The 105,015-nt window shown below is 38.5% G+C and overlaps 2 protein-coding genes across 5 annotated transcripts in view; both read left to right on the top strand.

The window, feature by feature from the left end:
• Positions 1-25,457, top strand: part of SOAT1 (sterol O-acyltransferase 1) — a 66,258-nt gene extending 40,801 nt beyond the window's left edge. For all 4 annotated transcript variants that reach the window (XM_043485434.1, XM_043485432.1, XM_043485433.1 and 1 more), the window contains 13 exons: positions 7,744-7,892; positions 9,266-9,325; positions 10,330-10,437; positions 11,256-11,538; positions 13,175-13,253; positions 15,274-15,355; positions 15,637-15,682; positions 16,732-16,861; positions 18,132-18,229; positions 19,501-19,599; positions 20,226-20,361; positions 20,973-21,118; positions 23,235-25,457. In XM_043485434.1, coding sequence (XP_043341369.1) covers positions 7,744-7,892; positions 9,266-9,325; positions 10,330-10,437; positions 11,256-11,538; positions 13,175-13,253; positions 15,274-15,355; positions 15,637-15,682; positions 16,732-16,861; positions 18,132-18,229; positions 19,501-19,599; positions 20,226-20,361; positions 20,973-21,118; positions 23,235-23,291 — 1,473 coding nt within the window. In that variant the 3' untranslated portion in view covers positions 23,292-25,457. The remainder of the gene's footprint in view (positions 1-7,743; positions 7,893-9,265; positions 9,326-10,329; positions 10,438-11,255; positions 11,539-13,174; positions 13,254-15,273; positions 15,356-15,636; positions 15,683-16,731; positions 16,862-18,131; positions 18,230-19,500; positions 19,600-20,225; positions 20,362-20,972; positions 21,119-23,234) is intronic.
• An 8,090-nt stretch (positions 25,458-33,547) lies between these two features.
• AXDND1 (axonemal dynein light chain domain containing 1) lies at positions 33,548-104,756 on the top strand. The gene is made up of 26 exons (XM_043486052.1): positions 33,548-33,804; positions 34,167-34,359; positions 36,816-36,988; positions 37,782-37,885; positions 40,285-40,405; positions 41,044-41,129; positions 43,480-43,536; positions 44,935-45,037; positions 46,253-46,374; positions 50,404-50,544; positions 51,232-51,336; positions 56,712-56,832; positions 60,882-60,983; positions 61,830-61,993; positions 63,272-63,347; positions 65,421-65,655; positions 66,892-67,093; positions 67,882-67,975; positions 73,822-74,018; positions 75,013-75,109; positions 83,206-83,316; positions 91,824-91,937; positions 93,649-93,753; positions 100,929-101,011; positions 101,859-102,094; positions 104,499-104,756. The coding sequence occupies exons 2-26, from the start codon at positions 34,281-34,283 to the stop codon at positions 104,738-104,740; spliced, it is 3,270 nt and encodes a 1,089-aa protein (XP_043341987.1). The 5' UTR covers positions 33,548-33,804; positions 34,167-34,280; the 3' UTR covers positions 104,741-104,756.
• The last annotated feature ends 259 nt before the right edge of the window (positions 104,757-105,015 follow it).

Genomic DNA, 105,015 nt, shown 5'->3' with positions numbered 1-105,015 from the left:
AATATTTTTTTCCAGCCCTTCAATCTGTTTTAGTCTGTATGTGTCTCTTGTTTTGAGGTGGGTCTCTTGTAGACAGCATATATAGGGGTCTTGTTTTTGTATCCATTCAGCCAGTCTTTGTCTTTTGGTTGGGGCATTCAACCCATTTACATTTAAGGTAATTATTGATAGATGTGGTCCCATTGCCATTTACTTTGTTGTTTTGGGTTCACGTTTATACACCCTTTCTGCATTATCTGTCTAGAGAAGATCCTTTAGCATTTGTTGAAGAGCTAGTTTGGTGGTGCTGAATTCTCTCAGCTTTTGCTTGTCTGTAAAGCTTTTGAATTCTCCTTCATATTTGAATGAGATCCTTGCTGGATACAGTAATCTAGGTTGTAGGTTATTCTCTTTCATTACTTTCAGTATGTCCTGCCATTCCCTTCTGGCCTGGAGGGTTTCTATTGATAGATCAGCTGTTATCCTTATGGGAATCCCTTTGTGTGTTGTTTCTCCCTTGCTGCTTTTAGTATTTGTTCTTTGTGTTTGTTAATTTGATTAATATGTGTCTTGGGGTGTTTCGCCTTGGGTTTATCCTGTTTGGGACTCTCTGGGTTTCTTGGGACTTGGGTGGCTATTTCTTTCCCCATTTTAGGGAAGTTTTCAGCTATTATCTCCTCGAGTATTTTCTCATGGCCTTTCTTTTTGTTTTCTTCTTCTGGGACTCCTATGATTCGAATGTTGGGGCGTTTCACATTGTCCCAGAGGTCCCTGAGGTTGTCCTCATTTCTTTTGATCCTTTTTTCTTTTTTCCTCTCAGCTTCATTTATTTCCACCATTTTATCTTCTACCTCACTTATCCTATCTTCTGTGTCTGTTATTCTACTCTTGGTTCCCTCCAGAGTGTTTTTGATCTCATTCATTGCATTATTCATTTTTAATTGACTCTTTTATTTCTTCTAGGTCTTTATTAAACATTTCTTGCATCTTTTCAATCTTTGTCTCCAGGCTATTTATCTGTAACTCCATTTTGTTTTCAAGATTTTGGATTATTTTTATTATCATTATTCTAAATTCTTTTTCAGGTAGATTCCCTATCTCCTCCTCTTTTGTTTGACTTGGTGGGCATTTTTCATGTTCCCTTAACCCTGTTGGGTATTTCCTTCCTCTGCCCCCTTTTCAATCTTGTTTAGATTGCTGTGTCTGGAGTGGGCTTTCTGTATTCTGGAGGTCTGGGTTTTCCTTTATTGTGGAGTTTAAACCCCAGTGGGGGGGTTAGACGTTGGCTTGTCATAGGTTCCCTGTTAGGGAAGCTTGCAAATCGGTGGTTCTGGTGCGTGGAACTTGATTTCTTCTCCTTGGAGAGCAATGGAGTGCCCAGTAATGAGTTTTGAGATGGGTCTATGTGTTAGGTGTGACCTTGGGCAGCCTGTATGTTGACGTTCAGGGCTATGTTCCTGCGTTGCTGGAGAATTTGTGTGGTATGTCTTGCTCTAAAACTTATTGGCTCTTGGGTGGTGGTTGGTTCCAGTGTAGGTATGGAGGCTTTTGGATGGTCACTTATTACTTAAAGTTCCATGTAGTCAGGAGTTTTCTGGTTTTCTCAGGTTTTGGACTTACGTCTCCTGCCTCTGGATTTCAGTTTTATTCTTCCTGTAGTCTCAGGACTTCTCCAACTATACAACACTGATAATAAAACTTCTAGGTTAATGGCGAAAAGATTCTCCCCGGTTAGGGACACCCAGAGAGGTTCACAGAGTTACATGAAGAAGGGTGGGGTGGGGGGAGATAGAGATGAGCAGGAGGAGAAAAAGGGGGACTCGAGAGAGACAGATCTACGCAGTTGTCTGTTCCCAGAGTGTTCTCCATAGCCCAGACACTCACAGAGATTCACAGAATTGGATTGGGAAGAGAAGGGGAAAGGAGGAAATAGAGGTGTTCTGAGGTAGAAAACAGAGTCAAGATTGGGAGAGAATAATCAACACAATCCTGAATAAAAATGGGAACTGAATATTGGATTCTTAAATGTTCACAATTTATATCATATACTGAAAAACAAAAATTAAAAATCTAGAGTAGAGGTTAGACTCTTAAAAATACTATATTAAAAACAAAAACCAAAACACACACAAAAAATTTTAGAAATATATATGAAGTTCAGTTTAAACATAGGGCTGCTTTTTTTTTTTGTAAGGTTATAGTGTATTGAAAATGAAAATTAAGGAGTAGTAGAGGAGTACTAGAGGACTTTAAAAGAAATAAGAGAAAAAGAAAAATAGAAGAGAAAAAGGAAAAAAAAATTTTTTTTTCCCTAATTAAAAAATCGTAAAAATCTATGAAAATGAAAGTTAAGGAGTAATGGGGGAGTAATAGGGAATTTTAAAGGAAAATAAAAGAAAAAAGAAAAAAAATTTTTTTTTCCTTACTTAAAAAAAAAAAAGTAAAAATATATCTAGGAATTTCTCTGGAGCTGTTGCGGTCAGTGTGGGTTCAGCTCAGTTTCAGATAGCTCCTCGTTCCAGCTTACACTTCTCGATATCTACAGGCCCCTTCCGGTGTAGTCGGTGTTTTCTACAGGGATTTTAATCTGTTGCACCAGTCCCTTCTGAAGTGGTTCCCTTTGTTTATTTGGCTTCTGTTTGCCGGTCTCTTCAGAGCCTCATTTCCGCCCTGACACAGGCGGGCGGAGGTGGACTCTTATTTGGGTAGCTAGTTCCGTCGCGCTGCCGGGAGGGGCTGGCGCTGCTTTCTCCGTCTGCGCTGCTCAGGCTCCCGGCTGCTCTATATGGAGCGCGCCCCGCGCTGCACGCGGTTCCAGCCCTAGGGTGTTCCACAAAAGCGCGGAACAAAAAGCTGTGCCTGCTCTTTGTGCCTTCCCCGTCAGAGCGGTCCAGGCAGCCAGGGGCTTGACGGGTGCACTCTCCCCGGGTGCGGTGCGCCCACTCCCTTCCGTGGTCCCAGTCTCAGTTTCCGCCGGCGCCATTGGGTGCGCGCGCCTTCTGCCCTCCGCGTCCCCAGCTCCAGTCCCCGCCTGCGCCTGTCGGGTGCCTGCGCCCTGTGTCTCGCCGCGACCCTCCCGGCGGATGTCGACCATCCAGAATCTCAGGAGGTCTTTGATTAGAAACTGGGGGCCTGTTTGTAGTGCGGCAGGGCATGCGGTCCTTGGTGCCGAGCCTGCCCCCTTCCCCTCCACTCCCCCCTGCCTCCTGCCTCCAGCGGGGCTGGGCCGGTCCGCAGCCTGCGCAGCCTGCGAGCTCTTCTCTGGACTTTCTCGGTCCCTTTGTTCTGCGGCAGTGTGTTCGGGCCGGTTAATTTTCTCTCTCTCTTTTGCTCTCCCACAGTTCAAGTTGGCAACTCACAAAAGCTCCCTCCGATTGTCCTCAGGGCACTCAGGCCCGGACCCTACCCCAAGCAATGCCGCCCGCTCCTCTCCATTCCGCCCCCACTTGCTGGTGGCGGATGCGGGGGTCTGGGGTACTTTTCTGCTGGGAGTTGCTTTTAGGCTCGTAATCTGTGGGTTTTATTTATTGTTTCTCTCCAAGTCAGGTTGCCCTCCAAGATTCAAACACTTCCCCCAGGCCCGCCAGTGTGAGGGTTTCCTGGTGTCTGGAAACGTTCTCTATTAAGACTCCCTTCCCGGGATGGATCTCCGTCCTTAGCTCTTTTGTCTCACTTTTTATCTCCTACCTCCTTTCGAAGACAATGGGCTGCTTTTCTGGGCGCCTGATGACCTCAGCTACTCAGCTAGCGATCAGAAGTTGTTTTGTGAAGTTTGCTCTGCGTTCAGTTATTTTTTTGATGAATTTGTAGGAGAGAAAGTGGTCTCCCCGTCCTACTCCACCATCTTGGCTCCTCCCTGGAATACATTCTTAAATAAATGTAGCTGTGTTATACATCATTTTAATGTGCATTTCTTGCTTTTTTTTTTTTAAACTAATGACTTACTAGTTGCTGTGTATTTTATAATTATTTTAGACTGGGAAATGATGTTAGACAAAAAGCAAATTTGAACAATTTTTTTACTCGAGTTCAGGATGGGTCATGAGAATCAGAGACAACTCACAACATCAACAACACATGTAGCCCAGGAATGTACAGTGTACATGTAATGAATGTACAGTGTGGTGGTGGTTCAAGAAGTTTTGCAAAGAAGATGAGAGCCTTGAAGATGAAGATTGCAGTGGGTGGCCATCGGAAGTTGAAAATGACCAATTGAGAGCCGTCATTGAAGCTGATCGTCTTAAAACTACACAAGAAGTTGCCAAAGAACTCAACGTCATCCTCAACCATTCTTTGGTCATCCCGCATTTGAAGCAAATTGGAGAGATGTGAAAAAACTCAATAAGTTTTTGCCTCATGAGCTGACCACAAATCAAAAATATCGTTCCATTTTCTCTTATTCTGTGCAGCAACAACAAACCATTTCTTGATTGGATTGTGATGTGGGACAAAAAGTGAATTTTATGACAGCCAGCAGTGATGGCTCAGTGATTGGACCAGAAGAAGCTTCCAAGCAATTCCCAAAGCCAAACTTGCACCAGAAAAGGTCATAGTCACTGTTTTGTGGTCTGCTGCTGATCTGATCCACTACAGCTTTCTGAATTCCAGCAAACCTATTACATCTGAGAAGTATGCTCAGCAGATCAATGAAATGCATCAAAAACTGCAACGCCTCCTGCCAGTGTTGGTCAACAGAAAGGGCCCGATTCTTCTCCATGGCAATGCCCAACTGCATGTCACACAACCAACACTTCAAAAGTTGAACTAATGGGGCTACAAGGTTTTGTCTTATCCACTGTATTCACCTGACCTCTTACTGACCGACTACCACTTCTTCAAGCATTTGGACAACTTTTTGCAGGGAAAACACTTCTACATCCAGCAGGAGACAGAAAATGCTTTCCAAGAGTTCATCGAATCCCGAAGCACAGATTTTTATGCTACAGGAATCAACAAACTTTTCTCATTGGCAAAAATATGTTGGTTGTAATGGTTCCTATTTTGATAATAAAGATGTGATTGAGCCTAGTTATAATGATTTAAAAGTCACGGTCTGAAACCACAATTACTTTTGCACTAACCTAACAGCTTGACTGGAGAAGGAAATGGCAACCCACTCCAGTATTCTCGCCTGGAAAATCCCATGGACAGAGAAGCTTGGTAGGCTACAGTCTGTGGGGTCACAAAGAGTCAGACACGACTGAGCGACTTCACTTTCAATAGCTTGTCAGTTCCACATTCCTTACCAGGATCTCCTGTTGTTAAGATAACTCATGCAAGTGACTGCTATCTTGCCTGGCCCAGGTGGGCAGTTTCAGTCAGTATTTCCCCTAACAAAACCAACCAACATCATTCACATTTCCTGTTTTGTCTAATACTTTCCTCTTTCTCTGTTTTTCATCATCTTGTCTCTTCCACTCACTTTCCAATCTTAAGTCCTACTCACTGGGGTCTTTATAAAGGTTTTAGTTTAACATTCTGCTAGAAAAGGCATTTTCAGTCATCTCTGCTCTGCTTTCTTTGCTAAATTTTTGGATGTTCTTTGAGTCTTTTCACTAATCGTTATGTTGCTCAGGTGACGGGTAGTCTACTGTGTGTCATTCATATGTGTATATCTCATATTTTCCATCTCCATCAGCTATTATTACTGAGCAAAGTTTGTGTGCCTGATGCACAGTGAGGCCAGATAAACTGAAATGTTAAGAGTCTGAAGCAGAAAAAGATTTATTGCAGGGGCATACAAGGAGAACATGTGGCTTGTGCTCAAAAATCCCAAACTTTGTGATTGTTTGTGGTAAGTTTTCACAGGCAGAATTTGGGGTGAGGGCTACAGATTATGGCTTCCTTCTGATTGGTTTCCCTGATGGCTCAGATGGTAAAGTGACTGTCAACAATGCAGGCGACCTGGTTTCAATCCCTGGGTGGGGAAGATCCTCTGGAGAAGGAAATGGCAACCCACTCCAGTACTCTTGGCCTGGAAAATTCCGTGGCCGGAGGAGCCTGGTAGGCTACAATCCATGGGGTTGCAAAGAGTCGGACATGACTGAGCAACTTCACTTTCTCATGGCTTGTGGGATCTTAGCTCCCTGACCAAGAATGACCAGGAGTTGATCCCATGCCCCTTGCAGCGCAAGCAGTATAAACCACTGGACTCCAGGGAAGTCCCTGCACTGTGGTTTCTTCAGTGCTCCTCCCTTGTTTTTGCATTCCATTCCTTCCCTGATTAGCCACTGTTTGAACCTACCCTTTGTAAGGAAGGTCAAGGAGGCTGAATGAAACCTGTTTCCTGCAAACAAGAAACAGAAAGACTTTTGTACTCAGGAGCCCCATAGGATCCTGCTCAGTTTCACTGTCCTGATAGGCTGGGATTTCAGTGTATTCTCACTGCCCAAGACCTCTCCCCACCCCGCCCCCCGCCCCAAACATTTGAGAACTCTGGGAGAAAGTAGTTTGAAAAGCTTTCACATAGTTCCATTAGATACATTAATATTTTAAGGCTTTGCTTTTAAAGGACTTGGTCAAACTGTTAAGAGTCCAGGACTTTCCTGATGGTCTAGTGGTTCAGTGCAGCGGACGTGGGGTTTGATCCCTGGTTGGGGAACTAGGATCCCACATGCCGTGGAGCAACTAAGCCAGTGCTCCTCAGCTGCTGAGCCCGCATGCCACAACTAGATAGTCCATGCACCACAACGAAAGATCCTGCACAATGCAAGGAAGAAGATCCTGTGTGCTACAACTGGGATCCTATGCAGCCAAATAAATATTAAAACCAAATCAAACAAAACAATCCAGAAAGCAAAAACAGAATCCAGAAAAAAGGCTACTTCAGATATTTTAGGCTCAACCTAACTAATATAATTAGAAGAGAGAGCATTTTTTTTTCTTGGAGAAATTAGTAAGTAATACTTTGTTTTTCTTTGTATAGATGAGTCCTGCCAGTTTAAAAATACCGCAATTTACAATTTGAGCATCCACAGTAGGTGGCCTATTGTAATTTGAAGAAATTTTTTTGGCTAATACTTTTCGAAAACTCTGAATTTGTAAGTTTTGAGGTGTTAAAATGTATAACAATTCTGTTATAAATGTATGTGTTATAGAGTAGATAAATATATAGCTATGGAGGTAGGAATAAATACTGTATAAATGTTGGTATCATACAGTAATGACATGACTTATAAACACTGGGTACTTGGCACTGAAGGGGTTGCTTGAAAAGCAAGGGGACTTAAAATTGTATAATGGTGACATAATATTGAATTTTTACTTTGTTTTCCATATAAAAATTTGAAGAGAAGAAAATACTGTTATTTTTAGCATTTCTGTCATTTTGGTTTTATATGTCATTCAGAGGAGTTCATTTAGTCGTGTCTGACTCTGCGACCCCATGGACTGTAGCCTACCAGGCTCCTCCGTCCATGGGATTTTCCAGGCAAGAGTACTGGAGTGGGTTGCCATTTCCTTAGGAGTTCATTTAGTAGACATAAATCATCATGTTGCTTTTTCAGTAGCAGTTTCTGAAACTACAGTTCAGATGTATATAGAAGTCACTCTTCTGTTTTTACTCCTGTGAATTCATTTAACATGGATTTCTTTTCATCAGCTCTGTTTAAGAGTACCCTTTAGGGAACCAGGTCGGAGAACTAAGATCCCACATCCCGTACCGTACAGCCAGAAAAAAAAAACCCATCAGAGAACCCTTTAAAAAATGTTAACAACTCATAAACTAGTTAGTTCTTAATGGTTTTCTTTGTCTTAAAATTCTAGGAATTGAAGCCCTTTTTTATGAAGGAAGTTGGCAGTCACTTTGATGATTTTGTGACCAGTCTCATTGAAAAATCTGCATCATTAGACAATGGTGGTTGTGCTCTCACATCCTTTTCTATTTTTGAGGGAGACAACAACCACCGAGCTAAGTAAGTACAAATAATAGTTTCTTTTAATGCACACGTAGATTCTAGTACAGCTCAATGGGAAAATGCCTGGGTTCACACCCTAGCATCACCTTTTATTGGCTGTATATTGCTGTTTTAACCTCTTGAAGGGTGGGTTTCTTCATCTTACTATGTGGATTATAACAAACACGCATACCTCATTTAAGACTATACTAACTCATAACATGGCCAGCACTTGTTGAATTCTTTACCTTTAAATGAAACAGTGACCCTATGAGGCAGATACTATAACTGTCTGCATATTACAAATTTGGGAAACTGAAGCACAGAGCAGTTAAATGTCCAAGATAACACAGTGGGAATTTGAACCCAGAGTCTGTCTCCAGCATCAGTGCTCTTCCCTATATCATTATCCTGCCTCCCTGTTGTACTCTGTACAGTACTCATAATAAAGTACAGTGCAAGTAGTTATTCTTATTGGTCAGTCACGCAGAGCCATAGAGGGAAGGGAGGGCTGTCAAAGGCCAGTGTGTGCTAATTTACCATTTTGTGCTTTCCTTGGTTTTATACCTCTCTGGTCTCTGTCAATCTGCTGTTCTGGAGAACAGTTTTGATCAGGAGAGTCACCAGAAGTAGTAGTGGTACTACAAGAAACCCTGAAGAAGATGATAGAGGTAGATGCTAAATGGGAGGTTTTAGTAACTGGAGGCACCTTTTTATATCATGAGGCTGTTGGTGATTGTTGGAAGACTTTAGGGGTTGTTGTTGTGAAAGTCACTCAGTTGTGTCCAACTCTTTGCGACCCTATGGACTATATATAGTCCATGGAATTCTCCAGGCCAGAATACTGGAGTGGGTAACCTTTCCCTTTGCCAGGGGATCTTCCCAACCCAGGGATCTAACCCAGGTCTCCAACATGGCAGGCGGATTCTTTACCAGCTGAGCCACAAGGGATCATAAATATCAGTGCCATTTTGGAGGGCAGATCAATAATAGTATGTGAACTGAGTAAAGTATGGCTGGAGTCTTGTCCTTAGGAATATTTAGGAGAAGGAAGAGTGGTTGTCAGCCTGTCATTCCAGGAATGCCTCTCTCTCCATAGGGGCTGGCCAGGCATTTCCAGGAGGCTTAAGTGCTGTTCTGGCTACTTTTGCCTAACATCTCTTCCTTCCTAATCAGATGTGTCTGCACCTACCTCATAGCGTTGTTCAGAAGGAACAAATGAGATAACATGCATAAAACCCTAACACAGTATCTGGATCATAGTGAGAAGGCAGTTAGTTAATATTACAAGCTATAGTTGGTAGTATTTATTCCTTCTCTTTATCCATAGGTTTAAATTTCTTGTAATACTTGAAGTACTCATATTTTATTTTAATTTTTGGTCTTCCCAGAGATCTGAGAGCACCTCCGGAACATGGAAAGATTTTTGTTATAAGGCGATCTGTCTTAGAGTAAGTATTTTTAGTTGTTTTGGTTATTTGTTTGAATTTTTAAAAATCAGGCTATTCTGATTGTTAGAATCACTGTGTAATCTATGAATGTTTGTTCTGTGTTTATGTAATCCGTTAGTTTTGATACTTCTTTTTGTACATTTGCCATCTCTTGCTCCTCCTTTGATTTTTTTGGTTCTGCGTCTGGTTTCAAAAGAGAAGTTGTACGTAAGAGTGGTTATTGGTCCTCTGATAAATTCCTTGAAGTTGTGCTTCAGAGAATTGGTTACCCAAAGAGCTGGAACAAAACTTTCCCAATTGAGTAAACCACTTTTGAGAGAGTATGGCTGCCTTCTTGACACATAAGTTTTTTTCATCTCTCTTTGGCTAGGCTTTGAGACTTGATAGATTTCTCAGCTTTACTTATTTTAGAACCCTAGTTGTGTAGATTTTTTTCTTAATTATTAATATTTATTTATTTGGCTCTGCTGGGTCTCAGTTGAGCACATGGAATCTTTAGTTGCAGTGTACAAACTCAGCTGCAGCATGTGGGATCTAGTTCCCTGACCAAGGATCAAACCCAGGTCCCCTGCATTGGAACCTTGGAGTCTTAGCCACTGGACCACCAGGGAAGCTTCCTTGTTTTGTTTATTTTTAATTGAAGGATAATTACAATATTGTGTTAATTTCTGTCGTGTATCAATATAGATCAGTCATAGCAGTTATGTAGATTTTATGGGGGGAAAATAGGCTATGTAGACTAATTGTGGCAACCTCATTTGTGAACTGAAAATTGAAAGTGCATTTTGAGTAGGTAATGAGCATTTCTTTTGAAATGCTCTGTGAGTAGGTAATTATTATTCATTTCTTTATAAGAATACTGATACTCATTAGTAATATTTCGTGATTACTGTTGAGATGTTTTTGGAGCATGGATTAAGCATCTTCTGAACTACTTTGAAGTAAAGTCTTTAATATTTGATGTTTTAAAATATTGATTAATTTTATTTGAACTGAAATTACAGTGAGCTGTTTGAGGTGGACCACATCAGAACAATATATCACATGTTCATTGCCCTCCTCATTCTCTTCATTCTCAGCACACTTGCAGTAGATTATATTGATGAAGGAAGGTAAGACAGCATACCTGTTTAGTGGATGCATGGGGTAAATAATTCAGTTAAATCGCTTCAGAAAATCCCAGAACAGCTGGTTCAAGAGTGAGATCCCTCTCTCTTGAAAAGTACAACCAAAAAGAATATTAGAAGTTTTATTACTTTTAATTTTTTAAATAGTCTGTTTTAATAGACCATATTAGTTGTTTCTAGGTAATTTTCCTTTAGGAAAATTTGGAGAGAATTTTGTATATATAACATCAATTTTTCTACTGTGGTATGTATTATAGGTTGTTTCTAAAAATAGGGTAGCTTATTGGAATTTAATGTTTGAAAAATGTGATATTTTAATGTAAAAATCAAATAACTAAAAATGACAGTGATAATCACACATTGAATTATGTGCTTTATTAGTAAATTAAAATTTGAGATAATGATGTGATGTGTATTAGATTTTCAGATTGTATTATTTCTTTCTGAAAAACCATCGTTTGTACATAACTGATTGCTGTTTGAACATTTCAGATACTAACTTTGCCATAGACTATTTCAGAGTTTAAAATACATTAATGTGAGAATCTACTCTTTGGGAAATTCAGAGTCTTATTTTAGTATTTTAGATATCATAGGTTCAAAGACCATATTATCCTATGGCTTTTAGAAAATAAATTGTGAAGTGGAGGCTTAGGAGCACAAATGTTACATCCATGTCTTCTGTTTATTAGTGTTGTTTCCTGAAGTTGAGGGTTTGAGGTCTGAAAGTTTTTAATTTTATGAATCTGTGTGTATTTAAAAAATCCACTTCTGTGTTCTTTCTTTGTGTTTTTTCTCCCCAGGCTGGTGCTTGAGTTCAATCTCATGTCTTATGCTTTTGGGAAACTTACTGTTGCTATGTGGACATGGTTCACCATGTTCATATGTACACTTACAGTTCCTTATTTCCTGTTTCAACGCTGGGCCAGAGGCTATCACAGGACTTCTCATCCAGTGGTCTATTCTTTCATACACTGCTTCCTTTTTGTGGTCTTCCAGACTGGAGTTCTAGGTATAGGACCACTTTATGTTGTGTTAGCATATACACTACCACCAGCTTCCCGGTTCATCGTTATACTTGAACAGGTAAGATTTTGAGTGTGCCTAGTGCAATGATTTGCTTAGTTAGTAATAATAATTCAGTTGCTTTTGTTAATTAGTTGGATAAATTTTCATATCTGGTTCTTTAGGCTCTTAATTATAAAATTAAAGTGTTAACTAGATCATCTTTTAAAATTCGTTCTATCTTCAGTGTCTAATTCTTGATAATTTAAATAAATTGAACTATTCTGGATGAATTCAAATTTAGTTCTTGAACATTTTTTTTAGAAACCATCTAAATTAGAAAATATTTTTGTCATTGAAAACTCCACTTTTAAAGTGTCAGATTGATTGTTTTGTCATATAACCATCTAAAAGATTTATTTTGCTTGTACGCCCTTCAGAATTTTCTGACTTACATTGGCTATCTGTAATGTAACAATGGATTGGTTCAAAATGGGGAAAGGAGTACATCAAGGCTGTATATTGTCGCCCTGCTTGTTTAACTTGTATGCAGAGTATATTATGCAAAATGCCGGGCTGGGTGAATCACAAGTTAAAATCCAAATTGCTGGGAAAAATAACAACAACCTCAGATATGCAGATGATACCACTCTAATGGCAGAAAGTGAAGAGGGAGGGACTATAGAGCCTCTTGATGAGGGTGAAAGAGGGAAGTGAAAAGCTGTCTTAGAACTCAGCATTCAAAAAACTAAGTTCATGGCATCTGGTCCCATCATTTCATAGCAAATAGAAAGGGGAAAAGTGGAAGCAGTGACAGATTTTCTTTTCTTGAGCTCCAAAATCACTGTGGGTGGTGAGTACAGCCATGAAGTTAAAAGGTGCTTGCTCCTTGGAAGGAAAGCTATGACAAACCTAGACAGCATGTTAAAAAGCAGAGACATCACTGCTGACAAAGGTCCATCAAGTCAAAGCTATGGTTTTTTCAGTAGTTATGTGCGGATGGGAGAGTTGGACCGTAAAGAAGGCTGAGCACCAAAGAATTGATGCTTTTGAACTGTGGTCCTGGAGAAGATACTTGAGAGTCCCTTGGACTGCAAGGAGATGAAACCAGTCAATCCTAACGGAAATCAGTCCTGAATATTCATTGGGAAGGACTGATGCTGAAGCTTCAATACTTTGTCCACCTGATGTGAAGAGCCAACTCACTGGGAAAGGCCCTGATGCTGGGAAAGATTGAGGGCAGGAGAAGAGGGCATCAGAGGTTGAGATGGTTGTCTGGAATCACCGATTCAATTGGCATGAGTTTGAGCAAACTTCAGGAGATACAGAACAGGGAAGCCTGGCGTACTGCAGTCCATGGAGTGGCAAAGAGTTGGACATGACCGCCACTGATCAGCAATAACAGCAATGCTCTGCTTGGTTGTCTGAAATGCTCTGTTTGATGAAAAGGACTATTTCAGGAGACTTCCTTTGAACAGGCTTTTAATTTCTCAATTCATAATATACATGTAATAGCGGTGTTAGATGCAAAGTAATTTGAGTAATAATATATCCCTCTTTAGAGTTCTTCACTGTTTAGTCCGTTAAAGTGAGTTTGAGTTGGCATATACAAAATTAATAGCTCTTTATGTGATTATAATCTTGTGCTGTTCAGTGGTTGCTTATAGGAGACAAGACAGTGATAGAAAAGTCATCTTTCCTTCCTTCTCCTTTGCAGATTCGTTTTATAATGAAGGCCCACTCATTTGTCAGAGAGAATGTGCCTCGGGTACTCAATTCAGCCAAGGAGAAATCAGGTATGTAATTCCAGAAGTCAAAGGATTGTTCATAGGGTATTTCAACCTTAGGGTGTTTACTGGGATTGATTGTATATTACATTCTGTAGACATTATGTTTGGTTTTAAATACAAGGATCCAAAAAACCCAACTTGTTAGGAAGGAGAAATATATATATATATATATATATGGTCTGCATTGATTTGGAAGACTTTCTTGCTATTTCCTGATTATTTCCATTTTACCTTTGTAGCAACCCAAATTTAAAAACACTGATTATTAGACTCCTGCAACTTTGCATTATTTGTACAGAATGTTTTTTTTAAATTTATTTTAATTGGAGGATAATTGCTTTACAATATTGTGATGATTTTTGCCATACATCAGCATGAATTGGCCACAGGTATACAAGTGTGCCCTGCATCCTGAACCCCACTCCCACTTGCCTCCTCACCCTAGCCCTCTGGGTTATCCCAGAGCCCTGGCTTTGGGTGCCCTGCTTCATGCATCAAACTTGCCCTGGTCATCTGTTTTACATACTTGTATACATACATATACTTGTTTCAATGCTATTCTTTCAAATCATGCCACCGTCACCTTCTCCCACAGAGTCCAAAAGTCTGTTCTTTACATCTGTGTCTCTTCTGCTGTCTTGCATATAGGGTCATCATTACTGTCTTTCTAAATTTCATACATATTCCTTAATATACAGTATTGGTGTTTCTCTTTCTGACTTACTTCACTCTGTATAATAGGCTCCAGGTTCATCCACCTCATTAGAACTGACTCAGATGTGTTCCAGTGGGAAATGAGTAATATCCCATTGTATGTGTACCACAACTTCTTTATCCATTCATCTGGCGATGGACATCTAGGTTGCTTCCATGTCCTAGCTATTGTAAACAGTTCTGCAGTGAACATTAGGGTACATGTATCCCTTTCAATTCTGGTTCCCTCAGTGTGTATGCCCAGCAGAGGGATTGCTGGGTCATATGGCAGTTCTATTTCCAATTTTTTAAGGAATCTACACACTGTTCTCCATAGTGGCTATACCAGTTTGCATTCCCACCAGCAGTGTAAGAGGGTTCCCTTTTCTCCTCACCCTCTCCAGCATTTATTGTTTGTAGACTTTTTGATGGTGGCTTTTCTGACTGCTGTGAGATGGTACCTCATTGTGGTTTTGATTTGCATTTCTTTGATAATGAGTGATGTTGAGCATCTTTTCATGTGTATGTTAGCCATCTGTATGTCTTCTTTGGAGAAATGTCCGTTTAATTCTTTGGCTCACTTTTTGGTTGGGTGGTTTGTTTTTCTGGTATTGAGCAGCATGCAGCTGCTTATATATTTTGGAGATTAATTCTTTGTCTGTTGTTTCATTTACTATTATTTTCTCCCATTTGGAAGGCTGCCTTTTCACCTTGTTTATAGTTTCCTTCATTGTGCAAAAGCTTTTAAGTTTAATTAGGTCCCATTTGTTTATTGTTTCTATTTCCATTACTCTGGGAGGTGGGTCACAGAGGATTTTTCTGTGATTTATGTCAGAGAGTGTTCTGCCTATGTAGAATGTTAATAGATTCATTATGCCCCATGTGCCTTCTCCTTCCAAATCAAGGAGTCACAGGAATAACTTAACCTTAAAAGGATTAAAAGTGAAGTCACTCAGTTGTGTCCGACTCTCTGTGACTCCATGGACTATAGCCTACCAGTCTCCTCTGTCCATGTAATTTTCTGGGCAAGAGTACTGGAGTGGGTTGCTATTTACTTCTCTAGAGAATCTTCCTAACCCAGGGATTAAAACCAGGTCTCCTGCATTGCTGGCAGACGCTTTAGCTTATGAACCACCAGGGAAGCCCACAGAGGGATGGGTAATATTCAGTTAATTTAGGGATAAGAAGTCATCATTTTGACAGAGCGAGAGGAAACATCATCAGCTAAGGAGAGGTAGCTTTTTGTCTTCCCTATTCTGTGCTTAAATTCCCCTTTCAGTTTTGTTGAAAGAAAATGAAGAGCCTCCAGTCTAACATAGTTTCCTATTTCCAGGCACTGTTCCAGTACCTACAGTCAACCAGTACTTGTATTTCTTGTTTGCTCCTACCCTCATCTACCGTGACAACTATCCCAGGTAATGGCACTAGGAAGCAGAAATGGGAAAGCACCAGAATGCGCCAGGAGTGAGGCAGTTAGGTGGGCCAGTTCATGGCCAGAGCAGGACTACTGCTGGCATGGGAAATCCCAAATGGTGATTCTGGCAATCTGATTTGATTGCAGTAATTCTTAACAGAATTATACACGTATTTCCTGCATCAAAAATTATATTCTATGGGGGGAAAATACTGTGAGGATCTTTTTTAAAGTTCAGTTATTTACTTTATTGAGAAAGTTGTTTTGTTTCTTCCCTTTTAGGACTCCCACTGTAAGATGGGGTTATGTGACTATGCAGTTTGCACAGGTAAATTTTTTTGAAGTGCCTGAGGTTTGTTGGTTGGTGGGAGATGGGGATTTGAATACAATAATAACTTAATATATTTAAAATGTTGGTAAATTCATGTCTACCAGGAGCTCTGAAACCCTTACTAAAGTCTTACGTATATAAATGTGTGTGTGTGTGTATATATATAAGTGTGTGTGTGTGTATATATATATTTTAATATTGTGGTAGAATCACAGAGTGTACAACAACTGTTTTAACCATGTTTAACTGTACAGTTCAGTGGCACCAAGTACATTCACATTATTGTGCAACTCTCACCATCATCCATCTCCTGAAATTTTTCACCTTCCTAAATTGAAACTCTGTCCCCATTAAACACTAACTCCTCGTCCCCCCTCCTTACCCCAGCCCCTAGCATTTACCAGTGTTCTTTCTGATTCTGTGAATTTGACTATTCTAGATGTCTTGTGTAAGTGGAAACTCTTCCCAGTACAGTAACTGGTATTTGCTTTGCCAACACCTCAAAAGTAGTTTCCTATAATAAAACTTTTAATTGTAATTAAAGTAATTTTATGTGGTTACTTCAGTTTGCATCTACACTAATTTCCCCCTCCATTTCTGTTTTTTATTTTATTATTGATATATATGTGTAGATGTGGTCTGACACTCTCCCAACCCCTTATCTGTATCATAAATCCCAGAAGAACAAATTTTAAAATTTTGTGTCAATCAAATACCCATTTATGAAATAGGTTTTTTTTGTTATGGGTTTCATGTAACAGGAAAAGCAGATTTCAAAATCTGATCTTTTAAAAATGCCATTTGGTAAAGGCTTGAGAATGGGTATGATAGATATTAGCCTTGAGTACTATCTCTGAAGGATTATAAAGTTCAGCAATCTTATACACTCATGTTAAATGGTGTGTGTGTGTGTGTGTGTGTGTGTGTGTGTGTATGTAAACATTAGTTTATGGATTACATATGTATCTTCTTTTGAAGGAAAAAAATCACTTTTTATCTTTCCTGATCAAGCCACCATTATTGTAATTATCTTTGTTATGTTCCAGGTTTTTGGTTGCTTTTTTTATGTGTACTACATCTTTGAAAGGCTCTGCACCCCCTTGTTTCGGAATATCAAACAGGAGCCCTTTAGCGCTCGTGTTCTGATCTTATGTATATTTAACTCCATCTTGCCAGGTAATGTGGGTACTGGTTAATATGGCCATTCATGAAGTTGCAAGGAAAACAGAAAGCTATTGCATATGAGCACCTTTGATTGACCTGCTTTTCACTATAAACTCATCTACACAGCTGTACCCATCTTTGATCTCTTTCCATATGTCCCACAAATGAAGCATACTTCCTATCTCTGGCTATTCTTTCCATTTGTCATCTCATTTTCACTCAAGTTTTGCTTTCTCTGACTGTGGTGAATGCACACAGCCCATATTTATGCTTTATCTTCTCATTCACTATTCAGTCACTGTACTCCTGCTCCTGATTGGACCAGGCCATTGAAATGGCCTTTATTAAAATCACTGATCTCCTCCAGTAGTTGGTTTAGCCCTTAATCTGTTTGATCTCCATGAAGCATTGAATGCTGTTGACCACGTGTTAAAGTCTCTCTTGCCCCTCTTATTCTCCTGTCTTTCTGGCCATGCTGTACATAGCAGTGAACAGCTTACAGTTTCCTTTCCTTACTCATTCTCTTTTCTCTACCCATTAAATGTTATTGTTTCCTGTCGTCATGTTCTCTCTTCCTTTCCCTCCACCCCAGATATTTTCTAGTACCACTCCCTGATTGCCCTTCAAGATTTACTCCAATAAATCTATCTGTCCTTCTGATAGAATACGTGTCACTTAACGTATATCTTCCTCAGTAGGCTGCAAATTCCATAAGCACAAAGATTGTGTGTTATAGTCAGGTCAGCCAGTCATAGTCTCTCCTACATATTCTTACATAGTCTTATACATAGTAGACTATTTTTGAAAGGGATGGGCATGTAAATGGATATGTTAAAATATTGTGTAATGTATATAAAGTGCTGATGAACTTTGTTTATAGTGGAGAAGACATTTAGTATTTGGTATTAAAAAAATAAACAGACATTTGCCTCGTAGAGAGGTATTAGAAAGTTGCTTCCAGGTTGTGGGATGGATTCAAAGGCATGGAATATTTTAGAATGACAGAAGTCTACTACCAAGTTAAGCCATACATTTAGGCATTTCCATTAAAAACAAACTGGGTCATTTTCGTCTATAAAACCCACTTGGAAGAAAGTCATTTCTTTATTGGGTTGAAATAATTAGCTTTCAAAAAACACCATATTGTTTCTGGAATGGATAAGCTGGAATAGTTACTTTAATTTTACAAAGTAATTTAGCTAAGCAAATGACAACATGTAATTAACTTACTAGTATATGAACTATTTGGAAAGACTCTTAATATTGTTCATCTTATTTTTAGGTGTGCTGATACTGTTTCTTATTTTTTTTGCCTTTTTGCACTGCTGGCTCAATGCCTTTGCTGAGATGTTACGCTTTGGTGACAGGATGTTTTATAAGGTAACATGTACTTGGACTCATTCTCCTTTTCACGTTTTGTGTCCTCATTGTTAAGTATTTGAATATTGTTGGCTACTAGCTTTTTAATATAAATGTTGTGAAGTCATTTTCCCCCACAGGTTTTACCAATATTAAGTCAGAAATTTTGTTGCTGATAAAAGTGGCATAGTCTTGTCTTTTCTGCTGCCTCTAACATCTGCTCCCTTAGATCCACATTTGGTTTCTAATGGATCCCATACTGGTGATTATAGTGGAAGATCATGTGTCCAGAGGGCATTCTGAGACTTTGCTAACTTTTTATCCATTTGAACTTGGCTGTCTGGTGCTGTAGGAGCAATCTCAGCAAATTATTCTATGTAAGATTGTTCAACAGTCCATGAAGGAAGTAACATTTCGCTCCTTTGTTTTGATAGGCTTTAATTCTGCTTCACATAGTATTCTTAGGCTTCCAAAGTTGGTATTAAGTTGTAGGCTGGAGGCAGATTGGCTCATAGTGTTTTGTCCTAAGTCGCTTCAGTCGTGTCCGACTCTTTTCAACCCCATGGACTGTAGCCTGCCAGGCTTCTCTGTCCTTGGAATTCTCCAGGCAAGATTACCTGAGTGGCTTGCCTTTTCCTCCCCCAATGGTGTTCTGTAATCCTACCCGAAGCCCTCTAGAGTTTTGTTTGTTGATGTTTTGGCAACACTCTGAGCCTACCCCACTCTTCTCTCAAAAAAGCTCTGAGTGTGGTGTAAATTTTAGATGTCTTCTTGCGTTGGTTTGATCTTAGACTAAGGAACAAGATACATCTAAAGGAGCACTGGGACTTGGAGGTGGCTACCATCTCACTTGTACAACTTAGATTTTGCTATTTATGATACCAGCAAACTGATCTTGAGGGTTCTCATACTATCTAAGTCTGTGTGACCTTCAAATTCTCTCATTGTGTTTTAGCAAGGTAAGTGATTGTTACTTAGATGAACATTAGATTACTTATATATATTATTTACTTATCTTGAATGATTATGTTGTGTATCTTCCATCATAATTTGTTTGATGATGATGAGACACAATGAACCTGGGAACTAATCATCCATTGAATTAGGATTAATGTCACATTGAACACTAATAACCAAAATGCCTTTGAAGATTTTTTGGCATCAGTGTGTGAACTAACAATTTATCATAACACTCTCTGGATGTTTCATTATGTGCATATGTTCTCTGGGAGTATTCAGGAGGTTTTGCTTTGGCTCTGTTTATGTGTTTACACCTTTGCTTTCTTCCTCAGGATTGGTGGAACTCTACATCGTACTCTAACTATTACAGGACCTGGAATGTGGTGGTCCATGACTGGCTATATTACTATGCTTACAAGGACTTTCTCTGGGTGAGCAGCGAGGTTTAGTTGAAATTGTTGAAGAAACAGAGATTCTTTTCCAGAAAGTTATACTTAGTTGTCTTCAATTTTCTTGTGAGCCCTTAAGGTCTCAGAAGTTTTCTGCTTTGAGTAGTATTGCTTAGAGGACCAGTGTGTACAGTTACTAGAATTAAGACCATGTCTTTGCTCTGGATTTCATGGCTACAATGTAAGAATGCATGGAGGCATTTGGAGAAGCTGAAATGATCCACCGGTAATGGTTGATTTTTTTTTTTTTTTTTGAGGAGTCTCATTGCCAACAGATAATCTCCAATCTCCCCCTAACTTTCTCCATTTGTATGTTTTGTCAACCATAGTGAGTTACAGGTATAAGTTATTAACGTTTTTGAACATATGCTCAATCTTTCAACATGAGTTTTAGAAATGCCTCATTTAGTGAAATAAGGATTTTTAAGCTTAGATGTTTTTTGTCATTATTTTAGCACATTTGTATTACTCCAGGGAGTAAACTTAGAAAATCAAATACAGATATAATTAAATGGGTGCCTTTAGTACGTTTTCATTGTGTCTCATGCAGTGCACGTTTGATCACTCACTTTTTGAAAAGCGCCTTTACTATTTTCCTTTCGCTCCAGTTTTTCACAAAGAGGTTCAAGACAGCTGCCATGCTGGCCGTCTTCGCTGTGTCCGCCGTGGTGCATGAGTATGCCCTGGCTGTTTGCCTGAACTTTTTCTATCCAGTGCTCTTTGTGCTCTTCATGTTCTTTGGAAGTGAGTATCTTGGCATCTCGTGAGTACTGAGTATAACGCTGAAAAAGAAACTTAGAAAAGAAAAATAGAAAATTGATGTAGAAAACCAGGTAGTAGTCATACCATATCAAGGCAGTGTTTGTCAGATCGTAAGAACATTAATTTTGAGTAATTATACACAATTCTATTGCAAGATGTTTACACTTTGATGTTGGGAAATGAGCTCAATAAGCTGTTGAAGACTATTGATAACACTGCTTTGGTAGCTCATAAAAACTATAAAAAACCTTGCCATTCTTAAACTCTATTAACAGTGTTCACCCTCTGAAAAAGAACTAACCCTTTTTTTGGGTGGGGTGGAGAGGGACAAGTTAGAATATGAATGCTTTCATGGAATATATATTTTCACCTATTTGAAATACTGACTTATTTCCAAATAATCACTGATTAATAAGTTTTAACAATGAAGCTTTGCTTTTACTTACATGACCAGTGGCCAGAATAGAACTGTATATACACACTTGAAGCTGTTTATGATAACTGAATGATTATAGCAAATTTCTGAGTCTCCTAAACTCCTGGTAGATTGTTTTGATGACTGTATATAACTTTTGTTGTTTTCACAACTTTAGTGGCTTTCAACTTTATTGTCAACGATAGTCGGAAAAGACCAATTTGGAATGTTCTGATGTGGACTTCCCTTTTTGCGGGCAATGGAGTCCTCCTGTGTTTTTATTCTCAAGAGTGGTATGCACGTCAACACTGCCCTCTGAAAAATGTGAGTCTTCAATCAGACTGGAGTAGAAAATAACCTATTTGTCCTCTGATTATGAGAGTTGTGGGCAGGATTAAGGGGAAGGGGGTAGTGGAGATGGTGATGAATTAATGTTAAGGGGAGGGAAATGTGGAATAAAAGCAGTAACTTACCTAATCTTACTGTACTGTCCTTGAACTTTTTCTTTTCTTTTGTTTTCTTCCTGTGAATTCTCCTAGTTCTTGGTTCTGTCTCTCTTTTTTCCCTCCTCATCTGATTTTTCTTTAGCTCCTTCTAATATTCTTCCTGTGCCCTGAAAAGTGCAGGTCTTCTCCAGGGTTTTCTCGGTGGCATGTGTATCCATTCCAACCCACAAATATTTATCTTTTACCTCTTCCTTTCTGAAGTAATAAACTCTTTGTAACAGTTTTCAGCTAGACTCATATGCCTATGAGCCCATTTCCCTTTATTTTTTAACTGGAAGATACTTGCTTTACAGTGTTGTGCTGGTTTCTGCCAGCTATATGTATATATATATATTCCCTTCCTCTTGAGCCTCCCTCCCACCACTGGCATTCCACCCCTCTAGGCTGTCCTAAAGCACCAGGCTGAGTTCCTTATGTTATCCAGCAGCTTCTCACTATCTGTTTTACTCATGGTAATGTGTTTATGTCAGTGCTACTTTCTCAATCCTGTTATTTTGTTCTTGTTTTCTTTTTTGTAATTATGTGAGAGTCTCATTCGTAGAACTTTTAGCTGCTTATAGACTAACTCCCAAGTATTGAGGTGGGCGGGGCTTCTTGATGCACCTGCCGGGCATCCCTCCCTGGCGCCTGTACCTGAAGGTGTGTGTGTGCAGTTGCGTGCGCCTCTCTGTGACCCCATGGGCTGTAGCCCACCAGGCTCCATGCAGTCTTCCAGGTACGAATACTGGAGCGGGTTGCCATTTCCTATTCCAGGGGATCTTCCCCACCAAGGGATTGAACCTGCGTCTCTTGCGTCTCCTGTATTGGCAGGTGGATTCTTTACCACTGCACTACCTGGGGAGCTCATAACTAAAGATACTTGAAATCAAATCATTCGGTTTCCCTTCCAAAGCTTCTGCTGTCAACCCTGATTTTGCTGTGCTGCTCTCAACCCCCTCCTTATTTCCTGTGAATCCCCTTTGTGCATTTGAGCCAGTTGCTCTGAACTCTGTCTCTCGTCATTCTGCTCTTTGCACTCAGATTTCACCTGTCAGATTTTATCAAAATCCAGTTCGGGTGCAGTGTCATCCATGAAGCTTTTTTCCAGTTCCTGCGCCAGTCTCTCTATTTCTGAACTCTCTCCTCTTCCTCATTTAGATAATTTCAGTAATTTTAAACTTTGTGTTATTATAGTAATTTGTCTATATTGTCTATAATTTGTCTAATTTGTAATTTGTCTAATTGTCTATATCATCCTTAACCCACCGCCATTTAGATTTTGGGTGGTGCTTATAAAATAAAACACAAGATACAGAAAAAGGGTAATGCCTATTTGGAATTTCGTCAGGAGTCCATGCAGTTTTGTAAATTTTACTGGACTTAGCCTCATGTAAAGCCTTCTAAATCAAGTAAATCTGTGCTGTAGATAAAAATGATGAACTCTCTTTGAATATAGCTTAACTACTGGAAGGCGTTTAAGACATGCACAGTATGTGGGCTTCTCTGGTGGCTCAGTGGTAGAGTCTGCCTGCCAATGCAGGAGACACTTGGGTTCGATCCCTGCTCTGGCAAGATCCCACATGCTGCAGAGCAACTAAGCCTGTGTGCCATAGCTGCTGAGCCGGTGCTCTAGAGCCTGGGAGCCTCAACTGCTGAGCTCATGTGCTGCAGCTTCTGAAGCCCGTGCACCCTAGAGCCTCTGCTTCACAACAAGAGAAGCCACCACAATGAGAAGCCCGCACGCCGTTAACTAGAGAGTAGCCGCCACTCGCCACAACTAGAGAAAAGCCCGAGCAGCTTCGAAGACCCAGTATAACCAAAAATAAATAAATAAATACATAATAAAATTTTAAAAAAGACAGTACAATATGTAACAGCACCCCCTTAATCTACTCCATACCTCATGTACAGAGCATACAAATAAACTATTCTTCCATTTTTTTTCCCCCTTGAAGCCCACATTTCTGGATTATATCCGGCCACGTTCCTGGACTTGTCGTTACGTGTTTTAGAAGCTTGGAGTTTGTTTCCTTCCTTGACACTGAAGATTGGGTATTCGACCTGACTTGGGGCCAGCATCTGTTTCCAGCCATCATGAAGTTAATCTGTGTTACTTGGACCACTTCAGGCTTTACAGATTGCTCACTCCATTCCTAGGTCACCTGAAAATGAGCTGTTAGAAGTTTACTGGAAGTTTGGACACTTTTAAGCAGTCAATTTTTTTCCTTTTTGGGAGAAGGGAAACTTATAGCTGATGTAATGACAGATTTTTGCTAAGTCATATCAGCTTAACTCTCAGAACTTTGGTTTTGTTTCTTAACTCCATCTAATTAGAGACCAAACATCATGTTTTCTTGGCCACTGAATTAGCCAGAACACTGATGAAGAAATCACTTAAGTACCTGTGACTTAGAAATTTTTTCATGCACACTGTTGGAATGTATGCTAATTAACCATGCAATTGGGAAAGAAAATAATGTGGAATGTTTTGCTGTTTCTAGTAGAGAAAATATCTATTTTTCCAAATATAATCTTATTACATATCCTAATTTGTATTTTTTTTTTTAAGTTCACGTCTATTCAATTTTTATCTTGTTTTTGCTGTACTGGGTAGTCATGATATCTGTGAAGCAAAATTATCCCTTACACCTTGAATTCTTGAGTTTGCATCCATAATATTATATATCGAGGGGGACAGAAGTGGGAAGAGAAAAAGAAGTGAGACTGGACAAAGAAAAATATTTTCTAATGTATGAAGCAGTTTTGAAAAAGATCTTGCAGAATCAGTCATGTGTTTAAACTATTTTATAGTAGAACTTATGTGGAAGATAAATTTCTTTTTGTTGTTTAAACTTTCAGATAATAATTTCTTTGACGTTATTTAGAAGTAACCATTGGTATAGTTGTTTTATCTAATGAATACTGACTTCCATTATTTTGCAGACTAGTGAGTCTGTATCATAAGTATTAATCACCACCATTAATATTAAAGGGAATACTAAAGATCCAGAGAAGCTGGCTTCTGCATTTGCTCAATTATTCTTAATGGTAGTATACTTTAGGTATAGTAAATAATAGGTGATCATTTTCAAGAAAATGTACTCTGTTGTGTGGTGTTCCCATGCTATAAGATGCCTAGGGCTAATAATACAATGTGGTGTGTAGGAATTATTTTGGTTGTTTATATGAGGTATGATTATGTCTGTAAAGATAGAGCTTTGGAAGGGACTTTGGAGACCATGTAGGTCCACTCCAAAGAAGGGAGACTTAATTACTCAAAACTGGCAAAGAGCCAACTTGAGAAGCTATTCTCTTGGTATTCTAGCAGCCCTACTGCTGTTAGAAAGTTGTGAGAAGTCTTTTTCAAATTTACTTAAAGTCAATTTGAATCTCACAGAAAGGTAAGTAAAATTTCTTGATAGTCATAACTTTATGTGTACGGCAAGTAACCAGCTAAGTCCCCTCTTTTATTTCCCATACCTTTGGTCCAGTTGAGCTTAGGCAAATCCACCCTTAACAGACAAAACCGTACCTCAAGGAAGGTTATTTTTAAAAGGTACTCCACATGTTCCCAAGCAGTAATTATCTGTACAGTGGTATTGTAATTGTAATGGAATGGCATTTTAATATAACTCACAATTTCCAGCATTTTTTAAAAAATTAAAATGAGTCAATCACTGGAACTTAGAACTACATTTTAAATATAAAGGGGGAGTTGAGAAAAGCACACTGGTTTAAGATGTGGTTATGCATAAGCCAGTCTACTGAAGTGAGAGAATGGAATTCTTAGGTCTGTATTTTTTGTTCAGTACTGTGAATGTACACTCTCATTGAGAGGACTTGTTGCTGTGTACTCATTCTGAATACTGTATTTATTAGACTGATCAACCCTGGGTTTTGTTTGTTTTTAAACTCTCATCCTCCCTTTGTTTATTAGTGCTTTTTTTTCTGCCCAAAATTTTAAAGTGACAACAAATAATATGTATATAATGATACACTCTTTAGAATGATAAGACTGTCCTAAGATATTTTTAGAAACACTTAAAGGGAAAGCCATTTTCTGTGAAAGACATTAGTTTGACAGCCATGGTCTTACTACTAGCTGCTTTTAACGAAAGTCTTGCCTTTAAAGAACTACTTACACTCTTTAAACAAATAAATTAAACTAAAACTTCTTACTAATGTGTTTCAGAAAGATTTATTGAGTTTTTTTTTTTTTTCATTCCCCTCTTGCTAATAGCGATGGAAATTATTTTCACTTATGGAATGATACTTTTTTCCTTTTGAAAAGTAGTGAGTTTAAAATTTCTTTCCTATAAAGTATTAATTAATAATCATTAGTTTGGGTGTGTTATCTAAGAGAATAACTAAGATCTCTAATGTCATACATTTGTTAGATGCTTTTATTCTCAATTCTGAATAAGGAAGGAAAATGGAGGGTGCTTTTATTGGTTTTTGGTGGATTAATTTCTGCAGTTGCCTAGGTAAAGTTGCTTCCTCATGTTAGAGCTTAATTAGAAAACCAAGGCTGCAATTCATTTAGTATGGGCAATTTTCATCATAATATAAAAACTATACTTGCCTGAAAAATTGAATCCTGAATTCTTTATAGGAAACAAATGGAACATTTTATGTTGTAAAAGTTGGTTACATGGGCTACATAGGTTAAAAAGATGTAAGTTATGAATTATTGAAGTCTTTTATGCAAAAATATTTTTGTTTTGTGTAGAATTATGTAATTTTGAATAAAGTTCATTGTTCTCTCTGGGGGAAAATGATGAAGATAAACTAGCATAACTGTGGTAAGTAGGTGGCCTAATATATAATACAGTGTAGTAGTTTAAATATGTTAGTTTTGAAACCTTTTAAGAAAAATTGAATTGTTAGACTTAAGCACAGCATATAAAACAGATAAACTATAGCTGCTTCTGGTTCAGATAGGGATATAGGGCTGGAGCCCTTCTTGTTTGGTTATACCCATTTCCTCCTACCCAGAATACCTAGCTTGTAAACCACCAGTGTGGCAAAAACAAAAAAGTCCATGTACAGACTTGTATTTAAGATAACCTCATACTTACTAGCAGTGTGACCCAAAGTTGCTGAATTTATCAGAGCCACAGTTTTCCTTGTCTGTAAAATGGGGATAATAACTACCTCACAGGGTTGCTACAAACAAGTAGCCCTGGTGGAAATAGGGCTTCATTATTTTCTTACTCTCCATAAATTTCAAACCTAAATCCTTACTATTATTTCGATGGAATCCTTAAAAAAAAAAGAAAGACCTGGGCATGGAGAATGTTTCCTGCACACTCCCAAGAATATATACTTTTCTTTTAAATAGACTCTCAGGATGATGTTGCATTGGCTTTGCACCTTGATATAATAGGCTCTCGTATAATAGAATTGGTAACAAGATTGCTAAAAGCATTCCTGTTGCCAGCTCCAAAATTACTTTCAGATTGATCTGTTTAGGGTAGGGTGGCAAACTTCTAAAAGGAAATTTTACTTGCCTGAAAAATGGAATCCTGAAGTCTTCATAGGAAATATAATGGAACATTTTTTGTCATAAAAGTTGGTCACATGGGCTACATAGCCTAAAAAAGATACAAGTTATGAATTGTTGAGGTCTTTTATGCAAAAAATATTTTTGTTTTCTGTGGAATTATATAAGTATTTCTGCTTTTACCTAAGTATTAAGTGTTTAGAACTAGTATATATAATACTTAGAAATTGTGGAGAGAAAGGAGACTAATAAGGCGTTACTTGTGCCAATGTAAGAATACTTCTAGTCTTACAAGGTAGAATAAATCTCTAAATGGAAGACAGTTCATACTTCTGTTAATAAAGCTTAAGTGACTTATTTACTAATGAAAATTTCATGTAACTTACATGAGTTATATAGTAGGGGTGTGTGTGTGTGTGCGCGCACGTGTGCACGCACACGCGTGTTTTCTGTTAAAGCTCGTCTTGGACATTCTTTCACATCTCCGGGCTTTTATGTTGATGGCTCAGAAATGGAAGGAACTGGGACATAAATGTTTTGAAGAATAAATGAATATTATTAGTGAAGCTTATGTAAGTATTGGATTAGTTTCTAACATCACTGAAGCTTCTGTCAGGTCACAGAGTGCTGGAACCCAGTTTTTAAAGAAGGTAGAATACAGCTACACTGGTTGAAACAGGGGAGTCATCCTTGCTTGGTCCACTGGTGCTCTTTCCCACCCTGAATTTAATGCCCAGTGTGAAAGTCAATAGATGCTAAAATTCATAAGCTTTAGGTTAGTGGGACAGCTGTACAAGCCATATAATCTATTAAATCCTTAATAAAGTTTCTTTGTCTTCCCTGTAAAGACTTATTCTAAATAGCTAATTTAGATTTGAGAAAAATAGAGGCCTAATTTCAGAAGTGATAGTTTTTTTAAAAAAAATTTAAACTCTCTGTACTCCATTTTTCCTAAATGCTTTCTTCCTTATTTCTACATTATTACATTTCACACTTCTGCAGTGAATATGCCCCTCCCAGCAGAAGGCCAGCCTTTATTTTAGCAGATACATCACTATGCTTTGTGGTGCTTTTTAGTTTATCTTAATGAAGTGGTAGCCTAAACACCCAAGGTGTTTAGAATTAAAAGGGGCCATAGAGATTATAATGTTTTTATTTTCAACCCTTTGCTCATATTTCTGTCAGCTGTTAGCCCAAAACCTAGAGATCTAAGCATGTAAACACAGAAGCAATGAAGCAATAGAACTGTCCAGTTGATTTTGAAACATTGTATTGAAGGTGTTTGTGCCAGGCACTATGCTTGGTACTGAGGAGTATGCCTACTGAAAATAGAAGTTTTCTCCCCTTCTGACATTTGCTTTTCAGACTAGAGGCATGTACAAAACTGTTAGGTGTCATTTTGGGGGGCTCCGAAGAGCTCTGGTACCATAGTCCTTTATGTCTCAACACAGAAAAGAATTTAGCCAGAGGCAAAGTGAGAGATAAGTGATTTATTAGAATAGGACACTTGTGAGGTTTACAAGTGGACAGGTGAGAAAGGCTGCATCCCAGAACTTACGGGGGCTATAGTTTTATAGTCAAAGGAAAAGTGGGGAGGGGGAGAAGAACTTTTTTTACTTTCTTGGGTAGACATTATGCTTCCATCATCAGCTCCTCCTCCGGGTTGAGCAGGGGAGTTTTCTTGTCCCTACATGGTCAAACTAGATCTACAAGTTACTGTTTTTTATGTGTGTAGAGAGTATGTCCTAGGGACCATCAGCTTCCTGAGCTCACTGGACAGGGTGTGAGTCTCTCGACACCATTGTTTTATTATTTTGGGGGCATGTCTCATGCTTCTGTTACATGGTTTTGTGGTTAAGCAAACCTGCTCTACTGAGTAATCATTAACTTAAAGGGGTCTCCCCCTGCTTCTTTTTTTTCTATTTACAACTCCCTAGTGGGATTAACTGTTCAATCACCTGCATGTCCCTTTACTCTGTCCCTATTATTTCCCCCCTCCAGTGGTTTAACCTTTTATGCTTAAAAGTGGGTAAAGGGCGATTGATGATCATTAGCTACTTGTGGATGAGATGAGATGGGAGGTGTAGGTCAGCCTAGTGAAGGAGTAACATCTGGCTGTCCCTTGTCTGTCGGGAGAACTGTAAGTCAATGTCATTCTGGTAGCATCATCCTTTTTAGCCCTCTTAGATGTTAAGCACTGGAGGATGAGTCTACAAAAAGATTTAAAAGAAATACAGCAATAAGCATTAGAAAAGTCATTAAATTCTTAATTAAATTACATGGTGGCTTTTAACATGAGAAGAAAACTTTTCAGTAGCTAAGTATTGCTCTGGGGAAAGCTGCTATATTTATGGAAATGGCTGCTCCAACCAAGGCTATTATCCCAGGGGGAACACACCCATGGATGAGGAGAGACCTCCTTTGTATGAAGTTAACCAAGGGGGTAATTTTCGGCCTAGCTATTACCTGCAACTATGTAAGTTGTCACTAACTGCCCTTATGGTTCTGCCTCAAAGAGAAATGTCTGATAAAAATCAAGAAACAAAGTTCTGCACTTTTTTCAGTGTCTGATCTAAATCTGGCAGATAAATTGGGGGATTTTTCTGAGGACCCTGAACATTTCACACAGGAGTTCACCTGGTTAATTAGATCTTTTGATTTCACCAGGGGTAATATACAGATTTTTATCTCACTGCTACACCCCTGAGAAAGAACAGCATATGATACTGGTAGCCAGAGTCCATTCTGATGAAATGACAGCCCAAGCCCAAGAGGGCCATTCAGTACACCAGGTGGGGAACAAAGCTGTCCTCAAGGCAGATCCACAATGAAATCACGAAATTTACTGATAGGGATAGATGGGACCATATGATTGTTTTTAATAGAAGGTATAAAATAGTTAGTGAAAGCTGCTAATTATGAAAAAAGTAGAAGTATAATGGGGACCAGATGAAAATTCTGCCATTTTTCAAGGTAGATTAGTGAAAGCTTTTAAAAAGTATACAAATGTGGATCCCCCATCCCCAAGGGACAGGCCCTACTGGCTATGCATTTCATAGCCCAGTCTGCCCCAGACATCAGACAAAATTTAAAAAACAATTGCTGGTCCTCAGACCCCTATGAGCAATTTGGTCCAACTGGTTTATTTGGTTTTTCAGTAACAGAGATGTGACCAAAAAGGTGGAACGAACCCAGAGAGAGAAACAAAAGGCCCAAATGGTGACAGTGGCTTTGTCCACTCAGGACAACCAAAAGGGAAACCAGGCTTTCTGTGCCAATCTGGCCATGGTGGGCCACAAGGCCCATGGGTACCCAGACAAAATCAGTGTGCCCTATGTGGACAGAAGGGACACAGGAGGAAAGAGTGTGATCGATGTGCCCTTTGCAAGCAGCCAGGGCATTGGAGGGGCTTCCCTGGTGACTCAGATGGTAAAGAATCCGCCCGCAGTGCAGGAGACCCAGGTTTAATCCCTGGGTCGGGAAGATCCCCTGGAGAAGGAAATGGCTACCCACTCCCAGTATTCTTGCCTGGAGAGTCCCGTGGACAGGAGCCTGTGGGCTGTAGTCCACGGGGCCGCAAAGAGTAGGTAACGACTGAGCGACTAACAGGGCGCTGGAAGAGGAAACGCCTCAGACGCTGGAGTGATGGGGCTCCCTCAGCCTTTGATGATTTCACAATCGAACGGCCACTGGGGTCCAAGTCCAAAAGTGGCTTTGCCTAGAGATGCCATCTATATAACTAACACCAAAAAACAGTTCTGCCCCTCGAGGGGCAAGGAAGCCATTTTTATCACCAAAGGATATTAACAAAAAATAAAAAGATTAAATCTATACTGAGAAGACTCAATAGACCCTCAAATATAAAACATTCTAGACCTAACTAAAAACAAACAGATTGAGGCCTTACGATCCTCTTCCAGATTTGGAAACTGCTTGGGGTAAAACAGTTTGAATCTTTAAAATCATGGTCATAATCTCATTTAATGACTTTCTAATGCTTACTGCTGTATTTCTCTTAATTTAAATTTTTTGTAGACTCATCCTCCAGTACTTAACATCTAAGAGGGCTAAAAGGATGATGCTAACCAGAATGACATTAACTTTCAGTTCTCCCAATAGAGAATGGACATTCAGCCAAGTTTTTACTCCTTCTCCAGGCAGGCCTATGTCCCTTCTCACCTGGAAGTAACCACTGATCAATCATTGCCCTTTACCCACATTTAAGCATAAAAGGGTAAACACCTGGAGGAGGGCGTGATAGGGACAGAGTAAAGGGACATGGTCTTCCCAGATGGCTCAGTGGTAAAGAATCTACCTGTCAAGCAGAAGATGTGGGTTTGATCCTAGAGTTGGACGATCTCCTGGAGAAGGAAATGGCAACCCACTCCAGTATTCTTGCCTGGAGCCTGCTGGGATGTAGTCCATGGGGTTGCAGAAGAGCAACTAAAGAACAATAGGTGATGAAAATTAATCCCACCAGGGGGTTGTAAATGGAAGAAATGTGGGAGGCCCCTGTAAATTAATGATTATGCAATAGAGCAGGTTTGCTTAACAAAACCATGCAACAAAAGCATGAGACATGCCCCAAATAATAAACTAATTGTGGTATGAGACCCACACCCTGCCCAGTGAGCTCAGTAAGTTAATAATCCCTAGGACATGGTCTCTGCACACATAAACAATAACTTGCAGACCTAGCCTGACCACGTGGGGGCAAGAAAACTCCCCTGCTCAACCTGGAGGAGGAGCTGATGATGGAAGCATAATGTCTACTCAAGAAAGTCAAACAAGTACTCCTCCCTAGTTTTCCTTTGGCTATAAAATGGTAGCCCAGCAAGTTTTCCTGGTGTGGAATTTCCCACCGACTTGTAAACCTCACAAATATCCTATTCTAATAAATCGTTTCCTATTTATCACTTTGTGTGCACAGTTGTGTCCCACTCTGTAACTCCCTGGACTAGTCTGTCCACGGAATTCTCCAGGCAAGAATACTGGAGTGGGGTGCTAGTTCTTACTCCAGAGCATCTTCCTGACACAGAGATCGAACTGGAGTCCCTTGTATCTCCTGCATTGGCAGGTGGATTCTTTACCACTGGACCACCTGTGAAGTCCCACATCTATCACTTTCAGTCGTGTCTGACTCTGTAACCCTATGGACTGCAGCACGCCAGGCTTCCCTGTCCATAACCAACTTCCAAACTCCTGTCCATCCAGTTGGATGGTGATGCCATCCAACCATCTCATCCTCTGTTTTCCCCTTCTCCTCCTGCCTTCAGTCTTTCCCAGCATCAGGGTCTTTTCCAATGAGTCAGTTCTTTGATTTAGGTGGCCAAAGTATTAGAGTTTCAGCTTCAGCATCAGTCTTTCCAGTGAATATTCAGGACTGATTTCCTTTAGAATTGACTGGTTTGATCTCCTTGCAGTCCAAGGGACTCTCAAGAATCTTCTCCAACACTTTGCCTCTTGCTAAATTCTTTTCTGCACTGAGACATAAAGGACTATGGTACTGCACCTCTTCGGAGCCCCTGAAATGACACCTAAGGGCTTCATGTAAATGCAGGGATTCCACCAGCGCTACTTGGCATTTAGATTCCGTTTTAATACAAAGTGATCCTGAATCTGAGCAGCAAAACTCCAAGGCCTTCCAGGGGACAGACATCCCACCTCACATCCCCTGCCTCCTGTTTGCAGAAAAGCTTTAGCCTTCTAGGCCATCCCCAAGTTCCAAAGAGCAAATTCAGAGAAGTGAGAACACTTAGAAACAAAACAAGTAAGATAAAATAACAGTTTAAGCACGTCAAGGACGCCTAGTTCCTACTCAAAGGCTATATAGATAAATATTCTGAGCCATATTCTCCAGTTGTTTTACAGACAGTAACCCCACCAGCAAATGGAAGACATTGACTGAATGCTCATGAAAGCACATAGACCCCAGACCGTTTGGAACAGTAAGGTTGATGTTGACTCCTGAAATACCACCTGGTTAACTCATCACTAATCCACAATCAATCAGAAAAATGTCTACAAGCTGATCAGGTGCCTGTGGCCAGTTTCTCACCTTGCATTTTAAAACGCCTCACTGAGAGCCCTCAGGGAGTTCTGGTCTTTTGAGCCTGCTCTCCTTGCTTAGAACCTTGTGATAAAGTGTATTTTCCTTTATCATAATCAATGTCAGTCAATGGGCTTTGCTGTGGGTCGGGTAGAGCAGAGCCGATCATGGTGGTGTTGAGAGGGGGTTTTCAGCTTCTCTGTTCCAATGTATTTATCACATAACTTCCTCTGAACAGGTTTTTAATCAGTAAGACCCAACGATTTGATCGGGTTGTCTCTACCTGAGGTGCCATTTCCTCACCGACCTCCAGCTAAAAAATTCTGTACCAAGGAATGCCTTCCGCCCGCAGGGAAAGTGGGGGTCGGGGTCGGGGTTGGGGTATGAGGGGCGCGGGCGCAAGTTGCTCTTAAGTATCCAAGGAAGACTCGATGGAAATGCCAAGGACAGAGGCAGCATCCGCAATAATGCCTCAGTTGATGGGATTGATGGGAAATCAATACTTGTTGATCACCCCATTTCCCCCTGAATTTGGCTTGTGGAAAAACACAGGAAACAACAAAAAAGTGGAATGAAGGGATGCGAAACACTCGCTCAAGTCGGACCCCGCCTTTGGTCCCAAGGCGGAGGAGAGTGGGGAGGTCGAGGCGGTCGGGGGGAGGGACACCGGCTGGCGCCTGCGCACTGGCGCCACCTGCTTCGGGAGCCCCGGGATCCAGACACTTTCTGACTCTGTGAGAACGGTTCGACTAAACGTTTTTATTCTTCATTCAACTGAAAGTATGTTATGATTTAAAACACATCCGATCCCCGAGAGACTGTTTCTTAGCCGTCTCCGTCGTCCGCCGGCACCGCCGAAGGCAGCCGCCATTAAGGGTTGCCAAGGCGCGGGGTCCTGGGTTTCCATGACGACACGAAGGCGTCCGGAGAAAGGCGTGGCGACAAGATGTCTGGCGGGAAAGACAATTTACGGGTACGGGTTGCAAGTGTCCGTTTCCTATCACTTCTGACAGCAGAAACGAGGTTGAGTTCTGCCCGACCTCGAGTCGGTGAAGCTGTGAGCGCGAGGGCGGCCTGTGGGGAAGCCGGGATCCAGCCGACTCGCCTCGAGCCAGGGGCGCCCTTAGGTGGTGCCGGTGGTCGGAGGGGTGGGTCCAGCGTGTCCTTTCCGGTCTGGGCCCAGGTGTTTTAGTTGCATCAGATATCTTGGGAGACCCCAGAAGTCTCCCCAAAGAAGACGCAAGGTAGATGAATTGTAAACTCCAAATTTAACGTGAACACTAAACGGGTATCCCTCTCTCCCTTCCCTTCTGTGTCTCTCTTTTTTCCCTGCAGGTCTGTGTTGCAGCCCTGCCAAATCCCAGTACTGTATGCCGCTGATATGTTTGTAGATTAGCTTTCCGGAGGGGTATTTCAACTGATTACAGAGAGTGCTAGGCATTGCTTATAATGTCACTCCCGAAAACACCCTCCACGTCAACACCTGAGGGCAAAAACTTGAAAATCTCTGCATCCAAGGAAGAGACAGGTAAAGTTCTTCAAGGCATAAGTAATCATGACCATAATCAGAAATCACAACCATTCACTTTTTTCCTTAATGTGAGATTTCAGATACTTTAGTTTTGTTTTACCAATATACTTGTTTAAATAAAATCAAAAGCCTTGCCTTTTATAATATTTTGCAGCCCTACTCCACATAAGGATTGTTTTTTTTTTTTTTTCAAATGCTGATGAGTTTTATATTGTTCTAAATTCAACCTATTTTAAGTACCAGTGGTGGTTTGAAACAGTACTTTTGGGGGTTTTTTGGGGGGTTTTTGTTAAGGAACTAGTTTGTATCAGGTTTTAGTAATTACTTTGAATGAAGGTACTTATATAAGATTTTTGTTCATATATAGATGTGCAGATCTGTTCTAGAATAAGAATCTGCCAGACTCATTTCTCCCCTCCTTATGTTAAAGGCTCCTCCAGCTCACCTACATCTTGTTTTTAGGAGAGACTCTGCTAAAATCCACTTACCTTTTTTTTTTTCCTTCTGATATTCTGACTCCATCCTAAACTCTAAAGAGATAGAGATTTGGTAATGTGAACTTCAGGTGTTTTGATGGTCATCAAAGCATGATACATCCTTACAAAAATTAAAATAAACCATGCTATGTGAGAAGCATAGATTAGTGAAGAGTTCTTTAAGAAGAATGACAGTCCAGCCCTCCTTGACTACATAGGAGACTTTTCATATATTAAGTGTTCACCTTCTCTTTATAACTCATCTGCCTTCATTGAACTGTGCAGAACATTCTTTGTACTGAGTGTTACTAATTTGCTCAGATTATTCTACTCTGTTTGTTTTTGAGCAAGCTCTGGGAGTTGGTGATGGACAGAGAAGCCTGGCGTGCTGCAGTTCATGGGCTTGCAAAGAGTTGGACACGACTGGGCGACTGCACTGAACTGATTCTACTCTTTCCACTTCTAACAATCACAATTCTACTGTTAAATCCAACTCGAATCCCTTCCACTCTGTAAATGTTCCAATTGAATTTTCACCTTTGAACTTAGATAGAAAAAATTACTAAGTAATTTGACAGTTTTGAAGAGAAGAGATTTCTTTTGTGATTTTCACATCAAAGGGGAAATAGACATTCCCATCATCTTCATGCTATCCTGGTTAACTGATCAAATTAAGTGAGTTGTTTTCAGTTTTGAATTTGGAGTAATGGAGGTTTCTCGTTGTACATGAGTTTTTGAACTCGTGTCTGATGTGAGTGTAATAGAGCAGAATGAGCACCGCCCTTAGCAGCCAGCCATTACTGTGCCTCGTGACTCCGCACCCTGTTACTAGGCAGCAGGCCTTGCTCAGCCATTGCTTGGTGCCTTAGAGCACCCTGCTTGCAAGCAACCGGCTGTTAATGAAGGATTGTCAGCTGTCCTCAGTCACTGGTCAGCACCGCAGTGGCCCACTGACAACTGTCAATGAGGCATCATTGGGGGAGTGATTCAGTCAAGGAGCAGTGGTGTGGTGGTCATCAGGTGGAGAGTGAGGTAAGAGACAGGTACAGGTCTTCTCCTGGAGGCCCTCCAGCTTACCCAGTTTTGGGCCAGCGGGTGAGCTGGAGGGCCCGGGGAACAGCCTGGGGACTACATCCTGTGGGGCTCCAGAGCCCTCACTAAGGCCCTCCACTAGCCTTGGTCCAGGCCTTGAGGCAGCAGTGAAATTCTCTCTCATCCCTGTCTCTGCGACCTAAGAGCAATGGCTGTCTGCCTGGGTCGCAATCTGTGAGACCTGGTCTCCCCAATTTGGGCGATCTGAGGAGACGGAGGGCCGGTTGGGTTGGATGCCCGGCTCCCTCTGGCATGACAGCTGGGCAGGCTGTGGGACCTGGGCCTGAGGGAGCTGCCAACTGAGCTCTGTCTCCTCTTAGCCGGCACTGGGACCTTGGAGGGTGAAAGTTGTGTCTTGGAACCTTGCCCTTTCTTGTCAGGACACAGAATACCATTCATCTGGTAGAGATTTACAGGAACATCATTACCTGACCACGACCAGACCTCAGTAACAAAGAATCTGACACTGAGTAGTCTGCAACAACTAACCACGCCCATCCCTCATCTTTTGCTTTTAAAGGGACTTACTGAAAGCTTTCCGTAACTTTGAGGTTCTTAGGGGATGAGCCACCCCACTCCTCATGTGAATCTGTAGTAAACCTTTCTCTGTTCCAAACATTAACGTTTAATATTGATAGGCCTCACTGTGCATAGGGCACACGGATTTGTGATTTCGGTAACATGAGTAGGGCAGACAGTATGAGTTTGTTTTTTTCTTGACTAGATGATTCAGTGTTTTAAATATTGTTGCTATTCTTGGCAACCAGAAGCAATGGTTCTCTCTGTCAGCAACATATATATAGGATTGATGAGACAGCCTGGGAAACTCTAACTAACTAAAAAAAAAAAACTACAGTAAGCTTTTCTTTCCCATTATTTTCTTAGGACTTCCTGAACTAAAGGAGAAAAAAATTTTGGTGGATCGGTCAAAACCCCTTCCTACTTCCCTTCAAAATGAGTTCATCCCTGAGGAAGTTCTGCTTTCTCTGACCAATGCGGCCAATGCTGGTCCTTGTCCTGAAAACTTACTGCCTCCTAAGAAAATTAAAACTCCAAAGGTGTGTATGTGTGTGTGTGTGTGTATGTGTGTGTATAAAGTACTTGGGAACATTTATCTTGACATCCAGTTCATTAAGTATTTATTTAATATGTTTTATATTCCAGATTGTCTTAAGGATACTTTAAAATTAATTTCCTAGATTGAAAGCTAAAATATGTTGCATGAATACTTTCAAGGAAGTACTTGAGTATATATCCATTAACCTGTTTCTATGTGATTTACCTAAATGATCATTACTACTCTTAGTCTTGATGTTTTTCTTTTTTTTAAAAAAAGTTATTTATTTATTTTGCTGACTCGGTCTTGGGTGCTGTAGGTGGGCTTTCTCTAGTTGCAGAGAGCGGGGCCTGCTCTCTACTTGCAGCACGCAGGCTTCTCATTGCTGTGGCCCCTTGGTTATGGCCGAGTGCTTGCTCGAGGGTGCCCAGGCTTCACTGGTTGCTGATGTGGGCTCGTTAGTTGTGGAGCCTGGACTTGGTTGCTCCGAGGCTTGTGGGATCCTCCCCAGCCTGGGAAGTCCTTGTGCCCTGCATTGCGAGGCAGGTTCTTAACCACTGTACCACCAGGGAAGCCCGGAGTCTTGATATTTTTCTTTCACTATTAAGTTGTTCTAGTTTCAGTCTTTCTTCTTGTTATTGAATAAGAATTATACTTTTTCTGAACAGTGTCCAAATGCCTTTAATGTACTCAAAAATGATTAAGAATAGATTTCAAAAAAAAAAAAAAAGAATAGATTTCATTTGACTAGAGCGCCCTCTGCTGTATATTCATGGTTGTTTTTTTTCTCCCAGGGTACTCTTCCTCGCCCTGTTGACCACGTCTGGCATAACCCTATCCGAAGAAATAAGTTCAAATACCTGATTGACCATCCAGTTTCTCTAACGGGAGCTGGAAGGTAAAGAAGGAAGGTAGTGGGGTAGATGCAGATGAACGGAGTCATTATCTCATTTTGTATGATTTCCTTGGAGGGAGCAGAACTGGAAAAAATCACAGAATCATAGTTTTAAAGCTTGAAGTATCTTTAATGAACCAGCATAGAATCTGAAGAGGGCATGGGTCTACCTTTTGTGTATGATTATTATCAGTAGGATGGCAATAGAAGCTGGCTCTTCTGACATTTCACTCATTTAAATTTGCTTTGGTGTCTCTTTGTGTACTTGTCCCCTTATTCTCTTATTCCTTGTTGTACTCTAGTAGGAGGGACAATATCAGGCAGAATGTCTTTGGGCCTCTTTTATTTGCACTTCTGAGAAGAGCTAGGTAACATAGTTTCATGTCATGCAAAAACTTGAAAAATAAGTTCTTAAACCCTGGTTTTCCTCAGAGCAAACCCTTAAACTTACACATGTGTGTGCTCAGTTGCTCAGTCATGTCTGACTCTTTGCACCCCATGGACTGTAGTGCACCAGGCTCCTCTGTCCATGGAATTTTCCAGGCAAGAATACTGGAGTGGGTTGCCATTTCCTACTCCAGGGGATCTTCCAGATCCAGGGATTGCACCCAGGTCTCTTGCGCCTCCTGCATTGGCAGGCAGATTCTCTACCTCTGCACCACCATCAAAGAAGTGATCAAATCAGCAAGTTATATTTGTTGTTTTTATATCATTCCTAAAAATATCCAAAGGGTCAACATTTTCCCTGTGAAGATTGTGATCTCCTAATTTTTTGTGTATGGGTTCATTTATCAACTTACTCCCTCCAAAAACCACTTACTCCTGCCATGCTCCTTACTGAAATACCATTTAATAGTGAGTTTACACTACTTGAGTAGATTATTTAGTCTTTCTGAGTTCAATTTCTTATTTGTAAAAACGGAATAATAGACTCACTCCATTTTGTGTACCTCCCAGAGATATAGAAAGCACAAATGAGATAATGAATGCAAGAGCACTTGTAAAACTGAACACTGCTCTTACTGCTGTGTAAATATAATGTGTTTTTACTCAGTTATGGCTCAGTGCTAGAAAAAGTGGCAGAAATTTAGGCTACGGACTTCTGTGTTCTGGGGCTTTCGTGTCTTAAGTATCGGTACTTTATTTTATGCCAGTGGACCATGACTTTAATTATTAACATTTAATAAGTAGTTATGAGATATTTGAAGTACTTTGAATAATTATTATCTCTGAGTGCAGCAATTATCTGACATTAAACTTTTAATGTCAGATGACATCTAAGTAGGAATTTTTAGAAATGTGGAGATCTGTAGTATGGTAAGACAGGATAGTGGCCTCTCTGAAATGTCTGTACCCTGTGGATACATACCTTACATGGCAAAGGTTGCCCTGATTTGGCATTGGCAAGAGACAAGAGGAGAGTGACTATAAAATTAATATGTGTTAGTGACAGATATTGAGGACAAAGGATGGGACAGAATCAATTATGGATGCTGAGATTTTTGATGAGTAGAGTGGTGGTTAGAACTAGTGATTACAGAAGGATGAAAAGTTAGAATGGGGGAGAATTATTTAGTTGTATCTAGAAGTAGCAAGTATGATAAGGTGAGATTTGATAGCATAGCCAAGGGAGAAAGTGTAGGGAAAGCACAGAGGAATGTGGATGGGATGTTGTGGAAAATTTCCACTTGGTAGGCAAGAGGTCACAGAGATGTCCAGGAAGGAGTGGGTGGGATGAAAGAACCAAGGGAATCCAGTCATACAGAGGGCAGGAAAGAGGAGAGTGTTTTTAGAATGTGAGGTGATCAACCCTGGAAAATACCCAGAAGAACAGTGGAAGATGAGAACTGGTGACTTAACTGTAGAAAGTCATCCTCAGCTTTCTGGAGAATGATTTCAGCAGAGAGATGGAAATGAAATCAGATTTGCAGGGAGATTTTAAGAAGTCTAATGTTGAGCAGAAAGTACGAGGTAGATCAAGGTAACTTGACGACAATGCACAGTCAAAGGATGATTTTTAGAAGAGGAAACGACCTGAGTTATAGGCCGGAGGGAATATTTCAGGAGAAAAGGAAATACACAGAAATTATAATTGATGGAATGAGATCCCCAAGAATGTGGGCAAAGATGAAATGAAGGGCTGAAGTGGAGGAAGTAATCCTGGGGAATAGAATACATCTTAACCTGAGGCTGAAGGAAAGGAGAAGGAAATTTGAGATGGAGAAAAGGAAGGATGTGGGGGAAAACCCTAATGCCTCAGCCTTCTAAGTAAAGTATGAGGTAAGGAGACCAGTTTTGTGTCCCTTTTTACCCACTAGAAGGATGTATGTGGGCATTACCCACTTTTATCCAATAGCCAAACAAAAAACTTATTTTGTAAATTTTTATTTTTTTAATCTTAGGGATATTTCTTTTCTGTACGATGTGAAATATGTTAAAGGAGAGACGAGGGAGAGTGCAGTTTGTCCCCCACGAGCGGACCGCGCGCTGCAGTCACGTGATGGAGTCATTGTACCTCATAAGGTAAATAAAGTGTTTGACAACTTCCTCTCCCTCTCTCTACTTAAAAAAAAAAATCCTCAGAATATAAAGCCATGTCAAACTCTAACGGCCTGCATTGTTTAGGCTTTCTAATTTTTTCATGGCACTTTCTAATTTTTTCTAGGAAAGGGAATTTACTAGGAGAAGATCAAGTGTATCTTAAGCAGTTTTCCAAACTACAGCTATTTAATCTTGAAAATACAGTATAGGAGCCTAGATTTTTTTTTTTTAAGAAACCCACAGTTTAAAGTTGTAGAGTATTTGAAAGTAACACAACATCGTAAATCAGCTATATTTCAATTTAAGAAAAAGCAGAAAAAAAAAGTTGTCGAATTCTTATTTTTGGCAGGTTGCTAAGGAAAATTTTAAATAGCTCTTGAATTTTCAAGTCAATAGATTTCTTTGTTATCTAATACTGAAACCAAGATTGTTCTTTAATTCATGGTTAATTTTTTAACCTGTTTTCTGCTAAAAGTTTATTATTCCTTGCCATGACCCATAGTACTAAGTGGTGTTATTTCTGTAATCAAAATCTCTTAATAAATAGTGTCCTTTTGGGATAGGAATTAGGATTTATATGACTCATCTAATGTTTTTATTCTTGTTCTTTTTTTTTTAAGCCAAAGAAACTAACAGATACATTGATTCCTGAAGAATTTCATATTGTGTCAAATACAGGAGTTTCAGGTTTAGAGTGTTTTGATGAGTGAGTACTGGGATATATACTGAATATCTGACAAGTTGAGCTGCTTCCTACTTCCCAGACACAGAGGAACCTGAGCAATTCACTCATGTTCCTAGGCGGGCGGTTGGTCACTAAGTTGTATCTTACTCTTTTGTGACCCCATGAACTGTAGCCTGCCAGGCTCCTCTGTCCATGGGATTTCCCAGGCAAGAGTACTGGAGTGGGTTGCCATTTCCTTCTCCAAGGGATCTTCTCAGCCCAGGGATCAAACCTGTGTCTCCTGCATTTGGCGGGCAGATTCTCTACCACTGAACCCCAGGGAAGCCTTTTCCTAGTCAATATTTACAATGAAATGAGTAAACGTTTGGCTTACCATGCTAATAAAATTTAAGGAAGGTATCAAAAACTAATGAAAAACGTCTTACTTAAAAGAGTTTGAAGCAACAAGAATTTACTGTATGGTGCAGGGAACTGTATGATTATAAAATACTCAATATCCTGTAATATCTTCAATATCTTGTAATAACCTATAATGGAAAATAATTTGAAAAATATATATATAACTGAGTCACTTTGCTCTGCACCTAAAAGTTAACAATATTGTAAATCAGTTATATTTCAGTTTTTAAAAATTTGAGATTTTCGTGATTAAATTGTTCTCTGTCTTTTTCCTGTTGTTTAATTTTGAATGAAAAAAATAAGATCTTTGTTCTGAATGCTTGCTTCCTCTTTAGAAATGGTTTTGAGCAATGACAAAGGAAAGCAGCCCTATAAGTTGAAACCTCATAATGCACGCTCTAGGGCTTAACTCCAGACTTCAGACTAGTCATTTCCAGTTTTCTTTGATTCGCGCTTTATGAGGTTGAAAATGGTTTTATTTTCTGAAACAACACTTGAATGTTTCATAATTTGAAAAACTAAAACTTTGGACTAGTTTTTATAGTAAAATATTCAGAAGCTGTCATCTGTTTCACCTTATCCAGTACATATGTTATAGTAATAAATAAGGCTTGTAGTATGTGGTTGCGCCTTATAATGGTGGGTTTCAGAACAGTATTTTGCCAAAGGGAACTAAATGCAACTCATTTTGGGGGGTGACTTTTAATTTTTTATATAATTTTAAAGTTATAAAAATGTTACAAAAATAAGACAAGGAACTCCCATGTACTCTCTCCTGACTGAGTAATTACATTTTGCCTCATTTGCTTTAATACACACACACACACACACTCTTAAACTATTCAAGAGTGAGTTGGAGGCCCTCATGACCATTTGCCACCAAATACTTAAGTGTGTGTTTGCTTACAACGCACTAGTTATAGATCCTGTTGATAATTTCTTTTAGCTCCATCATTCTTGTATGTACTAGTTGCTGTTTTACAATATAGACTCATAGATTTCTCCATTTTTTTGGCGAGTCATATTTCTTTGTTATCATTGATGTTCAAGTTTTTCCTGGGTTTGCTAATGCCAGCTCCTTTGAGCTGGCTCTTGTGTTCTTTAAGCCTCTGCCCATCGTTCTTTGAATGTTCTCTTATTCTCAGGCTCAATAAGATTTTCAGGTTCATCTTGGATTTCCCAACTCCAACTCTGAAATGAGCTATGAGTCATTTCTTCAAGAAGTACTGTTTTCCTTTTAGTGGAGAAGAGTTCTCAGAAACCAAGATCTGGAAGCTAGGTGTACTCATTGCTCCCAGGGTATCATTGCTTCTAGTCCCTCTCACACACTCACTTTTGAAACTATTTTGAACCTTTATAGTCCCTGAATATTTTTCATGAATCTAAATTCTGAAAATGGACCTTATTAACGAACTGTGTTCCAGTTGGGGGCAGAAACAAAGTAAATGTTTTTCAACTGGAGGAAGAAAAAGGATACATAAATAAATAGTAATGAATTTGAAGAGTTACCATGTGGTTCTCATTGTGATACCCACTTAGGTATAAGCACATACTTCCAGGCAACAAATGTGTATGTTGGGCATCAGGAAAACTGGGTTTGGTTTCATCTCTGCTTCTTATTAATTTTTTAACCTGTTTAGTCACTTTGTTGACTTTGGTGTTCTTAGAACATTCTTCCACCTTTGATAGGTCATTTTTTTTTAATGAATCAAAGAAATTTTTGTATTGTGATACATTGGAAAATGTGATTAAAGCTCTTTTACTTAAATGTTTTAAATCTAAGTATCATTATATCTGTGTCTGTAGATGTCTAAGTCCATTTAAGTATGATCTTGTGTGTAAAACAATGGACCTTTCTGATTGTCTCCAAGCTTCTCAATTCTGTGAGATCTTAAGTTTTTCATGTTTTATTATGTGATAAATAGGCCAAATGGTTTTCTTACAATAGGTTTACCTGTCTTATTTATTGCAGCAAATATACTACTCTCCTCACAGACAGCGAAAATAGGCTATTGCTCTTCCCATCCATGTAAGTACAGTTTATTTTGAGAATGTTTCTAAGAAAGAATAACTATATATATATTTTTTTCCTTTTTACTGGTAGTTTATTACACAAAAATAATAAAATTACCATAGAAACCCAAGACAATGTTTGCCTACATTTCTATCATTTAATCAATGCTTTCTTTGTCCAACTGCATATTGATTCTTTACATATTTACAATAACATTAAAGTGCTAGAAAACACTTTTTTTAAATTACCATTTTAAATGTTTTTTTTTTATTGTCTTTAAATTTTATTGTGGGAAGAATATTTAACATGAGATCTACCCTCTTAATAAAATCATAAGGGTGAAATACAGTGTTGTTAATTATAGGCACAGTGTTGCACAGCAAAACTCTAGAACCTTGCATTATTGAAATATTATGCCCTTGATTAGCAACTTCTTATTTCCTTCTCCCCACAGCCCTTGCAGACCGCTATTAAACTCTCTGATTCTATGAGTTTGACCATTTTAGGTACCTCACGTAAATGGAATCAAGCAGTGCTTGTTCTTCTGTGACTGGCTTATTTCACTTAGCATAATATCCTCTTGGTACATTCATGTTGCTGCATAGTGCAGAAATCTCTCTTTTTTTTTAAGGTTGAATAATATTTCTGTGTGAGTGTATATACTTCTTTATGCATTCATTCATCGATGAATGTTTAGGTTGTTTCCACATCTTGGCTATTGTGAATAGAGCTGCAATGAACATGGGGGTGCTAATCCCTCTCCGAGATCCTTTTTTTGGGGGTCGGGGTCCACGCTATGCAGCAGGCAGGATCTGAGTTCCTTGACTGGGAATCAAACCTGTGCCCTGTGCAGTGGAACTGTGGATTCACTGGACCACCAGGAAGTCCCTCTCTTTGAGATCTGGTTTCAAGTCTTTTAAGTGGGATTACTGAGTATATATAAAATACCTTTACATTCTACATTTAACTATTAGCATTTCTCCATTTTGTTATAGGCTTTTTTTCCTTATCTATCCTTTGTCCATTTTCTTTTTGATTGTGAAGTATTTGGTATTAACACCTTGTTAGCCAATATTAACAGCATGATGTTTATCACTCCACATTTTTCTGTGTTACAGTCTTACACAATAGGTATATAAAATTTTTTTTGAGGGAGGAGAACAGAACATTATTTTCTTTTATGAAAAAGAAGATCATACTATTTGTATTTTTTTGGTTTTTCTTTTGTTTTTTTGTTTTTTTTACTGTATTATTGATATCTCACAAGATTAGTACATACAGGTATAATGCTTTAAAATGCCATTAATGTTCCATAGTACGTACATTTTCTTTATACATATTATGTTCCTTTTGCCTTTTGAGCATGACCTATTGTAACTTTAATTATAAAAATCTGCCATCTTAATCTTTTAGGAAACCTAATAAGAGAATAGAAGTGGTTCAACTGAATGATGTGATGGACACTATGCTGGAGAGGGCTGGTGTGGAAAATCAGGAGTATACAGGGCCAACCAAGGTAACTGCAAACATCAGTGAAAACTAGTGGTTAAGAGTATGTGCTGTGGAGGTAAAATGCCTGGATTGAAATCCTGACCCTGCCGTTTATTAGCTGGTGACCTTGAGCAGGTCATTTAATGGATTTGTGCCTTGATTTCCTCATCTGTGTATTACAGATAATACTGTTTACCTCATAAGGTTGTTGTGGAGATTAAAGACATAATGCATGTAAAGTGCTTAGGACAATGCTTGACATGTGGCAAACACTGTATAATTTTTTATTATTGTTATTGTATTTAATCGAATATAAGGCACCATTGATTATAAAACTGCTATTTTATGTACCGCTAAAAAACATTGCCAATTAAACCACGCTTTCTTACCACTTGTAGTTTTTTATTTTGCACCTAATGAAAGAGTTTTTTTAGTCTTACATAGTGAGATTTTTTTTCTTTATGGGGCTGTTTCTCTTTTGTAAAGTTTTATTTTTATAGAATTTGAAATTTATAGACAAGTTCTGTATAAGGCACTCCTATATAATCTTTACCCAGATTCATTAATTGTTTACATTGTGCCCTGTTTGCTTTATCATTCTTTCTCTTTCTGTATACATCCTCTATGTGTATGGGTTTTTTCCTGAACCATTTTAGAGTAAGCTGGCAACTTCATGAATCTTTATCACCAAACATTTTGGGGTATGTTTCCTATGAATAAGGACATTCTCTTACATATCTATAATATAGTTATCAAAATCAAGAAATTTAATGTTGATATGATAATATTATGTAATATAGTTCATTTTCAAGTTTCAAATTTTATTAACTATACCTATAATAGCTTTTATAGCTATTTCCCTCTCTATTTCAGAATTTCAGTACTTTTAGTTGTCATGTTCCTGAAACTGTTCTTTGGTTTTCTTAACTTTGATACCTATAGAATGTTCCTCAATTCTGGTTTGTCTGATGTGTAACTATTCAATTCAGGCTTTGTATTTTTGGCAGGTATAACATAGTAGTAATATTGTGACTTTCTCAGTGCATCATAAAGAGGTACATGATTAGACAGTTTATTAATGTATCATTTTTATCTATATTTATAAAGAAAAGTGTAAGTGAACAAATTAATCTAGGTATTTCAAAAACTTACACTAAAACTTCAGAGTGCTTACCCCCTAAGATGTCTTTTACTGGCAAGACTATAATAAATATTGATTATCTTACTTATCTTTTGCCAGATGCACAAACTGCTTCATATACTGAAGAAGGAACAGACCATTTATAACACAGTATTTCATGAACTGATTCGACAAGTCAGTGTGGACTGTGCAGATAGAGGAGAACTACTGTCTAAAATCAGGTTCGAGCTGTTACTGGAGTATCGCAGTTTCCTCCTGAATTTTGTATTAGAATTATATTTATATCTGTTTTTCAGAAAATCACAAAAATATATATCTCTATTCTATTGATAATAAGGGACCCAAGTGTATTTCTATTCTACTTTATATAGTAAAAGTATATCATCTGAGAACTTCCTTAAGTTGATTTCTGTTGGGATGTTTGACACCCTCTTCTTTTATGATAAATTGAAATGCCGTGTGAAAAAGTGGAAAAAGATAGATTCTGAAGACAGACCAGTCTGGTTTTAAATCATCATCTAGGTGTATGACTTTGGTAAAAATCTATACCTTAGTTTTCTTATCTGTAAATGAAGATAATAGCTATGTGAAAATTTTCATTTGTCTATTTATTCACTTGTAAATGATATTTACTGAGTGTCTATTATGGGTCAAGCATTAAAATGCTTCATAGAATTGTGGTGAGGTTTAAATAAGAGCACAGAAGTAGGTGCTCAAAAAGAATGATTATTATAGATTATGATTATAAATACTATTAGTACTATAATTCTTCTTCTTATGACTATGGTACTTTCCAAAAACTGAAAGGAATAGTAGAATACTGGGTTCTGATTACATATCTGCAGCTTACTTGCCATGGAACCATAGGCAAATGATTAGATCTCTCTGATTATCTGTATCTCCTGAACGGGAATTAACAGTATACATTTGCCCTATTTGTCCACTGTCTGATTTGTGGAAACAGAGTGTGCCTATCTGACAGTACTCATTAACTAGAAACAAAGCCATTAATAGGAGACTGATTAAGATTAGAATACCAAGGAGTAAGTTGTTGGAACACCATCAAGAGCTGCAGAATGCCAAATTAGAATGAGGATAGGGAAAAATAAAGGCTAAGTTGTCACTCTAAGAACAAAGTCAGGAAGGACAGATGAGGAATCAATTGGAGAGGAACTAGATGACTGTGTGTCCAAAGTTTCCTTTAGTGAGAAATTGATATGAGTGGAACTCTTCCAGCTGATTTTCGGAGTTAGCTTTTACAGGCCAAAATAGGGTGGGGCCCTGTTCCAGAAAGTCTAGACAGAAAGAGATAGGGAAATCAAAGCCAGAATTCTTTAACAAAAATTGAGTCAGACACTAGGGAGTCAAAAATACTAACTTCAAAGTGCTAGCAACAGGATCAGAATAGGGCTTCAAATGGGCTTCCCTGCTGGCTCAGATGGTATAGAATCCTGCAGTGGGAGACCTGGGTTCAATCCCTGGGTTGGGACAATCCCTGGAGAAGAGAATGGCAACCCGCTCCAGTATTCTTGCCTGGAGAATCCCCATGGACAGAGGAGCCTGGTGGGCAACAGTCCATGGGGTTGCAGAGTTGGACATGCTGAGCGACTAAGCAGCACACAGGGCTGAAGCCTAGAGAATTTAGAATAAGGTAGAGTTGGAGTTAATACAAAGTAGGTGGGGATAAACAATGAGGTTTCAAGATGATTGCTGGAAGCATTCATGATGTGTTTGTGGAATAGTGAAACACTTTGTCGGTTCAGTGTAATCTACTGTCCACTGTTTTGTTGTGGTAGGAGTTTTTTTGCAGAGCTAGGGCTCACCTTCGATGAGGAAGACATCTGTTGTCCTCAGGCTGGTATCTTACAGAGTCCTCCCTGTTTCACAAGATTTTGTAAGGATCCAATAGATAGCCCCAGCAAATCGTGACACCAGTATTTCGAATGCCCCAGAAATACTCTCTGTCAGCCCCTAGCTGTTTGCTTGTCCGTTTGTTTGTCACTAGTTTTCTGCTTTATGTCTTTCTGATCAGCTTGTGTGTGTGCCTGCTTTTCATGCAACTGTCTCCCAGGCCTGTTGCTGTAGAGGGAGGGTTTCATATGAAACAGAGGTTCATAATAGCTATTTTTTATAAGGGGAAGAATAACTGACAGATTGGTTATAAGCTGAGTAAGACTCACAGAAATAGGGCTACCACAGTAATTATTTTTGGTTGACATTATGTTTATCTTTGGATGCAGGCACCTGACTTTTCTTCTGGTTGTTATTTTTTCCAATATTTTATGGGAATTTTCAAAACACATAAAAATGGAAAGAATTTTACTGTAAGCACACATACATCTAGATTCTGCCATTAATTTACTTTTCTTGCTTTATCGCTTATCTGTCCATCTAGCCATCCTGGTATTTGTCCATCAATTTTGTGTACTTAAAAGTAAAAGGCAGACATCAGTGTACTTCCCTTAGATACTTCAGCATGTATATCATGAATCAGTTCATTATTTATTTTCCATTTTGTTTCTTCTAAATCTCATTCATGATGATTTAATTGCATGAGTGTTTTCCAGTCTCTGTTTATGTGACTAATAATTCAGCTAATCTTAACCATGAAATCCTCAGGGTATAAATGATGGATGCTTCCTGAAGAAATGATTTGCATTTTTTCTCTTCTGGAATCCTGGCTTCCTCCTACACCCAGGTTGCCCACTTTGAAGAAAGCCCAAGGCTTAGTCTCTGGGACCCAACATTAGCACTTTTACTGGGCCACCTCTAATCTTGAGTTTTCCTAGTGAATAATTTTTACCGGTTACCACTTCCCACTCCATTGTTCGCTTACTGTATTTAGTTTGTTGCTGTTGTTTTTGTTTTTCCCACCTCTAGAGGCTTGTGTTTCTTTCTGCGAGCCAAGTAATACGTCAGAAAGTATGCTTTATCATGATTATAATTGTGTGTGTGTTTTGTAACTAATTAATTTATTTTAATTGGAGGCTAATTATTTTACAATATTGTGATGGCCTCTGCTGTACATCAGCATGAATCAGCCTCGGGCACACATGTAACCCCTCCCTCCTGAACCCTCCTCCCCCTCCCTCCTCCCCCCGTCCCTCCAGATTGTCTCAGAGCACCGGCTTTGGGTCCCCTGTGTCATACCTCAAACTCTCACTGGCTGGCTGTTTTACATATGGTAATGTATGTGTTTCAATGCTATTCTCTCAAATCATCCCATCCTCTCCTCCTCCTACTGTGTCCAAATGTCTGTTCTTTATGTCTGCATCTCCTTTTCTGCCCTGCACGTAGGATTGTTGGTACTGTCTTTCAGATTCCATATGTATATATTAATATATGGTATTTGTCTTTCTCTTTCTAACTTACTTCACTCTGTATAATAGGCTCTAGGTTCATCCTATAGTTGTGTTTTAATGGAAAAGCCCTTCAGAGTATGTTGTTCCTACATTGCCATGAGGGAAAACCCTAAAGAAAGTGTTTTAAAAATTGATGCTTCCTGATGAATGAGCTGCACACTGGGCTGATGAACTCCCTGTCCCTTTAAGTGTTTAAGCAAGGGCTGGATAATTCTTTTTGTCAGTGGGTGAGAGATTCAGCTAAATGATTATTCCAACTCAAAGATATTATAATCCTAGGGTCTCAGTTGTTAGAATATAATACCTAGATCACTTTTAAAATAAATGAAGACTTCTCAGTTATGGTATTCATAGTTTATCATCTAGAATCATTTCCAAATATTTTGTTTGATGCTGTTCAGAAGCAAGAGAAATTACTTATTGTACTTAGGGATTTACAGTTGGTGTCCTTTAACATTTCGGTTAATTTGAGAAAAGTGGTTTTATTCATGAATTTAACTATTTATAAATAAAGTCCCACTGTATTCAAGATACTGTCAGATGTCATAAATGTATATATATGTAAGACATAGTTTTTATCTTCATAGAGTTTCTGAATTAAAAGAAGAAATAAAAGAAGTTGTTATTTTGTTTTACATCTTAGCCATTACGTTCCAAATAATTATGACTCTGGTTAAAATTCTCCACAGTTCATTCACTTGGCATTCAAAATTCATTCATGAGCATGGCAAGAATTCACAGCTTAGGTCTTTTTCTAGCTTGTTCTTCGCGTATAGCTTTTATGAGTGTCTGTTCACTATTTCTTTCCTTAGAATTACTTTTCTCTCTCACGTATTTTCTGGCTCCTTTTCCTTTCTGCTTGATGTCTTGTTTTCCTTTTTCTCATAGAGAGCGGTATGTACAAATGCTTGACCAAATTGCCCGGCAGATGATTGACTTCTACAAAGACATGGTAACTCAGCGAGTGATGGACCAGCGCATTTTAGAAGAATTGTACAATTTTAAGAATGTTATTGAGGAACTGACCAGGTGAAAACTGTGCTTATCAAAGCCCTGTCTCTAAAGAGAGTAAAAGATACTCAGGGAAAGTAGAATGATTAAAGGACTCTCTTATTCTCATTTCATTTTTTGCGAGAGAACAGAAAGGCCTAGATAGAGAGGTAGAGACATGAGTTACATAGGCTAACACAAAACTAGGGCTCTGTGTATATTTAATAGGGAAAAGACTCTTGTTCTTCCTTCCAAAATAGAGGTGCTTTTCTTAATCTGGTTTACAGAGCAGTGCCATGATTATGGATGTTAAGGTACAAATCCCGAAGAGAATAAGCAGTGTGTATAATAGCTATCACATTTTGTGATTGGCTAACCTTGTGGCAAGATGTTAGTGGCAGGAATGAAGACAATAGAATAGACATGCCAGAGGGTAGGATAGAGCAGCCTTAAGGCATTGGCTGCCAGCATCTGCCTTCACTCCATTCTAGAGAGCTCTCCACATCTTCTTTCTGCCTGTTCTAGCCAGTCTGATTCCATTGCTAAACCTGGTTAGAGTTCACCTGAATGAACACTAGATTTCTTGCCTGGGTTTATAGGGTAGAAAAACTGGGCAGAGATATACGCATGATAACTGAGAAGATTCCTGAGTATAAATCTGATTTCCAAGGCAGAAACTTTCAAAATCTTCAGCTATGACTATAAAATTGGCTTGCTCTATTTCAGGGAACTGTGTCTGGTTCGGGCACATGATACAAAATTAACAAAGGAAGCAGAGAAGGCCCATAGAGATTTGGCACAAGCTGTTTTAGATGCTGAAAAGAATGCCAGGTGAGTTACCAAATGTTAGCCATTATGTCATATTTGCTTCACATCTTCTTTCAAGAAATAAAATTTTTAGAAGAATTTGAAGTTTTTGTAAATTATAGCAGTTCCTGAAGGAGTTAATATACATAAAGCTCTTTGTACATATTAACTCTTCCACACACTGTTGTAATACACATCTTGTGTCTCCTTGTATGAAAGTTTTCCAAGGGTGTAAAACCTAGAAATGGAATTACTGGGTCATGGCATATTCTAGCCTTGTCTTGCTAGATGTTACCAAATACTCCCCAAAGTAGTTGTAACGATGTATCCTCTAATCAGTGTATGAGATTTCCCTTTTGCCCATATCTTTTATAGTCTTACAAATATGAAAATGTATCTGGTTTTTGTTTGCATTTTCCAAGTTAGTAGTTAGTAAACGTGAGTCTAGTTCTCTTTTAGATGTTAGTGACTCTACTGAGGTCCTAATGTTATTCTATTTCAGGGACTTAGCCGACTTTTTCTATAAAGGGCCAGATGGGGAGATATGGTTTCTAATACAACTCTGGCTTTGTGAATGTGTGCCACTGTAGTGCAAAAGCAGCCAAGGACAATACCAGAACATCACAGTATTCCAGTAAAATTTTATTTACTGACACTGAAATCTGAATTTATAACATTTCCATTTACTACAGAATATTATTCTCCAATTGTTTTTTAACCACTGAAAGCTATTAAAAAGTAAATCAAATACATAAAAAAATGTAAAAGTAAAGTTCTTAACTCATGGGCTATACTAAAACAGCGATGGGCCAGGTTTGACCCACAGGCTGTGGTTTTCTAACTTCTGTTTCATTTTCTGTTAGAGTTCTGATTACTAGGAAGCTCTTGGGTATGTATCAAAAGATACATCTGATTGCATTTTAATTTTTTATTTAGTTGATTTAAAATATTATTGTATTATCATAGAAACAGTACATGTGCCTTTTAAGAAAATTAATAAATACAATCAAAAATAAATTTTAAAAAAATCACAATTTCACTCCCTAAAGATTATTACCGTAAATACCTTAGTGTATATTCTTATGGATCTTTTTTCTATGTACATGTGTGTATGTGCATTTTTTAAACCAAAATTGTGTTGTACATACTGTTAGCCTGTTTTTTCAGTCAATAATCCATGCCTGTTTCAGCAAATTTTTACCTCATAAATTACCCAATTCTTTTTTTTTTTTAACTTTATTTATTCGGCTGCACTGTGTGGCATGTGGGATCTTAGTTCCCTGAGTAGGGATTAAACTTGGGACTCCTGCATTTAAAGCATGAAATCTTAACCTCTGGACCACCAGAAAAGTCCCAACCCAATTCTTATTTGAATGTTCCTAATTATTCCCAAAATGAATTTTACATTGAGTTGTCCAAACCAGTACCCAATCTAGTACCATCCATTGTATCTTATTCTATGTGCCTTTTAATCCAGCATTATCTTTTGCTTTTTTTTTTTTAACATGTTAAAGAGTGACCATATTTTATAAATGTCAAGAAAAACACAAATTTATACAAAATATAAATTCAAAAATAACTTTCTGACTTGTATTCTGTTTTATCACTTGCTAGAATGAGAGGGGATCTTGATCACTTTTTGTCCACTGAATGTACTACTGTTTTCTTCAGCTGAGTCATCCTTGTTATCTTAGTAAATAACTACCTTATACTCTGTCCTTTATCCTCTTATCTCTGATATTACCTCTCCATCCTCTTTCTGAGATGATGACCTTGCTTTCTAAAAAATAGAAGCAAATTGAAGAGAGAGCTCAGTTCTCTGTACATCTCCCCACCCCCCTACATCTGTGCTCATACATTCCCTCTTTCCTTCTCTCACTGTGGATAAACTGTCTCCTTTCTAAGGTCAGTCTCTCCATTTATGTCCTGTTACATCCGCTCTTACCTACTCTTGATATTTTCAGCAAATATTCCCTCTTTCTCCTGTATCATTAGTATTTCCCTCTACTTGATCAGTCACACCAGTATACAAATATGCTGCAATTGCTCTTATCTTAAAAACAATAATAACAAAAACCCTCTTCCCCAGACCCAAAAACCATACCTAAAACTTCCAAGTCTCTGAGGACGACAAATCCCCTTCTAGCTGTGGCTCCATTTCTCTGTTCCCCTTACAACAGACTTTCTCAAAAGGTTGTGATACTTCTTTTCTCCACTTTCTGTCTTCCCATTATCGCTTGAACCCACACCAATCAGGCTTTCAACCATTCCATTCCACCTGACAATTGTACTTGTTAGAGTCACCAGTGACTTCCATATTATTATATCCAAAGGCCCATTCTCAATTCTCATTTAGCTTGACTTACCAGCAGCATTTGTCATAACTGACCAGTTGCTTTTACTTAAAACAATGTCTTTTAGTATATTATGCTGTCCTAGTTTTCCTACTACTTTACTCTTGGCTCCTTCTTATTGATATCCCTTACAGGTTCCTTTCATCTCGCCAATTTCTATTTATTTATTTATTTAATTGAAGTGGCCACCTGATGCAAAGAGCTGACTCATTTGAAAAGACCCTGATGCTGGGAAAGATTGAGGGCAGGAGGAGAAGGGGACGACAGAGGTTGAGATGGTTGGATGGCATCAACGACTTGATGGACATGGGTTTGGGTAGACTCCGGGAGTTGGTGATGGCCAGGGAGGCCTGGTGTGCTGCGGTTCATGGGGTCGCAAAGAGTTGGACACGACTGAGCGACTGAACTGAACTGAACTGAATTGAAGTATACTTGATTTACAGTGTTGTGTTAATTTCTGGTGCAGAGCAAAGTGATTCAGTTTTATGTGTGTGTGTGTGTGTGTGTGTGTGTGTGTTTGTGTATCAGTTCACTACCATCTTCATCTCTTGCCTAGGGTATTACAATAAACTTCTAAATGGCCTTTTACTTCTACCTCTACACTTTGTGAGTCTGTTCTCCATACACCAGCCAGCGTGATCTCTTAACACTTGACTCAAATGATGTCATTTCTCCATTCGAAATTCTTCAGTACCTCTATCTTACAGTAAAAGACCATTTTAAAAAAATCACAGGACTCATCCTACCAGAATTTCTCTGACTTCTACGTTATTCTAAATCTGCTTGTCTTTGTGCTGTTCTTTAAACACACTAGGGTGGCCTGCTTTAGGTCCTGGATTCCTTCTCCCCCAGACAGCTGTATGGTTTCCTCCCTCCTCCTTTTGGACCTTTGCTCAAATGTCTTATCAATACGGTCTTTCCTGACCCCTCTATTTAAAATTGTAATACACTGCTTATTCTTAATCCCCTTTATCTGACTTATTTTTATCCACAGCACTATCACTACTTAATATAGTATGTTTTACTTTAATTTACTCATTAGCTCTTCTAAATAAACTTTATAAGGGCAAAGTTTATTTTTAGTTTTTGTTTAGTTTTGAATATTCCTTGGGATATAGCAGGCACTAAACAGATATTTGTTGAATGAATTAAAAAAATAAGCTAGACCTTCTTTTGTGCTGATGTCCATTATAAAAACAAAACATCTAAAATCAAAGAGAAGGGGAAGAAAAGAGAGGGAAAAGGGCTCACCTTCTTTAAACATTGATAGTTCTGAAGTAGGATGGTTCATGTTTTACATGTGATTAGAAATTATGGGTAATATTTTTATAATGATTATTTTGTTGGAAATACAGACACACATAAATAAGAAAATAAAGAACATTCACAATTCTTTTAGAGTTAACTACTATTACTGTTTCAATATGGTTTTCTTTTTTCTATGTATTTTTTAAAAAAATCATATAAAGCTGAATATAGACCATTATCATTTGGGTTTTCTTGTTTTATGTTTTACACAAAAATTTTTCCCATGTAGTACAGTATTAAGAACATGATCTTTAATTAGCAACAGAGTATTTTCATCAGAGAGCTACATTATGTATTTTATTTGGCCAGTCCCTTGTTGGACATTAAGGTTATTTCTGCATTTTTTTCTTTGGTTGTTATAAACAAGGGTCATTAATTTTAGTGCATAGCTAGTGCATTAATTTTAGTGTGTAGCTGTTAAGGTTATATAGCTTTTTGAATTTTTTTGTGTATATTCATCTGCATGACATCTGTGGTGATTTATTTTTTTGCAGTTTGAACAAGTCAAAGCCTCCAAATAGAAGGAGGCTTTAGGAACTGATGGTGGTGGTTAATGGCTTTCAATGAAATCAGAAGAATTTTATGTCACTGGCTTTTTATTCTTTCAGAAAAGTTAATGTCTTTGTTGTTGTTGTTTAGTCGCTAAGTCGTGTCCAAGTCTTTTGAGGCCCTATGAACTGTAACCCGCCAGGCTTCTCTATCCATGGAATTTTCCAGGCAAGAATCCTGGAGTGGGTTGCCATTTTCTTCTCTAGGGGATCTTCCCCACCTAGGGATAGAATCTGCGTCTCCTACATTGGCAGGCAGATTCTTCACCACTGAGCCACCAGGGAAGTCCTAATATTCTTTAGGAGGAAGTGTTTTGAAAGGTTTGTGAAAAGCTACCAATCACTTTATAATTTCTGTGTTTCTTTTTAATCTTGGAAGGGCTTATAATTCAGTTAGAAGGAAAAGATATATTTTCGTAAACATGAAGAAAAAAGATTTAAGATAAAGGTACTTAATTAAACTTAAGCTTTTGATTGGTAGAGAATTTCTTTAAATCTTATGCTAATTATATATAATTTTAAAATATAGCTCACAATTATTGGGCTTTGTGCCTTTGTATCTTCTCAGTAAAGAATGCTAAATTCATGTATATTATCTATGGTGAAACAGGTCACCAGCCCAGGTGGGATGCATGAGACAAGTGCTCGGGCCTGGTGCACTGGGAAGACCCAGAGGAATCGGGTGGAGAGGGAGGTGGGTGGGGGCATCGGGACGGGGAATACGTGTAAATCTATTGCTGATTCATGTCAATGTATGATAAAACCCACTGAAAAAATAAATAAATAAATAAATTAAAAAAAAAAAAGAATGCTAAATTCAATGAGAAAAAAAAGCTAAAAGCAGCTGTATTACTACTACATGTATTTAGAATTTTTCATTAAATGTCATGTTGTTATACCACTGGAATACCACAGTGTGAAAATTCTAGAGAATAAAGAAGAATATGATGAAAAGTGTTTAGAGCAGAGAACAATATATTAAATTTTTCCTTAAGACCTCTGTAAGATTTATACATGAAATTTGAATATTTTTTCTTCTATTTCCCTGTATATTAATGTTACTAATATATCCAGCAATTATGCCATAATTACCTTATGATGAGTTTTAAAGGAACAATTTGCCTACTTTAGAACAAAGTTATTTTTTTGAGATATGTATTTATGTATCTGTTCTTAATTTTTCTTTTAGAATTGTAGAAGAATATCATGACCTATATACATTACAAAGAGAAAGGATGGAGAGTGATATTAAACAGTTAATGGTGGAAAGAGATATCTGGAGCTCAGCTACATATGAATTATCTGTAAAGGTTGTTTCCTCTGAAATCAACTTCTTTTTTGGCTAGATAAAGTTTCATTTTATAATTTTCAATAATCTAGACAAAAATTTTGTTTTATTTTAAAATTTTTATTGAAGTGTACTTGATTTACAATGTTGTATTTAATTTCTGTTATACAGCAAAGTGACTCAGCTATACATATATAGACATTCTTTTTTCATCTTCTTGTCCATTATGGTTTATCACAGGATATTGAGTAGAGCTCCCTATGCTATACAGTATAGGACATTAGTGTTTATCCATCCTACATATAATAGTTTATGTTTGCTAATTCCAAACTCCCAGTCCTTCCCTGCCTGACTCTCTTCCTTGGCAACCACAGATCTTTTTTCTATATCTCTGAGTATATTTTTGTTTTGTAGATATGTTTATTTGTGTTTATTTTAATTCCACATGTAAGTGATATCATGTTACTTGTCTTTGCTTCTGACTCACTTAGTACTATAATCTCTGAAAGGGAAAGTGAAAGTCGCTCAGTTGTAATTCTCCAGGCCAGAATACTGGAGTGGGTAGCTATTCCCTTCTCCAGGGGATCTTCCCAACCCAGGGATCCAACCCAGGTCTCCTGCATTGCAGGCTGATTCTTTACCAGCTGAGCCACAGGGGAAACCCAAGAATACTGGAGTGTGTAGCCTGTCCCTTCTCCAGGGAATCTTCCCAACCCAGGAATCAAACTGGGGTCTCCTGCATTGCAGGTGGATTCTTTACCAGCTGAGCTACCAGGGAAGCCTTTGATAATCTCTAGGTCCATCCATGTTGCTGTAAATGGCATTATTTCATTCTTTTTAATGACTAGTATTTCATTATGTATATATATACACATCACATCTTCAGAAAAATTTTTGTAAATATTTATTTTTAAAAAATTAGTTTGTATTGGAATATAGTTAATTTGGAATGTTGTGTTAGTTCTGCTGTACAGCAAAGTGAATCAGTTATATGTATACATGTATCCACTCTTTTTAAAATCCTATTCCAATACAGGTCATTACAAGTTATCTGTCTTATACATATTAGTGTGTATATGCCAGTCTTAATGTCCCAATTTATCCCTCCCATCCCCTCTTTCCCCCTTGGTAACCATATTTGTTTTCTATATCAGTGACTCTATTTCTATTTGTAGATTGGTTCTTTTGTACAATTATTTTTTTTTTAGATTCCACATATGAACAATGTCATAAGATACTTGTCTTTGTTTGACTTGCTTCACTTGGTATGACAATTTCTAGGTCCATTCATGTTGCTGCAAATGGCATTTCATTCTTTTTAATGGCTGAGTAATATCCCAGTGGACATATGTGTGTTTGTGTGTGTGTGTCTATACCACTTCTTCTTTATCCATTCATCTGTCATTGGACATTTAGGTTGTTTTCATGTAGACAAAATCTTTAGAAATGAAGATATATGTTTAATTGATGAATAATGCAACTATTCTATTATAAGCCTTGAAAAGAAGAAGTTATATTTTTTTCTCTTGTTTCTCCTCTATTGGGTACCTGCCTGTTGCCCAGTCAAGGGCTCTTTTTTTCACCAGAACCTATGAGTATGAGCAGGTATTCTATTTCTGTTGTTTGTGAATGTGTTAAAACTTTCAACTTTAATTAGATGTTAATAAACTAGGGAAAGTGGTTCTTTTTTTTTTAAGTGATGTAACTGTATTACAATCACTGGATAAGTCACTTTGGTTCTATTATTTAATACTTTGGTACCCAAGATAACAACTGAATTGAAATATGGCAGCCTGTAGACAATGACAAGATGCTTTAGGCAAGTATTATAGCAATGTCCCACAATACAGTATTCAGTGTTTCCTGGTTGATTGCTTAATGTCACATCTGGAAATTACAATATTAACAGAAAATTATGACCCTAAACACATTCAAAATGCTGTCCCACTTTCCTCTAGAATAGTCAGATCTCATCTATGACATGAAAGTTCTATTCTGATGCAGAACTTTAAAAGAGACATTGATATGTCCAGAGAAACAATTGTGACAGTAAATATATAAGAAACAAACCTGTAAAAGAAACAGACTCACAGATAGAGAGAATAAACTAGTGGTTACCAGTCAGGAGAGGGAAAGGGGGAGGGGCAAGGTAGGGGAAGGGAATTGAAGTATGAACTACTATGTGTAAAAAAATAAGCCATAAGGATATATTATACAGCACAAAGAATATTGTTAATATTTTATAATAACTACAAATGGAATATAACCTTTAAAAATCGTCAGTCACTATGTTGTACACCTGAAACATGTAATATTATACATCAGTTCAGTTCAGTCGCTCAACTGTGTCCGACTCTTTGTGACCCCATGGACTGCAGCATGCCAGGCCTCCCTGTCCATCACCAACTCCCGGAGTTTACTCAAACTCGTGTCCATTGAGTCGGTGACGCCATCCAACCATCTCATCCTGTCGTCCCCTTCTCCTCCGGCCTTCAATCTTTCCCAGCATCAGGGTCTCAATTATACCTTAATTTAAAAGAAAAATTAAACAAATCTGGGAACTAGTATGTTCAGCAGGAGAAAAAAAAAAACAAGGGAGTTACCTCATCTAGAAGTATTTAAATAGTAGAGAACTAACTGACCACTGGTAAGAGATTTCTATAGAGGAATACCTTGAACTAGTGGGGCTTTGTATTAGATCACCATGCTTGCTCCTTGGAAGAATAGGTATGACAAACCTAGACAGTGTATTAAAAAGCAGAGACATCTCTTTGCCAACAAAGGTCCGTCTAGTCAAAGCAATGGTTTTTCCAGTAGTCGTATGTGGATGTGAGAGTTGGACCATAAAGAAGCCTGAGGGCCGAAGAATTGATGCTTTTGAACTGTGCTTACTGGAGAAGACTCTTGAGAGTTCCTTGAACAGCAAAGAGACCAAAGAGATCAAACCAAAGAGTCAATCCTAAAGGAAATCAACCCTGAATGTTCACTGAAGGACTGATGCTGAAACTGAAGCTCCAATACTTTGGCCACCTGATGTGAAAAACTGACTCATTGGAAAAGACCCCCTGATGCTGGGAAAAACTGAGGGCAAAAGGAGAGCAGGGGGCGACACAGGATGAGATGGTTGGATGGCATCACTGACTCAATGGGCATGAGTTTGAGCAAACTCAGGGAGATAGTGATGGACAGAGAAGCCTGGTGTGCTGCAGTTCGTGGGGTTGCAGAGTCGGACACAACTTAAGCGACTGAACAAGAACAATAGGAAATAACAGCTATAATGTCAACTCCCTGAAAATAAGGACTATGTCTCTTTTGTTCACACAGTGTCTTGAATAGTCAGTTATTCACTGAATGACTATATAAGTGATTTAGTATATCAGTGGTTCTCAAAGTATGGTCCACAGAGCCCCTTGGGGGTCCATAAGACCCTTCACGAGGTCAAAACGAGTTTCACTGTAACACTGTTGATATTTGCCTTTTTTTCTCGTTCTCATATGAATGTACATTGGCTTTTTCTTGAAGCTACATGGTATGGGATATTACAACAGATTGAATTCAAAAACAAATGAAAATACAGCCCTATTCTATTAAGCAAACATTAAAGAGATTTGTAAAATGTGAAACTGTATGTTCTTTTCAAGTTTTATTTTAGAAAACATAGTTATTTTTCAGAAAAAACTTAAAAATACAGTGGGTTTATTAATGTTTATGTGAATTAACAAATGTATATTTTAGATAATTTTAGTTAATTTCCACAGCAATAAATAGCAACATATATAATCCATGTAAATAAAAGTTCTTTGGTGTTCTCAATAATTTTTATAAGTGTAAAGGAGTTTTGAGATAAAATTGTTTGAAAACCTCTGCTGTATACCATGTTCAGTTTGGTTCCAGTTCAATAGTTTTAGAAAACATGGATTTGTGATTCAAATTAGTTCATGATTTTAAAAAGAATTGTGATCAAATTAATGATTCAATGAAAAATTGATATGTGAAATTGATTTGGGTTTAATAAATTATAATGGTTTGCTAATGTTTTAGGTTCCTAATTTTAGTAATTTCTAAAAATAGGTAATTGAAAGAAATAAAGTCCTGTTGGCTAAAAGACTTTACCTCAATGAAAAAAGCTGGAATAATTATACTAAGCATTTCATCGTACTGCTATCATCTAAGGTAAAGCTCAATTCACTTGAGTCATGGAAAGAGACTTCACCTATTGAGGGTGAAACTGCAAGAAGCCTTTGTTAGTTTATAGACTTAATTTGAAATATAGTTTATATTTGTGCTTTATTGGGGGCAGAATGAAAAAACCTAAGGAAAAGTGAATAAAGGCTCTTCTTTTTATTTGTCTTCTGATTCGAGCAATTTGAGCAATTTATTTATGTCAACACTGCAGATGTTACTTACAGAGTTATAGTGCTTAACAAAAATTTAACTATGTTCATTGAAATAATTGGATTATCGATATATTCTATGCAATTTGATGGGCAAATTCAGTGAGCGCATTAGGTTGCAAAGAAAGGAAGTGGCATTTAGTATGTTTCTAGAGTCAAATCATTTACACTAGTCATTTTGTTTAATTCTTATAACAATCCTGTGAGATATATATTTGGGTCTTTATTTTTTGGAAAAGAAAAATTAATCTGAAATTAAATAATATCCCCCAAGCCAATAAATGAATAGGATTTACATTTGGTTCTGTTTAACCTTGAAATTCCTGTTCTTTCGAATGTGCTGCCCAACCTGCCAAGTCCTGTGAGGAAACTGGGCTCATGTTGTAAAGGAAAAAAATCTTGATTCTAATTTCTTTTTTTTTTTGCTGTGGAAAAATTCACCACCAAAGGGACTATATAATAGTGTCACTGATATTTTGAAAGGGGAATATCTGTTCAATTTTTGGATCCATTTTCTATGAATGTCTCTAGTATTAACAGTATTAATAATGGCCTGGTGCATGCTAGTAAGTATTTGTTACATGGATAAATGAATAAGTGGTTCAATTCCATGCATTTTATCTAGGACACTTCAGACCTTGCACTATTGCAGAAGTTGACACAGAAATGGAGAAATTTAGTGAATAAATTTCAACAGGAAGTGGAGCGAAATGAAGAGGCTACAAGGGAGAGATTGCAAAGTATTAAGGATGGCCTTGTCAGATGGCAACAGTTCTTCAGAAATAATACGTGGGTCTTCAAGAATCTTGTTTTTCTGATTATATGACATCATGTTTGATAACTCAGTCCAGATCTTTCTCTCTTTATATCTCATTTCTCTTTTACCTTGTAACTACTCTGACATTGATTTTGGTGAGGTAACCAGCTGCCCGTACAAGGGCACAATCCTGCTAGGAGCTTGAATGGTCTTACATCATATTGATCATACTGATCCTTGTACCAAACTGCTGCTGCTTCCATTGAAATCCAACTCTTTTTCTTTTCTTTACTCTCTTTTTAAAATCAAGTCAACTTAATGTCTATTGGCGCACTTCATATGTGGATCCATCTGCAAATTCTGTAGCATAGTGCATGTGGAGAGAAGTGGAATCAATGACTGGCAGTTATTAGGAGGTTGGTTTTGATTGGCTATCATACTTTGTAACAGAAATTTGGCAATGGAAGAAGCTGCCTATTAAAGTAGTTAAGTGGAGGCTGGTTGACTAAATCATAGCCAAGGTTAGTGGGAATCTATACTTTAAATGCAGGCTGGACTCAATGTTTTCTAAAGTTGGTGTTTTGTTTTTTTTTTTAACTTTAAGATGCTTTGTCTGTTGAGGAAACATTTAGGTACTATTTCCATGTCAAACTGAGCAGAGTTGTTTCAGTTTTTCATATCCTCTGAGAGGTGTTCCGGTTAGTAGACTGGGAAGTGGCCCCCGAAGCTGGCATATATTCAAGCTGGTTGCTGCTGCCTTTGCGCAACTTCTAATACTTGTTGACTCTCAGCTGGGAGAGGAGCACAGGTGGCAACGGCTTTCTTCTCCCTTCTCCTCAGGGACGACTTTATCAAGAGCTCTCTTCTTGTGAGGCTTCAAAAGATACTAAAGGAAACCCCCCCTTTTTTTTATTACCAGAAGTTGGGGCTCCTGACCTAAGTGTTGAGTCTTAATTATTCTTTAGGCTTCCTTTCTCTTTATATATTGCTTTGGCCACTGTGTTCAGCAGGAATTATTCCTATGATGGCATAATTTTGGATGTTGAGGACCCAGAGGCTACCCTTTTTAATACTGTCATGGCCTCTGACCCTGTAACCTGCTTCCTCAGGTCTGATTATGATCTGAATTTATATTGTATTTGTAAACTTAAAAATGAATGCTTGTGAGGGAGAGGCTGAACCTGGAAGGCATTTGGGAAAACCATTAGAGAGAAGTATATTATTAATTGTTATATTATTTGTGGATTCATGATTTTCTTTGTTTATATCTTGTCCTGAGGCCACACTCTTGCTCTTTTTCCTTCTTTCAGTGAAAGAGACATTTTATTCCCCCATAGACGAAAGACACTTGAATCAGTCGTTCCAGACTTCAAGCAGTGGCTAATGGTAAGACTTTCTAGCAAACAACTTGGTAATCAAAATGCTATTTGCAAACTTGTCACTCCTTACCTACAACTGAATCATATCTCATCCTTTAAAAATGCTATACTAGGTTTTATGAATGGCAAGGAAAACATTAAAACTACAGAGGCTTTTAAAAATACTCTTAAATATTCTGTTCTCAGTTCTATTTTTTAGATTTTTGGGTCAAATAAAGTTAGGTTGTCAGTGAAAAGATTAGGAAAACACACTTGGGTGGCAATTAAGATAGTTCTGATTTTCGCATCTAACTGTCAGACATAAACAACATCTGTGCCTCTCATGTACCTGGCTTTTGTCTTAAGGACACATTGGACTTTAAAAATTAATAACATCTTTTTAAAAATTGTGGTAAAATATACATAACATAACCTTACCATTTACATCATTTTTATGTACAGGTCAGCAGCCTTAAGTACATTCCCATTATTGTGCAACCATCACAGCCATCCATGTCCAGAACTTTCTCATCTACCTGAACTGAAATTCTTCCTATTAAACAGTAACTTCCCATTTCCTCCTCCCTCCAGCCCCTGGCAACCGCCATTCTACTTTGTCTTTATAAATTGACTACTCAGGCACCTCATATAAATGAAATCATGCAGAATTAATCCTTCTGTGACTGACTATTCCCTCCAGCTTAATACCCACAAGGTTTATCCACATTGCAACATTTATCAGAATTTGCTGCCTTCTTAAGGTTGAATAATATTCCATTGTATGTATAGAACACACTTTGTTTATTAATAACGTCTTTTTAAAGGGTTCAAACTTTGAAAATAGGTTTCATTTTGCTAGTCAAATTGCTATCCTGTTACAGTAGTCTGGCAAGAGAAAATACAATATTCAGTTCAGTTCAGTCGCTCAGTCGTGTCTAACTCTTTGTGACCCCATGAACCGCAGCACGCCAGGCCTCCCTGTCCATCACCAACTCCCGAAGTCCACCCAAACCCATGTCCATTGAGTCAGTGATGCCATCCAACCAGCTTATCCTCTGTCGTCCCCTTCTCCTCCTGCCCTCAATCTTTCCCAGCATCAGAGTCTTTTCAAATGAGTCAGTTCTTCGCATCAGGTGGCCAAAGAATTCCTCCAAATGTTAACATCAAACTCATGACCTAATGAAATCTCATCCAATCCCAAGAAACCATTTTCTTTTATTTTGGAATGATTTGAGCAGAATTGAAAATGTTTGTTGTCATACATACAATTTAGTTAGTTTAGTGACTTATTTTTTTTAATGTTTATCTCTTTGACATTGCATAGAAAATTGAAAAAAATCATGCTTTTTTTTTTTTTAGTAGGAATAGTAGTAATTTTCATTCATTAACTTGTCAGGCTGAAGGTGCTTTCCATATGTTATTATACTTTATCTTCATAGTATCCACCTGATGCAGGTTCTGTAATCCCCCATCTTCCAGATGTGGAAATTGAAGATTAGAAATGTTCAGTAACTTGCCTTAATTACCTATAAATGGTAAATGGCCGGCTCTGTCTCTTAATTGCTCTGCTACAATGCTTTCCAATACTGGTTGCTAATAAGTGTGAGTGATTTGTTTACATTATCTGAATCTTGAAATAATAGCAAGCTTTATATATAAATTGTAACTTATTTTTTCCACACTTATTGATATGTCAGGTATATCACTTGTACTTCGGGTTAAACAAACAAATGAAAACTTATACATTCTAGGACTTTCCCAGTGTAGTGGGGATCATATAAACAAATATTATATCCTTATCAAAGCAAATAATGATTAAACATGTTCAGCTCTCTGAGGCTTAATTGCTTCTCACTAATATTTTTACCTACATAGAATTGAATATAATTATTTCATCCTGTTAAACTATGGGTTATCTTATAGAGTATCAAAATTAATTTAAATTCATTTTAACTTTGAAAATAGAATGTATGTCACATGAGGAAATGATATGACAAATAAGATATATAACTCCAAAATATTTGGGAGTCACCTGAGTAGACTTTGATGAAATCATTAGTGAATAATGTACTAATTTCCTCATCCCCCTTTCACTCTCCAGATGTTGACTGAAGACAGAGACAAATTTTCTGGGGATCTTCTAGTGTCAAAATATGATTCTCTCAAGATTATTAAACGGTTACAGGAAAACTGGACAGATATTGGGCTTGGGATATTTGGTCGCCATAAAAGTATGGAGGGAAATATACCACCAGAGCAGAAGCTCATGGAGGAAATTTTGAAAAATATAGCAAGACTCTACAAAGAATTTGAAATAAGAATAAATGGGGATAATGGTAAGGAAAAAAACAATGGTAAAGATAATTAGATGGTTTGACAGTATGAGGCATTTTAATACTAATTATTAGTTTCAATACAATTAATATTGAAAATCAAAATAATACATTTAGTTTTAAAAATCAAGCAAAATAAAGCATTGAGTATCACTTTATTGAGATATAATTCATTACAATGCATCTATTCAAATATACCATTTGATGAGTTTAATGTGGCTCAGACGGTAAAGCACCTACCTGCAATGCAGGAGACCCGGGTTTGCCCCCTGGGTCAGGAAGATCCCCTGGAGAAGGAAATGGCAACCCACTCCAGTATTCTGGCCTGGAGAATCCTGTGGACGGAGGAGCCTGGTAGGCTATAGTCCATGCGGTTACAAGAGTCGGACATAACTTAGAGACTAAACCACCACCACCACCATTTGTTTGGAGAGGGTATTTTGCCACGATGTCACAGTGAATCAATCAAAAATAAGGATCTAGACTTGGTCCTTATTCAGACCAAAACTCGGAGAAGGCAATGGCAACCCACTCCAGTACTCTTGCCTGGAAAATCCCATGGATGAAGGAGCCTGGTAGACTGCAGTCCGTGGGGTCACTAAGAGTCGGACACGACTGAGCAACTTCACTTTCAATTTTCACTTTCATGCATTAGAGAAGGAATTGGCAACCCACTCCAGTGTTCTTGCCTGGAGAATCCCAGGGATGGCGGAGCCTGGTGGGCTGCCGTCTGTGGGGTTGCACAGAGTTGGACATGGCTGAAGCGACTTAGCAGCAGCAGCAGACCAAAACTATATGTAAACCTGAACAATGACCTAAAAAATGACTCAAGAACTATTATCTGTTCTTGTTTCTGTTTTAACTATTCTGTAATCATGAAGAAGCTGTTTTTCATCATTGTCTTCTTAACAGGATAACTCAGTGAATGCCTTTAACAGAAACTGTAGTTCGTGGTTTCTGTGTTTAATGCATTTCATTGTCCACCAAGAAGATAAGACAAAGTAAAAACTATCATCAATGAAAATAGTCCATCAGTTAGAAAAGCACTGATTAGATAGTTTTTATTCACTAAATATTTGTTTAGGAACTACTCTTTGCAAGATTCTCTGCTAGGCAAGCTGTAGAGTAATATGAAACTAAAAGAAGATATGCCCCTACCCATTAGTATCTAATAATTTATTGTTGAAATAGTAGACTTATAACTACTTCCAAAAGTTAATGATTTTCTCATTTTTCCAGGTACCTCTAAAATTCTTCCAAGTTTGATTAGTTCTTTTGAATTCTGTTCTTTCAAGTTGGAAAGCCTCCTGGAGTTTCCTGACCTGCTTCTTGAAGAATGGGAGGGACTTAATGAAAAAATTAATGAGATGAAGTCTCAGTTGGATTCATTATTATACATTATTGGCACTGTTCCGCAGTACATAGATTTGGATTCCGGCCTGTAGGTTCTCATAGCTATCTCATGGGTAGAAAGGAGTCCCCACTTCTCAGTACTTAGCCTCAGTAATGGGTATTTGGGATCAAATGAGAAATCTTGACATCCTGTTCCTCTTAGGAAGAAAGCCATCTGACTGGGGGCTGGAGGGTGAGTGAGTCCTGGGTTCTTAACTACAGTGATCTACAGCGCAGTTTATGCCTCACTGAGCTGAGAAGGGGAAGAACAGGAGTAGTTTTGGTTCAAATACCCTGGACTCCTGCCTTTCCAACTGACTCTTCATAAATTGTCTTGAATATGTATTTCTTCAGTTGCTGTCTGTCCTTAAAACCATTTCCAGAGGCTTTCAATGTTTTGTTTTATTTTAGTAATTTTACTAATTTCACCAGAGAGTGGGTCACCTTTTCTCTTCACACTGTCATGTTGAAAGTTGATCTCTTGAGAGGATTTTAAAATTCACACCTGTGAATTCTATACCTGTGTTCTCACAGGTATAGAAGTGAATGTAAAGGGTGTGAGTGTGAGTTTTTACAGTAGAGAGCTAACACTGAAGGTAAGGTCTACATTATTCACAACTGGCTACCTATGTGAGGTGAGGTTAGGAAGGTTGTCAGTGAGCAGCCGTTCTACCAAATATCTTAAGGCTTTGATTCACCTTTCTCTGAGTTCTCAAACAATTGTCCACACCAAAGTTTACTAGGCCCAGCCAAATGAAACTCTTTCTTTTATCTAATATTTACTTTTATACTCTTAAGTAAGGCACTTACCTTTATTTTACTTGTTTTTCCCTTCAGGGAACTACAAACACATATATTTAACATGATTCAACAATGGCTTTTGAAGATAGGCAGTGAGATTAACAATGGTAACATGGAACTTCAGCGCCAAGTATGTACTTGCAGGAATTTATTAGATTGTTTTTTGCCTTGGCTGTGAGTTTTCTTCAAGGAAAAAAACCATGTCATGGCTATCCAACTGAAGTAGGTGATTGGGAGGGCAAAATGGGATCTGACATAATTACTCAAATGATTTTCAGTGGATTTTTAAATGAGGTATGTTACTGCATTTGGAATGAAGTTTCAGCAATGATCAAAAGTTTTTGAGATCCAGTTACTATCTTTACTCAGTATACTGAAAAAAATTTTCCCTCAATAGTGTTAATCATTTTAAGGATTTATGTTGGTGCCCTTGACTGGCTGAAGGGATGACTGAAATGTGTTTCTAGGAAGAAAGACAAAATGCTACAATACAATTGGTTTATATTTATTAGAATAGGGAATTGCCCTGCCATTCTGAGGAACTGAACCTGTGGACTTCTTAACTATCACAACATGAAGTAATAATTTCCAGTGGATGTCTTAGTTTATTATATTTACTCCCACTTCCTAGTCTTAATTATAATCTAAATTTACACAGGAGTCTCTTATTATAAGTAAATATAATATGCAAATATTCGATGTTACAAAATTGATAAAAAGAATTTAGCTAATTTTAATATTGCTTAAATTAGGAATTTGAAAGGCAGAGATCAGTGTGTTATATGGGAATGTTACTTATGAAGCATTATATCAGTCTGTGAGCATGTTGTAAATATAGAAACACAAAGAGTTGAGGAGCAAATATGTTAAGACTGGAAATATGGATACAGGGGATCACCAGACCTATGAGAAATTTCTGATTTAGAACACAACCAGAAGTAAGAAGAAAAAGGGTGGGAGAGTACCTGTCACATAGTGAGACTCAATAAATATTTCTTTGAAGTAAGAAAGGATATTCCAACATTGCTGATGTTTTATGGTCTTGCTACATTAACACCTTCTTTGATAAGATACTCAGTTTACTATTGGGGATTATCTCTGGGGAATTATAGTCTCAATTTTTAATATTATGGAATTCAGTTTTTATGATATAGGATTATTTAGAAAGTACCTTTATATACTTCTCTATACATCTCCATTTTGATGCTATAAGATTATAATGTAGTTAAACTGAATATAAAGCTTGCAAGATTATATATTTCTCAAGGAACTGTATATATCCATATTAATCTATATTAACTGGTATAAGTATTTTAAAATGGAAAATTTTATCCTTATTTCACTCACCTTTCATTTTTCTTTCTGATCCACTTTCTTCCAGATATCTTTTTGTTTTTTTCTTTATACCTTCATATAATTTGTGCTGCTTGGCAGTAAAACCGATCTTCAAAGATTTTTTATTGTGTATCTCTACCAGCAAAAAATCATTGAACAATTCATTTCTAACTTACATGTGAGACTTAATCTATTGACTTTTTTTCTACATTGTAAAATATATATGACTAGTCAAAAGGGATGAGATGAATAATATTTAAAAATTATTTTTAGTAATGATTTTTTAAAAAATTGATTTGATCAAACAGGCTTCATAATTTTTTTATAAGCACAGGTTAATACTTAGTGACAAAGCCATCTGAAGGTCTGCTAAGTTCAGTTTACTTTGTTACTTTTTTTTTAAGGACTGTCATTGCTAAAATAAGAGCTTGCAAAGAAGCGATCCAAATTGAAGAAATTCATTATAGTAAAATTTTCCATTTGCCATAATGTCAGTCAGTTGTTTTTATAATCATTAGGCAATGCAGCATTTCTTTTTTTAAACAAAAGATTGGCAATCAATTGAAACACTTTATTTGTAAGATTTTAAAACAATTAGAAACTTATTTCCAGATTTTCAAGTATATGAATTTGAGAGTTTTTAAAAGTGATCCATATTTCATTTTCAGCAGCAAAATCAAACCAAGAAGGAAATCCTTCCAACTGTCCATTTTCAAAATGACTGCTCTATAGCATAAATTTCTTTTGTGTGGGTGCATGCTAAATCACTTCAGTTGTATCCTATTCTTTGTGATGCTATGGATTATAGCCCACCAGGCTCCTTTGTCCATGGGCTTCTCTAGGCAAGAATACTGGAGTGGGTTACCATACCCTCCTCCAGGGGATCTTCCTGACCTATTGATTGAATCCTCACCTCCTACATTGGCAGGCAGGTTCTTTACTACTAGCGCCATCTGGGAAGCCCAGATTTCTTTCACTCATTGTTAACATCATTATTATATATTAAAAAAAATTTTTGACCATGCCATTAGGCATGGGGAATTTTAGTTCCCCAACCAGGGATCAAACCTGTTCCCCTTGCTTTGGAAGAATAGAGTCTCAGCCACTGGACCAGGGAAATCCCAAAATCAATTATATTTTAAAGGCTTGAATTGTGATTTTTTTTTTTAATATCAGCTAGGAGATGGCTGTTTTGCCACTTGTCATCCCTGAAAAGATCAATAAATTTGAAACAAACCTGCCTTTTTACAAAACACTTCATCTTAAAATTTCTCCTAAGAATTTGGTATCTGAATCACAGTAAATCTTTGATTTATTATAAAAATCATTTTCACTCTTTATCTAATTAAAGAGAATGATTCCGTATCTTTGTGAAAGTAAAAGATATTCTTCTGTGTTTAATTTGATTCTAATTTTAAATTCATCTGTGAAGTATTGCATGACCTTGTTTCTGTCATTTAATCTCTTTAATATAGGTTTGAAACAAAGATAATAAATATGACTTTATTTCATAAGCATGGTCTAAGGATTTATTAATATTTTATGTAAACAAAAATGAGTTCTTTCAATGACAGTATCATCCAGGCCATTGATGTATGAAAGAACAGTTTAGAGAATTAATTCTCTAAGAAGAATTAGTGTAATAGAGAAGCAACAGGGTCTTAGTTAGTGGGGAAAATATCTTTGACTTGTGAAAGGTAGTAGTCATTTTAACTCTTTCTCAGGAAGAGTTGCCCTTCCCCTAACTCAGTTCAGTTCAGTTCAGTTCAGTCGCTCAGTCGTGTCCGACTCTGCGATCCCATGAATCGCTGCGTGCTAGGCCCCCCTGTCCATCACCAACTCCCGGAGTTTACTCAAACTCATACCCATTGAGTCGGTGATGCCATCCAGCCATCTCATCCTCTGTCGTACCCTTCTCCTCCTGCCCCCAATCCCTCCCAGCATCAGGGTCTTTTCCAATGAGTCAACTCTTCACATGAGGTGGCCAAAGTATTGGAGTTTCAGCTTCAGCATCAGTCCTTCCAATGAACACCCAGGGCTGATCTCCTTTAGGATGGACTGGTTGGATCTCCTTGCAGTCCAAGGGACTCTCAAGAGTCTTCTCCAACACCACAGTTCAAAAGCATCAATTTTTCGGCGCTCAGCTTTCTTCACAGTCCAACTCTCACATCCATACATGACCGCTGGAAAAACCATAGCCTTGACTAGACGTACGTTTTTTGGCAAAGTAATGTCTCTGCTTTTTAATATGCCATCTAGGTTGGTCATAACTTTCTTTCCAAGAAGTAAGCGTCTTTTAATTTCATGGCTGCAGTCACCATCTGCAGGGATTTTGGAGCCTAGAAAAATAAAGTCTGACACTGTTTCCACTGTCTCCCCATCTATTTCCCATGAAGTGATGGGATCAGATGCCATGATCTTAGTTTTCTGAATGTTAAGCTTTAAGCCAACTTTTTCACTCTCCTCTTTCACTTTCATCAAGAGGCCTCTTCACTCTCTGCCATAAGGGTGGTGTCATCTGCATATCTGAGGTTATTGATATTTCTCCCGGAAATCTTGATTCCAGCTTGTGCTTCTTCCAGCCTAGCGTTTCTCATGATGTACTCTACATATAAGTTAAATAAGCAGGGTGACAATATACAGCCTTGACATACTCCTTTTCCTATTTGTAACCAGTCTGTTGTTCCATGTCCAGTTCTAACTGTTGCTTCCTGACCTGCATACAGGTTTCTCAGGAGGCAGGTCAGGTGGTCTGGTATTTCCATCTCTTTCAGAATTTTCCACAGTTTATTGTGATCCACACAGTCAAAGGCTTTGGCGTCAATAAAGCAGAAATAGATGTTTTTCTGGAACTCTCTTGCTTTCTCGATGATCCAGTGGATATTGGCAATTTGATCTCTGGTTCCTCTGCCTTTTCTAAAACCAGCTTGAACATCTGGAAGTTCACGGTTCACGTTTTGCTGAAGCCTGACTTGGAGAATTTTGAGCATTACTTTACTAGCGTGTGAGATGAGTGCAATTGTGCAGTAGTTTGAGCATTCTTTGGCATTTCCTTTCTTTGGGATTGGAATGGAAACTGACATTTTCTAGTCCTGTGGCCACTGCCGAGTTTTCTGAATTTGCTGGCATATTGAGTACAGCACTTTCACAGCATCATCTTTCAGGATTTGAAATAGCTCAACTGGAATTCTGTCACCTCCACTAGCTTTGTTCATAGTGATGCTTTCTAAGGCCCACCTGACTTCACATTCCAGGATGTCTGGCTCTAGGTGAGTGATCACACCATTGTGATTATCTGGGTCGTGAAGATCTTTTTTGTACAGTTCTTCTGTGTATTCTTGCCACCTCTTCTTAATATCTTCTACTTCTGTTAAGTCCATACCATTTCTGTCCTTTATCGAACCCATCTTTGCATGAAATGTTCCCTTGGTATCTCTAATTTTCTTGAAGGGATCTCTGGTCTTTCCCATTCTATTGTTTTCCCCTATTTCTTTGCATTGATCACCGAGGAAGGCTTTCCTATCTCTCCTGGCTATTCTTTGGAGCTCTGCATTCAAATGGGAATATCTTTCCTTTTCACCTTTGCTTTTCGCTTCTCTTCTTTTCACAGCTATTTGTAAGGCCTTCTCAGACAGCCATTTTGCTTTTTTGCATTTCTTTTCCATGGGGATGGTCTTGATCCCTGTCTCCTGTACAATGTCACAAACTCCGTCCATAGTTCATCAGGCTCTCTGTCTATCAGATCTAGTCCCTTATATCTATTTCTCACTTTCACAGTATAGTCATAAGGGATTTGATTTAGGTCATATGTGAATGGTCTAGTGGTTTTCCCTACTTTCTTCAGTTTAAGTCTGAATTTGGCAATAAGGAGTTCATGATCTGAGCCACAGTCAGCTCCCAGTCTTGTTTTTGCTGACTGTATAGAGCTTCTCCATCTTTGGCTGCAAAGAATATAATCAATCTGATTTCGGTGTTGACCATCTGGTGATGTCCATGTGTAGAGTCTTCTCTTGTGTTGTTGGAAGACTGTGTTTGCTATGAGCAGTGAGTTCTCTTGACAAAACTCTAATAGCCTTTGCCCTGCTTCATTCCATACTCCTTAGAAGAAATGGAGTAGCCATCATGGTCAACAAAAGAGTCCGAAATGCAGTACTTGGATGCAATCTCAAAAACAACAGAATGATCTCTGTTCACTTCCAAGGCAAACCATTCAATATCACGGTAATCCAAGCCTATGCCCCAACCGTAACACTGAAGAAGCTGAAGTTGAACAGTTCTATGAATACCTACAACACCCCTAACTCTGGTCCTCACTAAATCCTTGCTGGGCTTGATTTGATTGAAGGATTGATTGAGTAAATTAGATTGATTAGTTTGATTAGTTTGGTTTGACTGATTTAATTTATATCAGCTCCTCACTAAAGCCTATGGTCCTCACTAAGGCCTGACACTTCCTCACAAAGACCTGACTCTGATCTCACTAAGGATTTAATTGATTAGATTGGATTGATTGGACTTGGATTGATGTGATAATTGATTTGTTACAAAACAGTTCTATTTTAAACTTTATATGGTTTTTGCTGTTTGATTTATTTTAAATGGGTCATTTATATTATAATCTTTTTTTTTTTTTTTTAACAGATGGATGAATTGCATATACCCATGATCCGGTGGATGGTAAATTTGCTGATTTTAATGATACCTGACTTTCCTGATCCAGATACTCTCATAAATTTGGAGAATAGTGTTGAAAAACATGACCTAGGAATTGCCAAGTTAGAGCTAGATGCAATTGCCCTGGCAAAAAAGTTGACCCAATATTCCAGCTATTTGAGCAGGTGAAACTATCTGGTTATTTTATTATTTCTGTTGAAAATTAAACGTGACATAAAGCAGAGGAAAAACATTGTAAATCAACTCTACTCCATTAAAAATTTTTAAAAAAAGCAGAGGAGAGAAGGGCAGTTAGTGGTAGCAATAAGGGATTGTTTTAAAACCCTGAAAGAAATACTAGTTCAGTTTTTAAACTATCTTCAACACTGTCCTGTTGGAATGTGAAATTTTGGTGTTCTCTTAATTACTTTAGAATTCCTTTGAAAACAGTGTTCGCATAAGCAGGATAGGAAGTGTATATGTATGAGGGAGTGAGAAGTAAAACAACAAAAAAAACAAAACAAACCAATTGCATAAATAAATTGCAGTTTTGCACCTACTGTGGGGGGAGTAAGTATAATTTGCATATGTAATTCCATGGAAAATTGAATGTATGCTTTTATATATTTCACTAAACACCAACCAAAACATATTTTAAAAAAGCAAAAAGTGAGGAACTTTCCTGATGGTCCAGTGGCTAAGACTCTGAGCTCTCATTGCCAGAGGCTTGGGTTTGATCCCTTGTCAGGAAACTAAATCCCACATGCCACAACTAAGACCCAGTGCAGACAAATTTTTTTAAAAAGAGGAAAAAAGCCTTATATCTAAAAAACTAGAAGATTCCCATCAAATAAGATGTCTATAAAACTGTACTTTATTAACTAGGAAGCGTACTCACTATGATTACTTCAGATTTGGGAAGTTGCTTTAACAATTTAGTCAGTTTCACCTTCATTTCCATTCAGTGTTACCAATGGTTGAACATGACTTGAATGGAGGGGAGGGAGAGGATAGGACTGAGAAACTGAGCAAGAAACAAATTATTATGTGGTCAGTCAGTAGCTTAATTATTATGGTAAATGTCCACTGTATTGGACTTATAGGAGAAACCAGTAATAAAAAGGTGATGCTCTGTATGTGTGTGTGTGTGTGTGGTTTTTTTTTTTTTTTTTTTTGCAGTTGTTGCAAAGAGCTGGTAGTAGCTATGGCTGTGAATAAAGCAAGTCACTTAGAAAAAAATCCTGATAAGGAACTTAATGAACTGGAGAAGATGAAGGTAATAACTCTATATTCCACTTACTTTTGTTGTAAGTAGACTTTTTAGGCGTAATTGCTTTACAACAAACTGCACATATTTAAATGTGCAATTTGATAATTTCTAAAATGTACATAACACTTGTAAAATAATCACTATGATTGAAAAAGGAGCATATCCAACAAACTCAAAGTTTCCTTGTACCCCTTTATAATCAATCTCTCCTTACAGCCTTGTCCTGTCCCAGGCAACGTCTGATCATCTTCTAACACCAAAGATTAGTTTTCAAGTTTTAGAATTTATATAAGTTGAATCATACAGAATATATACATTTCTTTGTCTGACTTCTTTGACGAAGCAGAATTATTTTTAGATTCACACATACTGTTGCTTTTATCAAAATTGCTTTTTAGTGCTGAGCAGTATCTCATTGAATGGAAATACACCATTTATCAACCATTCTTTGTTGATGAATGTTTGAATTATTTCCATTTTTTTATTATTACAAATAAAGCTTTAATGGATATGCATGTACATATGTATTGCTTTCATTTGTCTTAAATAAATATCTAGAAATGGGATGGTTAGGTCATATGGCTTGTGTTTTTAGCTTTTTGAGAAACTGTCTTCTACGTTCCTGCTAGCAGTATATGAATGTTCCAGTTGTTTCACACCCTCACCAAAATTTGATTCGGTCAGTGATTTCAATTTTAGACATTCCAGTAAGTGGCTTGTGGTATGCCATTGTAGTTTTAATTTGCATTTCCTTCATGATCAGTGACGTTGAACATCTTTTCATGGGATTATTTGGCATTACATCTCCTTTGGTGAAAGGTACAAAGTTGCTAAGAGGGTAGATCCTAAAAGTTATCACAAGAAAAAAAAAATGTAACTATGTGAGGTAATGGATATTAACTGAATTTGTTGTGGTAATCATTTTGCAATACATACATATATCAAATCATTATGTTGTACATATGAAACATATGCAGTGTTATACATCAATTATATATCAGTAAAACTGGAAAAATGCTAAAAAAAGAAATACAATTGTTTTATAATTTGGTTACTGGTTACTTGATATATTTAAGTCATTACAAGTGAAATAAAATTAATAAACTATTCATGGAAAAAAGGCAAAGTATCTGCTCAAATCTTTGGCCTTTTATTATTGGTTTGTTTTGTTATCATTGAATTTGAAAGTACTTTGTATATTCTAGATAAAAGTCCTTTAACGGATGTGTGATTTAGAAGTATTTGCTCTCAGTCTGTGACTTCCTTTTCTTCTCTTAACAATGTCTTTCAAAAAGGGGAATTTCTCAACTGATGAAGTTCAATCTATCATTTTTTTTTCTTTTATGGGTCTTCTTTTGGTATTGTTATCTAAGAAAAATTTTGTATAGTAACATCTGAAGATTTATAGTTTTAAGCTTTGTGGGTCCAGATCTGTGACCCATTTTGAGTGACCCATTTTTTTCTTTTCTGGTGCCAGATATGGGTTGAAGTTCACATTTTGGCACTTGGATATCCAGTTGTTTAGCACCATGTGTTGAAAAAACTACCCTCTCTCTATTCAGAAGCCTTTTCATCTTTTTTAAAAATCTGGAGGGCACAGCAGCCCACTCTAGTATTCTTGCCTGGAGAATCCCCATGGACAGAGGAGCCTGGCAGGCTACAGTCCATGGGGTCCCAAAGAGTCAGACATGACTGAGAGACTAACCACAGCACATTGATCGTATATATGGATATTATTCTGGATATTCTACTATGTTCTATTGATCTGTGTGTCAACATTGTCACCATTATCAAACTGTTTTATAATGTTCTAAGATTAGTAATGTAAATCCTCCAAATTTGTTCTTTTTCAAGATTGCCCAGGCTATTCTCGGTCCTTTGCTTTCCATATGTGAAGTTTTTAGAATTAGCTTATCAATGTTTCCAAAGAAACCTGTTGGGATTTTTCTTATGATTACATTTTATCTATTGATTAATTTGTGGAAAAATGATATCCTAACAGTATTGAGTCTTTTTGGGCCTGTGAAGATTGTATATCTCTTCATTTAAGTTCTTTATTTCTTTCAGCAAAGTTTTGTAGTTTTCAGTATATAGGTCTTTGTAAGGTTTATTCCTATGTATTTTATATTTTGGTGCTGTTGCAAATTATATTGTTCTGTAATTTCAATGTGTTGTTATTCTTTGGTAACAGGATTATCACTGGTTTTTAATAATTTTAATTTTATTGGCATATAGTTGATTTATGGTGTTGTGTTAGTTTCAGGTGTACGCACAGTGATTCAGTTATACATATACATGTATTCATTCTTTTTAGGTATTTATTTATTTTTGGCTGCGCTGGGTCTTTGTTGCTGCACACACAAGCTTCCTCTAGTCGTGGAGAGCAAGAGCTACTCTTTCTTGTAGCGCACAGGCTTCTCATTGTGGTGGCTTCTCTTGTTGCAGAGCTCAGATAGGAGGCATGCAGGATTCAGTAGTTGTGGCGCCATGGACTTAGTTGCTCCGTGACACATGAGATCTTCCCAGATCAGGGACTGAACCCATGTCCCCTGCATTAGCAGGCAGATTCTTATCCACTGGACCACCAGGAAGTCTCTATTCATTCCTTTTTAGATTCTTTTTTCTTATAGGTGATCACAGAATATTCAGTAGAGTTCCCTGTGCTCTATAGGATGTCCTTGTTCATTATCTATCTTGTATATAATAGTTTGGGTATGTTCATCCCAAGCTCTTGATTTATCCCTTCCCCCCATGTTTTCCCCTTTGGTAATCATAAGCTTGTTTTTTTTTTTTTTTTAATAACCTTGTTTTTGATATCTGTAAGACTTTCTGTTTTGTAAAAGTTCATTTGTATCATTTTTAAAAAATGATTAAAAAATTTTTTAAAATTAGATTCCACATATGAGTGATATGACATTTATCATTCTCTGTCTGACTTCACTTAGTATGATAATCTCTGTGTCCATCCATGTTGTTGCAAATGTCAGTAATTCATTCTTTTTATGATTGAGTACTATTCCGTTATATGTATATATATACGTATCACATCTTTATTCCTCTGTTGATGGACATTTAGGTTGCTTCCATGTCTAGGCTATTGAACACAGTGCTACAATGAGCATTGTATCATGATTTTTTAAATATATTTATTTCATATCTTGTGACCTTACTGAACTCACTTATCCCTGCTAAGAAGTTTTTTTTTTTTCAGATTCCTTAGAATTTTCTATGTACATAATTATGTCATCTGCAGATAAGGACAGTTTTATTTCTTTTTTCTAATCTTCATGCCTTTAATTTCTTTTTCTCGACTTCTTGCACTAACTAGAGTCTCCAATACCAGATTGAGTAAAAGTGGTGAGAACAGACATCCTTGTTATAGTTTAGGGGGAAAGTATTTATTCTGTCATCTTTAAGTATAATGGAAAGTGTAGGCTTTTCCTATATGTCCTTGATCATATTGAGGAAGCTTTATTTTTATTCCTTGTTTGTTAAAAACCTTTTTAGAGTCAGGAATGAATGTTGGATTTTATCAAATCCCTTTTCTGCCTCTGCTGAGACGGTCGATGAGTTGTCTTATTTAGTCTTTTAACATGACAACTAACATTTATTTATTTATTTATTTATGACTGTGCTGGATCTTCATTGTGTTGCGTAGACTTTCTCTAGTTGCAGGGCACAGGCTTTTTTTGTGAAGCACAGGCTTTAGGACATACAGGGTCAGTAGTTGCAGTGCTTGGGTTCTCTAGTTGTGGTGCATGGGTTTAGTTGCCCCATGGGCATGTGGGATCTTAGTTCTCTGGCCAGAGATCAAACTCGTGTTCCCTGCATTGGAAGGCAGATTCTTAACCACTGGGCCACCAGAGAAGTCCCTGATTGATTTTTGAATTGAGTATTAAATGAACCTTAATGTTCCTGGGATAAACCCCACTTCATCATGGTATACTATCTTTTTATATATTACTAAATTCAATTGGTTGAAGTTTTGTGTAGAATTTTTGCATTGATGTTCTTGAAGATACTGATTATATATTAATAGTTTACTTTGTTTTCTAATATTTTTGGTTTTGATATTAGGGGTAATGTTAGCCTCTTAAAATGAGTTGGGAAGTATTTTTTACTCCTCTATTTTATAGAGCAATTTGTATAGAATTATATATTATTTCTGGAGAAGGAAATGGCTACCCACTCCAGTACTCTTGCCTGGAAAATCCCAGGGACAGAGGAGCCTGGTAGGCTGCAGTCCATGGGGTCACTAAAAGTCAGACACAACTGAGCGACTTCACTTTCACTTTTCACTTTCATGCATTGGAGAAGGAAATGGCAACCCACTCCAGTGTTCTTGCCTGCAGAATCCCAGAGGTGGGGGAGTCTGGTGGGCTGCCATCTACAGGGTTGCAGAGTTGGACACAACTGAAGCGACTTAGTAACAGCAACAAACCCCTCTCATTAGGGTTATCTTCATTTCAAATTCATCCCCATCCTGACTACAACTGTCTTCCCCTCGTCTCCTGGACAACCTGTGTGGTATGTGAATCTTTATGACATCAGACTCTGGAACTTATATGGCCTTATGCATATCCTACAAGGTGAAGAGTAGAAGATGGTTCTCCAGAGAAGCTTTCTCTAGTGTGGGCATACTATGATGCTGTGTGGCTTGTAGCACACTCCAGCTACATTCCAGTACCTGAAGAAGAACATCTTGCAACCCAAAGGACTGATATTTGACCTTAATGATGGTTTCCCACAATCTGATATTTCTTGGGCTCCTTCCTGATAAATGTGAGAGTTGCATGATGCTGGACTGGTTTCTGGAGCAGGAGGCCCCTTAAGTCAGCATCCTCTGGAGTTTGATCACCCTTACTGATGGTTCATACTTCACTCTACCATAATAATCCCCTAGAGAAGTCTTCATAAAGTCTTGGGGATGATCTAGTTCCCCAAGACCATCAAGGCAGTGTAGTAACTAATGACCCTATTTACCTCCAATCTGATCCTGATGTATTCATTTGGACCTCACCCAGCTGGGCTGCCATCTTTCAAGAGGACTCAGTTCTTGGGATTCTTACCCCTATGCCTATTTCTGAAAAAAAGATGATCTCAGTGCATATCAGCTGCTTCACTTGGAAATGAGACTTGCTTATGTTTTCATTCGCTGTTTAGAAGCACTATGTCAAAGAGTCCTGGCATCCAGTCAGAGTACAACACTGGGTCCACTACAGCTGAAGCAGCTGCTGAAAACCTAGAATAAGCCAGATGTCTTTTTTCAAGTGTGTTAGGTTGATCATCTATAATGTGTTAGAGTCACTGATGCCTTGGCGTTTGTTCATAATTTGAGCAATCAGCAGATTACCTGGAAAGATTTCTGAGATAAACTTCAGCAGGCCAAGACTGGTGAAAGACACACACTGACCAGCACCTGATAGTTCTGAGAACATGTGGGAAGGAACAATCCTTTCAATGCCAAAGAAATACCTACCATGATAGAAATGAGAAGACTTCTGGCTGGTGCCCTTCAAACTGACTTCTGGCTGAAATTGATGCCATTCTTTCTTGTCTTGCCCTGTGTAATCTATCAAGACCCTGCTATCCTCCTTGGGTTACAGTAACCTTTATGTTGCCCAAGATACTGCTGCCAGTTTTTTAGGATTTGGGCCTCTGAAAAGAGTATGACTTTGAAGAGTGGTGCTGGAGAGTTGCCTCTTGCAGTGTTTCAGGAGGTAAACTCAGAGATCTCAGCTTTGCTACCCTTTTGGGGGGACCTGGAGATGATGGATTCTTAATAACTACATTACTACTGTAGACCCACCACTTATTAGACTATCTCCTGTAGCCTTTTGTTCTCTTGTTTTTGATCCTCTACAATAGGCTTAACATTTAGGACCTTCTCCTTCTCCCCAGACAAGAATTTTAGTCTTTTCACATCAGAAGCATTAATTAACAGCCCTGAATCAGATGTTATCAGAATCAGAGTATTGATGGAAGGAGATTCACGTGTATTGATTGGCAACCGAGCTATCTCCGTCTAGCTCATCAAAGGTGATGTTAAAGGTTTTTTAGGAAAACTTCCTTGATTCTATAGATAGCCATGAAGCTTTTTTTTTTTTTAAATTTATTTATTTATTTTTTTCAGTGGGAGCCATGAAGCTTTTATCAGAAATTCTTATTGGGACTTCCCTGATGGTCCAGTGACTAAGACTCCACACTCCCAATGCTGGGGCCTGGGTTTGATCACTGGTCAGGGAACTAGATTCCACATGCTACAATTGAAAGACCCCACATGCCACAACTAAGGCCCTGTGCAGCCAAATAAGTAAATAATTGTTTTAAAGACTCGTAGTGATATTTTTCCCACCAGATGTTCTATGGCAGTATTTTCAATGTCTCAGAAGTTTGTAAGAAAATGACTAGGATCTGCTTTATAGAATGCAATTCAGCTGAAAATAGTTTATTTCTCATGGATGGTGAACTAACTCTGAAGAACTAAAACTTTTAAAATGTCATTACTGTTTTCAAAGTTGACAAATGTTTTTGTTCTAGGTATGATAAAGTTAAAATATGCATCAAATTTTGTGGCTGGAAGGATCTTTAGGGGCAGTGGTATGATGGAGGCTCAGGCTGGCTCACAAGAGCTGACTGTGCAGACTTCTTCCCAACTCCACATTCAGTGATACCATACTAAATTGATGACTACCATTGAAATTGCCCTATGAGAGTATATATTTTGGAATTCAATGAATGCTACAAATTAGGGATCCCCCCCTCCACCAATAAATGTTTTATCAGCTCCCCGGTACATAGGGGGCATCTAGAGTAAACCAACAGCTTCATCTGTTTTTAATAGATGAAGACTGTTAAGAGTTTACTCAAGAAGCCACAACCAATTAGAAGAACTAAGGATTAGAACCCAATACTTTGATCTCCCTTGTTTGATCCTCTTTTCTGATATGCAGTAAGACATTGAGCTAACTCTTTGAATGCAAAATTTAAACAGTGATGGTAACAGAGCTGTGGTAAACTTATTTATCTGAAGAGGCTTCTATTCCTTATTTATAACACAGGGTTTGGACTAGATTTTAAAAAATTTTTTGGCTCTGATTTTTCACAATAATTCCACAATAAAAGTTTAATCATGAGAAAAATATGAGACATATTACTGCTTTTTATGGTTTGCTTCGAGGACCTAAAGTGGGTGATTATTTCCCCACATGGTACTATATTTGGTTTTTTTTTTTTTTTTTTTTGATGGTGTGAATGACCAAATCCCCTTCCCCAGAGAAAATAATGCTTCTTAGTTCCCTCTGCTTTTTCTCACTAATAAGGAATAATGCATCTTTTAAACACTGAGTCCAAAGCTTAGTGGTAGGTGATCTTAGTAAAGGTAGTTTTTCTGTTCCCTTTGAGGCAATAAGACCTGTTGGGGACCAATCGTGTTATCTTGATAAGAGATGAGCTCCTTTTCTAAAAAAGTGCTTCAAGTCTATTCACTCACTTTACTGGGGGCAGGAGAAGTAATATTTTTGTAATGGTTAAGAGCCCTGGCCACCTGGATTAGAATCTAAACACAGTACATAAATGTATATGTGACCTTGAGCGAGATATTTAACTGCTGTGTTCCTCAGTTTCCTCATCTTAAAAAATGAGGATAGTAATAGTCTCATAATGAGGATCAAATGAGTTAGTAATGTACAATGCGTAGAGCAGAGTGCTACATAAGTGTTTGCTGCTGTTATTGTCATATAATTGTAATTGACCCTGGTCAGTTGCATAACATTTATTGGGACAAGTCATTAGACCTTAGTAAATCCAACAACCTTTCTGCCTCTAGTTTTATAGCACTTTACTACTTGTCCCATTTCAACCCAGATCCCAAACCCTGTTGATAAGAGATGATGTGATTTAGGTCTATATTAATAGAAAATCACTTCTGCACAAATCTCTGAGCTGATACAAAGTTAACTGAATGGAGTTATATTTAAAGGAATTTAAAGTTAAATGTTGAAGGAATTACTCTTAGCAGTTCCTCAGTAGGAGTAAGTGAATGAACGAGTTGGTATGATCTGATTTTTCCTGTTTAGTGATTACCTTTTGTCTCTTCTCAGAAAGAATGTTATGACTGGATCACCACGTCCTCTCGCCTCCTTTCTGGCCTCAGAGGCAGAAAAATAAAGTTACTGACACATGAAGAAAAACGGCAGCTACTTGGAGAAGAGGTATTTGCCATGCATTAGCACTGGTCATCGTTCACACTCTTCCTGTATTTCAGTAGATAAGAGTGCCTTGACTTTTTCCAACCAATGTTTTGAATCCTCATTCATTTACTCTATGAGAGTTTGGGTTCTAACCAAGAGCACTGGCTGCTCTTCTCTCTTCTAAAGAAGAGAGTCCTCACCCAAACATCTCTCTTCCCTTTCTTGGAGGGTGATTTTGCCTCCTAGGATATGGCAACCCAGTCCAGTATTCTTGCCTGGAAAATCCCATGGACTGAGGAGCCTGACAGACTATAGTCCATAGGGTCACAAAGAGTGGGACACAACTGACCACAGCACAATGTATTACAGCGGGGAGCTGCCCCGCCACTTCCTGAGGCCTATCCTCAGACTTCTCTACTTCTGCCCACACCCCTCCTTCTCCACTGAGTCTCTGTCTTCCCAGCCAAGGTTATGTCTTCCTTTGGGTGTTTAATCTCATGTGCATTGTCTTCTTTCTGTAGTATCTTTAATGCCTTCCTCTCTAATGATTCCATTTTATCAATGTGTTAGCAATCTATAATCACAGTCTCCCTCCCATCTGAAAAAATATGTCCCTTGATTTTTTTTCTCCTCCTTTACTACTTATTTCCCTTCTTCCTAGCACAATCACTTTTCTTTTCTTTTTTTTTTTTACAATCACTTTTCTTAAAACTATGTAAAGTCCCCCAGTGATCTTATTGTCAGATCCAGGTGTCTCCAAGCCCATATTTAACCTGACTTCTCTGTAGTATTTGATCCTGTTAACCATTCACTTTTTTGGTCATCTCTCTTTGCAAGACAAAAATTCCATCTTTCTCCTATTTCTTTCTTTTCATACTCCTTCCTGTAGTCTTCCACCTCTGCCTGCCTCTTAAATGTTGATATTCTTTCCTTGGTTTATTTTCCCTCTCATTCAACACTCTCCACATTGCTATGTTAATCCTATAGTTTTAACCACCTGTTAACTGAGGATCCCAAGTCAATGAATATCATGTACCTAATGGCTTCCCTCGTGGCTCAGATGGTAAAGAATCCTGCAATGAAAGAATCCTGCAATGAATCCTGCAATGCACAAGACCTGGGTTCAATCCCTGGGTTGGGAAGAGCCTCTGGAGGAGGGCATGGCAACCCACTCCAGTATTCTTGTCTGGAGAATCCCCATGGACAGAGGAGCCTGGCGGGCTCCATCTGTCGGGTTGCAAAGAGTCAGACACAACTGAGTGACTAAGCACACAATGGCAGTCACAAATGTTTATTTTTACTTCAGTCCGTTTGATGGAGTTCGTCTCCAGCAAAGCCTGAAGAAGCTCCTGTTGCTATTGGAGCCATAAACTATACAGGTGTGATCTGATGGCGTATATGTCAATGCTCTTGGATCTAAGAAGGAAGTTTCTGTCTATACACTTGCAGGACTTCTGTTTTACATTTATTTAAAATTTTTTTTTTTTTTTAATTTTGGCTCTACTATGTGGCTTGTGGGAGTTCCCCAACCAGGGGTTGAACCTGGGCCACAACAATGAAAGTTCTGAATCATAACCACTAGACTACCAGGGAACTCCTTATTTTACATTTAAACACTGAAAAAAACACCACCTTTTTAAGTTGTACACCCTTAACAAATTCTCATTTTTTCTTTGCTACCCAGATCTTGGCCAGAATTATTTTGAATTAACCACTGAATGATTTCATTAACATTATACATCTTAAATTAAAATACAGTTTTGGAAACTTAATGAAGTACCATAGATATGATCTTGGCTGCTCTTCTGATCTAGGAAAAAATTCAAGACCTAAACAGAATCACAAAGACTTAAGAACAGAAAGGATTTTAAAGGTCGTTGAATTCAACCAACCTTCAGATGCATGAATCTTAGTGTAACACCTACACAGCTGATCATTAGGCCTGTGTTTGAGTACCTGAAGTGATAGAGAACTTTCAGAGTTAGTCCATTTGTTTTTGGTGAGCAGTGACTATTAGAACATTATTCTTTTATTGAACAAAATGATAAGACATTTCCTTGTAGCTTTTTCCCTACCTTCTGATCCTAGTTCAGTCTTTGAGTTTATATGAAAAGGCTGATATGTCCTCCACATTGTAGTATTTCCCACTATTCAATATTATGATATTTCTAACATTTGAAACTAGCTATATTCAACCTAAGTCTGTGTCTAGGTTTTCTATTATTTTATATTAATTTGTCTATTCATTAGTCATCACCACAGTCTTTTAATTATTGAGGCCTTATGATACATTTTTATATTTGGTAGGGCCAGCACTTCTTCACTAATCTTTTTGGGGTGTTTGATGGCTATTCTTGTTTATTTATTCTTCTATATAATCTCCCTTTAGAAAATATATGATTCTTTAAAACTCAAGTGATATTAAATTTATATACTAACTTAGAACACACATTTATGCTGTTGAGTAGTCTTGTGAAGAATATGGCTGGTAGGATGTCCACCTGTATGCCTTTTAATAATGTTTTATTGTTTTCTCATTTTGCACTTTTCTTGTAAGGTAGGCTTGAATATTTTATTTTTTGATATTTTAAATGGAAACTTCTTTTCCATTATACCTTCTAATTGGTAACTGTGTATATATTACTGATTTCTGTATTTTAATTTTTTGTATGGTGACTCTATTAAATTATCTTATTATTTAAATAGTTTTTCAATAAATTCTTCTGGGTTCTCCAGATATTCAATTAAACCACCTACGCATAGATATAGTTACCTCTTCCCCCCCCCCCCGCAATTATTATGCCTTTAATTGCTTTTTCTTGTCTAATTGCATTGAATTATTCTTCTCTTTCCTTCTGCCTTAATCTTTAGAATTTTCATTAGTGAGGACCTACTGAAGGCAAACTTAATTTTTGGTTGCCTGAAAATGTCTTTTTTTCACCCTCATTCTTAATTTTTTGTTGCTGTTGTGTATACAATTCTAGGATGATTTTCTCTCTGCACATAGAAGATACTGTTTCCACTGTTTTCCAGGTTTTATTGTTACTAAACTGACAATTGAAAATCCAGCTGTCAGACTTCCTTTGTGGCTCAGTGGTAAATAATACATCTGCCAATGCAGGAGACATGGGTTTGATCCCTGGTATGGGAAGATCCCACGTGCTGCGGAGCAACTCAGCCTTTGTGCCGCAGCTGCTGAGCCTGTGCTCTGCGCACCCTAGAGCCCGTGCTCTGCAACAAGAGAAGCCACAGCAATAAGTCTGTGCACTGCAACAACGAGTAGCCCCCAGTCGTTGCAACTAGAGAAAAGCCCATGTAGCAAGGAAGACCCAGCACAGGCATAAATAAAAATCCAGCTGTCCATTCTTTTGAAGTTAATCTCTTCTCTCTGGCTGCATTTAAGATATTCTTTTTTACTTTGGCATTTTGTGGTTTCACTCTGATAAATGTGGATGAAGTTTTTCTTTTCAAATTCTACTTGGGATTCTCTTGGTTTTTTGATTCTTTGGCTGGGTATCTTTCACTGGATTTGGAAAATTCTCAGTCGTCATCTCTTCAATTGTTGTCTCTACTGTATTTTCTCTTTCCTTTCCTTCTGTAACTCTGAATGGATATATGTTGGAATCCGTCCCCAGTGTCTTTTAATTCTTCATATTTTCTCTTTGCCTTCCTTCATTGAATCCTGGATGATTTCTTCTGACTTAATTTCCAATTCACTAATTTTCTCTTTAGCAGAGTTTAATCTGCTCTTAAAGCTTTCTGTTGTTTGAAATTTAATTGTTCAAGTTCTATTCGGTTCTTTTTCAAATCTGATTATTTTTGTAATCTTTCATAGTTTCAATCCCTTATTTCTTTTAAAGTTTAAATATAACTATGTAGCCTATCTGATAATTTGAGCATATATCTATATAAGAATATTAATTACAGTATTATTTATAACAAAATATAAGAGACAATATAAATACTGAGCAATAGAAAATTACTTTCATAAATTATGGTATGTTCAAGTAGTAGAATTCCATACAGATAAAATAGATGATTATATAGTGAAATAAGAATCACCCATGATATGTTATTGAGAAAAGCAGATGAAGGAACATATATTTATTATTTCATTTGTATGAATGTGTTTATATGTGGATAAAGCAGACTAGCATATTCAACAAAGTGATTCAAGTTGTTACTTCTGAGGGTTGAGATGATTAATTTCTCTGTAATGCTCAAATATTTTATAGCAATAGTGTGTTATCAGGAAAAGTATTTTCATTTTGGAAAAATATCCTAATATACTGTGACTATTTTTCTATGCCATGTGCATAATGCTACAGCATAATTTAAAATTGCTATAAAATATCTTGTATGGTTTATATTATGCTTTTTAACTGCATTTTCCTATTGTGGGCATTGAACTTAAGTATAAATTTGTTTTATAAATATTGCTGCAATAAACTTCTGAAGGACAGTCTTTAGTCAATATTTGTGCAGAGTCCACTGAGGTATTCAACACTGTTGACTCCTTCTCTCTTCGCTTTTGGCTTTCCTTGTGACCCTTTCACACTTCTTCTTTTTTTTTTTTTTTCCTTTCACACTTCTGAGGCAACTTTTAGCCTCCTTTCCAGTCTCCTCTTTCTTCCCTGACCCTTTTTGTGACTAGGTTCCTGTCCAAATAAGGCCTTGTCCCCTGGTCATTTCACAAGTTCTCCTTTGGCAATATAATTTACTTTCTTGGCTTTAAATAAATGCAGATAACTGTTAAATATTTATCTGTAATCAACAGCCTTCCAATCTAAACTCCAAATCCACAAATTCAGCTACTTACTTATTTTGCCCCTTATGGGTCACGGCCTTGTGTAACTCAGTGAAGCTGTGATCCACGCTTTGTAGGGCCACCCAAGATGGACAGGTCATGGTGGAGAGTGCTGACAAAGTGTGATCCACTGGAGAAGGGAAACCACTTCAAACCACTTCAGCATTTTTGCCTTGAGAACCCCATGAACAGTATGAAGAGGCAAAAAAATATGACACTGGAAGATGAACCCCCTAGGTCTGAAGGTGTTCATTGCCCTATGGGGGAAGAGCAAAGGGCAATTACTAATAGCTCCAGAAAGAATGAAGCAGCTGGGCCAAAGCGGAAATGACACTCAGTTCTGGATGTGTCTGCTGGTGAAAGTAAAGTCTGATGCTATAAAGAACAATATTGCATAGGAACTGGAATGTTAGGTCTGTGAATCAAGGTAAACTGGATGTGGTCAAGCAGGAGATGGCAAGAGTGAACATTGACCTCTTAGGAATCAGTGAATGAAAATGGACAGGAAGGGGCAAATTTAATTCAGATGACCATTATAGCTAATATTGTGGGCAAGAATCCCTTAGAAGAAATGGAATAGCCCTAATAGTCAACAAAAGAGTCTGAAATACAGTACTTGGGTGCAACCTTGTAAACGACAGAATGATCTCAGTTTGTTTCCAAGGCAAACCATTCAACATGACAGTAATCCAAGTCTATGTCCCAACTGCTGATGCTGGAGAAGCTGAAGTTGGCCAGTTCTATGAAGACCTACAACACCATCTAGGGCTAACACCAAAAAAGAGATGTCCTTTTCATCATAGAGGATTGAAATGCAAAACTAGGAAGTCACGAGACACCAGGAATAATAGGCAAGTTTGGCCTTGGAGTACAAAATGAAGCATGGCAAAGGGTAACAGAGTTTTGTCAAGAGGATGCACTGGTCATGGCAAACACCCTTTTCCAACAACCCAAGAGGCAATTCTACACATGGACATCACCAGATGGCCAATAGAGAAATCAGATTGATTATGTTCGTTGCAGCCAAAGATGGAGAAACTCTATACAGTCAGCAAAAACAAGACAGGGAGCTGACTGTGGCTCAGATCATGAACTCCTTATAGCAAAATTCAGGCTCAAATTGAAGAAAGTAGGGAAAACCACTAGGTAATTCAGGTATGAACTAAATCAAATCCTTTATGATTATACAGAGGAGATGATGAATAGACTCACGGGATTAGATTTGATAGAGTGCTTAAAGAAGTATGGACGGAGGTTTGTAAAATTGTACAGGAGGCAGTGACCAAAACCATCCGAAAGAAAAAGAAATGCAATAAGGCAAAGTAGTTGTCTGAGGAGACTTGTAAGTCTCTGAGGAGACTTACAAATAGCTGAGGAAAGAAGAGAAGCGAAAAGCAAGTGAGAAAGGGAAAGATGTATCCAGCTGAATGCAGAGTTCCAAAGAATAACAAGGAGCAATAAAAAGGCCTTCTTAAATGAACAATGCAAAGAAATAGAGGAAAATATTAGAATGAGAAATACTAGAGATCTTGTCAAGAAAATTGGAGATATCAAGGGAACATTTCATGGCAAGGATGGGCATGATAGAGGACAGAAACAGTAAGGACCTAATAGAAGCAGAAGAGATTAAGAAGAGATGGTAAGAATACACAGAACTATGTAAGAGCGGTCATAATGACCCAGATAGCTACAATGATGTGGTCACTCAACTAGAGCTGGACATCCTGGAGTGTAAAGTCAAGTGGGCAGTAGGAAGCATTACTCTGAATGAAGCTATTGGAGGTGACAGAACTTCAGCAGAGCTGTTTAAAATCCTAAAAGATAAAGCTGTGAAAGTTCTGCACTCAATATGTCAGTAAATTTGAAAACCTGAACAGTGGCCACAGGACTGGAAAAAGTCAGTTTTCATTCCAATCCCAAAGAAGAACAACGCCAAAGAATGTTCAAACTATCATACAATTGCATTCATTTCACATGCTAGCAAGGTTATGCTGAAAATCCTTTAAGCTAGGTTTCAGCAGTATATGAACTGGGAACTTCCAGATATACATGCTGGGTTTCAAAGAGGCAGAGAGAGGAACCAGAGATCAAATTGCCAACATCTGTTGCATCATGGAGAAAGCAAGGAAGTTCCAGAAAAACTTCTGCTTCATTGACTATGCTAAAGCCTTTGCCTGTATGGATCACAACAAATGTGTGGAAAATTCTTTAAGAGATGGGCGTACCAGACCACCTAACTGTCTCTTGAGAAATCTGTATGCAGGTCAAGAAGCAACAGTTAAAATCGGACGTGGAACAACTGACTGTTTCCAAGTTGGGAAAGGAGTATGACAAGGCTGTACATTGTCACCCTGCTTATTTAACTTCTGTGCAGAGTACATCATGCGAAATGCCAGGGTAAATGAATGACAAGCTGAAATCAAGATTGCCAGGAGAAATATCAACAACCTCAGATATGCAAATGGTAACACTCTTACGGCCGAAAGTGAAAAGGAACTAAATAGCCTTTTGATGAGGGTTAAAGACAAGAGTGAAAAAACTGGCTTAAAATTCAGCTTTCAAAAAACTAAGATCATGATTCCATCACTTCATGGCAAATAGAAGGGGATAAAGTGGAAGCAGTGACAGATTATATTCTCTTGGGCTCCAAAATCACTGCCAACAGTGACTGCAGCTGCAAAATTAACAGACACAGAGACATCACTTTGCTGTACAGTCAAAGCCATAGTTTTTCCAGTAGTTATGTAAGGATGTGAGTTGGACCATAAGGAAAGCTGAGCGCCGAAGGACTGATGCTTTTGTTTTGTGGTGCTGGAGAAGACTCTTGAAAGTCCTTTGGACAGCAAGGAGATCAACCAGTCATTCCTAAAGGAAACCAATCCTGAATATTCACTGGAAAGACTGATGCTGAAGCTGAAACTTCAATGCTTTGGGCATCTGATTTGAAGAGCCGACTCATTGGAAAAGACCCTGATGCTGGGAAATATGGAATTCAAAAGGAGAAGGGGGTGGCAGAGGGTGAGATGGTTGGATGGCATCATCAACTTGATAGACATGGGTTTGAGCAAACTCCAAAAAATAGTCAAGGACAGGGAAGCCTGGTGTGCTGCAGTCCATGGGGGTCACAAAGAGTCAGACATGAGTGAGTGACTGAGCAACAACAGCATGTTGCTAGAGTGATTGTTTTGAAATGCAAAACAGGTCAATGAAATTATTGGTACTTCAGGATAAAATCCAGTCTCCCTGGCATAATATTCTAGTCCTTCCTCTGTGACTGTGCTCCTGTCCATCTGCTTCTGAGTTTTTGTTCTATTGACCTCCTTTTGTTCTTAGTGCCAGTCATGCGCAAATAACATTATCTGTCTGGAACTCACTTGTGCCATCTTTTTTCTCCTGACCCATCCTTCCAGAGGAAACGCAGACATTATGTCCTCCAAGAAACCTTCTTGATGAACCCTCTCTTTCTCCCCTGCCCAATACCAGATCTGGTTTAGGTGCTCCTACTCTTTGACTATATGTAACCATAGTATTTTCTTGTCCACTAAATTGTAAGCTGCTTAAGGCAGGGACTGTTCTTATTAACCTTGTATCCTTATCACTAGCATAGTGCCCAATTACAAAATTAATGCTCATTAAATATTTTTGAATGGAAATATTGCTAATCTTCTGCAAAAATATATATGTCCACTAAGCTACAATATAATATTGTTGTGTCTAATAGGATATTCTAAAAAAATTAAGTGGGCTTGAAGCAGGAAAGATTCATAAAGAAATTGAAGAAGACATGGAGGACAAGAAACTTGAGAAGGAAAAGAAAGAAGAGAATGCAGAAGAGGTAAGATTATTTAGTATTAGTTCCTTTTCCTTTATATTTTTAAAGAAAATATATAATGAATATATATATTTAAAGAATGAATATATAATGAAAAAAAATATATATATATTTGAGCCTCCAAGACGGCTAGTGGTAAAGAATACACCTGCCAGTGCCAGAGACATGAGTTCAATCCCTGAGTCAGGAAGATCTCCTGGAGAAAGAAATGGCAGGCTATATAGTCCATGGGAGTCAGACTCGACTTCATGACTAAACAACAACAAATGCAGTGTGTGTATATACATATGTATATATACAATTGAAAGTAGAAATAGATCATCTAGAGTGAACGCTTCAACTTCCTTCCTTTCCTCATTTAGATTTAACCATACTTGCACACACACTTATGTCTTTATTTTCCAAGGATAGGGTGTCCCTCTTCCTTTCTAAGTTCAGCCATTTCCCACTGGCCTCATTCACCTATACTACTGATAACTACACAATCTACCTGTTACTCTGATGCTGTTTCTTTATCCTTTCATTGCCATGTTTTTCAAATAGTTGTTTAGACTCCTGTCTCCACTCTTCAGCTCCCACTCTGAACTGCCTTTTCTCACTTCCCTGAGGCCATCCACACTTCTCTTCTCCTTATCCTGTCTCCACCTCCTGCTGTGGCATTAATAATAAAAATAACCCTTATTGGAGCATTTGTGATAATAATAATAATGAAAATACAATGATAACTACCAATAATTGAGTGCCTACCACGGCCTGCACATGTTATCTCTTACTTACACAATACAACCTCAAGGTAAATATTATTGTTCCCATTTTACAGATAAGAAAACTGAAGCTCAAAAAGGTTAACTGACTTACTGAAAACCATATGCTATTAAGTGGCAGAACCAACATTCAAACCTAGTTTAGTCTGGCATAAGAGCCCTTGTAATTCCTGGGTGGACTACTATTTTCTTTGGCTTTCAGAATTTATGATCACCCTCCATTTTGTCTTAATTTACTTCCCTGGGGTGTTTCTTTGCTCTGAATAGTTTAGATGTTGGCATGACCCCAGGCCATAACATACATCCTTTACTCACTTTACGTACTGTACAAAAGAATAAAAATATTGTATAACACCCGTGCCTCTTTTGATCAGCATTTTCTACTTTTCTTCTGGTATAGTGCTTGGCATATAAAAGGCAAAATATATGGAATACATTATTTTTTGGCCATTAAATCTGTCATACCTATTAAATCTCCTCCTTCCCTTCTTCTGAGGCCTGAGTTCCGGCCCTTCCCTCCCTATTTTACAAACTCCTATTCAGCTTTCAAATATCATTTCACTGTAAACAACAACAACAACAAAAACCTGGGGTGTCTAGACAAAATGCAGGGCCCTTTTCTGGGTACACATAGCTCTTGGAACTCACCTTTATGATCACAGTAATCATGCAGACCATAATTATTTTATTGATTATCTCTCCTACTGTTCTATGAGTTCCTGAGGTCTGAAAGAAATCCTCTTTGTTTGTTCCACAGTTACTTCCCTTTGTCCCCACTTCCCCATCCCCGCTCATTTTTCCCACAGTGTTTCCTGTAAGTCTTCTAAATGCTTCCCAAATGATGAAAATAAATGGAAAACCAAAGCTTCAGACATGATACCGGGCAACTTGCCCTGCCACTGGGTCACACACCAGCTCACTAACAGGTCTGTGGTATTTCTATGCCCTAGGAACCTTCGACGTCTACAGAGAAGGAAAAAATCATTCGATTCATTGGAGAAGACGAAAATATTCACTCCCAACCTCTCTATGCAACAGATGCATTGTCTTCTTGGGTATGTATCTGCAACTCAGCTGGGAAATTCAAAACTAGAAAATTTAACATTATGTAAAAATTACATGGATCTAACATAACTTTTAACATTTCTAAGAGAACGCCTAAGTAATATATTTTCCAGATTTATGTTTCTCCCAGCATCATCCTTGGAAAAACTCTTGTTTGTTCACAAAAACTTTTCATTCTCTTCCTTAAAACTCATTTTAAAATCAGCATTTCAAAAAAATAAATAAATGAATAAAATAAAATCAGCATTTCATCTCTTTCCTTAACTTAACAATATTATGGTCAATATTTGATCAATTTTAAAAATATATTTGTTTAGCAGACTCTGTTGATAACTGTGATAAAAACATACCACCAGGAGGGGGGATCGGGATGGGGAACACATGTAAATCCATGGCTGATTCATGTCAATGTATGGCAAAAACCACTACAATATTGTAAAGTAATTAGCCTCCAACTAATGGTGACTGCAGCCATGAAATTAAAAGACGCTTACTCCTTGGAAGGAAAGTTATGACAACCTAGATAGCATATTAAAAAGCAGAGACATTGCTTTGCCAACAAAGGTCCGTCTGGTCAAGGCCATGGTTTTTCCAGTGGTCATGTATGGATGTGAGAGTTGGACTGTGAAGAAAGCTGAGCGCCGAAAAATTGATGCTTTTGAACTATGGTGTTGGAGAAGACTCTTGAGAGTCCCTTGGGCTGCAAGGAGATCCAACCAGTCCATCCTAAAGGAGATCAGTCCTGGGTGTTCATTGGAAGGACTGATGCTGAAGCTGAAACTCCAGTACTTTGGCCACCTCATGTGAAGAGTTGACTCATTGGAAAAGACCCTGATGCTGGGAGGGATTGGGGGCAGGAGGCGAAGGGGACGACAGAGGATGAGATAGCTGGATGGCATCACCGACTAGATGGGCATGAGTTTGAGTAAACTCCGGGAGTTGGTGATGGACAGGGAGGCCTGGTGTGCTGTGATTCATGGGGTCACAAAGAGTCGGACACGACTGAGCGACTGAACTGAACTGAACTGAATAAAAATAAATGAAAAAAAAAAGAACATACCACCAACCACAAGAATTACTGGGAAACTGGAAACCTTTAGACAGTAGCTGTGGAAACTCAGCAGGAAAACAAAGTTAAAACTCCTTCACAAAAAGTTCTAGGATCATTTACACTTAAGTTAGCTCTAGATTTGTATCTCTCTGTACAGGATGCCATGACTTTAGGAATCTCTGGGTGGACTTCATCCCACTGACCCCCTGAAATGGTATGCAACATTCTGTCTGCATAGTCATACTGTGCATTTTCTTGGGGGAGCAAGGGGATGTGCTGGAAATCCATAGACATCATCAAATTTTTCAGCCTCAAAGTTAAGAACCATTTTGTTGCTAGGAGTCTGACCCGTCTGAGTAGGAACTGGTGTGTACAGGTGTGGGGAGCTGTGGTGAGGGTACTGGTGGATGGCAGCTAGATCACTAAAGTGGCTGCATGGTCCAGAGTAGAGGCAGATTGCTGGGATGTATGTGAAGGGAGATTGTAGGAAATAGGCTCCAACTCTGGGAGGAAGAACTGGGTGAAACCATGTGGAGAGTTAGGCAGGAGCAGCCAAAATTGGAGAAAGAGTGGTGCATGGGGGTGGGGGGGGGTTGCAATCACACTCTCCCAAAGTAATGCCTTTTTAACAATTTTTTAAAATTATATGTTAATATTTCAGCTGATAGGCTTCCTAGGTGGCTCAGTGGTAAAGAATCCGCTTGCCAATGCGGGAGACACAGGTTCGATCCCTTGGTCAGGGAGATCCCCTGGAGGAGGAAATGGCAACCCGCTCCAGTATTCTTGCCTGAGAAATCCCAGGAACAGAAGAGCCTGGTGGGCTATAGTCCATGGGGGTCACAAAGAGTCTGATGCGACTGAACTGAGCATGGACACATGTCAGGTGATAAGACTGTGAGGCAAAGATGTAAGGGTAAGCAATGCAAATGCAATGTCATAAGACATATTTTCTAAAAAGGCAAACAAAGGGTAGCACTATAATAAGAGCCCCCCACCAGTCCCACCCAAAACCTTCCTACCCCAGATTTTCTCCCCTGAGGTAAAAGCCCTGCTCTGCTATCCTGGCAAGACATCAGTGTGCATGCTAAGTCTCTTCAGTCATGTCCGACCCTTTGTGGCCCCATGGACTGTAGCCTGCCAGGCTCTTCTGTCCATGGGATTCTTCAGGCAAGAACACTGGAGTGGGTTGCTGTGTCCTCCTCTCGGGGATCTTCCTGGCCCAGGGATGGAACCCTCGTCTCTTGTGTCTCCTGCATTGGCAGTTGGGTTCCTTACCATTAGTGCCACCTGGGAAGCCTGGCAAGGCATCAGGTTCTGGCCTAAAGTGTGGGGAGAAGCAGTCAGGAAAATAGAAGCCTGTAGCCTGGGGCAAAATGGAGGGTGTGGTGCTTGTCTTTGATAGTGTGGGGCCCCTGCTCCAGGATGCCACAGTTCCATCTGATACAGTGTGGGGCTGTGTGGCGAGCCCACCTGAGGATGATGTGGTCCAGAAAGTCTCTCTCTCAGCTCAGAAAAGTTGCTAATGTTCTACTGTAGATCCCTGAAAACCCAACTGTCCAGGTTCTCATTGACCATGAGGCCTAAAATGGACTAAAATGCCATCCAGATGTACTTGCAAGTTCCTTGAAGTAAAGAAGAATCACATTCATCCTAGGGGGTAGAAAGGGATCACCAGGTGCTCAGAGGGGCCCTAAGTGTGCTGGGCAAGTGAAGGCAAAGTAGATGTTTGGGGATGTCGGTACCCAGAGAATGAAGATCCCTGACCTGGAGGAGGTCAGAGATTCGGGGTGGGAGGTGGAGCCTGGGCGAAGGGTGCGGTCTTGATGTGGACTGCGCTGTGGATTAGGTGGGGCAGGAGGGGCCTTGGCTCTGTGCTCTTTCCATTCATAAAGACATCGGGGCTCCCTGAGGGCAGTTTAAGATTTTAAAACTTTCACTGTAAAAATTCCTTTTTTTTTTTTTTTTTGGTTTTTGCCATACATTGACATGAATCAGCCATGGATTTACTTGTGTTCCCCATCCTGAACCCCCCTCCCACCTCCCTCCCCATCCCATCCCTCTGGGTCATCCCAGTGCACCAGCCCCGAGGTCTGGATGTCTCATGCATCCAACCTGGACTGGTGATCTGTTTCACACTTGATAATATACATGTTTTGATGCTGTTCTCTCAGATCATCCCACCCTTGCCTTCTCTCATAGAGTCCAAAAGTCTGTTCTATACATCTGTCTCTCTTTTTCTGTCTTGCATATAGGGTTATCATTACCGTATTTCTAAATTCCATATATATGTGTTAGTATACTGTATTGGTCTTTATCTTTCTGGCTTACTTCACTCTGTATAATGGGCTCCAGTTTCATCCATCTCATCAGAACTGATTCAAATGTATTCTTTTTAATGGCTGAGTAATATTCCATTGTGTATATGTACCACAGCTTTCAAAATTTTCTTTTGCTTTGTTTGCTTGTTTTTCCTTTATCCGTTTTTTTCCCTCTGTCTTTCTTTTTTTCTTTTTGACAGAGACTTAACCTCTGGCCCTAAGAACGTAGCGACCATTTAGCAGGGCTACAGATCCAAGGCACTAGTTCTTTTGGGCAGTGGCTCTCTCTTTCTGGTCTGCAGACGCAGCTCCCAGGAGGCAGTTTGATTGACACTGGGGAAGGAAAGAGAAAAGGAAGGAAGGGATAGAGAAGCAAAAACCTTGTGGTTTGCAGGTATAACTTGTCATGTCCCTAAGAGCTGAGTTATAGAGCGGGAGAGGTCAAAGAGATAACTGCATCCTGGGTTTCCAGTGAGAAGCAGTTCCAGACCCCTGAGAGGCTAGGAGCCTGAACATGGAGAATTCCAGTTACTTCTCGTAGCTCCTCCTTCAAATGACTCCAGGACAGGGTTTTCTGGGGGCTGAGATATGACTGATATCTCAACAGGAGTAGTGGTGGTGAGTCACCACCAGCTTGGACAGGCTAATTGCTTGGCCTTCAACCAGAGCCTTATTCATATTGTTACCTGATGCCCTAGTATCCACCGTAACTAGGAGAGGGAGAGGGATGGACTATCAATTATTCAAAACTCTCTTCAGTTAGCTGGAAATTAGGACGTTGTGGGACTTCCTGAAGACTGTACTCAAAGCAGGAACTGTGCACGAAACTCGGCCCACTGTGCCTGTTTCAGGCACCATCCGGTCTGGCACTTCCTGAGTTCACCGGTGAATCAGGTGACCCCAGTAAGCGGCCCACTCTGCCTCTGCACGTCCTGGGGTGCCGCCTGATTTAATCATGTCTGAGAACTTGCTGCAGGGCACCCCTTGTGGCCCTCTCTGAATGGGAATCATTTCAAAGTTGTCCATGGAGGAGGAGCCGCCTGAACTCTGTAACAATTTGCTGAGGGTGGAGGTATGGGAAGACTAAATTCAGCAAACTCTCCTGCAGCGTTCAGCTGACCCCAGGCACTTCCGCCTGGCTGCAAGAGCTGGGTTGCCTAGGGCTCAGCTACCCTAAAGAGCACGATGTTAGGAACAATCTCTTTTAGGCCTGCCTTCAAACCACAGGTTCTGGCTCTTTGTAAAGAGTTGTAAATATGAGGGAGATAGGATATTTTTGCTGATTACCTCTAAACTCCTTTGAAAGAAAGAGTAGGGGCCAGACTTGGAGGATCAGCCATATTTTTTTCGCTGAGCTAAAGGAAGCGCTTAGAAACCTGTGTTTTCTTTCCACAATATCATGTACCCCTGGCATAGGTATTAAGAACAGTGACCAAATTATCCATCTTTTAACGGCAGCAGGGAAGGGTCCTTGGAATTAGTGGGTCCAGAAAATATGTCCAAAGCTGACAGGGTCACTGTGGCTGGCTAGGCATTTAGTACTGAGCACTGGATTCCAAGGAACTGGGTCTGAAGCCAGATCTTCCCTGAAATAGTCTCAAGCTAAAGATGTTAGTCCAATCCAAAGCCCATTAGTAGGTTTCCCTGGTGACTCAGTGTTAAAGAATCCTCCTGCCAATACAGAAGACGCAAGTTTGATCCCTGGTAAGGGAAGGTCCCACATGCTGCGAAGCAGCTAGGCCTGTGCACCACAACTATTGAGCCTGTGCCCTACAGCCCAGGAGCCACAGCTATGAAGCCATCACGATGAGAAGCCCGTGCACCGTAACTAGAGAGTAGCCCCTGCTCGCCGCAACAAGAGAAAGCCTGCACAGCAACCGAGACCCAGCACGGCCAAAAATAAATTAAAAAAAAATTGTTTTTTAAATTAAGCCCACTAGTAGAGTCAGACCTCAGGAAAACCAAGCCAAAAAGGCCAAAGGCATAACTGAAGTCTGACAGAGAGACTAGCTGACAGCTACAGCAGGTTGGCACAAACAAGGATGGTCCAATGCAGTTGCTTCCAAGAGCCGTGTGGCCCTTGTTTGTCTCTATTATACAGTGGGTGAAAGAGCATAAAAGCCAGAGGAAGCTTCAAAATATGAAAAAAGGGCTCAAGGCAGAGTCTCTATGATTTTCCCTTGAGGCATCTATATCCAGGAAGCTCACCGGTAAAGAATCCAGTTCACCTGCCAAGCATGAGATATGAATTCAATCTCTGGTTTGGGAAGACCCCGGGAGAAGGAAATGGGAACCCACTCCAGTGTTCTTGCCTGGGAAATCCCATGGACAGAGGAGCCTGGCAGGCCAGAATCCATGGGGTTGCAGAAGAGTTGGACATGACCTAGCAACTAAACAGCAACAACAGTCTGTATCCATATATATGGCTGATGCAGGGAAGTTTGCCCCTTGGCATACATAGAGGAGGCCCTAATTCTAGAAACCTAACCGTCCAGCATTTTGGACCATGGGAATTTCCTATTGAAGGATTTGAAAAGGGCCACAAAACATTAATCTGTACTTGGTGGTTTCAAAACAGAGGAATGCTTCCCTCGCACGTTGTAGCTAAATATCTGTCTTTTGAATGAATGAGGCGACAGTCAGAAGGCTGAAAGGTACGGTTCACAGAGTATAGTCCTGATCTACTTTGGTTTCCACCTGTAGTTAAAACTGCTTCATGTAGCTGTACAAATCATGTGTGGAATTCCAGTTCCAAAAGCTTCTGCTGTGAAAAACTTTCCTTTTGGATTCAGAGAACAAATAAATTAGTAGCATGTGCTGTATAAGCAAGGCCACATGACACATTGCTGGTCCAGCCTGAACAAGGACAGATTTATTATCCAAAGGGGAGGCGAGACAGAGAGAGGAAAAATATGTTACTGAGTCAATAGCAAAAGAATAAAAGAGCTAGAGGAAAAGTGAACTTGTTTGATAGTTTATTTTTGCTGGTTTGCTTTTAGAAAAAGTGAGCATAGTACAGTGCCATGTGTGGCTGAGGATGGAGAGGCCAAGATGAAGGTTTTGCTTTAACCACTAGATCATTCTGTGATTATGGCAGGCTGCCTATCCTCTTAGATCCTCTTTCCATCTAGAAGGTGGGGTTTACCTTTTACTTGTCTCTGTTGGGGAAATGTGGATAAAAGAGATTTTTTAAAGTACACGGGTCTGGAAAAATGCCTCATAATATTCATTTTAACATATAGTTTTTGTCTTCTAAATTTTCTCTTTTGTTTCCCTCTTATTTTATTTTCTGGAGTATATTTAGAGTCAAAATAAGTAAGAGGTTTTTAAAAAAATATATTTTCACTACTTTGATATTTACGAAGTTTCCTAAGAAACTGAGAGATCTGATTGGATTATGCAATGTTATGTGTTTAGTGAAGTAAATTATTAATGAGAGAAGTATAGTTGATTTCCTTGATATTTAACTTGATTAGAGAAACATGTTTGCCCTTCTCTTCATTTTTTAAAACTTTCTCTTCTTTCCCTGCTTCTTTTTGTTGATATTGTTTTCCCTGCTTCTTCTTTACAACTTTAATAAAGTTTATATCCACCTGAGTATGAATAATTGGCAATCTGGTATGGTATTTGGCCACAGTAAATCCCTGTTCTTCTTTCATATTAAGAGTGTGTTTAATCATCTACTATATAAATATGAATGGTAGAAAAAGATAGCTTGGTTCATAACATCCTGAAGAAGGAGGCTATTTACTGTTGGGACTCTCAGTTCATTCATAGTACATACTTTTCTTGTCAGAGAGAATCAGCTAATGAAGGTACATTGGCCCCAAAGTATCTTGAAGCAATGGCTATACTTGATCACACACAGGAGAAGTTAATGTAAGTATGAGACACCACAATGGTAAGAAGACAAAGATTGTTGTCCAGGAGATCTAGCTGAGAAATGCACACTTCTTGGCTTATTTTTGGTTCTCCTGTTTCCTTTTTCCTTACGAGTAGGATGGGTACCATCAAATCATCTGGAGACAATGAATTAAACTGCTGCAGTAGGGACAGCTGTCCTCAGCTACATTGGAGATGGAGGAAGTCCAGTGTGTATGTGTATATATAGGGTGGGAGCAGAGTGTGAGGAGTGATCCAGCTCCGTATGTTTTAAGAGATGAACTAAAGAAATAAATGGAACTAGAAGAAGCTACTGTGTGCAAGAAAGAAGGTTACATAACCCAAGTGGTAGGAAGGACAATAGAGTTAAGATGGCTAAGAAACTATGAGAAGATGATATATACATGTTCTAGTTATTAAGAAGCACACTTCAAACTGGTTTTTGTGATTGTAAGATCTGGTTTTAAAGGTGCTGGAAAATAAGGGACACTATTTTATTTGCTTGTTGGATAATATCAATATAGAGAAGCCAAGCTTAACCACTGAAAAGGGTTCCTTGGCTATTGGTGGAGAATTCCAAATATCCAAAAGTCAGTTTTCATTAAGAAATTATAAACATATTCTTCAATCGCACCGTGACTGCAACTCTGACATTACCTTCCAGAGTAGCTCCTAGACCCTCATTCTTGGCTAAACGTTGATGCTGCTGCTTTCCTTATTTGTGCTGTTCATATATAGTCTTCTTATCCCACTACCTTTTTTGGACAATGAGTTTCTAGATCTGAAAGATACTTTCTCAGACCTTTCCATTTTATTGTGTTACTCTGGACTTTGTCAATGTCAGAGAGGTCGAAAGCAGAGCCAGGCAAGCTGAGGAGAGGTTTGACGATGTGAATGAGAAGCTTCATTACACCCTTATAAGGAACAAAGAACTGGAGAAGGAATTAGAGGAAGTACTGATGAAGTATAAAATGAAGGAGTCTGAAGGAGAAGAAGAAGAAAATGAAGGAGAAAGAGAAGAAGAAAAAGAAGAAGAAGAAATCAGACCATTAGACAGAGCCTCAAAATCTCCAAAGAAAGGTGAGCCAATTGCTTTCTCATTTTTGCTTAATTTAGGCAGTACTTATGAGTGAAAACTTGATTGGATCATAAATATTTCAGAAGAGCATTAATATTTTTAGTGGTGATCTACTAGTTCATACTTCTCCTAGGAATGCAGACACACACACACACACATCCAAATGACTAACGATGGTGACTAATAAACTAATATGAGATATAATTTTAACTTCTAAAACTGGCAAAGCTTTTTAAAAACAAAGAATACAGTGCTGGACAGAGTGGGCAAAGTAGTTAGTTTTACAAATAATACTTGTGGGTGGGCAGACAGGTATAACTCTTTCAGAAAGAAGTTTGAGAGTGTGTATGAGTAGGCCTCAAAAATATACATGTATTTTGACTTAATAATTTCACTCTTGAGAATCTAGTCAAAGGAAATAATCACAATTTTTTTAAAGCTAGAAAAAAGACCAGAACAAATGTGCCTAAACATTGATACACATTGTCTCTGGTTGCTAAAGGTTTATGGGGAATTTTGTTTTTAGTTTTTAGTACTTACTGGATTGTCAATGATGAAAATAATCTTTATTCAACAAGAAAAGGAATTTTACTCTTCATATTCTTATCTCTAATTAATCTGTAACCTTCCCTCAAAGAGTTTTTAATATCCCCAATATTGGAGGCTATTTTTTGATTTTTGCTTTCATCTTCAACCTGCAGTCTATTCCCAGGACAGGTTCTGGTGCCAGGGGTTGTACTGGGCAGATATCTATTATCTATTTTTCTCTGTCACCCCTGACTCTACCTCTGTCTTCAGCAAAAGCAGTGAGTTGGCCAGTCACTCACAGTCTCTGGCCTAGCTGTGGTGTATCCTGTCAGTACTAGAGTAGGAGGAATCTGAGTCCATTTTCTCTCCTCCTGTTAACTCTGAACTGGTAAAATGTTAATCCTTCCAGGTGTGAAAATCCTTTAGCCTAGGTCTGAATGTATGTGAGGTAGTTTTCATAAATTAAAAAAAAAAATTTATCTTTTTTTGTGGTGTGATTTTATCCCAATAATCTAGAAACTAGACTTTCCCTAGATTGTTGTCGCTAAGTTGTGTCCGACTCTTTGCGACCCCATGGACTATAGCCCATCAGGTTCCTCCGTCCATGGTGTAAATTACTATATGCAAATCACAGAAAAGTTCTTCATGTTAAACTGGAGAGGTCACCTCAACATGGGATGAGTGACTTTAGTTTCATCCATTTCCATAAAAGTTTTGAGGATTAGTTTAAATACAAAAATAAAACATTTTAATAATTTTAGGTGGAGGATGACTATTCAGTTAGGTCCCAGCCTGCAAACAATAACCTGTACAACAAGGATCCTTGTATCCTTTCAACCCTCTTCTCCCTCCTTTCCACACCGCACCCCCCCCCCCCCCATCAGAGTCACTGTTAGGGACTCAAAAGTAGAGGATGAGAAGTCTTGCAAAGTTTAGGGGAACAGGCTGCTAAGCAAGGCAATCCCTATGCCATGCAAGTGACCTAAACATTTCTCCGAAAAATCCACAAGTTAGACATTCCTTAGTGTTAGCAGGCAGCTCCTTTAAAAAAAAAAAAAACATGCAGATACCTTGGAGCAATCTGACATGCATATGGAACATACTGGGTCATATTTTATGAGTTAGTGCAGGGAGATCTCTTCTCTCCTAATCATTGTTCAGTGAAGGAATGGAAAATCATACAGTGAAGGAAGGAGCCTTGTGAATGCTGAGTAAGGAGAAGATTTGGATGGAGTCGGAAGACATTTATTTTTATGTCATTATTTTTAACAGTTAGTGAATCACTGTGTTCTGAGTTATTGATGAAGAAAGGAATGGAGCTTGGTGTTTACAAAGATGAGTGTGGCTTAGTCTATGATCAAAGTGAGGCTTGTGATGAGGAATGGGGACAAGACAGGGTGTGAACAAGGGGACTGTTGAATGCGGGAGGAAGATGGCCACAGCCAGTCAGAAAGATTCCAAACAATTGAGAAGCTTCGTTTCATGGAGCAATCAGAGACAGCAGGCTTGTGGGGGATCTGTGAATGAGAGACTGGAGGGAACAGGGACCAAGAGACACAACAGGGGTACAGCCATGGATATGGAGGGTTCTGGATACCAGCTCTATTTGAAACTTTTTCCCTACTGAGTTTGGGGTATGTACTGGAAGGAAGGAAGGAAGAAATGTTCTCCTTTCTCTTCTCTCCTCGTTACCTATAAACTTTGAGAACATATATTCTCAATCCCCGTAACCAATGTGGAGTTGAATTTTGGGCACATGGTTTGTAGCTTGGGGCTTACTCATGCATGCAGACAGAATTTTAAAAATGCTTTGTAAAATCGAAAGTCCTTAATAAATATAAGGTATTATTACTACAATAATTGTTTTGGTCTTTTCAGAGATACAGCGCAAGGACGTTCTAAATCCAAACTCCGGACTAAATACAAGACAAAACCTAAATAGCAACCATACGATGTTGGGCTACACCACACCACACCCATCCCAGATCTCTCTGCACTTTGGAACTGACAATGTGGCTCAACTGAGGGACTCTCTTTGCAGCAGACAACTCAGGAACATCTTCTCTTTAAAAGTCACAGTGATGGCTCTAGGCAATCAGTTAGCTTATTTCCGAAATTAAAAATGGTTTGTGTAAAGGTTTTCTAGCCTCTTCAGTTGATTTCCCAGCAGAAGTCTATGAAAAGTGTCAGCTTCTGTCAAGAAAATTATGCTTTCTGAGGACTTTGAACTCTGCAGAGGAGAGTAGCAAATAAAAAGCATTTTTTTTTTTTTCAATTTAAAGGAGGGGATCTTGATAACACTATCAGGTTTCTGCAGCATTTTCAGATTTCTTATTTCAGAAAATAAGAAAGAATTCTTTTAAAATAATTTTAAAATTATTTTTTTCTTCTTTTT

This window comes from Cervus canadensis, chromosome 13, assembly GCF_019320065.1.
Source record: "Cervus canadensis isolate Bull #8, Minnesota chromosome 13, ASM1932006v1, whole genome shotgun sequence".
NCBI lineage: Eukaryota > Metazoa > Chordata > Mammalia > Artiodactyla > Cervidae > Cervus > Cervus canadensis.
This window is presented reverse-complemented; position numbering and strand designations above follow the sequence as displayed.

Coding starts and splice junctions, on each gene's coding strand:
- AXDND1 (XM_043486052.1), top strand. CDS start 34,281: ATGTCACTCCCGAAAACACCCTCCACGTCAACACCTGAGGGCAAAAAC. Junction 51,337..56,711: donor GATGCTGAAAAGAATGCCAG/GTGAGTTACCAA, acceptor TTTTTCTTTTAG/AATTGTAGAAGAATATCATG. Junction 101,012..101,858: donor CACACACAGGAGAAGTTAAT/GTAAGTATGAGA, acceptor TGTCAATGTCAG/AGAGGTCGAAAGCAGAGCCA.